Source organism: Poecilia mexicana, unplaced genomic scaffold (genome assembly GCF_051168715.1).
Source record: "Poecilia mexicana isolate PSO_F unplaced genomic scaffold, ASM5116871v1 scaffold_1, whole genome shotgun sequence".
Classification (NCBI taxonomy): Eukaryota; Metazoa; Chordata; class Actinopteri; order Cyprinodontiformes; family Poeciliidae; genus Poecilia; species Poecilia mexicana.
Genome location: NW_028263370.1, coordinates 19,821,777 through 19,925,971, shown reverse-complemented (window position 1 = coordinate 19,925,971; position 104,195 = coordinate 19,821,777). Strand labels below are relative to the sequence as shown.

At 37.2% G+C, this 104,195-nt stretch overlaps 1 protein-coding gene and 1 non-coding gene across 2 annotated transcripts; one reads left to right on the top strand and one right to left on the bottom strand.

Annotated features, from left to right (window-relative positions):
• The first annotated feature begins 8,671 nt into the window (after positions 1 to 8,671).
• vegfc (vascular endothelial growth factor c) lies at positions 8,672 to 60,930 on the top strand. Its single transcript, XM_088006122.1, has 7 exons — positions 8,672 to 9,107; positions 27,190 to 27,430; positions 30,411 to 30,601; positions 36,700 to 36,839; positions 53,796 to 53,932; positions 56,795 to 57,119; positions 60,325 to 60,930. The coding sequence occupies exons 1-7, from the start codon at positions 8,988 to 8,990 to the stop codon at positions 60,431 to 60,433; spliced, it is 1,263 nt and encodes a 420-aa protein (XP_087862248.1). The 5' UTR covers positions 8,672 to 8,987; the 3' UTR covers positions 60,434 to 60,930.
• Positions 60,931 to 62,899: 1,969 nt separating this feature from the next.
• Positions 62,900 to 62,972, bottom strand: trnai-uau (transfer RNA isoleucine (anticodon UAU)). Its single transcript has one exon. It is a non-coding gene; the product is annotated as a tRNA-Ile (tRNA).
• Positions 62,973 to 104,195: the final 41,223 nt, after the last annotated feature.

Below are 104,195 nucleotides of genomic sequence, written 5' to 3'. Positions count from 1 at the left end.
CTAAAACCGTTCTATTCTTTGTGTTTGAAATATTTACGTGTTTCTTTTGTGTGTGTGCCGATTCCTAAAACAAATGGTGGCGTTGTTGTCACTTGCTATGGCAACAGTTTACAAAAGTGTGTGTGGCAAAAGTGGTTTTGAGTTGTTCTTTAACGTTTTTTCTGTTACTTTTCCCTTTGCTGTGGCCCACATTAACTGAATCATACCTACATCTCCCGGTTTCATTTATTAAAGTTGTTACGTTCACTGATACACGTTGTTTGAGCCTTCACGGTGTCCGTAGTTGTCTAGATAGAAGCGCTGAACAAGCACGCGGCGGTTCGGAGCGGCGCAGGGGAACCGGATCTGATGGGGAAACCCGAATCGACGTAACAACGGAATTGTTCTACCTCTGGATGACATGTGAAAGAATCGGGTTATTTTGTCCTCTAGCGTTGTGCGCATGCGCGAAATTTCCAGACGTAAACACTAACGTCTGCAACGTTCAGTTTAAATCAGCCCTCAGTTTCACCTTAAAAACATCTCATCCATTTTCTGCCATGCAAGAACGCATTTCTGTGGATTTTTATGTACTTTAAAATCAGGAGGGACCATTTATAGCCTCAGGCTTGTCTCACACATACGAACTTATAAAAATGGCTTGATCCATAAAAACCACTGACATGCACAAAAACCACTTTAAAAAGAAAACAGGAAAATAGCTTTCCTTATTAGTAAAATAGAACCTGTGACTTGTGAGAAGGTCGTAGAAATGTTTCAGTATTAATGTTGATGAAAACTATTTTTTTTTTCCAGCTTCTGACTGTGAAAATACACCACTCATTACAACATCTCTCTTAGCCAAAGTGAAGCAATTATTTTCATATCAGTTCAAATTCCACAAGCGTCTGTGATTGCACGACAAAAAGGGCAGCATTCCAGTTGGTGCACAGAGGAATAATCACACACACACACTCAGAAGGAGAGAGAGATTAGCTGTCCGTGCACAGAACCTTGACCTGCCTGTTTCTGGGGGGTCTGAGCTATTACTGTTTAGATGTTCTGTGTGTTTGGGTGCATGGGTGCTCAATTAATTGCCTAACCAAGAGGTCATTGTTGAGCCACGGATTTGTTGTTTATGTAACTGGGATATGGAGAGATGCAGAGTGGAAGTAAAAACACAAACCGTATTTTTTTCTGTAATGGTGGAACACTGTGAAATAACAAGCCGTAAAATCTGCAAACTTATCCATGTAGCTCTCTACTTTCTAAAGCAATACAAAGAAAAAACTAATTAGAGAAAAACACTGTTTGAAATGCTGTGCTTAAAGTTAGCTTGACCTGAGACATCAAATAGCTATAAAAGTTGATAAGGAAGCTGTTTTCTTTTTAACATCACTTTTTACCCAATGAAAAACATATCGGCAGTTATAATAGCACGTTTAGGTGAATACAGAACTATCCAGCCCAAAATGGAAAACAAAGCATTAGACTGCAGTGCAAGTTCATCTAAATAAATGAATTTTAGTCTCACTATCACACTCAAAAATAATTATTTACCAGTCCAATAATGATTATATCTTAAGTCAAGTCAAAGTTTATTTATATCGCACTTTTACAACAAACTCAGTTGACCAAAGTGCTTCACGACAATCACATCATCACAGGGAATAATGAGACAAAATAAAATCTGGAAAAAATAATAAGACGATTTTAAAACTGGTAGAAAATACCAATACGTAATAATATGAATAAAAACACTTTCAGCAATTCTTCTCCCCAAAAAACTTGAATCAGTGAAGTGTTAATGCCCCCTCTGTTCAAATTGGAAGATTTGTCAAGATGAACATTTATTCAGCTCTGATGAAATAAATTAAGAATCCATTGAAACTGTAATTAAACTAATAAAACACCAAACCTTCTATTTATGCAACTAATATCTATTTACTTACTACCTAATTTAGCAGAAGACAAACGAAAAACAAACAAAGCTTTTTAGGCTAAGACGAGAAAGTTTGGAAGAAAACAGAAAATGAAGCCAAAGTTCATAACTAAGTTTTCTTTCATCAGTTTTTGCTACAATATAACAGGAATAAAAAGAGACCTCTGTGGTCTGAATCTGGACTATTGGCTCACTTAATAATCTGACTGGATTACTTTATGTGCTAAATCATAATCCTGTTTCTAAATTCAGTTTACAGCTCCGGCTGAAATATTCTTCAGACTGGAAGTTCATAAGGTGACTTTGAGCAAATTTCCAAGGCGAAACTGGAATCTTGAATAATAACGATAAAAGTTTTGGGAGAGGAATATCACAGTCGGTCAACCCATATTCTTCATAATCCACTAGAGAGTTAAAATCTTAACAGATTATCACTGCAGATGACAAACAGTTCAAAACATTCGACTGAATAAATATTCCACATTTCAGAGTTTAATCTTCACAGTTCCAACTAAACACAAATTCATTCAAACAAGAAACTTTGACAGGATTTCACACAAAATAAAACCTGGTGAGGTCATAAAAACATATTTTTTGAGAATCAAGGAAAGCATTGTTTTCCCGTGAAAATGTTGCATTTCAAAGAAGCAAGGAGAAAAACTGTTTTTCTAGGTGAAAGGTCAAACCTGATTCATTATGTGTATATCAATTCTCATCCCCTTCGATATATTTTATTTTGAAGGGGATGAGACTTTATTTAACCATACAACATGCAGTAAGATGCAACTATGGAAATGATTTATATCACGTGTCAAACACAAGGTCAGGGGGCCAAATCCGGCCCGCCATGGCTTCTTATGTGGCCCTCTAGACCAGGGGTGGTCAACTCCAGGCCTCGAGGGCTGGACTCCTGCAACTTTTAGACGTGTCTCTACTTCAACACACCTGAGCCAAATAATGAGGTCGTTAGCAGGACTCTGGAGAACCTGACTGCACTTAGGAGGTGATTTTAAGTGTGTTGGACCAGGGAGACATCGAAGACTTGCAGGACACCGGCCCTCGAGGACCAGGATCCCTGCTCTAACTCGAAAGAGACACATAAACAGAACCGTCAAGGCAACACCGTGCTTAAATATTATTTTATGAATCAAATCAAAGCAGTTTTTATCTTTTTTACTGCCAAATTACATCAATCAGTCCCTCCACTTTCCTGTGAATTATCATGGAAATCCATGCAAAATCAACAAATCCCTGCACTTTTGGTGCTAATGCAGAATTACGACTTTATTGCAGATTTCTGGCAAAAATGGTGTAAAATATTGTATCCAAGTGACATTTTACTCCCACTTGCAGGTGGATGTTTCTTCTACAAAACAGCCACCTCAGCCAGCATGATGACAAGTTATAATCCATAAAAACAAGTAATAAAAAGTCACATCTCCCATCATACATAAGTGAAAATATTTCTAAATTAGTACCACAAACACTTTGATTTTTATTACAAAATATACCAGAAACAATCACAAAATCCTGGAGGGACTGATTTTCAATATCATTTAATTTTAATAATTTATTTATATTTTAACAGCCTGTTCACAGGTTTTAGGTTTTAGATTCTGGCACAACTGTCTGTTTAACAACAGTCATGATCTTGATTTGGCCCAAAATGAAATTGAGTTTGACAATCCAGACTTACATGTTTTTAAAATCAGAAATTATGTTAAATTTTTCTAAACAAATGATCACCCTAATCATACATTACCACACCATAAGCAAAATATCTTTACCTAAACTTTTTTCTTTAGGTTCAGACAAAAACATAAATGAATTGAAAAATATAACAGTTTAATTTTCACATAAAATTCTATACATAATCATCTGTAGCTGTGCCAAATAACTTTGATGGCAGTACTGAAAACTAAATAAAACCCCCCAAAAAAATTTTTTCATGACTCTGCATGGTATATGAACGTTGATACTGTGTCTTTTTACAGACATAGTTTAAAAAAATGAAACCAAAGACATGACACAGATCCAAAGCTCCAAACAAGCAGCCATTATTCAGGTCATTGACCTGCTTCCTTTGACCCGGGCTAATTAATGTTGTCTAACTGTCAACCAGCTAACAAAAGGAGGCTTATCTCACCCATAACAGGCTTTCCTCATAATTAATTATTGCATGTGTGTGGGAATACAAACTGGAGATGTTGTTTTTAAATTAAATTTCACACCTAATTACCACTATCCAATTGTCACATGCAAAACATTTAAAAATGGCACTTTCAGTCGCTTTCCTTACCAAACTACTCCAGCTTTTAACTTAAATACGGTTTATTTGTAAGAACTACTACATATATCTGTTTTTTTTCATCATCATCATACCTTCGTTGAAAGTATTTAAGTGTATTTGACTGTAAAAAAAGCAGCATTCACAAATTATCTTGAAAATAAACAATAAAAATCAATCTACTTTTATAGTACCTGTTTAAAAAATAAGCGAACCCTCTAACAATTTTAAACGTTGCAATCATTAAACCTTCATATTCCTCTTCAGATGCAATCCCCACATTTCTTTTTAAAGAGGTTTTTTACTCAGTTGAACCATCAGCTCTTTATGTCAAGAATAACAGTTTTATCCCCGTGTGGTCCCACATATATTCAAGCTTTCAGCACTAAACCCACTGATTTAAAGAAAAAACAGCAAAAAACACCTCAACCTATGAGGGGCCGTTTAGGACAAAATTTACGTTTTGTCTCTCACACACTACCAGAAACTCTCGCACACTCCAAAAAAATAGCCACGCACACTAAAAAAATACTAAAATGTCACACACACACAAACGTTAACTTTCTCGCACACATACACTACTAACAGCTCGCACATTCACAAACGTTAACTGTCTCGCACACATACACTGCTACCAGCTCGCACACACACACACACACACACAGACGTTTATCTCTCACATACACAAGACTAAAGTTGAACACACACACACAGTACTAAGACTCGTTTTTTGAATGTGTGAGAGCGAGACTTTTTTTGAATGTGTGAGAGCGAAACTTTTTTTGAATGTGTGAGAGCGAAACTTTTTTTGAATGTGTGAGAGTTGTCACGGAAGAGGCGGGGCATAATTTTTGGATCAAACTGCGCATGCGTAGATCCTAAACCTTAAGTTTCGATTGTTGACTCACTGTATGTTCTATTACTTAGTATATTTGTGCTATATATATTTTAAATATATATAGAACGTTTAATTTTCTTGTAGATTAAATGTGCTATAGAAATAAATGAATTTGATTGATTGATTAAAAATAGCAAAATTGCTGTAGTACAATCTGTCCACTGGGTGCCAGCATTACAGGAATTATTAAGAGGTCTTGTGAGAAATTCTGTTCCCCCGTGAAAATCTGTTCCCCCTGTGACGGGAGCGCGCATTGCAGCCAGAGACGTGGATCCGGTGAATCTGACCATTTTCACGGCGCTTCTGATCGATTTCTCGGTAAAAACTACTCATATGATCATATCAATGTGTAACTTTCAGTTTAATCGGCAGCTATCAAAATAAAAATACATACATAAATAAACGAGGTCCGGTGTGGAGGTCTTTTTTCGCTGTTTTGTGTTATTTTGAAAGCGAAGAAAATCGATCTTTTTTCAGCTTTTGTCTCGTAAGCCTGACAAATAAAAGTCAGTCAACAAACACAGGTTCCCAACACATAGTGTGCATTTATAATTTTTCATTTCTGATGAAGGAGGAAGGAGATTAATATACCTGCAAGATCTTTTACTTTGTTTTCAAAATATTTGCACTATGTTTGACATTTGTCCTTAACATAGTTTAATATAAGGTAGCTATTGAAAGATAGTTTCAATATATTTATATATATTTAAAAACACAAATATACTAAGTAATACAACATACAGTGAGTCAAAAATGGAAAATTATAGTTTAGGATCTACGCATGCGCAGTTTGATCCAAAAATTATGCCCCGCCTCTTCCGTGACAACTCTCACACATTCAAAAAAAGTCTCGCTCTCACACATTCAAAAAACGAGTCTTAGTACTGTGTGTGTGTGTTCAACTTTAGTCTTGTGTATGTGAGAGATAAACGTCTGTGTGTGTGTGTGCGAGCTGTTAGTAGTGTATGTGTGCGAGAAAGTTAACGTTTGTGAATGTGCGAGCTGTTAGTAGTGTATGTGAGCGAGAAAGTTAACGTTTGTGAATGTGCGAGCTGTTAGTAGTGTATGTGAGCGAGACAGTTAACGTTTGTGAATGTGCGAGCTGTTAGTAGTGTATGTGAGCGAGACAGTTAACGTTTGTGAATGTGCGAGCTGTTAGTAGTGTATGTGAGCGAGAAAGTTAACGTTTGTGTGTATGTGCGCGAGCTGGTAGTGTATGTGAGCGAGCTGGTAGTGTATGTGAGCGAGCTGGTAGCAGTGTATGTGAGCGAGAAAGTTAACGTTTGTGTGTGCGTGGCTATTTTTTTGGAGTATGCGAGAGTTTTTGGTAGTGTGTGAGAGACAAAACGTAATTTTTTTGAGTGTGCGAGAGTTTCTGGTAGTGTGTGAGAGACAAAACGTAATTTTTTTGAGTGTGCGTGGCTACTTTTTTGGAGTATGCGAGAGTTTTTGGTAGTGTGTGAGAGACAAAACGTAATTTTTTTGAGTGTGCGAGGCTATTTTTTTGGAGTATGCGAGAGTTTTTGGTAGTGTGTGAGAGACAAAACGTAATTTTTTTGAGTGTGCGAGAGTTTTTGGTAGTGTGAGAGACAAAACGTAAATTTTGTCCTAAACGGCCCCTCATATCAACCTCCACAGTTTGTTTTAATTTCAGGACAATCCAAATTCTCATTCCATTCAAAAATATTGTCATAAATAGTTTTTATCCAAATAAATGCAAAACGTATACTTTTGATGCTTTCATCTTTGAGGAAAGTCGGGGCTTTTTCAGTATCAGAAGCTTTATGTGTTTATCTATAAGCAGTTTTCATGTGAATTTGACAACAGTTTCTTGTTGAAACTCCCAGTTTTGTTCATTGACTGACAATATTAGACACATTTAGATCTTTAGAATATTATCCATGTGGAGAGTTGAAAACCTCAGTCTTGAGGTTTGACCCAAGAGTCAACGCGATTGTTATACCTTGTCGATTGTTGAGGCAATTGCTCTAAATGGGACAACCTGATTAAATAAAGTTAAATAGATAAATTGTTCATTAATCTGTGTTTAATTGTTCCACGGTGGGAAAAGAATAGTTCAAATGATTTTAAAAAATCACATTTATTGCTTTTCAGACCAATTAGTGTATGTAGACATGATAATGTTTCCATTTAAGATAACATTAGTATTTTAGCTAACTTTAGCTTTTGAACAGGTGTTTTCATACAGAGTAGATTATGTTGTAGGTCAACATGCTAGCGATAGCCCTTATGCTAGGAATGAGGCTGTGGTCAGCATCGACACATCTGAGGACATAAAACGGCTATTAGTAACAGCTGTAAATGCAAGACGAATCTAATCATTGCAAAATTAAAAGAATTTAAACTTCTTGACAACAAAATCTCTGACAAGTTTGAGCTTGGAAGTTTTGCCTTCTGAATGGTTGTGTGAAGTCTGCTTTGATTTTAATGTGTGTGTGTGTGTGTGTGTGTGTGTGTGTGTATTTTGCAAATGTGAGCATTTGTTTATGTATGTTGTAGTCCTGTGGAATGCTGGTCATGCTGAAGGACTTCATATCCCCTAATATGTCTGCAATGTGGCCCCTCACAACACATTATTCTTCAGTAACAAAGTCTGCTAGACTTGTAGATGGAGCATGACCCCCTACACAGAGGGAAGTTTCCATTTCTCCACTGCATGCATGCGTGTGTGTCAGTATTACATTTCTCCTCAAGGTCTGTACAGTAACTCTCTCACTTTGTAGCATGCTATGGGCAAATTTTCTTTAGCTGAACCTGCTTACATTCTGTTGTGGATTCACTTTATTTGTACTTTTACTCATTAGGAAGAGACATACACTGATTAAGTTTTCTGATTTGTGAAGATAAACTGCTTCTCTGTCCTCTAATCAACTACAGAAATTCTGATTTTAACAGAGCAAAGATCAAATATGTTCTGGAAAATATGTTTCTTGATACCAAACTAGTAATTTGCTGGGTTATTAAATAAATATATAGGCAGATTATTTCACTTACAGCACAGGAAAAACTATCTTGTTTAAGTGACATAATTTGCCAATTGAACAAGAAGTTTCTCATCAATATTAAGGAATTATTGACTTAAAACCAGTTCATGTATCTTACAGAAAAGTTTATTTTTCCTTATAAATTTAAATCTGGCTGATTTATTTTGTTACTTTAAGGAGTATATTTTACAACACTTTACTTTTTACTTTTACTTGAGTAATTTTATTAAATTTAGATTCAAAAATACTTTATTATTAATCCCAATGGGAAATTAAATGTTGTTGTAACTCATTAATTTAGATTCTTCAAAGAATTATTGAAGGTGATAATGATGGCTGTGCAGGGAGGATCTTCTGCAGCAGTATTATGAAGTATTATGAAGTATTATGAAGTATTTTTAGTCTTGAGTAAAATGTCTGTATTTTCTACCCACTGAATGGGTATTGTTGAAGTAGTGCTACTCTTACTTGAGTACTACTTTTGGTTACTCTGCCCACCGCTGAGCGAATCAAACCGAACATGTTGGGGAGTATTTTTTGTCCTCTTGCTGTTTAAGTAAGGGGGCCACTTTTGGGCTCTTATTTTGAAGGCACATGCGGTTGGTTTTTCTGCGATAAATTGACGGGACAGCCTCCGCTGACCCTGCGGATTTATCTGTTTCCATATGACCGGGCTTCCATCCACAGCGGGTCCCATACACATGCTGCCGGCCCTCCGCGGAGCAACAATTGGACCTTGACAGCGAGAGAAAGAGGAAAGAGAGGGAGCGGGGCCAAATGTGAGAGGCTGATCAGCCGCAGCGGCGCACATTCAGACTTAAAAATCTCCCTCTTCATGCGCCTTGGATCACAAACTTGCGCAGACGTCTTATAAACATGCACCTTTTGGGAATATCTCTGTTTCTGGCATATTTGCTCTACACTAACCTGGCGAGCGACTTCAGCCACAGAGACTATGATGATGAGTACGCGGAGCAGGAGCCGATGGACGAGCCGGTGAGTTTAGTTGGAGGAGAAACTTTGTTTGTCTGTGCGTGAAATGTGTAACGCAGTTGGCCCACTGTGGACCCCCACGCTCCATCATGTGCTCACTCATAATCCCAGAGTTTTTCTTTGTGGAGTCTCACTGTGGGAGAGCAGAAAGTGTTGGCAAGATTTCAGTTTGTGAATGCTGAACATTTCTTTTTTGTTTGAATAACAAAACATCTGTGCTTCTTGTCCTGATTCTCTTCTTTTATCACTCAAAACGGCCTGGTTTTTGTCTCAGATTTATTGAAAGATTTTTTTCAGCACTCAGCAGACCTTTTCAGGGAAACGAGGCAATAACTGGTTCAGTGGACTGGAAGTGATGCTGAGTGGGATTATGCCTCTACTGTCCAACTGAGAAAGCAGTAGAAGAAGAAACTGTGGCTCTTGGGTTTCTGCGTGTTTTGGAATTTCTCATCAGACACCAATGATTAAAATGACAATTATGATAATAATAATGATTAACTTTCATTTAATTGGATAAAAATCCTTGTTGAGAGCTGCAATCTGCACTGTGCACAAGTATCAAAATTTACATTTTCCAGTCAGAGAAATTGATTTTAGTTTCAAAATCATAAAAACAGGTTAAAAAGCATGCAACTATCAAAAGCAATGTTAATAAACAAACATAAATGTCATAGAAACAAAGATGCAGAAAATCTGTTAAATATGATTAGAAATTTAAATTTATTTAGATTTTCTGTTCATGAGTATAACAAAATCATACCTGCCTATCCTGGCAGGAGGTGACGTTTGTACCTGCACACCTCCAAGGTGTTGTTTCAAGCATCTAATATATTAAATATAAGCAAACAAGGATAAAATGTTCTTTTATCAATATGTATTTTGAAATTTCTCCACTTCCATGTTTGGGTGATAATGTCATGGGATGAAGCGCTACTTTGCTAGTCAAAGTTGACGTGTCAAAAATGTAGAAAGTTCACCTTTTTCATGGCTAGTGATTTAATTTTCTTAAAAGAAAAAGAAAACCTGACTCTGACTCTTTTTCTATGTCATTGATAGCAATTCTCTACATTTCAGAAGCTGTTGTGTTAAAAGGGCAGACAGCAAGTCTGTTAAGAAACTTTTTGTCAATATTCTTAGGAACACACATTCTCTGCCTTCTTTTTCTAACATATGTAGCAACAATAGATACCCTTTAAGTTAAAGTCCATGTTTTAATCTTGTTTTTAAAGCGGCTGCTTTAAAGGTCCGAGACAAGCAAAATAAAGTCAGGTTTACTTATACATGATGCAACTGAGATAATTCCAGCTTAAATAAATAATATAAAACCATATAATTTAGCTATATTGATGAATCAATCCTCTGTTAACTTAAATAAACTTTGACCATTTTTAGTTTCTTTACCAGTTTTTTTAACAACAGTTCATTTCAATTACAGTCAAATTCAGACTGATTATAACTAGAGCTGCACAACATATGGAATTGCAATCATCAGTTTAAATGTATGAACTATTGCAATTGTAAATCATAGCTTGGATGCATCTTTTGTTAGGCTATAACATTCCCAAAACCCTGGAATGTATTTGACCGGTTGGGTGGACTTTAAAGCCCAAAGAAAGTGGTGTGAATATCATGATGATGGAAAAGAAAGAGAAGAGTGTGGAAAATGTGGCTTAATTGCAGATGATGTCATCAGTTTCATGCTTTCCCTAATTTTACCCGCTTGAGTCTACTTAGGATGGATTTCAGTACCGCTCAATTTATTTTTAAAACCCGGATAGCCGCATAACTCTGGGAAGAAATAATATGCAGCCTGGTGCACAAGGTGGTGGTTACTTCAGGTGTCATCAGGTAATCTAAAACTCAGCACAGGAAGAACCGTTAGAAAAAAAACACAGAGATCAATAACTTTTTCACAGTAGACAAGCTGCTGGAAGAGCAAGGTTTGTTTTTTTATCTAAATGGAAACTTCAACCAGGAGAAATCTCATCACAATCAATTTTCCAATTGTAACAAAAGCCAGGACAGATAGTTTCTATTTTAAAAATTTGTTGTTTTGTTTATATTATGGCCTAAAACGCATGGAGGATGTAGCCGGTTGTATCCTTTAGGCACCACAAGGGGGAGCTGCAGTCCCCATCAGCTTCCACTATGTCTGCTGTAAAATCCCTTTACAAGGTCAAACAATGCAGTAAAAAGCAGCTAAAAGGGTCAGAAGATTTTTTTTGTTTACATTCAGAGACACATGTGAATTTCTTTTGGAGAAAAAACAGAGTTTTGCTTTGGTCTTTAAGCTGTCTTAAAGGGTTAGGGTTAGATAAGCTGCACGTCTTGGATAATTTGTGTTTTTCTTATCACAGCCCTTCTGATCCGTTCAGTCTGTTCTGGTTCATCTGAAGTCTTGTAAGTGAGTTTCAACCAGATATTTTCACAAGTCAGTTTTTCCAAATCCAACTTGGGTCTCCAGTCATTAGAAATAAACATATCAATAAACACTCGTTGAATCCACAGCATCTAGGTCAGGTCTTTTCCTGCATTCCAAACCTGTACTACTTGTCCTTTGGCCTAATATTAAAAAAATGCTTCTTTTTTCTTTGTAACAAGTTTATTGTCCAGTTCTTCATTATATGTGGCACTAAATATTGCTTCAAGTTCTTATGTTTGATTTTGTGGTATAAATTACAACACACTGAATGAGACAAAGCTTACAAAGTAATTCAAAGTTCTTCCAAATTCTGAATGAAAAGAACAGGAAGTGCTTTTATTTTTTAAATGTTCAGATGGAAGTGTCCATGCAATGTTGCAGCTCGCTCAGAAGTTGGTTACATTTATTTTTGTTTCTGAAACCATCCAAAGTTGGTTAATAAAGCGTTCAGTAGGAGAGCAATCTGAATGACGCTACAACTAATATGGACAGATTATGAGCCACAGACATCCCATAATAATCCACCCATAAGGTCATTCTTTCATTGTAAAACATGTGCAGCAGCTGGAGCTTCCTTTCACTCTGCATGCAAATAAATGACTCAAGTCCTAGACCAAGAGTCCAAGTCAAGTCTCGAGTCTAAGTTGAGTTTGAAATTGTTTATTTTTGTGACTTAAAAGCAACTTAAGTACGAGTCTTAAAGTTATGTTTTCATCTGGTAGTCTGGTAGACTTGGTTTGATTGGGACCAAAATGGGACCAAAATCGCAACATTTGTTCCATTTTTACCTGTTGCGGTTCACTTTCAAACTAAACCTTTTGTTAAATCTGTTCCTCCCCTGGCCTGTGGTGGCGCTGCACCAACAACTACTGAAGGAAACTACATGAAAATATCTGAAGAAGATAACTTCCTTCTTCGACAAAAATGGAGTTGGGTCAAATCTTAGAGGTTGTGGAATTTCTCTTTTGACTTTGTCAAGACAACCAGGAGCTGTTTCTCTCGCTAGCACTCGACTTGCCTGTTTGTTTTGGTTGTATTTACCCAGAATGCCCTGCGCTGTCATCCGCGGTCTCCAGTCTGCTTGGCATTCACATATGCATTCAAACCCCATCACAGTTCACTTCAGCTGAACCGAGACCGAGGTTTGTAAGGGGACCAGAGTTCCCATTTTTTTGGTCCGCATCAGAGTTTGATTCACATCTCCTCGAGTGAACCGGGCTTTCTACAAAGTGGACTTGGATTAAAGCGGACCAAACACGTCTGGTGTGAATGCTCCCTCTGAGTTCAACCACTCAAACAAAAGGTTTAACTTTATGCTGAAAAAAAGACACAGATTAAAGTGAATTAATTTAAACTTTGCATGATGGAGGAAAGGACAAAGCTCAATTGAGGAGGGAACATCCTGGGATGTGTGTGTGTGTGTGTGGGTGGGCTGGTGGTGGTGCAGGATTAGGAGGGGCTCTTTTCAAATTAGTCAGTGAAAAGAGCCAACAGAGACAGGTGTCACACGGGTCAAGTGGATGTGTGTGTGGGGTGTGAATGTGTGAGTCAGAGCAAGCCAAAAGGAGAAGATGAGTGTTTCTATTTGATCACAGTAGAGTCCTAATTGGGATGATGAGTTTCTTTCCTGCCTTTAAAGTTCTCCTTACTGAGGAATTTCACCGGATCATCCCTAATGTCAGAAGGAAAACTCATGTAAGCAGCTGCCAGGTGGTGTGTGTGTGTGTGTGTGTGTGTTACGGCTGGTACTTCATGTAACAGGATGAACGTAATGTTCTTCTATGTCCGTCTCAGATCCAGTAAGTTGACTTCACAACTCAGGTTCACTATTTATGCTAACAAAAGAGGAAATAAAGTTGATAAAATACAATAAATAACCGTAAGCAAACTACAGAGCAGCAGCTCCAAATGAGCAGTTAGCAGCAGCAGTTAACGGTTGTGAAATGAAACAGCTAAAATATACAGCATTAACAATGATAACAGTTAAAAACATATATGAAATGTGGCTAAATTACTGTATATGGTTAAATTTGTCTAAAACATATAATACTTGTAAAGAAAACACCAACAGTAGTTAGACGGCAATAGAAAAAGGGGGAGGAGCTGTCAGTTACTGGTTGCTATGGTAACCACCAACTGTCAAGAGCAGCCTCAGTAAATGTCTGGAGAAACAACTTCTTGACCGAACAAAATAAATTAAAAGAATAAATAGGTAAATTTTGACAAACTTCACATCTATAATACTGTTAAAATAAACCCTGTTAGATATGTATTTAGACCAAAAAATAAAAAAAAAAACAGCGCTAGATGCTGCGATACATAACGTAAAGCAGAGCAGCTAATTCAGAATATTTTTCAGAAAACATGCAAATGGCTCCAGTATGGTTTGTAGTAACTTCACGTTGATGCCTTTCCTCTAATCTCTACTAAGGGGTTAAATCTGCTGTCCTACTGTTTTCAGTCTTACCTTGTCTGCTTGCATTTTGAGAACATTTAACATGAATCTGAACTTGAGGAAATGAGGAACATTCCCTCAAAGCATTGACCTCATGTTGCCTAGCAAATGCTTAGAAACTTGCTCTGATTTTTTTTAAGTTAGGCGCTGTAAAGTCATTATTGGTTATACAGCAGCTGCCTAATGTTTAGCATCAAACTGAACATTTTTATTTTTGCTACACTCCCCTATTAAATGAAAGAAATACTGAGTTTAACCCACAATAGAATATGAATTGACAGTGTTGGCTGTATTTTTGTTGCATATTGAGGTTGTGAGGTAGTTTGTAGGTTTTCAATGTTATTATTGAAATTAAAATGTTATTATTTCTGTTAACAGACAGCTATTCAATGTTTGGTCTGGACTGAGCAAGTAAACTTTGAGAATTTATAATAAATCAGTTGTTCTATGCAAAACCTTTTCACTCAGAAACTTCAACTGATCAATTTCTGGAAGATGCAGATGTACATTTAAGTCTGACTATTATTTTCGATGAATCGTTCAGAATGCTTTCTGCTTATTTCTGACTTTATTTTTGGGAGAATGTCTTAACAAATGTGATTTAGCTGCCAACCTTTAAAGATCGGATTTGGCCTCAGATTTGCCTCTTGTGCAAATGTTGTGACTTTGCCAAATATTTTAGCGCTGTTCTTATCTCTCCACTTTGAACTACTGTATTTTTCAGCTTTTGGTACTGCTTTTCTCTGACCAATTACCTCTTTCTGCCTCAGATATTGGCTTTGAAAAATCAGTTATACACTATTAAGACTTACTGTGAAAGGTGATAGCTACAAATAATTTCAAATATTATGCAGTTCACTTCCTCACTTTGGCATATTTATCAGAACACTTTATCAGAACACTTTATCTTTGGTATTTGCTGATGTGTTGCACATTTCAAGATTTTAGTTGCCAGAAAGGCAGGAAATTATCCCATAATGTCAAACACAGTCTATTTTTATGCTATTACTTAAATCTGTGCTTTTCTTGTCAAATGGAGTAATCTGTGGAATTTCAAAGCTGCAACAAGAAGGTGGAGCTTGTAGACTTACATAAGTGCTTTTCAAGTCAATTTCCTGTTGAGCATTTTAGAAAATAAAACATGCTGACTTCTGAGAGTGGCGGTTCTGTTTGTTGGTTAACTTTTTCTTTGACCTCTGTACCTTTAAAGAGATAACCCTGTTAACTTTAATGTGCTTGTTAGAATATTTTAAATCCGGTTATAATTTACCCCAATGACAGTTTGATCCATCATTGGAGTATACCAGGGGAGATACACAAAGCTATTTGTGGATGCAAAATGTTTGCAATTCTGAATTTAATCATTCTAATAAATCTACAATAGTCTGTTTGATTAACTCAGAATAAAGAGCACCAGTCGTGTTAATGGCGGCTACCCAGGTTTAAATGATCCATTTAATGATGCATTTAACATAAATTTTCCTACATTCATGTATATATGGAAATTGCTTTTGCACATATTTCTTTCTTTCTTTTTTTATTATTCCTTTAGCTGAGCAATAAATCAATAATAATATACACCACGATAGACATATGATCAATATCAACAGAAAATATGTCTGATTGAATTTTCTCACTCTTTGGTTACCTAGCAACAACTCACTCATTCTTGGTTACCTGGTAACAACGTGTTGAGTAACTTGTGCAGCAGCAGTTTCAGGTTTCACCACAGTGCCTTGTAACTGTTTAAAAATAAATAAACAATGACGTGGAATGAAGGAAGAAAATTAGCACAAATACTTCAGAGGAAACTGGATAAAATGGGACCATTACCAATTTGGCAGTAGTTCAGATATTTAAAACGAAAAAATATGCTGTGTTGTTTTTATATAGCTTATGTGTCTAATGTAGAAAGTCAATATGTTGCCAATTTTATATTCATGAATGAAAAACAGAAAAATACAACCCCCTCCATGTGGATATGGTGTGAATCACTGATTTTTGACAAAGGGTGGTTTGATTCAGTGCTTCTGTGTGTATCTGTTGCCATCTGCTTTGTGAATTCAGAGCAGAAACACAGCAAAACAAGAAACTGGACTGCTTCATGAATTTAAACTCAGATTTTGCTAGAATCTTGTGATTGTTCTAGTTCCTTTTTATTAGATCAGTCTTGTTTCTGTTTTACTTTAGTTCAGTCCTTCCTAGTGATGCTAGTTAATTATGTTTCTTAGGTCTAGTTAGTCTTTAGTGTTACATTTATTTGTCAAACCGTTTTTGTGCAAACTTCAAATGCTTCTCTTCTTCAGCATATCTAAATCAAGTAATTTGGTCATTAACAGGACTCTGTAGAAAAGATGACATGTTGGGCCAGTGACTGTTTGTACACTCACTATGAGCTGGTCCTGTAAACCCTGACAGACTTTAAGACCAAGGTGCTGCTGTACTCAGCATCACACTAACTCCATGTTGTTGTTTTTTCTTTTTCTTCTAATATCCAAAATGCTTCCAGACCTCAACCATTTGATCATATTTTCTTTCCAGATTTACAGCCAAGAGTGCAGGAATATGCTCCGGAGTCCATTGCACCTTCTTTTATACAGACAGTGCTGCTTTTGACTCATTTCTATAGTCTACTTTTCCTTTCATACATATATTAGGAAGTATTTCATGGATTCAAGAATCTGTGTCTTCACACGTCTAAAAAATCTTTAAAAAATAGCTTAGATGTAGCATCTGGTGCCATTTCTCACTGTTTCTTTAAGCTCCAAGGTGATTAAGCAAACAGAACCCCAACAACCTGAAAGAGTTGAGTTTGTGGTTCAGATAAGAAGCAGAATCAACAGGCGATCTCATTTTTGGTGCAATTGAAAAACAATCTTCTGACAGGATGAGGGGTTTGTTCCAGGCTTTCTCCTGCCTCTTGTCAGACATTGAAGTTGCTCTATTTATGATTGCTATGGATACAAAAGCATAAAACAGTTTAAACATAGTGCCGCTCATTATTCTTGCCTTTTTTCTGGTGTCCTCATAATTTATTTAGTTTCTTTGATAATTAAAGCCTGCCTGTTGTAGTTCATAATTCCCTTTTCTGATGTATATCAGAAAAGGGAATTATGCTGTGGGACAAAAACCTGTCATCTCCACTTAGAGTCATTTTTATTTATGAAAATCAATTCTATTGATCTCCCTTCACATCTGTCTGGGGTTTTATTGTTACACTTCAAGTGAAAAGCTTCAAAGCAGAGCATGCAATTGTGACAAAACAGTATAAACTAGTTTTGTAAGTTACATTTTTGGAGTTACCAGCAGCAGCAATATTTTAAAATGGACATGAAGAATCTTAACCTGAAAAATGTTTGGGAACCAGTTCAGCTGCTTTGGCATTGTAATTACGACCCAAAAGGAATCTGATATGGACGTCTGATATGACTCAGAATCAACTGAGCAGACTTCAAGTGAATATTTTGATTACAGAAACAAAACTCTTAAGATCAGTTAAGCATCAAATGCATCTATAGTCACTGCAAACTAATTACATTACAGGTAGCCTGGTAAAAACCAGCCCCTTGTTTTTCGCTTTGTATCGCTAAAATTTGGCCCTGATGTATGTAATGTGCCTGTTCGTGCTAGGAAGAAATTCACTTCCTCTTCCTTCGCTGCCATTGCTAAAACTACAGGCAGACTGGAGTTTTAAAACAACCCAGAAAATTATTGTCATCATTCACAACTTTTTCTGTTCACCGATTGGCCCGGTAGAAATTCTACTGGAGGAATCCAAGTGAATGGTATAAAGTTAACATTTCCTGAAAGGAGATGAGAATCAATCCAAACTGTGTAGGAAGGCGACATTACGCTTAATGTATATGTAATGAATATACATTTACCCATATAAAGCATAATGACTCCAACTTGTGGTAGATTGCATCAATCAACCACTGACTTTAGTCATGATGTCATTTTCTTCACCAGGTTCTATATAAAAGCTTCTGTGTAATATCTTGATTCTGTTTGCATTTCCCTCTTGGTCTCTGTCTTTTACTTATACCCTGGATTCTTTCCTCTGCATTTTGTAACTTTATTCCGTCTGTCTGCATCTGAAATCGGTTGGTGTAATCATTGTGAAATAATCCTGTTTGGAAAAAATGGCATCTGGAGGAAATATAGACTAAATAGCTAAAAACTAAAGCTCCAGTCCTCAGGAACTCATTCTGACCTCTCAGGATTACCGCAGACCTTTCTGACTTTTAATGCTCTTTGAACTCAAAGTATGCGAGAGCTCATTCATTCATGTTTTGACATGTGAAGGTTAACCAATGGTGCTGGACCCTCCAAAGACTGACCCGTAGACCTCACTGGGTTCTGGGCTCTGTGTGTCTGAATGGGAGGTGTGGAGAAGCTGTGAATGAGAGAAACTGGGAGAAAGCCAATCATTGTGCTCTCAGTGTGCATAGTGAAGTGAGATTTTCAAAGCTGAGAGGCTTAGATGCATTTTTCTTCTAAATACCTTCAGATTTTGCATATTTTATAGTGTTTGCATTAATTGGATTTATTTTTGCCATTTCAATTTGCGCAATTCCTTGGTCAATGGAAACACAGATAGTGTAAACTGTAGCTTCAAGGCTCCTGAATACTTCATCCAAAGTGCAAAAATTGGCTCCCAGTGATGCATAGACATGCGACAAAGATTGCATTATTTTGTTTGCAAAGAACCATTTGCCTATCGAACTTGACTCCAGACCCTGGTTGTGATATTTCACTAGAGCTGTGTGTTGTGTGACTGGTCAGCAGTTCGTTGCAGAAATATACTCAGATAGCAATGTTGATATTTTGCTTCAACTGGTCCGCTTCCACTGAGGGCCGGAAGATATGGCTGAAAAACGTATCACAATATAAGCATTTCAGTCAATATTGATAATTATTGCTTAGATGTTTTGCTTTAAATATCTGAAATCCTGCCAAACTGGTGGGGTGACTTTTCCTGTTTCATCCACAATTTTCACACCAAGCTTTTGTTTAATATTTTTACAGTTGTGAGGCATGGTGGGAAAACCTTAAACTGCTGCTGGGCAAGTTACCCTACAGGTTGTTGCTAGGTAACCAAAGAGTGAGTGAGTTGCTAGGTAACCAAGGAGTGAGCAGTCAGTTTATTCTATCTACCTAGCTTAGCTCATCTTGAGAGGTTGAGCAGCTGGAGTCTTTGCTAGGTGGTTCAGTGAATATTAAACACTCTATCGGATGTATAATCTATTGATATTGATCATGTGTTTATTGGGATATATATTGTTATTGATTCATTGTTCAGCCCTACTTCTACTGTCTGTTGTCACTGTCACTAAGGTTTGGTAAATAGCAACTCTAATAATAAGACTGTCAGATTGATAAAAATACCAATATTTCCATGATTTTCCATGTTGTGTGTTCAGATTTGATGTTCTGCATTCCTTAGTGGGGAGGAGCAAAATTGAAAAGTGGCATAGGTCGGTGAGACTTCTCAATCATCATGAAGAGGAGGAAGAGATGATTTAAAGAGGGACTGAGTGAGTTTTGAAAGAAAGCAGAATCGACATGAATTAAGAGCCATCAGAGTTAAGAAGAGCTCTGACAGTGTGGGAAAATGTTGGGGATTTAGAGTAGCAGAAGGAAATTGACCACCAGGGATCCTTTGTTGAAACCAGGGAACAAGGGCAGATGTGACGTAACACATCCTTCTCCTTAAACTTACACAACAGTTTCATTAAAGCCACTCATTAGGGGTTATTGCAGTTACAAAAAAGAGATCAGCTGTAAGACAAATATTGTGACATGCCAAAGAGATGGTGATGAAATGTCACAAAAAGCCAGAATCCAACCTCTGGGTTTGAATTCATGAAAATGTAACAAAAAAGATTTATCTCCTCTCTCCTTATTTGCATCAGTCTCATGGTCTGCCCTTGTAAGTCACAACTTGTTTACTACTGAGAGACGTTTAAACACCCCAGCCATGCTCATAAAGAAGTTATCCAGCAGCGACTGTAAAACAAATACATCCGTGATGGATTTTAAACTCTAACACTGACAGAGACGGAGAAAGAAAACACACCAAAGAGTTTGAGCCGGTTGTTTGGTGAAGAAAAATGCAGCGGTTAGCGACTTCACATGCAAATAACTGCACTCCTTTACCAGATTATTCACGCGAGAGTTTCCATATCTGTTAAATTTCAAGGAAAATAGGTGATTCTACATCCAAACTGTGCTATTGAAGTTTATCTTGTACAAGAGTACATATTTTATGTGTAAATATCTAATGTTGTTACAACCTAATACAACAGTTTTTAGCGACAGAAATCTCTCAACTGAAAGTGTGTTTTGCTTGAAAATGAAGTGCTTTTATCCAACCACAGTGTTTCTCCTGAGCCTCATTGAGATTTTCACCTCAACAACAACATATTTAGGTATTTATGCATAAGCATCCCTTAACCACAGCAACAGATCGATCAATTTGAGTGAGTGAATTCTCATTGGACTCATTAAAACCAATTTTAAAAATATATACAAATCAATATGAGATTAGCAACATATTTCCCTGTTAGGGGTGCAGACTGCTGTTAATTGCTTATTTCTCTGTCCTAATGCCTGTTTAATATCCCCTAAATGCATTAAGTCTGAAACATTGTTTGTTTTATAGACTAAAAACATGTTTTCACTGGAAAAACACCAATGGTAAGACACATTTTTAACTGTTTGTTGAAGGGATTTGTTATCTTCCTGATACTTTGGTGTGGAGTGCCATGACATGTCGTTAAAACAAATTTTGCTGGACGATAAATTGTGATAAATGATAATGTTGTTTTGACACCATTTTTAAGTCGTATAACAACAATGGCATAATAATACAAATTCGCCGGCTCAAACATCGATAAGCTTAAATTTTGTAAAGAACACTTGGCACTGGAATTGGGAGATTTTAAAATATTCAAAATAAAAACCAAACACAACCGAAAATATAAATAAAATGGATTGTGAAGTCTCTAAAAAAACAAAACAAAAACAACAACAACAAAAAAACAAATTTAAACTAAAATTTTGGAATTAATGAGAATATATTAATGGTTTCATAAGGTTTTGCTAAACAATACCATTCATGCAGCATTTACAGTTGGGCTTTGGTTTATCTGTTGCCCTGAAATAACTTTGGAGTTTGTTTAATTTGTTTCTCCAGTTTATGCAGTCACGTTTCTGAATCGAGTTCAGTTAAAGACAGATGATCTGGTGCAGAAAACATTCTTTTTCAAAGCTGCCTTATGTTGTTGATCAGTTTGTGTTACTCAGAACAATTTGATTTTCGACTTGAAACGCATGATCACGTTTCAACTATGCAAATGGCTTGCGATGTGTTTTTTCTTTAAAAATATGACAACAAAAGGATGTTTTCTTTTTTTTCTATCTTTGTGTTAAATGCAATAGTTCAACCAACTATAATCTATCTAATGTAAAGCTATCCATTACATTGGATAATTTAAATGGATAATATAATATAATATAATATAGGAAAGACAGTTAAGCATGAACATAGTTTGCGGTCATTTCAACAAAACCAATAAAGTTATATAATTACAGTATATATAATATTATGTAATCTATATTACATAACTTTATTAGCTTATTATAAAAAAGTTATTAAATATATTTTGTATTATATAATAATACATATTATATTAACATAATCTGTTATTATGTGACTATTAGCTTATTGTAATAACATTATGTCCAATACTAATATTTATTTTATATTATAATACAGTATAGTTATAATATAATAGTATTATAAAATAATTATGCTATTTTTTTCATCGAATGTAATAGTATATTATAGAATAATCTAATTATATTATATTATATTATATTATATTGTATTAAATTGTATTATATAAGTTAATTAGTTTGGCTGAAATGCCAGTAACCACATCATCTGAGGTTCAAACTATGTTCATTTTTAACTGTCTCATATTACATTATATTGTATTAAATTATATTGTATAAGTTAATTAGTTTGGCTAAGATGCTAGTAACCACATCATCTGAGGTTCAAACTATGTTCATTTTTAACTTCTTTTCTATATTATATTATATTATATTATATTATATTATATTATATTATTATATTATATTATATTATATTATATTTCTTTATTAGCTGGGCTGAAATGCCAGTAACCACATCATCTGAGGTACAAACTATGTTCGTGTTCAAACTGTCTTATAAAATAGCTGTCAGCTGTGAGCAGCACATAAAACATTTTTTATATAGTGGCTTAAGAAGCGTATTTCTTTGATGTTCTTTGTGTTTGCGTATCTGACAGGGCTTTTCCACATCGGCTGCGTGTCTGAGTGTTTTACCATCTGTTCTTTAGGGTTCAGCTCCCCATCAGTGTTTTGTTGGCTCTGCCTCGTTTTTGGAAAATCCAGCTACTTGGCTGTTTGTGTTAGCTGTCAATCCTGTAGAGAAGGAGCCTGCTGGGTGATTTCTTTTTTCATTTAATTTTTGTGTGTGTACAGAGTTATGTTCCCGTGATCCATAAACACCTTCAGGATTTGTGACACCACTTCAGAAGGCTTTCTATAAACAAATGATGAAACGTTCAGGCGTTTCAGAAAAACATTTGACTTTTGTCTGCATCAGTTTGACCTTGCGCCTCATATTTCTCTGTACTTTCAGTAAAAAATGTCAATGTAATGTAATCAGATACAACAAACAGAAGATATGATTTAAAACCTCCCTCCTTACCTTTGAAATTGTATCTTTACTCTTTTCCCAGACAATTAGACCCTGAACTTTTTAGCAGATATAAGACAATGATTTCTATGCTTCAGCTTTGTTTTTAGGATTTAAAAAGTTTATCTAATAACATCTTTCATATTGGATGTTCTAGAAAAAGCTATTGTTTCAGCAGCAGCTCAATCTCAGATTTCTTCTGTCTTGCCTTTTCTGTCAAACTGGCATATTTCGGATTGTCAATTGAACTTATAAATGCAGTTTTTCTTTTTTTTTTTTCTGCTATTTGCATATTTCCCCCTTTTGCTTGTGTAACAACCTCAGAAAATCTGCTTTTATTTTTTATTATAATGTTTGAAATTCACCAAATCCTGATTAACACTGAAGAATCCTAATTTTTGTCATATTTTAAGTTTTCTATAATGTATTTTGTTAAACACTAATACTTGTACTGTCACTTTAAGAGCACTGACGTCTGTTATGACGTCAGTAATGCACCACTCTCGTCGGCGCTAGGCTGCCTACGAAGAGGTATGAAGTTTTTGTTGCTCTCGGTTATGCGCACATTTTATGAAATACATAACGTAACTGTAAATACAAACTATAAAACAATAGCTCCCAATGAGCAGTTAGCAGGAGTTAACATTTGTAAAATTAAACATAGCTAAAATGGACAACATTAAAACATAGCAAAACATAGCAAAATTATTCATGAAACGCTGTATATTATTCAGTGTGTCTAAAACATATGTTAAAACATAATACTTGTAAAGAAAACACAGAGCTGATTCTAATGCGCACCACAGTTAAAGACAGCAACGGAAAAAGGAGGAGGAGCTGTAAGTTACTGGTTGCTATGGTAACCACCAACCGTCAAGAACAGCAGAACAGAACAATAACTGGAGAAACTTGTTGACAAAGCAAAATACATTCAAAGAACAAATATTTTTTTTATTTATAATATTGTTAAAATACGTAGGTACGTATGTATGTACGTATGTATGTATAGGTAGCTGTGTTTTTATTATTTACATCTGGCTTAGGAACTATTTGTGATTCAGAAGGGAAATGGGTAATGGTAAGATTATTCATGTAATGAACTACAGAATGGAAAAGGTGTATGATTAAATAAATTAACCTTCTTCATACTCCTTTTCAGAGTCGTAGTAGCCAAACAAGTGGTGTATTGCATATGAGTAAGTATGAGTAAACATGAGTAAGTATGTTTGGTAATATGGTAGTACACTTAGAAAATATGCAGTTCTACTTTTTCTCTTGGTAACATTCAATTCAAATTCTTTTCACCCTTAGTGAGCAGATTAAAATAGGAAAACTTAATAAAATAAGTTAAAAACACTCATAGATTTATTTATTTTAGCAACAATCAAAATGCGCTTCATCTTGTTTAGCTATCTTAGCGGTTCCTTTATTTCAAAACTATTTTAAAACCCTTAGCTCTATAAAAATCTAGGAAACGGGGAAAGATGAATGTAGTGAGTGCTGTGACATAATGCAATTGAGTCTCTGCTGCCTGTTGGCGTTTCAGGGCAGGAAGCAGAATCTGTCAGGTGACAGTCTCATTTAAAGGCTCTCAATTGTTTGGTTCACAAATCCAGAGAGACGGCTTTTTCCCATGCTGAAGGACAGTCGGTGTGTGTGTGTAAATATGTGGAGACTCGTAAATAAACACATTCTTCCAAAAGGAAACATTACAAGTGGGAAATTGAGTGTTTGCTTGAGTGTCTGTTTGAAACGCCTTTAATACAAAGGCATGTGTGTATGCTTGTGTTTGATATGGCCTTGGTTGCAGCAAAAGTATTGTTTCTGTTTGTGTGAATGTTAAATTGATCATTATCATTAATAGTACAATAGCATACGAGTAACTGCAATAAAAGTCAGGAAATGAGATAACAGTCACGCAGACTAGTCATGAATTTGTTAAACTGCAGCTGCCTGAAGTTCTGCTTTGATTCCTGACTAAACCTATTAATTAGAAATAAATCAAGAGTTTTTAATGTAACATCATGTCCGACTGGCAGCAGAATCACCAGAGAAAGATCCTTCATTGCAAGCACTGAGAAAAAAACAACAACAATGGGTTCTCTCTCAGTTTTTGATGGACATTATTATAGTTTTCATTATATTTTAATTGCTAAGGCCTGTAATAAAGCTTAAGGTTTGTTTTAGGCCTATTCACTGTCTCTGTAAGGTGTTTAAAGTGTTAAACATAAACATGGAAAAATAGCTAAAACTTTATTAGAGCAAAAATAATGTGACTGCACAAAGAAATACCAAGAAATACCTCCATTTTTCATTTTGTTGCCACATTATGCAGTTATAGGTTTGACTTATAGGTTTGACTAATACTTAAACATTTTCATAATGACTAACTCATGGCATAAAGAGGTTTTGATTATTTTATATATAAAATAAATGTTTTAATTCGACATAATCTACCTAAAATGCAATAACATAGCAGTTCTTTTAGTGAATTCTTGATCATCTGCAGCTAAAAAAATACTTCTTATGTCAATATGTTAAAATCATCTCTTTCTACTTGACTTAACATCAATACAGTATAGAGCTGATCTGGTGACTATTTTTTAGATTAACTGATTAATAATTGTATAGCAAAAGGCTTAACAAGACATTTTTGTACAGTTTTTCATGCAACATATTTACAAAGGTCTACTTTTATCTTAAATGGAAAATATGTATTTTTTGTACCATTTTGGTTTAATTACTGCTCTGACTGTTGTTCTTTCAGTAAATTTCCATTTCTGAGTCTGTATGCTCCATTTAACAATTAATCAATTACTAAATTAGTTGACGATTATTTTAATAGTCGATTAATCACAATTAATCATCAGCACAGATTAATCGTTTCAGCCCTAATTACATTAATCAAACAGTTGTTTGTTTGTCGCACCACCTGGCATGTCGTAGCATTTCAGGCAGACCATATGGAGAAGCTAGTCACATGTGGAGATGATGTGCTAGTTTTGTGACTGATTTTATTAAATCAAGACTGCATCTGGCTTCACCAGAGACCCCCCACAGGATGGCCATGTGTTCAACCCAGAGGGAGGTCGCAGTGAAGCAGAAAAGTAGCAGTCTCCAAGCTGAAGACGCATAGAGATGTGCTGCACCGAACCCAGCTACCTACCCCACAGGAGGGGCCATTACTCCAGAACTTACAGTTTTGTGGCATTACTTTTCTTAGGGAAGATGGGATTGGTGCCAACTGGTGCTGCTCCATTAAAATTCAACACATGTCCTGATGTAAAGACATTAAAGAACAGGTTACAACCAAAGACTCTGCTGTCTATCAGTGCAGAAAGTGTTATAAAAACACTTGTAGGGATGTGAAGCTCCAGTGAATCACAATGAGAGCCATCCTTCACGAATGGAGAAAACCTGGAACAGTGGTTTTCCTTCCAAAATAACTCCAAGTGCACATAGGTGACTTATCCCAGAGAACACACAAGAACCCAGAACAACTTCTAATGTACTACAAGACCCATTTGTATCAGGTAATGACATAAATAATGTTCATGATTTTCATGATTCAGCAACAAGAAAGAAACTTGGAAAAAATAGCATCAATGAGAGAGTTTCAAGTCTAGAACAACTGCTGAATTAAAAGCTGTTCATCCAACATTTACCAAAATAAACATCTGGATTATCTCTACAATTGAAGACTTTTGCAGAAATATTCTGTGGACTGATGTGTAAACATTTTTGAAGCCCTGGGTCCTGTTACATCTGTGATAAAACTAAGCTAATATAAAAAAAAAACAACATTATACTGACAGTAAAACATATTTGACAATTCTGTCTGACACTTAGCACCTGATTGAACCATTAATTAAGTTTCCTATCTGAGAATATCTGGCCACCAGCTTGCAAAATGAAGTTTGAGGGCCAACTCCACCTTTGAATGCCCCCCAAAAAACTGAATAAAAGTTTTGGAGCAGCGTAGTCAAAGTTTAACCTTAATTCTGACAGAAATGCTGTGGCTTGATCTGAAACCGTTTATGCGTCATGAAATCAAAACAATTCTCAAAGAAGGGTAACAATAATTTGTTTATACATCTTTAGCACATTTAGCCGCTTTGATTGACAGCGCTAAGCCCCGCCTTCTGGCTCTGATTGGTTGTTTTTGGTTGTTAGTGGTGCATTTCTCAGGCGGATATAATAACTTTAGGACGAGGTGCAAGACATTGATTTTCACAGATTATCTGTCTGAACAAACTGTCACAACATGCTGACAGTTTTAACAAATACGTAAAAAAAAAACGTTCAGCGTTCAGGGTATAGATAATTTTTCACAGAGCCACTACAATCTGTGACTTTGTAAAACTGTTCACAGATTTGTCAGAAGTAATCATCGGAGCCATGTATATTTTGACGTTGGAGTCCCTCTCTGAGTGAAGGTGTTTCTTGTTAATTACAGGACACATTACCGAAGCCGGACATGGAGCAGAAGCTGCGTTCAGCCTCCAGTGTAGATGAACTGATGAGTCTGATCTATCCTTCATATTGGGCTGCTCTGAAGTGCAGATCCAAACTTTCTGCCGCTGCATCCTCAGCTTCCAAATTCACTCAGCGGCCACAGACTCACCGGCTGCGGCCCCTTTCTGAAGCCCAGGAGCCAACATATGCTGCTGCCTACCTCAACTTGGATGTCCTTAAAAGTAAGTGTCTTCTTGTTTCCCCTTTTACACCTACATGCAAAAAAAGCCTTTTTTCCAACAGGAGTTTTACATAATGAGGATTTCTGTCACGCACAGTGCTATGTTGTTTTTAAGAACATTTGCTATCGGACTAAAGTTTCCCATCTGGGAACAATGCCTGTAAGTAGATATTTGCCATTGGCTGGTGGTCAGCTGTAGGTGTTTATATGGAGCGTCTCAGATTTGTTTCAGATGTTTACTTTTAAACAGTCCATTTTATCAAGCAACTTTTTCTTGACAATTTGACTTAGAAATAACAGAAACAGAAGAAAATTAGACTTGGGAAAGAGTACACGCTACCTTCCTTAGAAACTGCCTCTAAATTTGCCCTTTTTCAGAGAATATAATATGAAAATGGCTCTGTTTCTCATGACTAATCTTTGGATGAAGCCATTAAATATTATACTATTATGTTTGCTCCTTTTAAATCATGGTGAAAATCAGAAACCACTCAAATGCACATCATCAAAAGTTTACATAAGCTGGAAGTTTAGGCCTGATGACAAAAAAACAAGCATGCAAAATGTTCCTAAAGGTAACTTTGAGCTGTTTGCTGAAATTAGTGTGTGTGTGTTTAAAATGTCAGGGAGTGTCTGGCTCCTGTGTGTTTCACCCAGTCATCCTGTGATTTTTGACCTTGCTGGGTTTAAAATCACAGGAAAAGCGTAATCATTTTCAAAGGATTTCTGGGAGAAGGTGGCGAGCTTTATAAACAGGACTGTACAATGGCTAACTGTGTTTAAATCCTCATTAGGAAGTGTAAAATGATTGAACCAAGCAACAAATGTCTGGAAAATTGTTCAGCATACAAAGGAAAACCTACAAATGGCTTCAGCCAACATACTGGTAGTGGAACTGTTTCGACATGCAGAATAAAGAAAAAATGTGCTGCATGGTCGAGTAGCCATACGAAAGTCATTACTTGGCCCAAAGAGCCAAAAAACCCTGAAACAAAGTTAACTTTATGGCCACGACTATCAACGCTACGTTACACCAGGAGTGTTCTTGTGAGCTACAAAGAAGCAAGGCATTTGGTTAAAACTGATGGGAAGATTTATCCAGAAGGTTATGAGAAAATACTCATCAGCTCAGAAGTAGCTCAGAAGTCCTGCATGTGGCTCTGATCCAAAACGAAAGTCGACCTGTCATAGATTATAGAAAAGAAAAAAAGAAAACTAAAGTTACTGAATGGGGGGGCCGTGTTGATCATTTAGCCACTTTGGAGAGATCTCAAACATGCAATTCATCCAGGAAATCCCAAGACTTTACAGGAACTGGAGACTTTTGGCCAGAAAGAATTGGCAGCTTTATGGGTTGAAAATAACATTTCTCACCCACAACTACCACAAAAGACTTGAAGCTGTCAGTGGTCTGTTGGGTCAGTAGTTTCTATTGTCATTATGATTTAAAAAGTGCAAAAATTGTTTCATAATAAATGGATTCAGCCAAAAACTAACAATGAGTTACCAAAATGGTTTTCTGTTGTTTATATTCTCAGAAAAATGGCACAAACACTACAATTCTGTTAGAGTATTTAAACTCATAAGCACAGAAAACAAATTGTTAATTGTTATGCAAGCATTATCTTTAGTTATATATTTTCTAAAAAACCCATCCATGTGTAAATAACGTGTTTAAGAGTCTCTCAGCTTGTCTTTTAGTTTAAACTTGAAATGATCAGATTAGAACCAGGAGTTGCACATTTAAATGGATCTGCGTGACTGCTTTCAGAACCAGGGCTGCAATTATATCAGAACATAAGTAATTACAACAGCATTCCTAAAATTTCAGATCATAATTATGAATCTGATAGATTACTATTTATCAACATTTTGATGATTCTTTTCCATTATTTCCATGACACAATGGAACAATAATTTGTATTACTGTACAGACACACAGTGTGTGTCTGTACAAGGAGTTTTAAGGGGACCTATTATGCAAAATTAGCATTTTGCACAATTTTGTACTTCAATTCAGGTCTCTGCTGCTTCTAAAAGCACCCAGCCATTTTTTGGCAATAAGTTAATGTCTTTTTTGGTATCTGGAAAATGAGCCGTTTCAAAAACTTTCCGATTGTTAAGTCACAATTGATGGGCACGGGGCTGTTACCTAGCAACCCAAGTGTATCTCCAGCATGTTTGGTCAGCTGGTTATACCACTGTACAATGGCTGCTGGAAAAGTGTTCTGTTGTTGACTTACCATCCTGAAACAACTTACTGTATTCCTGTTGGTTGTGCAGGAGACTTTACTTCTGCTTTTCTAAGATGTATGGTTATATAATTGCGAGTCTGTTTGCAGCCATTTTCACATGCGAGTGTAAATGTTGAGTTGAGGGGCCTGGCCAGCAGCAGCTTATTTGAATTTAAAGTGACAAGACACCCTAAGGCAGAACAACAAAACTGGGCAGACTAAAATCTTAAAATAATTTTGTGCAAACAATGTAATGAACATGTTTTGTAAAGCCCATAGATCTATCCTAACCTGTTCAAGGAAGCATAATATACTGCTCAAAAAAATAAAGGGAACATTTCACTTAAAATTTATGTGTGGCTCCAAATCCAGGCCTCCATTGGTTAATAAATTTGATTTCCATTGATGATTTTTGTGTGATTTTGTTGTCAGCACATTCAACTGTGTACAGAACAAAGTATTCAATGAGAATATTTCATTCATTCAGATCTAAGATGTGTTATTTGAGTGTTCCCTTTATTTTTTTGAGCAGTGTAGTATCCCAGCCTCTAAAACATACATAATGTTGAGCATTAAGGGCAATATTAACAATTTGTCTGTGACATTTTAAATGTAATATCTTACCAAGCGTGCATCCAAGTCTTTGTTATACTGAACACATGACGATTGGGATCAATACTTTGTGCAGCAAAAAAAATAAAAGATAAGAAAAGAAATGTTGCAAACAGTTGACTTTTTTGTGTGCAGGTATAGAGTCGGAGTGGAGGAAAACTCAATGCATGCCCAGAGAAGTGTGTGTTGATGTGGGCAGGGAGTTCGGGGCTCCCACCAACGTCTTCTATAAGCCACCGTGTGTGTCTGTATATAGGTGTGGAGGATGCTGCCCCTCCGAGGACAAACAATGCAGAAATATCTCCACCGGTTACCTCAGCAAAACTGTAAGTTAACAACATTCTTCCCTTTTCCCTATAAAACATGAATAACATTTAATCAGTTAACGTGAACACCAGTCAAACTGAAAGAAGGGGTTTACGACGTGTTCTACTTTTCACCGTTGACAGGTTTGCTATTGTCCTGTTACCATGACAAAGCTTTTCAGCATCTTGCAAGCTAAGCTAAGCTAGCTTATGAAATATTTATTTTATAATAACTCAAAATTACTCACTTTAAAACATTAGACACTCACTAATAGAACAGTTTACTGTCCTCACTGAAGGTTTAGAGCACAGCAGAACGCCATAGATATAGTGCATGTTATTGTTTACAACTGGAAATTTTGTGCGTGCCATCTGTAGCCGTGCTGCCGTGGTGAAACATTTTAGTTGACAAAATGAAAGCTGGAGACATAGGTATTATTAATTTAGTCTGGTATGCCACACAGAGGCTCAATTTCAAGACCCTAAATTAAAAAGTCAAATTTCTTTTGAGTCATATTTGATAGACAAAGCATTTTATAACAAGTGAAGGTAACATAGTTGATTGTGCTATAAAATAGCACTATATGCCTGGAAAACACATGTTACTGCCCAGTTTCCCATCATGCTCCACCTCCTTGTGTTCTTACTTCTGTGTGTAAACATCTCACCTCTCAGCACTGACAGCGCTGCCTTAAGATGAGGTAAATCCTCTCAGCTGGATTGTTCATTTCCACATAGATGCTGATAATGAAGGGACCCTAGTGGTGCGTAATGGCTTATTGTTTTAGCTCAGCTGTGCTAGTCATTTCCTAAGTGGTAATTGAATGAACTGGCGGTAGCAGTTTAAGCGAATGGCTCCTTTGTTATATGAACTGTTAGAGCAGATTCAATCAGCAGAGGAAGTTGAAATAGCCAGAGTAGTTTAAGAATGTCGCTATCTCTTAATTTAATCGTCTGTGTTTTGCTCGTACTTCACCAGAGCCAGCCCAAGGCATAAGCAAACTAATTCGCTGCTTTAACCATCAGGGATTTCCCATGAACGCTCAAATTAGAGTTTGAATTACCTTTTAAAAATTAGCATTACCATTACCATATTATAAAATATGGTAAAATTCTGGCAACCACAGCTGCCGGTATTTTACCTTTTCTTTTTTTTTTTTACAGTCCAGATTACACCAACTCTGGATCGAAACAGTTACTGGGAGTGATGGTGTTAATAGGAAATTCTACTTAAGGTCCCAATTCCACCTTGATCCGGCCCGTTTCTTCTCTATGCACTATGCTCAACAGAGTAATATGATGCATTTCTTCATTTATTAGAGACTTTTATGTTTAATCACAGTCATTTGTGTCAAATTCGATAAGGATAATAAACTACTAGGAGGATAAAAGCGCCATATTTTGCACACATACTGACAGACTCTCTCTTTTACATCTTTAGAAAAAATAGGATGAAATGACAAAATATGTTCTGTAAGGTTTACCTGCAAACTTCTGGTTTCATTCCCAGTCTATAGTTTGTCCATTTCAGCTGTTATTGATGGCGAACTTAATGTGTGGTTCGTTTCTGCAGATGCTTTTTATCATGTTGAAAGTCGAATTCCATCTGGTTGGAATGTCTTGAATAAGCGGCTCTTTCTTTTGTCATGTTGAATTTGCTATTGTCTGAGTCCGGCAGTACGTGCCGGACTGTGTGTAAAGTTGTCATCGACTTTTTTGCACTTCACAGAGACGCTGTCAAACGTGCCATTATGCAAAGATGCTGAACCCTGAACACTGTGTGCAACGCAGGGGACAAAACACAGTGATCAGATTTCCTGCAGCATGTTTGAAAGTGTGCAGATTTTCTTTTCATTGCTGTGCAGCAACACACACAAATGTTCTGCCCAGGTTCTATAGTTTGTTTTAATTCATGGCTCCATATGTCCTTCTGTGGACTTTTACAGTTTTATACATGTGCACCATTTTGTTGTACTTGTTCATAATTTCAAATAAAAATGAGTATATCCTGATTCTGGTGATGTTACACACCACCAGGGTTAGGTGGTAACTAGCTACTCAATTACATTTACTTGAGTAATATTTTTGAAAGAAATTACTTCTAGAAGTATTTTTTCTTACGTTATACTTTTTACTTTACTTGTGTAATTTTATTCTGAAGGATTTTTACTTTTACTTGTGTAACATTTCAGGATTTTCTACCCACTGAATGAAAAACAAACATGTTTTCACCAAAAATTCATCAGACACACACATCTACAGTTTTTGTTAAAGTTTCATAAATTTTATATTTTCTTTTACCTAATTGTTACTTTTTTGTTACTTATATGAATCATTGCCTTTTTCATCTTTAAAAGACTTCATTTTATATTTTGGTCAACCTGATTACATAATTTTTAGATAATAAATGATAATTTGATCAGTTACTATACTTACATTTTTACTGTTACTTGAGTAATTTCTTGGACGGCTACTTTTTAGTTTTATTAGTGCTACTTCAACATTTTGCCCCCCTATGCACACATTATTTTGACAGGATGCACAATATAAAGTTATTCATGTTTAGAATAATATTCCAGTTGTTCAAATGAAGATCTCAAGGTTTTTTTTTTTTTGAGAAACAGCCACCTTTCCGTTAAGTTGCAAGGAAAAAAGTCCAAGGCCGAAACTGAGCAGCTTTCCTTCTGGCAGCAGATACAAGGCTGCGAGTGCAGAGCCACAATCTTTGAGGTTTCACAAGACATTCCTCCTCTCTTGTACTTTCCAAACTGTTTTTTTTGGCATGGGGCTCAGACAAGTCGCTAAAGTTTGGATACTTATATGAGCGATGTCGTACTTCATCCAAATCACACGTGACTAGATAGAGTTCAGCTGAATCCTAATGAGTTTTTTAATGTGACTTTAAAATAATTGGCCTTAAAATGTACATATGGCAAGGTGAAGGGTGAAATAACAGTTTCTGCTAAGAGCATTCTGTGGTTAGTTTCGTCACAATGAAATACTCAGTTGGATGATTGCTTTGGCGTTGGCTTGAAGCAGCTGGCTGAATTTGAAAGAACTTAGAAAGCAATAGAATTATACAAACTGTAATTTCCAGTTTGACTGTAAGTATCTTTAACCGTTTTTGCGTCTCCTGTGGCTCTGTGCAAAAAGGTTTTCGCTTAACATCTGTTCAGCTGTTTTTTGTTTTTTTTTAATGGGTAATTTCATCTCCTGGACTTTCATGTCATATCCGAAGTGTTCTGGTTTTGTCGTTGTTGGTCATGTTGCCTTCAAAGGCCTAAACGCCTCGTCTGTTGCTTTTAAATATTGTTCTACAGGAAAATGTTAAGGTCTTGAATAATACAGTAGTAATTTATCTACATGCTCTGTATAATGTAATGCACAATTCTATATTCAATAGACCAGAGGTGACCAAAGTGCGGACCGTGGGACATTTGCAACCCTCGGAGTAATTTTGTGCGGCCCCTGGAAGCAGTACAGGAAATGTTTAAATGAAGTTGATGCAGACGGAGACATTTTGTTTCTTTTGTATGAGATTTTCAACTACAAATTTTATATCTTAAATAAAACAATTTTAGGTTTTTATTTTACTAGCCATGTTTTTTTGTTGTTTATTTGCTTTCATTTCAGCGTCATAGTAAATAGGGCCACAAATCTCCAGCAACTTTTTGCTCAAAAACAGACTTAATCACACCCAATAATCAAAATTGACAAAATCCAGTTATGGGTTTTCAAAGGCGGTTCTTATTTTTGTTGCTAGGAATAAACTAATTATGATATATTTACCAAAAGGTTATCTTGTCACGTCTGAAGAAGACACTGAGAGCATCTTTCTCCTTCATGAAATGTAAATAAAAATGGAGTGGCATCAGACTCTGGAGGTTGTAGGATTTCTCTTATGTCTTTGGCAGAAGACCAGAAGGAATTACTCCTGGAAGCACTAGATTCACTTGTTTGTTTTGGGTGTTTTTACCCATAATGCCCTGCACTGTCGTCCACTTCCTACTTTTGTTCTCCGGTTCACTTTCGTCCATATTTGCACTAAAACCTCAACAGAGTTCACATCAGCCGAACCGAGACGTGGGTTTTTAGGCAGACCAGAATTAGTTTTTTTTTTTTTTTAATCCACATCAGAGTTTGATTGTGCATTCACACCTCCCCAAATGAACTGGACTTTCTCGACAAATGAACTAAACGAAGTTGTTTTATCTGATTACTTGGTAAGATTTTGCGTTTTTGCAGTAAAAACGACATTTACATGGCTACAGATGACATTATACATGTTATAAGTTAAATTAAATGTATTTTATTTAACTTATAACAATGAAATAACAGAGAGGAACTGTCTGCACCAGCAGAACTTGTTGAAACATGGACTCAGAAATCTGCTGAAGTTTTCTGATGACTGGGCTCAGTGGGAACGTTGAGAGCTGAATAACTCCAGAGCCGTGTCTCTCCAAAGATCGTGTAAAGAAAATTGTTTAGCTGTGTGGAGCTCAGTAAAACGTCCCACCCAGCAGCACACAATGCCACAATCAAAGGAAGTTCACAAGAGATTTGGAAGAATATGATGTATATGTGGTAACGTCAAAAGTTTGGACACGCCTTCCCAAAGCGCTTTTTTCTTCATTCTGGAAATAGTAAAAACATCAAAACTATGAAGTAATGCATCAATGTGTGAGATGAAAACACGGTTAATTTCTCAAAGTAATCATTGTTTGCAATTCTCTACTTGAAGGAGTTTCCCACATTTATTGAATGGTTTGTCAATCAGAGTCAGCTGTTACATAAAACACAAAAGCTTTCACAGGTTTGTTAGTTTTGGCAAATTTACTTTACTTTTCTGCTCTTTTTTTACCAGAAAAATTTGACTAAATTCTGATTCTTTTTGATAAGCTGTTCATATGTCATTTAAAATCTTTCAGTTGAAAACTCTCCAGATTAAATAATATGATCTCACATCTACATTTTTAGTGTAATTTATTGACTAGTTTTATGTTTAACTTCTTGTTTATCAGTGTGTGGGGAAGATTTATGTGATGGATTAAATTATGAGTTTTAAAAAAGTAAAAATATGAACCAGTTTAGGAGCTTATTGGGAAATATGTTGTATAGTATGGGTATTTCAAAGACCAAAAATGCTGTTGATAATATTAAAAAGCCATAAATAATTGTACTTTTAAGGATGAGAATGAGAGATGTAAACGTCATTCAATGTGGGAATAATTTAAGATCTTGAATCTTCTACTTGCTCGTTTTCAAACAAATAATGTAAAATTGCAGGTCAATGGACATGATAAATGATAACAAAAAACTGGCTAAATTGAGTTTTAAGGCTGAGGCCGCTGTTTAGTACAAGTAAAAAAGGTTTTGACAGTTTTTGAGAAAAATCTGCCATAAGTTTCCAATTATTAGAACAAAAATGTGGGGATTTGTTGATTTTGTGTGAATTTCCACTATAATTCTCAAGAAACTGGAGGGACTGATTGATGTAATTTGGCAGTAAGCAGATAAAAACTGCATTGATTTGATTGTTAACAAAATATTTATTTAGTGTTTAGAATCTAGAGGGCCACATAAAGCTATGACAGGCCGGATTTGGCCCACTGGCCTTGAGTTTGACACACGTGATATAAATATATAGTGATGACAGCCACTAAAGGTCTTACAGAGTTCACATAGAAAGTTGAGTGGAAGGAAAATGTGTTCTAGGAAGTGATGCAACAAAACAACTGCACTTTTATTGTGGAGTTTCTCTTTGGAGTTGCACCACATTTCAGACACTAACTGGGAACATATTTTACACACTTTATATTTATCCAACTTTCTGAAGGAGTTTTAATTTCTTCTGCATCTGACTGACAGCTAAAACTATGTTTGCTATGTCTGTTAGTCTTTCTTGACTGCAGACTCATTTGCACAATTTGGCTGTTGCATGTGTTTGTTTCAGATTTCCATATTATACACTTAATATTTGTATCTTATGTAAAACATTTTTTATGCCTAATGTGTTAAATGTAAGAAATTAAATGAGTTTCTTGCTGTATTTCACAGTGTTTGTGGTGTTTTTTTGATGTTTTTCTTGTTCTTCCTCTCATTTGTTGCTCTCTCTGCAGCTCTTCGAGATCACAGTGCCTCTCACCCAGGGCACCAAGCCTGTAACCATCAGCGTGGCCAACCACACCCAGTGCAGCTGTCTATCCAAACTGGACATTTACAGACAAGTTCACAGCATCATCAGGCGCGCCCTGCCAGAGTAAGAACATTTTCACTGTGGCAAACACTCAGACCGTCATTATGAATGAATAACCTGGAAAACCCAAGCAGAAGCACTTCCATCAGTAATATAAGTTGCAACACATGCGAACCACGTAACAGAAATCATCCAAGTGACAGAAACTCTTTTGTCTCAAAGCACAATAGACGGTCTGATATTGATTGGCTGAAAAAAAAAGGATTTGAAGTGGCCTAGTTAAAGCCCAGATTTAAATTTGATTGGTTTGGCTTTTCCAGGGTGCACAGTGGTGCAGTTGGTAGAGCTGCTGCCTTGCAGCAAGAAGGTTCTGGGTTCGATCCCTGGCCTGGGTCTTTCTGCATGGACTTTGCATGTTCTCCCTGTGCATGCGTAGGTTTTCTCTGGGTTCTCCGGTTTCCTCCCACAGACCAAAAACATGACTGTCAGGTTAATTGGGCTGTCTAAATTGTCCCTAGGTGTGTGTGTGGATGGTTGTGTGTCTCTGTGCTGCCCTGCGGCAGACTGGCGACCTGTTCGCCTCTCGCCCTGAACGTTAGCTGGAGATCGGCACTAGCAACCCTCTTGACCCCCCTAAGGGACAAGGGTGTAAGAAAATGGATGGATGGCACCTAGTAGCCCGCTCTTTCCCACCGCTACAGTGTGTGCTAACCAACTAGCATCATGGCCTGTTGACTACTTCCTCTAGCCGCTGCTGGCTCCAAAACACAACAAAACTTGTATAATATCTTTTAACACATTACATTTCCTTAAACAATCCTCGAACAGTACCAAATAATAAAAGTACTTAGTTAAAATAAACTTTAGGATTATTCTCACCTCAAGTAAATGAGCACACGGCAGTGCAACAGGCAGCTCAGAGTCCCAATACACCACCTACCGGTGAAACACCGTTACTGCACCCATCGTGTTTAACCCCTGTTAACAAATAAATTATATTCTTATCATAACCCCATAAACATTTAAAGAAATGCATGCTCTTTTTTCTCTTTTGTGGGCACACACCAGTGGGCATCACAAGACTGATAGACCGGCCCACCAGGTCGTGTTGTGGTTCTATTGACACTTTGCTGTATGCCTATTAGGAGATGGAACCCAAATAACAAATAAAAATGGGTAGGGCGGTAAAGTGGAGGGTCCAATCGTTCCCTAACCCCTCCTGTTAAGCTGCGCAAATCACTGCCAGTTCAGACTTGTGGGAATAATGCATTTAGTGCACACAGATTAATTTTTTTTTCATAGCGCATGCTCACTGCATGCTATTTTTACACTTAGCAACAGTTGCCATGCTTTTAACAATGATGTCATCAGCATGACTTCAAATGATGTCTGTGTCATGAGGCCCTTCTGAGGATGACTTTATGATGTCATAGAGACCATGACATAACCAACTGATCAGTTAATTCTCTGATCAGTTCCCACAAATCAGCCAACACAAAATTAATTTGGACGTTTTAGCTCAGCGTAATAAAGATGACTGACGAAAATCCACAGAGGGAAATGGATGTGAGGCCTAAGGTTTCTTTTTGGACAAAAGTCAAAAAGACATTGTCCAACAAAGTCCATCCTGGTCAAAGAAGCCCAGATTATAAAAAGAGAAAGTTTCTCAGCGAACTTCTGTGGGAAGTAATTGAGAAGGCTGCAGATGAACCAACTCTGCATCTTGTCCGAAACACATTTGAGGAACAACACAGCAAAATTTTGATTTTGCTATTGAGAAAAACTGGAGAAATAAATGTGGACGTACTCTCTGAGGTGTCAGAAGAGCTCGCTGAAAGGATTTTCCAAAGTGTTGCGAGAGATGCATTCCACTTTGCCAGTGGACTGCATTTAATCGCACTGCTGGATTATCCAGAAGGACACGAAGTCATCGTGGAGAAATTCAAAAAGCACCTGGAGAATCCTGTTCGTCCAAAGAAGATGTTAACGTCCACAAAAAGAAAGATCCGAAAGACGTTTTTTCCTACTGAGGACTTGTACGCAGATGAAAACTGCCTGAGTGAAGATTATACTCAGGCAACCATGGACCCTGAACAATTTTTGAGGGACGCAAACAGGATGGGCTTCAGGCGAGGAACAGAAGACGAAAGGAGAGTTATGGTGCAAAAGATCCTATGGAGATTGATTTACAAGTCCAGTAATAGATCTAGCTATGGGGCTTACAAACAGAAGGACACTGAACCGGTCCAAAGAAAGCTTGCTCCAGAACTCTGGAAAGAAGTCAAAGATATCGATTTTGTGTTTTTTGAGAAAATGGAAAGAAAAGTCTGCAGAGATATCTTACAACTTCTCTGTGGCAATGAAGATGTGGTTCGAGAACTGCTCTTCAAAATGATCAAAAGCGACAACCCAATAGTAATTTACAAGGTTGTAGAGTGCTTCAGAAGAACCCTGGCACGACCGCGGAAAATCAATCTCCGAGACACCTATCTTCAGAAGGCATGGGGGCTCATCAAAAAGGTTGCGTGTGGTGGAGACGATTCTGACGAAGAAGAGAGGCAACAACCCGCCAAGAGTGAACCAAACGTTGAGTTTAGTCCATGCTTAGCTGGGCCTGTAAATTTGGTCAATCCAGAGATCTGTACTGACTCGGAGGAGTCAGGACCGGTCTCCGATTCAGGACACACCTCGGAGACAGGACCTGCCTCCGAGTCAAGACCTGTCTCGGAGACAGGACCTGCCTCCGAGTCAGGACCTGCCTCCGAGTCAGGACCTGCCTCCGAGTCAGGACCTGCCTCAGAGTCAGGACCTGCCTCAGAGTCAGGACAGACCTCTGAGACACGACCCGCCTCAGAGTCAGGACCCGCCTCAGAGTCAGGACCCGCCTCAGAGTCAGGACCCATCTCAGAGTCAGGACCCCTCTCAGAGTCAGGACCCCTCTCAGAGTCAGGACCCCTCTTAGAGTCAGGACCCATCTCAGAGTCAGGACCCGTCTCAGAGTCAGGTCCCATCTCAGAGATGGGACCCGTCTCAGAGTCAGGACCTGCTTCAGAGTTAAGGCAGACCTCTGAGACAGGACCAGTGTCCGAGTCAGGACCAGTGTCCGAGTCAGGACCAGTGTCCGAGTCAGGACCCGCCTCCGAGTCAGGACCCCTCTCAGAGTCAGGACCCCTCTCAGAGTCAGGACCCCTCTTAGAGTCAGGACCCGTCTCAGAGTCAGGTCCCATCTCAGAGATGGGACCCGTCTCAGAGTCAGGACCTGCTTCAGAGTTAAGGCAGACCTCTGAGACAGGACCAGTGTCCGAGTCAGGACCAGTGTCCGAGTCAGGACCAGTGTCCGAGTCAGGACCCGCCTCCGAGTCAGGACCCGTCTCAGAGTCAGGACCAGTCTCCGAGTCAGGACCCGCCTCCGAGTCAGGACCAGTCTCCGAGTCAGGACCCGCCTCCGAGTCAGGACCAGTCTCCGAGTCAGGACCAGTCTCCGAGTCAGGACCAGTCTCCGAGTCAGGACCCGCCTCTGAGTCAGGACCAGTCTCCGAGTCAGGACCCGTCTCAGAGTCAGGACCCGTCTCAGAGTCAGGACCCGTCTCCGAGTCAGGACCCGCCTCCGAGTCAGGACCCGCCTCCGAGTCAGGACCCGCCTCCGAGTCAGGACCCGCCTCCGAGTCAGGACCAGTCTCCGAGTCAGGACCAGTCTCCGAGTCAGGACCAGTCTCCGAGTCAGGACCAGTCTCCGAGTCAGGACCCGTCTCCGAGTCAGGACCAGTCTCCGAGTCAGGACCAGTCTCCGAGTCAGGACCAGTCTCCGAGTCAGGACCCGCCTCCGAGTCAGGACCCGTCTCAGAGTCAGGACCCGTCTGAGAGTCAGGACCTGCCTCGAGTCTGGACAGATGTCTGAGTCAGGACCTGTCTCAGAGTCAGGACAGGTCTCTGAGTCAGGACCTGTCTCAGAGTCAGGACCTGCCTCGAGTCTGGACAGATGTCTGAGCAGGACCTGTCTCCGACTCACGACAGACCTCTGAGTCCTCATGCCTAATGGTGTTTTCAGGATTTTTTCTCACCAACAGAGTGACACCGTGTCAGAAGTGTCAAAACTGGATGCGTTTCCTCAGCAGAATTTCGGAACCTACCAGAGCGGATGATTATGGCCTTAAGAGTGCGTACAAGTTTTCAATCTGAGAATACCGGAAACCTTTAGTCATCCATTGTTACAGTCAGAGCTAGGTACACTAGCCCCCCCTCAATGTAGAGGTAGATGTGAGGGGTCGAAGATGTTGGGGGCGATCTAGCGTACAGTTGAGTGCTGGGGGGCGGACAGACGGCGTATTGCAAAAATGGGGAGGAGGTCTGGCTGTAGAAGGAGGGGGGCGAAGGAGAGACATTGAGGGGGGGCTAGTGTACCTCCCATGGTACACTAGCCCCCCCTCAATGTAGAGATAGATGTGAGGGGTCGAAGAGGGTGGGGGCGATCCCGATCCCCCTATAAATGCTATTTTATTTATATATTTAGGGCTATTGTAAACAAATATTTTAGTAATAGCATAATCTATCGATTATTCTTACGATTAATCGAGTAATCATATAAAAAAAATTGACAAAATAAAGTACTGGTAAATCTGGCATAACAGCAGTGTTACTATCGGATATCAATATCAGTCCAATTTTTCATTTTTGAGCATCCCTAACAGTTACTTCTTTGTAGTTTAGAAAACTAACCTGTAATAATAACAACTCGCTTTCTAAGTTAACCTGAAAAAAGTTATACAACAATCTAAAATTAATTTCAATTTAATAAAAAGAGGCAGGCTCACAAATATGCTTATTAAAAATGTCTAAGATCCAGCTTTTAGTTTATGTAGTCAGTCAGATGAACTGTCACATTGACCCATACATATCAAGCTTTGAGTTTGAGAATATGGGAAATGTCGCCTGAAGTGGTGGTGGTGGTGGTGGGCCATAATTTAACAGTTTGTATATTTTAAGTTAAGGGGAAGAAAACTGTTAAATTATGGAATAATTCTGCTGAAATTCTGTAAAAAATGAGAAAATGTATTGGCAGAAAATTACCAGGACATTTCCCTGTTTTTTAATGGAAAAAATTTAAATAAAATACTGTTAAATTACGGGAAACTTCTGACGGAAATTCTGTAAAAAACACTGAAAATATCCTGGCAGAGAATTACCAGGACATTTACTGTATTTTTATATATATATATTTTTTCAGAATTTCCATCAAAATATTTTCCATAATTTAACAGTTTTTATGTCAAATTTACCAATATTTTGTTAACCCAAAACTGAAATTCTCTCTCTTTTTACTCTGTCTTTTGTGATTTATTCACAAACTTTTTTTAAAAACCTTGGACTTTTCCAAATACTTTTGTCCTCCAAACCATTGAAGTCTGTATTCTATAACATATGTTAATTATAGTGTAAAATATATTAAAGTGGTAACACTTTATTTGAAGGGGGGTGAATAAGACTGACATAACACCTGTCATGAACATGAATAAGCCTTCATGAATATTTATGACTGTTGTCATAAAGCGTCATTTGGTAAATTATGACACTTTTAATACAAAGTTGACATTATTCAAAATATCTTTATGACAACTTGACATTAACCAAGAAATCATTACTGTTATAAATTTGTTATAAAAGTATTACTGATTGCACTTTAAAAAATAGGTAACTTTATGTTATTAAAGGTAAAGTTTAAACAGTGATGATTTCCTGGTTAATGTCAAGTTGTCATAACAAAGACATTTTGAATAATGTCAACTTTGTATTAAAAGTGTCATAATTTACCGAATGACACTTTATGACAACAGTCATAAATATTCATGAAGACTTATTCATGTTCATGACAGGTGTTATGTCATGTTTATGAAAGTGTCATGACAGTCTTATTCACCCCACTTCAAATAAAGTGTTACCATTAAAGGTAATGTATTTAATATATTCTTAACATATTTTTTCAACAAAATTTAATTCTACGTCCACAGGAAATGTAGTTGTAGAACAAAAAACACTTAGTTTGAAAGTAGCTCATGCAAAGTGATGTAAAAATGAAACCATTCTACAATCAATTTGCAGACTTTATTTTGCAATTTAAGACCATAAATTGACATGTCATCTAGTTTTTATAACTAACCTTTACTATTATATATTAAGAACTCAACATATTCTTGAGTTTGCTAATGTTTATCTTCTGTACATCACAACTAATTTATTGCATTTTACTATACAAATTTTCAACATATAAATTAAATGTAAAGCAGTCTTTGAAGTCAAATAAACAATTTTGTTCAGTTATTGTACTATAAGATGGAACATAAAAAAATGCTTTTGAACATGAAAATCATAGTTGTAAACAGGACCAACATAATTCAAAATAAATGCCGAAAGTCAACGATTATTTTTATGAAATACAGGTATAAATATTTTGTTAAAAATCAAATGCTACATAAACCCAGCCGATAACACTTTATTTGAAGGCGGGTGAATAAGACTGACATGACACCGTCATAAACACCTGTCATGAACATGAATAAGTCTTCATGAATATTTATGAATGTTGTCATAAAGCATCATTCGGTAAATCATGACACTTTTAATACAAAGTTGACATTATTGAAAATGTCTTTGTTTTGACAACTTGACATTAATCTAGACAAAAATGATTAATGATTGATTAACAGTAGGTTGTTTTCTTGTCAGCACAAAGATGGTACTGTTATCTTTCATGATAGTATTATAAAAATAAAACTGTGGTCAATAAATCCCCACATATAATTTATTTACAATATGTAAATAAGTTACCAGTTCAGACACTACTAGGATCCTTTTATTGCAATAGAGCTTTGGAGCTGACGTCACAGCGTATGACGTTTACGTCGCTCGCTGAAGTTGGTTTCCATTTCTAGCTTCCAATAGCTAAAGGGCGATTCCACTTAATTTTTCACTACCTTCCGCATCATTAATCGACTGTAGTTTAAAATCTACTATACCTAGACACTTCAAACCTGGACTAGATTATTCTGCTCTAATAGCAGAATATTTATAACCGTGTTTGGGATTTATGAAACCTTTATCTGATTTGTGAATACTCAATAAAGTTAGATTTTCACCATTTTTTGGCATCTCTTTCATACTAGAACTGCTCTAATTTAAAAAATAAAACTCCTAGACACTTCAAACCTGTACCAGATTATTCTGCTCTAATAGCAGAATATTTATAACCATGTTTGGGATTTGTGAAACCTTTTTCTGATTTTTGAAAACTCAATAAAGTTCGATTTTCACAATTTTTTGGCATCTGGATCACACTGCTCTATTTCCAAAACTACGACACCTAGACTCTCCAAACCTTGACTGGATTATTCTCAACTAAGAGCAGAATATTTAGAACCATGTTTGGGATTTGTGAAACCTTTTTCTGATTTGTGAAAACTCAATGAAGTTCAATTTTCACCATTTTTTTTTCTCCATTGAGAACTTCAATAAAGGTAGATTTTCACCATTTTTTGCATCTGGATCACACTAGAACTGCTCCAGTTCCTAAAATACAACTCATAGACTCTTAAAACTTGGACTAGATTATTGTGGTCTAACAGCAGAATATTTAGAACCATGTTTGGGATTTGTGAAGCTCTTTTCTGATTTGTGAAACTTCACTTCACTTAATAGACCCCTGCAAAGGTTCTTTCCTTCCAACAGCCAGCATGATCGACAATAACTCGTTGAAGAATTAATGAGTTACAACAACATTTAATTTCCCATTGGTTAAAGTGGTTAATTAAAGTGGTTTTGAATTATAATTGAATTAGAAAAAAAACCGCATGGATCATGCATGAATAGTAATCTGATCTTTAGTGAAGTTTCACAAATCACAAAGGTTTCACAAATCCCAAACCTGGATTAAAATATTATACTATTGGAGCAGAATAATATAGTCCATGTTTGAAGACTCTAGGTGTTGTAGTTTTAGAGCTGGAGTAGCTCTCTTGTGACCAAGATCCAGAAAATGTCTGAAATCAACATTTATTGAAGTTTCACAAATCAGAAAAAGGTTTCACGAATCCCAAACATGGTTTTAAATATTCTGCTGTTAGAGCAGAATAATTTAGTCCAGGTTTGAAGTGTCTAGGAGTTGTAGTTTTTTAGTTAGAGCAGATCTAAGGTGATCCAGATGCCAAAAAATTGTGAAAATCAACTTTTATTGAAGTTTCACAAATCAGAAAAAGGTTTCACAAATCACAATCAGTGTTGTAAATATTCTGCTGTTAGAGCAGAATAATCTAGTACAAATGTCAAGTGTCTAGGTGTTGTTTTTTAATTAGAGCAGTTCTAGTATGAAAGAGATGCAAAAAATGGTGATAATCTAACTTTATTGAAGTTTCACAAATCAGAAAAGGGTTTCACAAATCCCAAACATGGTTTTATTCATTCAGCTTGAAGCAGAGAATAATCCAGTCCAAGTTTCAAGTCTCTAGGTGTAGTCGTTTTTAAACTAGAGTTGATTAAAGATATGGAAGGTAGTGAAAAATTAAGTGGAATCGCCCTTTAGCTATTGGAAGCTAGAAATTGAAACCAACTTCAGCTTCGTGGAAAACAGCAGATCCTCACACCCTCAGCATAAATATACTGTGGACAAGATCACTGATGCCTATTGTTCTTGCAAGGCTGGGTAAGTCGGGCATTCATGGTTTTGAGGGTTACTTTTGGAATCAGTGATTTCTGTTGTTGGCAAATGTTTGAGTGTGCCTAGGCCTGATACTCGGTGCTTGTTGCTAGCGTGGCTAACACGATTACAGTTTAGTAAAAAGCCTTTTCAGGTAAAATAAAATCTTTAATGTTTGTCAGCTACGGTACACACTGTGGTAAGGTCCATGAATGTGCAGTTCTGTTATTATTATTACATGGAATGACATCTGTGTGAAGTATGGGGGGAGAATAAACCTATAAACGTGATACATTTCAGGTAACGGTTCAAAATGGTGCCAAAATGACTAATTTGAGTTAAGTTCACCTTGTCTTTGAACAACTAATACCTCCACTAATACCGAAATGTCTGTGCTGAATGTTTGCTACATGTTTTGGATTGTAACTGCATTCTTTCCGCTGTGTGCAGTTTTTATTTTTCAATTTATGCCGTATTCTTTGGGATCTTTTATCTTAATACCAGATCAATCCAAATAAACCTTGTAGTAAAAATAAAAAAAAGAGGCCAAGGTTTCATCTTTTGGTGAAACTTATTTTCCTGGAAGTTTTAGTAACGCTGGTGAAAAGTGTGAAACTCTTCCTATTGCAGCATGTTTCATTCAACAGCTGAGAGTGGGAACAACACTCCCATGGGAGATTTAAAAGTCATGACCTTTAGCAATAAAAATCTAATTGATTATTATTGTCACAGAAGCTATACTTTACAGCTTTTACAAAGTCACTAAAAAGTTCATGGAAAGGTGAAACTGTAGCAAACTTTAATGGGGTTTCAGCTGAGAGAAGACAGCTGTGGTCAGGATTAAAACCTCTGCTTCTGGCCATTAACTTGTGATCCTTTCACAGTGTTTATACTGTGAAACTGAATTATAATTACTTCTTAGCAAGGGGAATTTCTTTTAAGATTTTGTGGTGCTTGCTGTCTTTACTTGACACGAAGAAGTGGAGAGATTCACAAAAAATGAGCTGTGGTTAGCCTCCAAACGTGGCTCCACCACATTTATTTATTCACACAAATTCATTAAAAAATGCTGAGAGCTGAATCCTAAAGCAGCATAAACCACAAACACAACATCCAATGTTTCTTACAAATCGGTTCATTATCCTAATGAATTGTAGCTAATTGTTCCTTAGCATATTATACATCAAATTGAGGACATCATTTCTTTTTCTCCAGACTGATGTAAATCATTTAAACTCTACCACAATGAAAGTTAACAAGATATGAACTTCATACTGTTATAAACTAATTAGGCCTAAAAGTAAATCAGTAGCAATATATTTTCCGATAAAACCCTGATCAATGTCAATAGATAATACATCTGATGAAATTTTCAATCCTTTCACTGAACTCAGATCAGAACCGCACAGCATTCTGGGAGATGAAGGCAGAGCAATGTTAGTGGTATTAACCAACTCACTCACTCTTTGGTTACCTAGCAACAACCTCTTAAGTAACATATACAGCATCAGTTTTATGTCCTAAACCTACTGACTTATATTGTTGAAAACTTCAACCAATTCCGAATGCTTAGCATTTCCCTATTTTCCCTCCATATCAGGGTCTGACTTTTTAAACTATTAGAAAAAGTCGAAACACAGGGGGTTTTATGGTTCCCAGAATATTGTCCTGGTTACTGGAAAAAGTTCATGTGGGGAAAAAGCACCTTAATCCAGTCTAAAGATTATTTTCCTTTCCTTTGTGTTTCCCTCTGTTCCAGCTGTAAGTGGCTGTTTAAAATAAGTCTTTGACTCAGTTTTGATCCTTTGCGTTTGAGTGCCTCTCTGCCGTTTGAGGATACCGGAGGTGTTCCTAAAAACGCTGAGTGGTTAAGGCTATTGTTACTTTGATAGCTTCCTGTTAACTCTGCACACACTGAGGGTGTTACTTAAGGAAACACGTTTCGTATTATCTCTAGATTGACTTCACAGGTCCATGAAATGTGTATGTTCCTGTGTGCATGCTGTGATTAATGACCAGCTAACAGTCAGGATCCCATCAGGGATCGGCTCCTAATGTATTTTTTGGCTCGTGTCCTCTGAAAACAGAACAATAGCTAAGTTTAATTGACTGGATTAAAACAGATCAGCGCTGCAGGAATGTGTAGATGTTTTTATATGAAACCTCACAGCTCAATGATCCTTTTGGTTCAGTAAAAAAAACATTTAGGTGGTTGCAATACCTTGTAGCAGAGCTATTACCAGATGAATTTATAAGCACCCATTGAGGTAATAAATCAGTCACTGACACTAAAACACCTTCTTCTTCTGGAGAAGTCTCCCCCATGTAATAGAAGAAGAATACCCCAACGTTTTCGTTTGCATCATCTGTGCTTGAAGCATTCATCTATATCAGTGGTTGAACTGACAGCTAAAATGTCCAAATTAAAAGTATTCAGGGCCTAAGTTTTTAATTTCTTCCAAAATTAAAAATGCAAAAATATTATTGTCAATTCTTTCTCTTTTACCTGCACAACAATTAATAAAACGTGATATTTTACATTTGTTATTTAACAGTTATTTAACTTTTTGGACTTATTATTTTCCATTTTTTAAGTCTATAAAATGTTTTTCATAAGAATTTTCTTTTACAAACTTTACTGTATTTAGCCAAATGTAATGGGTGTGCAAAAATGTGTTTTTTGAGTAAAGCCATTTCAGATGTTTATGGCACGAATAATAACGTAATAATAATAAAATAATAGTAATAATAATAATAAAAAGGATAACTCAAGACAAATAATTTGTGTTGTATTTAATATTTTCCATTTAAAATGTATAGACTGAAAAAAATATAATAAAAAAATGGATGTCCATATTTATGCCACTCTTGAATTATATTCAGAGGCCACACACATTTAATCCACAGGCCACAAATGGCCCATCGGCCACACTTTGGACACCCCTGATCTATATTATGTGATGTTGTGTTTGCTGTATGCTCAGGTACATTAAATGAGACTAAACTTTTCCAATTGTAGTTCAGCTAAGATTACTAAAAATATCTATTTCTTTCCATAATCTTATTATGTTCTTCAGATTTCAATGTTGCCATACAGTACAATTGCAGTCCTTCGATACATTAATTCACAACATTTGAGTTAAATTACCTCTGAATGTATTTTATAGCAAAACCTCAACACTTCCATCTTGGGTGACATCATAGAAAAATCTAAATAAATCAAATGAGATTTGGACCATCCAGATGCCTTAAAGTTATCTTAAATGACTCTTCAAACAATTATGTTCAAACAATTATATATATATATATATATATATATATATATATATATATATATATATATATATATATATATATATATATATATATATTTATTTATTTATTTTTTTTTTTTTTCATGTTAAATGGAAAATGTTAATATTTTTGGCTCTGAGCGTGTTGTTCTTTCAGCAGTTTGCCTTTTTTGAGTCTGTAGACGAAAAATGTTTTAAAAAATCTTCCTGTTAAGAACTCTTTTTGTATACAAATCTGTTTTGAATCCCAATTTACCTTAAAAGGAGGTGTTTAGTCTGATTTAATGGAAAAAATGTTGCGCATTTTTATACCATATATATAAATTTCTGTTTTTTGTTGTGTTTTCATGAATTTGTCTGATATTGTGTAAAGATTGTGTACAAAAAGTATACCTGCAAATCATGTAGTACATATTTATTTATGCTATGTAGACTATAAATAAATGTAACATAAAAAAAAGAAAAAAAGGATTTCTTTGTCCATGGAAGAAAACAGCAATATTTACAGTAGAAATGTGTTAAAGACATAATTTATTATTTAATATTGAAGGGATTATATTTCCATTTTTGTCATTTCGGTTTGCAGTGCACAGTAAATAACCGATTTGGTTCAGAAAGTAGGCGAGCTGCAATAATAAAAATATTGTTTCAAGCAAAATCACAAATGCATTCAAGTAAAGGCATCGAGGAACAGGATTAAAGAATATAACAAAAATCTCTAATCTAACCAGTCTCAGAGCAAAGCAAACCTTCTGTTAAAATTCTAACAAATTTTGTGTTGCAAAATAACTTTAGACATAAACACACATGTACACACCCAGAGCAGGGGATAGTTGGTCCAACTGTGGCTGCAGGAAAACATATTGTAGACATTTTCACACCTACAAATCAGTCAGCATGTAAGGATGGACACTTAAGCAGCCGTATGTTTTACATTAGGTGAAGTGAAAAACCTCCCCCACCAGCCAGCGTTTAACTTTCCCTTTTCTCCTTTTCTTTTTCCCTCCCCGTGTATGTCTGAAGCTCTGCAGCTCTAATTGAAACCACCTTCTGTTTCTTTTTATCGCCAGACCCTTTCAAAAGTTTAAACTGTTTGTCTGTCTGCAAACACGCTGCATGCTGTCTCTGTGGCCAAGTCAACAGTCCCTACATGCTGCTTTCCAGACAGACTATTTTCACTTTGTGGTGGTTCTTATAATTGGCCGTGTGTGTGTGTGCATGTGTGTGTGTGTGTGTGTGCGTGTGCGTGCATGTGTGTGTGTTGGTGTTTTCAGGAGAAGTATTTTTCTTGGCAGCTGGTTTAAGTCCAAACAAGCTATCTGATTTCTGGACAAATTCAGCATTGGGTTTGCGTTTATTTTTGGTCCATTGTGTTTTATATATTTCTGATGCTTATATTCACAATCCATTGTAGGTTATGAGATAATAGATAATAATAAAGCAATTCAGGTGGCATGCAGGAAGAGCAACCTTTCACCTTGTGATCCAGTCTCTAGAAACTTGGAAACCTGGGGTAAGCAGGACATCGTTTCCCCAAGTACCTAAAGAAAGTCAGAACAGACTTCATTGTAGTTTAACTGAATACGTTTTAGGTTATGTGGAGTAGTTATTGGTAGCTAATACCTTACTTGCAGGGGACAGAAGGTCTATCAATGGGAATTTGAAAGCAGGAACTGAATATTTTACATCTTTGATCATCTGCTTCAGATCATCATGGCAGTTGATCTGAAGGCCAGCTGCCATTTTGACAGATTACAATTAACACACATGGCCACTTGGTGCAGAGATTTTCAACTTTAGGCACAGAATGCATCTCAAATATGTCTAAATCAATCAAATCATCTCCTGGACTCAATGCATCTCCCATCCGGAGTTACAGACAAGAGTCTTTGTAGTGCGTCTGTGATGACTACAGATCACACACCGGTATAGCTGAACTACTTGAGCAGAAATCTTCCCTGATTTCAAAACTTCGACCAAAGTGACCCTTCTAATTCCAGTCTCTAGTGTGGCAACAGAGCACAGATCCAGAAAAACTTAAAAAACGTCCAAAACCTCAGGACGACACAATACGCACAAGTGGGGATGCAGTTCAGGTCCATGCAGAACAGGAGGAAGTTGTGAGAATGTGTGTTTAGGTCACAGCATGTGAATCGTGCGGACACCCCTGCTCTACGCTTTTGCATAAAACCGTTTAGGTTAATGTGATTTATTCAACCAAGCATAGTTAACTTTGTTACTTTGCAACATTGCATGGTTGTGTCACTCTGCCTGAACAGCTGAGAGTTGCATTCTTAGAGTATTATTAGAAAATGATCTGTGAGGCCGTAAGATTGAGCTATTATGGCACAACAGATGAGTTGCTATTTTTCTGGGGTAAAAGCACGGTGAACCAAAGCATACAGAACAACAGTTGCGTGCAGACGTGATGATGACAGATGTGATCACTGCCATCATGTCACAGACACGACTTCATTTTCTGTTCATTAGTATTATCTGCATGTCGCAACCTTTAAGAATACCTCAGCATGAAGATCATTCCTTAATTTTTGTGCTAATTTGGTTTAATTAGTTTACAAAGACAAATTAGGGGGAAAAAATCCCATCTGAAACTCATTAGCCGTTTCTGAAAGTTTGCTTGAGTCTTGGCAGACGTTGAGTTACACTGTCAGAAATAAGCCATGGTGGAATGATGCAACAAAAGCCTTAGCATGAATTATTTTATGCTGTGTTGGAGATATTATTTGATGAAAAAATTTGTCAACATCATAAAACAAAAATGTAGAAGTTAACTAATTAATAATACATTAATTTTGGTGAGAAGAATATCAAGTTATCTTTTAATTATTGATAAAAATGTGATGTTTTTAATTTCAGTTACGACTAGCAAGATATTCATTTAGACTTGAAACAACATAAAGAAAGGAGAGAAGTTTGACTTTGTTAAACTCCCTGTTGTGTCCATGTACAAGAAGTTGTATGTATGACTAAATTAAGTGAAACTCAAACATGGCAAGGTTGCAGATTAACTTTGTCTGTAAAGTAGGACTCGTCTGCAGAGGGTTATCTAGCACACCAAAGGGCGTTACACGGGCTTGTACTGCGGTCAATGATGCAAAGTCACAAACACGAGTGAAAAGAGGAACGACGAGCGTCAGATTTTGTTTTAAAAATCTCATTGATGGATGTTTGGATAAAACCAATGTAGTACGTAGCCTACTTATTACAATGGTGAATTATTCTTCCACTGAAGCGCAACCATAATTACCATTTCTAAATTATGTTTGAAACAAAATGACTTCTTTTAACTGTTCTGAATATGAAAACTTGGAAAACTGTGCTGTTTAGTTTGAGACTTTTTTTTTGAAAACGTGCATTTTTACATTTCAAGCTTACAAAGCTGAACATAGTGTTTGTGTTTAATTGCAGCCGAAGAGTGTGATTAATCAGATTATTTTTCTTAATTGAGTAACAGCACTACTGTAAACATTTAATTTTTTTGACATATTACGTATGAGATTTTATGGCACAGTAGCAATTAGCACTACTAATGTCACACCATCTGCTCTGCACCATCAACACGAAATATGTGAATTTCCATCCCTGTTTTAATTTAATGATTTTAATTCAAAGTTTTGTCTTACTGTTTTGTTCATTAGTTGCATAAATTCTTCAAAGAGGAAAATCATTGCAACCTTCGTTGCATTCCAAAGCTGAATAACAGTCTTGTCAGCTGTCAGACAGGAATTACTTGCTAGAGACATTTTGAGGCTCATGTGTCGTTTTGGCAGATGCGGTAAAGGTAAACCAGACATGATGTAAACAAGACATTAGGGAAAAGGGCTGATTAGGAAGCAATAAGCAAGAAGAAACTGGGGGATTTTTACTCTGAAGGTCATGTGGTCGTAACAAAGCAAACAGCAGTTCTTTCTCCATATTAATTTGCTTGCATCATTTGTTGATTTGATCAGTCAAACCATCTGTTTTATGTCTGTCCATTTAAAGTTTCCAAGCTGAAGACAAAGATTATTTACACAACTGCATTATTATTGGAATAAAAACAAAGTTAAGACTTTCAATCTAACTGGGATAACCCTGAATGTGTATTTTTAAACAAAACAGAATAAAACAGTTTCTTAATGGAAGAAACGGCTAACTGTGGTAGTTTCTTAAAGCTAAAACCATTAAACTAGATATCTTTATGCTGTCAGAAAACAACAGTTTCTGCAATGCTCTTAAATCTTGGAAATGATAAAGATTCAAACACATCATGAGGAAATAAAATTCTGTTGTTTTCTTTTATTGTGCAACTTGGAGACATATCACCCAAGATCGTCCACTAAAGCCTCCCTCTTCCTAATAAAATGCCAACTCGGAAATTTTTCCCCTGACTAAGATATTTATGTGCAATTCTGCAGATTATTGTCTTACACTAAGCAACTCTTCTCTCAATATTCTGTCACATAAACACAAGTAATATTTATCAAACTAAAGCTCTTCATGTTTTTCCTTGTCAATATCTGCTGATCAAATGTTAAAACTAAGATTTTTTAAAGATTACATGAAAACTGGTTTTACACAAGGTTGGAAAGTTTTTTAAGCTCTAAAAAGGGATTTTAATTTGACTACTAGTCAGAGTAACTATTGTATTAGCAGCCGTCTGAAACTTCGAATTAAATTAAAGGAAAAGTACTTTCTTAATAGCTACTCATATTCACGGTTGATGGAATTAGCAGTGAAATCGGGTGAAAAAGCGAGTTGAGACAGGACATTGCCATGTCAATTTAAGCTTTTAAACAAGGTTTGAGACCAAAGAAGCCAACCAACAAAGAAAAAATGATCATTTTTACAGATGCTAAATGTTTAACTTTATCACGAGGTTATAGACCTGATTGTCACTGTTGCCTTAAAGAACTCTGTTGGTAAATACAAGAGCTTTACGTCTTTTATTTCCAGTAATCTACACACGGAAAAACATGTAAATGGCTGGTAACTGTAATTTTGCTATAAGATTTCTGTTTGGTTTTTTTTCCCCCTCTAAAGGTGTGCATTAGCCAACAGGACGTGTCCACCTGGCCAGGTGTGGAACACCAAGCAGTGTCAGTGTATCAGCATGGCTTCGGTTGTTAAGCCCCCTCCTCCACCACTGCTTCATCTACGATCACCTCAGCAGCACCATGGTATGTGTATGACACCGTTTCACAAAGAAAAGTTCATCTGGCACTGCTTGGGCTTTTTTTCTGCACAACAGACAAATCTAAATCATATCTAGGCGGCAATATGACCTAAAAACTGTATGTTGATGTATCTCACCTTTATCTTCATAGATGATACAGTGCCTACAAAAAGTACTCACCCCCTTGGATCTTTCAGTGTTGCAGTTTGACTGCCACTCAGCAGAGGGCACTGCTGGTCATCCTTAAGTGAAACCAGTTGATACAGAAATAAAGATGGTGGGACCATACCAGAATGGGAAAAGTAACAGTCGAAACAAAGACCAGTGTGCGATGCAAAAAGCGCTTTATGCGGTTCCGTTTTGAAATATAAACACTCGACAAATTCCTTAAGTTCCACTTTAATAGCGCTCAATCAGCATCAACTTCTGATTTAAAAATTGCTGATGTGGTATGAAGTTGAACATATGAGTTTTTAAGAAAATGGCTCCTTATCAATTAATATTTATTTATTTGAAAGGTTGAATCACCTTGAGATTAACTTATTAATCAATTACTTGCATTCCTACAATTTATCTTTACTAAATTAAATTACTGTGCAGTATGTACAGTTGACTGTGTACTATGTAGCATGTGTAGCATGTTTGCTACACATGCTTTACAGCATATGTAGCACTTACTCATACGGCTTTTACTAACAAACAATACTGTATGAAGCTGTGTTTGAGCTGATGCTGAACACTTGCTGGATTAAAGAGACGTTTTAACACTGATATACGATCAGACAAACAGTTGCAGCTGTGGTTAAGTATCAAGGCTAAACAAGCCGTATAGTTCAGACAGAGCTCTTATTGATTTAATGTGATCTGCAGATGTTTTGCACACTCAGAAAATGTGTGAAATGTTAAATAAATATTTAGATGATTTGACTTTATATTCAAAATCAACAAGCATTTTAAGTGGTCTGCTGATTTTTCCCTTGCTAAATGTGACCCTGCTGTGGATCACCAACGACTATCTATCCATTTGCTACACCTGTTTATGTTTTGTTGGGATGTGTGGGTGCTGGTACCATTCGCCAGTGGTCAACAGACAAAAGATCCAGTACACCAAAGACATGTTGCCAGTGCTTACAATACAATACATCAGTACAACATAGTTTAAATAAGAAGTTGAAAATAAATGTGTTGTCAGTGTGAGCTGGGTGCTGCATGTTAGCATGTGTGCTATAAATTGCACAACACACAAAACAGTGATACCCAGTTACAGCAGGTCAAGTTCCTCTGTCCTTAGCTGCAGGGGAAAGTTCCTGTGTTCACTGAGGAGGATTTATGGCTGCAGAGTGTTTGCTGAATGTGTGTTTGTAGAATCCTTACTTTGTGTTTGGCTCTGATAACACTCTTTGTGGATCTCGTGTCAACAAATAAAAACAGAGGAATGCAGAGACCTCAGTGCACCAGATTCCACAAATAGCTGTCATGTACAAATACAAGCTAACAGTGTTTGGAATTGAACATATGGGTTTTGTTTCCTCAAGTTTTGAAGCAGATTCTGATTGACTGGAAAAAGGCTGATTGTCAGACTGATTGGACAGATTAGAAGTTTGTGAGAATCAGAACTGGAGCTGCTGTCCCTTTGTTTTTGATTTTGCCAAGTATTTTAAATGGTCTTACATTTACGTAAACATTAAGCACATTTTGTGGACTATTAAGTTTAGTCATAAAAGGGCAATGTGTGTATTGTTTATGATACAAACAGTTTCCGTCCCTCTAGATCAGAGTTTCTGAAACTTTTTCAGGCTGAGGACCATTTACCCCATATAACAAACACTCATAGACCACCTAACTTTAAATTGCCTCCACAATAACACATCTTAGTATATACAACCTGATATGAAAATATTAAGTCTCTTGTGACTGGCCACGATAAAGCCATGAACACGCATCTTGAGTTGTTTTCATATTCTGAAAGTGTGTATTCTAAAAAAAGTTCTCTACATGTGTGCTAATAATATTTTAGGGCTATTTGTAATTTAGAAACATAATAAAAGAAAAATAGACTTGAGTTGCTTTAGCAAAAAGAAACATTTCCTTTCAGCCAGTAGACAACCCAATATAAATAATTTTATTTCAGGTCTTAAGATGCAGTTAGTCAGTGTGCTCGCTGCCTCGTCTCCAGCATTGCATTCAGCACAGCCGCAGACCTAGATCTGCATGCCTGCAGCATGCTGTGTATCATAATGGTGTTCAAAAACAAAAGTTAAGAACTTTGTTCTCAGCCTGAGCGCAGACTTTTCTGTGGGAAAATAAGAACGCCACTTAGAAGTCAGAGCGATGATTTAGATTGTTAGAGTCAGTGAGAGCACAAAGAGAGTGGGAGCATCTTGCGCTTTGTCAGCAGAAAGTGTTTTTCTGTTTTATCTGTTCGTTTCATCCTTGGACACACAACTATGCACACACATAATGATTCTGTCTGGAACAGACTGAAGATCTGTTTGCTGTTTTTTCTGAAACGTCTTGCTTTTCTCCATGTTTTTTTTCTTTTTTTGAAAGATAATCTGCTGTTCGTGAAATAGTCATTTGTGTTCTCCCAGAGGAAACGGATGATCCAAGTAGAGTGCAGGAATTTCATAGTGTGTTGATGTGTTATGCTCTGTTGTGGTTGCAGTTTTTACATGAAGCTGTAAAAATTTAAAACACCATCATTCATAGTGTTTTATTAACATTTTGTTTACCTTTGTATAAAATCAATCAGGAAAAATTGAAGTCATGTTTTTGCTTTAGCCTTTATTCACAGTAATCAGAGCTGATTGTTTTGCATATATCAGTAAAACTGCTCTTGTTTTCATTTCTCCTTTCATTCCTGCAGACGTACTCTCATCAGATTTGTGTGGCCCAGATAAAGAGCTAGATGTGGAAAGCTGCCAGTGTGTGTGCCGTCTTGAAAATCCAACTCGTGACTGTGGGCCTAAGCGACACTTGGACCGAAACACTTGCCAGTGCGTCTGCGACATGCTGCCTGCTCCTTCCTGCCCCCAGAACCACATCTTCAACAAAGAGACCTGTCAGTGCACGTGTAATAAGACCTGTCCGAGGCACCAGCCCCTAAACAAGACGAAATGCTCCTGTGAATGTAACGAATCACCAAATAAGTGTTTTCTGAGAGGAAGAAGGTTTCACCAAGCAACATGCAGGTGAGGAGGAAAGTAAAGGCATTGCATGAATTTATCCAGATATTAACACCTGACCCCAACCTTCGTCAAATTAAATACAATTGGTGTGAAACATTTGTGCTCGTTTGTGCCGCTATAATTTTAAAGGCCATCAAAGGTCAACCAGCACCCGAACATTTACAAAAACAAATACAATATGGTGCCAATCAACTGTGCTATGTTTCTGTCCCAAATGTTTTTGTGTTGTAAGATAATATAATATTTTATTGATCCCCGAAGGTCGGAAAATATTGTTTGTAAAATGTAATAAATGGCTTATATTCATACATTGAATATATTTATAGACTTGTTATATTTATATAATTTTATTATACATTTATACTTATATATGCCACATGCTTAATGTAAATGTATGTTTTAATATAGGCGTACATGTAAAATAATAAAAAATTACATTACCAAAATCAAGCAAAATTGATATAAATTAATTTTTCTATATTTGTGTAGCTAAGATTTCTGTAGTTGACAGTAAATTTACTTGATTTTCTTTAAATGTGGGGATTGGAAAGGTGGTTGAAACATTTATTAATATCTTTTAAAATGATAACGCCATAAACGAAAATATTTGCTGCACAAACATTTGACACCAGTTTTGTTTAATTTGAGGGAGAAGGAGGACGTGAAACCTCACTCAGGTCCCAATGTTCACATGAAAGCTAATTTTAATTAGTACATGTGTGTACATGAACAGAGCATGTACATATAGCCACAGGAAATCACTGTTCTGGCTGCACAAAGCGCTCAGAGCATCGAGCTCTGTGTGAAATATAAGATCCCAGTGCGCTAATGACTTCCCATAGCTGTCACTTAGCAATTTCCCTTCCACAGAAAGGAGGAAGTACGCACACATATACACACATCCATCCATCCTGTCCAGTTCTGACCCTTCGTGACCTTGTTTGGGAGTGATTTATGAACACAGCAAAGTTTGGGACCTGGCACAAAAAACATTGCTTATTTATTTGGACTCCTTTTCATCACTAGCTTAATGTTTTCTTTGAGTAACCATAACCAAATAGTTTTTTTATTAGATATTTACACATTCATGCATTAGAAATATGTTTTCCCAACTGTCTCAGTAGTGTTGTCTTCTGCCAACGTATTGAAATACGTAACTTGGCTGCAGCAACAAGATGAAGTGTGGGGATCTTCTTTTCGCATCTTGACTTACTTTAAGTTGGCTTGACAGGCCAGATTTCATACTTATATTCTGACATCACTGAGTGACAACATATTTTTCACATCATCAAACAAACTGACTTAGAAGCTAACAGAGGACTCCTTTTGTTTTTTCTCTCTGCTGCAGTTTGTTTATATAGCTCCAATTCACAACAAATGTCATCTCAAGGCACTTCACGAAAAAAAATATTTCAGTTCAATCATACATACATTCAAACTGATCCTAGTTATGAAACAGTACAGTAAGCTCAATAAATTATAACATAAGGATTTTTTTGGGAATACTGGCCTTCATTTGACAGTATCTTGACAGGACAGTGCAAAGGATGGGATTGGAACTGGGGATGGCCGCGCCGCGTCCAGGTCTGCGCCATGCAAAGCCCAATTAAATTGAATTGAACTGAATTACATATGGTTTTCTGTTCTTTGGAGATTTTTACCTGTTTTAGATTCTTTTACATCAGTTTTAGCATCCCTACTTCTGCTGCATTACAGTCAACAGAAGCAGAGATGCTTTCTTTATGGGTCAAAGCTGCTTTTTGCTTCAGGATTAATTCCCATTACTGTAAACTAGTCAAGGAAACACATGTATCAGCTCTAGCTTAAAGAGTCACAGCATTTGCTTATGCAACTTAAATCAGGTTTTACTTTTCTTCAGTCTCGTTAGTGCCGCTCTGCTTCCACCTGCACACACAGCAGACTCGCACTCTCCGGTTTGCTCTGACACATGCGCGCCGTCTCGGCTGCTCTTGAAGGAACCGCACCACCTGCTGTGTTCGGCTGTTAGAGCACTCAGCATAATACTTTGGTAACGACCCTCGCTCTGCGCTCCTGCAGGATGAAGCGGCTGCCAGGCTGCCCTGCTGGTAGTTGTTGTTTTTTCCTATATGACGTCTACATTCCATCTGTAACATTTAACCTCATGAAATAAGTAAGTTGGTAGTTACTGTCGCTATCAGAGAGCACTGCTTGATGGCATTGGTGCAGATGATTATGTCTCTGATTACATCAGTCCATTTTACGTTTCCATCTAGCCTTGTTTAGAGTCACAGAAGTCTGCTAATTAGAGTTATAGTAACAATTAACAAACATGGTGAAACTGTGCGATCTGTTTTGTTGTTGGTTAAAAAGATTTTTGTCTTTGGCAAAATACTTTTAACCATTTCTCCCACTCACATGTTTATTTTGGTTGTATTTACCCAGAATGCCCTGCTCTCTAGTCCGTTTTCTGCTTTTTGAGTGCTCTCCAGTTCATTTGTGGTTCACACATGCAGTAAAACCACATCAGAGTTCACTTCAATCGAACCAAGACCTAGATTTTTAGGTAGATCAGAGATTGTTCTTTTGGTCCACATCAGAGTTTGATTGCACATTCACACCTCCCCAAATGAACTGGACTTTCTAGACTACAGTTCAATTAAAGTGGACTAAACAGAACTGGTGTGAAAACAACCTGATTTATCACTTTGAGGTATACTGCCTCGTCTCTTCAATGGATTTTTCTAAATAAACTCTATTCAGTGTCTAAATAAATAGACATTGAAGAAGAAAAACAAACCAGCAGAAACCACTGCACCACCATGACTGATAAGACTGCAATAATTATAATTTGTAACGATTCCTAAACAAGACAATTTCATTATGGCATCATTAATGTTCATCTGCAACCCCGAAATGGAGATACATCCAGCCTTTGTAACCATATCTCAGATTACTGAACGTAAAGATCTGGAACAGGGAAGATTTTACTATGTTATAATTTAAGTTTCTGTTTTCGTATATTCTGAAAACTGAGGACAAGTAAGAAAACATTTTTAAGGCCAACACAAGAACATTTGATCATTTCTCTCCATTAAAGCCACTTTTCACAACAGACGCATAAAACGCTAGTGGACAAAGACCTCAAAACACCACACCTGTTTTCCTCATCTTTATTCTCTGACTAATTGTTGTTACATTTGTTTGTTTTCTTCTTTTTTAATTGCAGTTGTCTTAGGCCTCCATGTGAGGTGAGGAGACGGAAGTGTGAAGCAGGTTTCTTCTTCAGTGAGGAGGTGTGTCGCTGTGTCCCCTCGCATTGGAGGCGCTTGGACTAATATCTGGCTCATAACTCGCCATCAAGATGCAAACTTTAAACAGTTCAATACATCACCTATCACTTGTAGACCTGCTGGTCAACAGGATTCTTATCAGCCATGGTGGCAGCTAAGTGAGTGGATCCTGATGGACTTGGGGAAACCGTTGGGATTGGAATGCAAATTATTGGAAATTGAACATAGAAAGGTGAAAAATGCACTGATTTTCTTTTGAGGACATTTAAATGGAGAATGAATGACAAGACGGGAGGAAGAACTGCAGGATTAAAAGAGTCAACACTCGAACTTGGTTAAATAATGCGTTTTAAAATATTTGGAAATTCTGTCTCAGTATTCTGATGTGAAAAATTGATTATATTATTTATTAAATGCTATTTTCATCCTTCGTTTATTGCAATTTCTGTATTTTTTATAAAAATACACTGTGATCAATATTTTTGTATCATGTATGTTAAGTATATGTGTGTAAAATAAAGTATCCTGGATGTTGTAATAAATCTTGTCTTGGATGCAGCAGTTGATTGGCAGGGAGGATGAGGTCCAGCTAACAGGACAGCTGAAGGGCGTGTCTTCTTACAGGTGTCTGTTCTCCTTTTCAGAGTCTCTCTAGGACAGGGGTGTCAAACTCAATTTCACTGAGGGCCACTTCAGCATATTGGCCCCCTCAACGGGCCACATTGACGGTACAAATCAGGAGTGCATCCCTGCTAAAACACACCCCAGACAAAAGGTTGACTTCCCTCATTCAGTTCTGTAGAGGCTTATAATGAGTCAATGGTCCAGGTGTGTTAGAGAAGGAATCTAAAGCTGCAGATGGTAGCTCTGGAAAACTAGACTTGGGCAGCCCTAGCATAAATGTATGAAAATACAATGTTAAAAATGAATTAAACACCTCATATTGTTAAATAACTGATTTTATGTATTGAAGTTTTAAATATTACATTTGAGTTTCCATGGATATAAAATTACTGCTCAGTTTAAAAATTACAATATTTAAATGAGTGTTTAAAGGTAAGCAAACAAATAATAAAAACAAGTCACATGGGCAGACATTATAGACTTTACGCAAAGATTTAGTCTCAGAGGCAACTGAAATCAATTAATTTAAAAATCCTTTCTGAATATCATCTCATGGTCTCTGAACTAAATGCGTCTTTCTGACCGGGAGCTGACAGCGAGTTGAAGAGTTATGGACCGGACGCTTTGGAGCGTCTGGTTAGGAAGCGCATTACAAACCTTTGGTTGAAATGGCGCATTAAATTCAAGTCTCCATTACAGACCAGAGAAAACTAAAGAGAATGCAACACTGTGTTAACCCATTTGAGAAGCCGGTAGTTTATCTTGAGGAAATAAATGACGATCCAAAAGTTAATTAGACTGTAACATGCGCAGTCAGCTGCTCAACAACTGCGGACGCGGCTCCGCCGCTGCGAAGAATTAGAAACCGCTGGAAGTAACTCATCCAGCGGATTTAACAAATGGAGCCGTGGTGCATGTTACCCAGGAGAGCGGCACTCTGGAGGAGCTGCAGACGTAACATCTGTCCGTTTCGGAGAAGCGAAACCACGAAAATAAATAAATAAATAAATATCCTGGTAAAAGCGCACACCGGACCGCACAGGGTAAAATACTCAGAGTTCAGTTGATCTGTTTGGATCAGACCGATCCAACTGACTGATGAATTAGCGCAGATTTTTCTGCAGATGGGAACCAGGAGGAAGTGCGTTCAGACCCCAGCGGGTGAAGTGATGCTAATTTAAGTGAAGTCGCTTAATTTAATTTATTAAAAGTTATTGGGGTGGTTTTTGTCACTACGAGAAAATGTAGATACATTTATCTGCTTAATCTGTGATGGGCTCTGGATTCACGGTGAATATTAACTAAACTGCATAAAATGCGACTAATCGACTAATTAGCCGATGTTAATATGATTGTAATTTCACGGATAAAAATAGTACATGACCGATTTTTTTTATGTTGTCGGTCAAGATAACATCTAGCGCGACCTGCCGCCCTGACACCAACTCACACACATCTTCATTCACAGTCTTACTTGTAAATCAATTTATCTTTTCTTGGACTTTTTGATGTTAGCTTGTCGATGTCTCAGTTTTATTCGCTGGGAAAATCAATAAGCAGCTTGAGGTGACTCTGCTGCTCTCTAGTGGCAAGAAGCCGTAATGTTGGCTGGTAACAATCGGAATGCATTGTGGGAGATGTAGTTTGTAGTCAATTCGTGCTCAAAACCTATTTTAAGTCAATCATCGGCCAACAAAATGCTGGGGGGCCACATGTGGCCCACGGGCCTTGAGCATTACGCCATAGAACTGCCAATTGGTAATTGAAGTAAAATAGCTTCGATTTCAAAGAAGCCTACATTGAAGTCGATTGGTAAATGAACCGTCACGAAAGAGGAAGGCTCTTATTGTCTCACTGCACCCCAATAGATGCATAACCTACAAAAACTGTTTCTGTCTGGTTTTGAACCAGAGACCTATTGCATATAAAGCAAACGTGATAACCACTACACTACAGGAACTGAACTTCTCTGATTTGTTTCAGTTTGAGGTTCCAAAGTTGATGATGTGAGATGCAACGCATGCAATTTTCAACTGAGGCTTGCACTCAGATGCCTGGATTCTGAGTACAGACCATGGCACCACAGATCCCTTGTTGACCTTTAGTAAACACCTGTTATCAATATAACATGCAAAATCTGTTTCTGTCTGGTTTCGAACCAGAGACCTTTTGCATGTAAAGCAAACGTGATAACCACTACGCTACAGGAACTGAACTTCTCTGCTTTGTTTCAGTTTGAGGTTCCAAAGTTGATGATGTGAGATGCAACGCATGAAAATGTCAACTGAGGTTTGCACTCAGATGCCTGGATTCAGAGTACAGACCATGACACCACAGAACCCTTGTTGACCTTTAGTAAACACCTGTTATCAATATAACATGCAAAATCTGTTTCTGTCTGGTTTCGAACCAAAGACCTCTTGCGTGTGAAGCAAACCTGATAACCACTACACTACAGAAACTCATGCTCTCTGTAGTGTTCCTGGTAGATGATCCAAATTTTGTTAGAGACTAACGTCAATGATTGGCATGGAACAATGTCAAATACTTAAACCACAGATCCTCTCAGAGAGCACAGTAACTTGGTGAACAAACTGTCAGACTTATACTTGTGCCCAATTTCACATTACAGTCCATAAACTAAGTCTGGGATCAAAAAGTTGTATTGAAGATGTCATTAGCAGACAAAATGGTTCTACAGAGACTTGGCTAAATGGCTATAAAATAAAATCAATACTTATTTTAATTAATTTTAATATTTTAATTCTCTGGGAATTAAAATATTATGTATGTTGTTTGGAAAAACATTAGAATATAAGCACTTTTATAAAATCTTCATTGTGGTAAGATCATGTAAGTTCTTCTTAAATCCATGGAAACCCAACAGTTTGTAAGGTAGGTGAGTTAGCTCAGCAGGTTAGAGCACAGTGCTGGTAATGCTGAGGTCGTTGGTTCAAACCCCATATGGGGCAATTCATGTCTAAGGTCTTTCAGACAATCAACACTTCAAACTAAATAAGGGTTCAAAAATAAAATCAACACTTTACAATAAAAAAAGGTTCAAAAATAAAATCAACACTTTAAAATGAAAAATGGTTCAAAAATAAAATCAACACTTCAAAATAAAGGGTTCAAAAATAAAATCAACACTTCAAAATAAAGGGTTCAAAAATAAAATCAACACTTCAAAATAAAGGGTTCAAAAATAAAATCAACACTTTACAATCAAAAAAGTGTAAAATTGTGAACCATTTTTAATGGTTCAAAAATAAAATCAACATCTCAAAATTAAAAATGGTTCAAAAATAAAATCAATACTTGAAAATAAAAAATGGTTAGGAAGCGCATTAGAGACCTTTAGTTGAAATGGAGCGTTAAATTCAAGTCTCCATTACAGACCAGAGAAAACTAAAGAGAATGCAACGTTGTGTTAACCCATTTGAGGAGCTGTAGTTTATCTTGAGGAAATAAATGACAATGCAAAAGTTAATTAGACTGTAACATGCGCAGTGCGCTGCTCAACCACTGCGGAACGCGAAGAATTAGAAACCGCTGGAAGTAACTCATCCAGCGGATTTAACAAATGAAACCTTCTTGGTTCACGTTACCCAGGAGAGCGGCGCTCTGGAGGAGCTGCAGATGACACATGTGCTCTAGGACATCTGTGATGTTATCGTAACAGATCTTTGCAGTATTTGTTAAACAGGCAGCATTATGTATATTCCAGCCACATAGTATCATTTTACAGAACAATCAAGTAATTTTTACTTTCAGTTAAAAAAAATGTATAAACTATGACTTAAAAGAAACTTGACTTTGTAATTTAATGGCTTTAAAGTGGGCTTCCATCTCTTTGAAAAAAAAGCCTTCAGTGTTGGAAAGCACTCTGCCTTCAGGAAGTCATCACACATTGTTCCTCTATTAACTATTTAACAAAGTGTTTACCAGCGTTGCATTGTGCCCGAATGGTTGCCACAGGAGATTAAAGGATTTCTCAAATATGCATGAAAGAATCAAAGCAAAACTCTAGTATGTTTCAATGAGGGAATAACAGGTCAAAAAAGTTGATTTTACATCATTCTGCCCCTTTAAGTGAATGGGATGTATTTGGTAAATAGGGTTTATTCTGCAGGACTAGAACATTCTCCTATGTCAGTCAGTTGAGGACCAGATTGTTAGCACCTCATATGAAAATTTAATTTTAAAAGTATTTAACTTTGACACTGCTTTTTTAGGTTTTAGATGCAAACACAGTGATTACAAAACCATCAAAAAACTACCAGTGTAAAAATTATAAGCACCTCTGATGCTGTTTATCCTTTGTGCATCGTACCGCCTGTACTAATTTAGTTTTCAAAAAGACTCATGGAATCAATCACATTCTTCTACATCAAATCTTAAGATCCTACTTCTGGATGTTCATCTTCAGTCCGCCTCACAGATCAGGGCTTCGTGCATGTCAGTCAGTAACATGTTTGGCTTTAAGGCATTTCTTCACCAGCAGCAACATATGTTCATGAGTGGTCATAATTCTTTCTACCTTGACAAGATTACAAGTTCCAGATGCACTGAAGCCACCACCGTGTTTTATTGTGGAAATGTTCTGTAGGTTATCCTCTACCCTTTTTTCCAATATTTCCCAAGCAATACCACTATGGCCAAAGAGCTCAAGTTTCAGCTAATCTGGCCAAAGACCATTTTAGCAGCTTATAAAACTACGTTTTAAAAGTTCTCTGTAAAGGTTGCTGGATTTTGGCTCCCTCCTCTATAAAACATTGACTTTGTTCATTGAGGTTTGTACGCACATCATTTCCGTCAGACTGAGGTTTGGACTTTGATTTCTCATAGTTTCACTTTGTGCACATGTGACTGTGGCTCAGTAGATTGGGTAGTCAGCTTGTAAGCGATCCTTCAACTTAATTACTCAGCAACATTGTTCAGCAACATTATTGTAAGAAGACACATCTTCCTTCTGGGTCCCAAAGTCAACATACCTACTGAAAACCACAGGAGGAATGGCCAGAACCAGAACTTAAATCAGACAATTCAATTGATTTAAAATTAACAGAAAATCTTTTATTACTATTTCTTTTAATTTACCAAAGTGTTGCTTTATATAAAGTACATATCTCTAATAGTTTCTTGCATTAAAAATAGTATAACTGCTGGAATTTTTGGGGGGCTAACGAACATCTGAAGCCTTGAAAAAAGTAGACCCAGTGACGTCTATCAGGACAGATGAGACCAAAGTAGAGATGTCTGGTTTCATGCTTAAAGAAAATTAGACAACAGATAATGAGATTTTCTGCCTAATTTGAGCTTCTTTCAGAATGAGCTGTTTTATCGCTGGGGTTGCTAGGTAACAGGCTGGGCTTTCACTGGGGTTGCTAGGTAATGGGCTGGGTTTTAGCTGGGGTTGCTAGGTAACGGGCTGGGTTTTTGCTGGGGTTGCTAGGTAACAGGCGGGGCTTCCACTACCGTTGCTAGGTAAGAGCTTGGCTTTGCTGGGGCAGTTCCTGCTGATTTGAAGTTTTTGGAAAAGCTCATTTTCCAGACACCAAGAAAACAACAACAACAAAAAAACGGCTTTATGTTTTTTTTTTTAATCTCTTAGGTTGTTTTTAGAAGGAATGCAGACCCAAGTAGAAGTACAACAGCACACAAAATGTGAAGTTTGAGTAATACGTCTCCTTTGAGCTATTGCTGCCAACTTTGGCTCAATAAAGTATAAAATCATTGTTTGTACATAGGCTTCCCCATAACTTTACCTAAGAAAAATGTAAACTTCAAATGTTGATATATATTAAAATGTTTAAGTTTCACAGTTGCATAAGGGGATAAAAGAACCTAAACATAATTTTACAAATGACCCGAGATTAACTTTATTATCTGACTAAAATAGGATAACTGTAAGAAAGTTGAAGAAAAAAGAGCCTAACAAATTAGGTCATTCTTGAATTTGTAGGGATGTTAACAGAGTAATAGCATATTTGCTTTTTCTCTCATTAGTATCAAGAAAGCTTATTTGCCATTTTCTTGATTGTTAAAATAGTTCTCTCACATGAAAAAGAGTTCCTTGTTTATTTATATCTATGCTTTGGTTTTAGTCTCCAGGAAGTTTAGGTGGGACATTGTAGCACCTCCAGCCTCCACCCTCAACACTTTCACTAACACGTCGGAGTAAACACACCTCAGATCCCAGCGAAATAGGGAAGGAAGTTAGTGGAGCTTACCCAGGTCTGCTGATGAGAAGATAAGATGTTGGCACAGAAGGTCTGTGTCTATGTGTGCTTTTGCTTGTAAAATCAGTAATTATGTGTCTGCATATGATATAGAGAGAAGTGTTTCATAGTTATTAACTTTTGTCTTAATTTTTGTAAGTTTTTATTCACGATTTATTGAATTTCTACTGAAGCTTTAGCAATACTAGATATGTGTATATGAAAATAAATAGACTGTGGAATCTTTGGGCTGAGAATTAAAAAGAAAAGGGTGAAAATAAAGTTTGGTGCTACAGAAACCAATTCACACAGTACATTACAACAAAGTTCTCTATTAGCAATCCAACTCCCTTCCTGCCATTCAAACCCTTTTGACTTATGACCTCTGTGTGTGTGTGTGTGTGGGGTGTGTGTGTGTGTGTGTGTGTGTGTGTGTGTGTGTGTGTGTGTGTGTGTGTGTGTGTGTGTGCGTATGTGGGAGGGAAGTGGGGGGTACTGGCTGAACCAGTTGCTTAGATAACAGCACAATGAAACACAGCGAGTGTGTGCATTTAGACAGGAAATGGGCTTTTAACAATTTCCATTTAGAATAAATCAGACTCCAAGGGTGTCTATAGACAGCCTTCTTTATTCTTCTCTATTTGGATAAGAAGGAAATGTATTTAGTGACATCACTTGTGCATTCTTGTTGATCTTTGCACTTTGAACATTGGAAAAAGCTGTTCACTGAACAGTTAACTCCTACCTTCACAATGCATCCCGATTTTCATGTCTTTCCGTTGTTTTGCTGGAATGTTGAGAGTTTTTGATTTTTATGAGGCCGGCATTTATTCCTAAGATATTAAAGTTTTAGCAAACAGAAGGAATGGTTTAATAATGAGACTATTGTACTGTAGCATATTGAAATATTACTTTTTTTATTAATAAGGTCAAACTGTTTGTCCAGTACCATGGACAGCAGCACCAGAGGTTAGATTTAATTTAGACTGTAGGGCTGCTGATGTTCACTGGGAACAGCAAGACTCTAAACTGAGGTATTTTTAATCTGACACTTTCAACAAAATTTGAAACCCTATTTGCAAAATAAATATATTGTGTCTAACATGAGAAGGAAATAAGCTTGTCCTTTTAGTGTTTTTCAATCACTCTTAATTTCCTCGGTCTGGCCAGAGACAATTCAGAGGAGAGAAACTAAAGAGTTTGAGGAGGAATACCACTTGAGAAGCAAAGTAAAAAAAAAAAAAGTATATTAATGAGAGTAATATTTGTGTGTACTGCACAAACAGTCATTCCTGGTAGCATATTTTCTTCTACAGAGATTTAAATTCAAAATATGTTGACATTTTCTGGAAACAATTTGAATCAAAAATAAAACAAAATAGATATCCGCCAAAGGTTGTGGCTTTGCCCTCAAACATTACAGGTTACAATTTAATGACATGAAGAAAGGTTTAAGATGCTGGCTGGTCTAGTATGACTGTGGTGTGTAAACATAAGACAAAAATGACCCGTAATTTTGATTTTGGGAGTAAGTTGTCTGGCAGGGCCACAACAGACTAGTAGATGGGTTTGAAAATGATACTACAGATTGGACCAACCAGATATAGTAACTGGAAAAAAAGTGTGATAAAAAAATTACTGATGAAAATATTAATCGGCTTGCATCGATCCACAGACATGTGTGATACAAGCCTTATCGATTGATAAGGCAGCTTTAAATTTCAGCAATTTATAAGGAACATTCTAATTATACCGGATTTTATCAGTTAAATTCATAAATATTAATGTATTCATGCAAAAAAAATAAAATAAATAATTTATTGATCAAACAGCGCTTACTGTAGACCAGCACTATAACAGCTAAGCTAAGAAAATTAGAAGCAGAGTTGTTCAGGTGAATTTGGGTACATAGGAAATAAGTTAGTTTCCACCGCAAAGTCAATAAATTCTCCTCGTAATATTACGTTATTACTTTCTTTCATTCTTTCCTGTGAAAGGTAATACAAATGGATCCAGATTACTGTAAAACCATTGAAACAAGGCCATACAGCATATGATTTACGGACCTCCAATCATTCTACTGCCACATTCAATATGGCGGCGACGCAACGTCGGACTCAGCGTTCAATGAGGCCTCCACTTATTCTTTTTCACGCCTATGGGCGCGGGTACGTGACCGCACAACTGGCAAACATGGCAGAGCAAGTGGAACAGATACATTCACTGACTCACTGTAAATCTACGGTTTGGCAACACTATGGATTTTACATGAGAAACGAACAGCTTGAAGAACCAAAAGCGATTTGCAAAATGTGCCACGCTGCTGTCAAATACACTGGAAGCATGACTAACCTTATAATACTTGAAACAACATGGAATCCAGCGTGGAGACGCCTATCAGTTCACCGTCTTCAGAGGCAGATTCACGTCGTTCTTCTTCCTTCAGATCCACTCATGGTGAGGCTCGTATTTCATCTTTTTTCAGTGGACAACTAGCTTTTAACTCCACTCCTGCACAAGCTATAGCAGATGCTATGGACTCCTTGTATGTTATTGTTTACATCCAGAGTCTTCGCGCATGCGCACAATGCTGGATGGCCAAAAGACTAGCCTTTTACATGGCATCCATAGCCACGCCGCCGCGGTAGAACAATTCCGTGAACTAAATGACACCTGGAGATGTATGATTCATTCAGTGCAGAGCGCCACAGCAAAGGGGGAAATACCGCAGAAGAACCGTCGAAGAAACAACTCAAAACCGCTAGTATTCGGGGGGTTTTTTTATATTTTTTTTATCGCTCTGTGTCGGCTACACTACGCGCAGACTCGTTGCCATAGCAACTGACAACAACGTCAGGATTCAACACTGAAAGACGCTCAATTTCCCTCACAAAGATTATTTTACATATTTTTGTAAAGAACCATTCTTTAGCAAATTATTGAAATTTGAATTGCTTAATTCATTTTTATTAATGAAAAAATATACAAACAATATATTTGTCTGCTAAGTTCATTTAAATCGAGATGCATCATGATGAGGACGTAAATCTTTCTTAATTGAATCGCTGGTTGATGGATGAGGAGGAATCTTAAACTGAGCTGAGTATCGGATCTTAGCTTGTTAATCCAGCTGTGTATCCTATCAGGTAGAGATCAGAGATTCTCCATCCCTGCAAAATAGGTTTTAAAATAGGTGGGGGAAAAATTGGGGGTATTCTAAAACCATGTTTTGATAATTCACAAACATGGTTTGTGAATATTGTGCTTTTTTAATGTGTAAAAAGCACATTAAAATTATTTAAATGATATGTTTAATTTTTTTGCAGACTATTGCTTACAGATTGGATTTAGTTCAGCTTAAATCTGAAACGCAGCTACCTGCAGCTAAATCCCCAAACCTACAGGATCAAAAGTTTGATTAAAAATCTCTGTGGAGGCATTTTAATATGGCAGCTGCACCAACATGTTACAGTGAATGGGAGTGTGTTGGGCTATGGGTGTAACTGGTATTTAACGCTGTTTCAGTGTAACCATGGACCTATAGCTTCCACTAACGGCTGTCACAGGAGATTTCTTTCAGCCAAATTGTTTTTTTCTTCTTTCTTCCTTTTCACGTAACATCAATGAAGCACCAAGTTTGTGTGTCTGCGTATGTGTGCAAGAAAGAGACAGTACCGAGAGGCAGACTTACAGCTCCCCTCCTCTGGTTAAGAAAACATGGCAGCTGCCAGCCCTGGCAGACACTTGGTCTAGCTAATATTAAGTTCTTGAAAAACACACATTATTCTATATAAGGTTCTTATTTCTGACTTCTAAACATGGAAATGAAGAAGTCAATCACATGGGACATAAACTGCTTTATGAACATGAAACTTTATTTATAGCAGTTCAGCTCTCACACCATTGGAAGAATGTTTTCAGAGAGGTCTGCTGGAGTTCACGGGATGTCCAGACCCAGGGAGGTTGTCGTATCACATGTTTGACATCTTGATTCACTTTCATTGCTGTGGGGTTAGTGGAGCATTATAGCGTCCAGTAAAGCTCTGTCTTGAAGTTAAAAACAAACACACATGCAGAACAACAACGTAAAGATAGCATTTACCCAAAAACAAAGGGAACAAACTCAAGCAAATAATGTAGACATGAGATAAAAAAAATATCTAAAACTACATGCATAAAAGTGCAAACACTGGACTTGTTTTGCTTTCAATTATCTGAAAACTTCAGCAGTTGTCAGCCATGCATGCACAAATGGAAAGTTAATGATAGCATACAGCCACCATCACCCTAATTTGCATCTTTTTGGACTACTAATTGATCTATTGTACCTGGAGAAAGGCACTTGCAGAGATCTGAACTTATCTCTGTACAGACAGGCTGCATGCCATGTTGTTGCTAAATATTATTTACATGCGTTTGAAACAAGATGGACGTACACCTGGACGTTCACAACAGTTTATTTTGTTTTGAAGTAATAAAAATATTCATTCAACAACTAATGAACAACCGATGAAAGAAAAACGATGAACGCCGAGTCAAGTTTGATTTTGTGGTCAACATGGAGAAACACTGAGTGGATCCGCGAGATGGAAAGAAAATCTAAAAACTGGAGGAATGTCTCGATGTTAGCACTTGTGGACTTGGAGTTATTTGTAATCAATATAAAAGAGGACAGAATGTACAAAAAGGATCTTGGCAGGTGTGAATAAAATCACAAGTGAAGTGAGGATCAGAGAATCCAAGACTTTTTATGATGAACTCCACTCTGCAGACAAACATGTCAGTGTTGGAGAAATTGAACCATCTTAATTTGGCTAACCTCTTGGATTAGACACACTATTAATCCTGACTTAAACAAAGGCTAAGTGACAAAAAGCATCACAGCTCCTGTTATTCTTTATAAAATGTTATCTCGTTGATAAAAAATACATTTTCCCATGTTATAAGTGAAATAATCTACTTTTTCATCACCACTAAGGAATTATTGACTTAATGCAAGCTCCTTTAGCTTAATGAAAAGTTCGCCTTAGATATTTGCACGAGAAACTAAACCAAAAATACTTGGTAAGATTTTGTGTGTTTGCATTGTGTGAAGTTTTAAACTGTTTAAAGTTTTAAACTGATACATTTAAAGTCAGACCAATTTACAGCAAACACAATACATAAACACAAATATATTCATAATTCTACATGATAATGCTACAATTTCGGGTTAGACTGATGTGCTTTCATCCGCCAGTGGTGTAACGGTGACATATGTGTTGTTTGTGTGTCTTATGCTTGTACAGTAAAATAAAACTTTCTCCATAACGAACAAAAGTTTATATTGAACAAGCAAAATACCAGCTTATTAAAATCACAAAATAAGCCTCACACTTTCTGCACAACATTTCACATGTGGCTTTCTTTATCAGACTACATACAATGTTTGATTCGAGCTTCAAAGCATTTACCCCAAACTGCCTACCAATCTGTGTGTGGATGTGTTTGCGATGTGAGAGCAGACGGGTGACTGGGACTCATACTGACTGTTCTGAGGGGTCGCCATGAAGTTCACTACATTTGCACATTTACAAAAGGTCTCATCTCAACATTGCTTTCAATGTGATGTTTTGGGAAAACAGCAAAGTTACCAAAACCTTTACAACCCTGCGGATGGCATCATCGGGGATCACTGAGAGGTCAGCAGGTTAATCTTTGGAGGTCCACAACATTTCCTGAGAAACGCTCGATCATGCAGCGGAGCCAGATTACTGTAGAACCATCAGGAAAGTTTGCAAAAGGTTTCAATCTCTGCTCAAGGACAGCAGCTTTGTAAAACAAATGATGAACAAACGATGAGCTTAACTGTTTCCAGACCGTCTAAAGTCAAATATGTTGCTTCTTTACCTCTGGGATTAGCTTGACATGTTTTGTCAATATATTAATGGACTATTTATGATTGGAATTATACAAAGATAAACCACAACATTCTTCTAAGAGTCATTTAAGAATTGCACACTTTAAAAAGGTGAAACATTTGCGCAATGTGTACCTTTAATGTTGCATTGCTGTAACATCCCTTGTATTTGCCACAACTAAATGCTTCCATCTTGTGGTCAAAATCAAAAGCTACAACACAATTCTCCTGTAATTGGACCAACTATTTTGTGCATTTTTAATCCTGTTATTTTCCTACAAAGTAATTTAACTCGTATTCCATTAGCTAATTGATACAAACACAGATTTTCAAAAGATCTCCTGAACATCTCACTTTTCCATAAGCAATGAAGCTGCTTTTATTCTTAAAGAAAAAAAAATCATAAGGGTTGGACACATTCTCCTAAAATTTAGAAGGTCAATTGGATCTTAAATATTACACACATCAACATAAATCTGTCTGCAAATTTCTGACTTACAATATTAGCCGTACTCAACCTCACTTCTGATTAAAATGCAGGTGATCTGTTATTCATAGATATGAACATTTGAAATACAATCGTGGCCAAAACCTTTGTATCTGAGATTGTTTTTTTTCTCCTTTTTTTATTATCATAGTATTCAGAAAAAAAACAGTTAATATTTATTGGTTTTGCTGTTATCAGCAAACGCATCGAGTTTACCCATAGAGTCAATGTGCAGAGTGCTGACCCTTCTTTGCCAAAAATTCAGTAATTTTCTTCTACCTCTTTGGTACCAATATCTAGTCCAAACCCAAATTATAGAGACCCATTGTTGCCTTAGTGCTTCAGAAGTAACAACAGATTATTTTGTGGCTTAAAGGTTTTTACAACCTTCTTTTTCACTGCAACACCAATAAAAAATAAATTGTACCAAAAGAAAAACAATAAACATTTCTAAAATTTCAATGAATTTGCACAAAAATATGCATGCCACAAATACATTTTTTAATGATTTTTGAGTTTAATTGTGAAAATGCTCTGTACTTCTAATTATGGAGAATTGCATTGCAAAATGCTAAAACCTTTCTTTGCTAGCACAGTGCTAAATGTGAGTTTTTTTCATTAGCATCCACCAAATGAGGATGTTTTGTTTGTTTGTTTGCTTGCTTATGTGGAAAAATGACAAAATGATATGCTGCCAAGTTTTGGGAGAACAATAAAGGGCTGGGTGAGTTCACACAAACCAAGCGTTTTCACATCTGATGCCAGAGCAGCACCACTCTGCTTCCTGGGCGGATTCTGGGAACAGTTCAGAGATGGTCCACAAATCCATTTTACATGCATAAACGTGCAAGCGTAGCTTTACTGTCAACAATCTGTCCTGTTATCCTCAGATAAAGGTGAACATGAACAGGAAAAATACAGTGGTAACGTTGTTCTGTGCATTTAGCTGACCCGGCTAATGGCTATGCTAGCTAGCTAGTGATTAGAGTTGGTTATATTTGGTCTAATTGCAGCAAATAACAGAAGACAGCAATCGTTCTTAGTCCACTCCTTTTAAATATGAAGTGATGATGGACAGCGTTTAAAATAGTGCTTTATATCAGTAAGCCTTCATAAAGTTACGATAATTTGGTTAGAATGAAGTTCCAAAACAGTCAACACAGAGAATTGCTGAAACCGTATCTCACATAGAAACCAAAATCACAACACAACATAACAGCGTGAGTCACCCAGACAGCTCATTTTTCCCATTGTTGTGGTTCACAGATGTGCCGCTGCTCACCCTCAAATGTCCTAAGAATAAATTATTTGGCTGCTGCTTTTACGATGCTAAAAATACACAAAACTTTGAGAAGAGGTGTTTGTGGTGTGATATGGCCTTTAAGATCCAGAAGATTTCCTGGTTGGAGAAGCAAATGTTTAGTATTATGATAAAAGAACCACATTGTATCATTTTTGTTTTGTGACTCTGTCCTCCAGCAAGCTGCAAAATTGCGTCTGAACTGAAGTTATCTGGACGATGTTGATGTTGGATATTTGATTTCACTCTTTATTCCAAGAATAATTGTGAAATAAGCTACACAGGCTACTCAGAGCTTTTACCAGATGTCCCACACAATCAGAAAAAACAAACATTTAAGAGAATAATTCCCCACCAGTTTTCCGACTTCCATTATTGCAGCTGTGGCTTCAGACTGTCACTCTTTATTTTTTCTCCCCAGACACAGGTGTGTGTGTGTTTTTTTTTTTTTTTTTTTTTTTTGCTGCCTCTGTTGCCAAAGGCCGCTGTCCTCGGTCTCTGCGTACAGACGCAGTCCTTCCAACCTGTCGATTATGTTGAACAAGCTGGAGCTGTGACAACAGGGTTTTGCTCAGGAGGAGACACCAGTAAGACTTCATGCAGCAGAAACGTCCGCTTTGAAGTCCACAGATATCTAGAAATCTGCTCTTTCAGCTGAAATAAATGTTGCTTTTGTTGGTGAGGCCATTTGGCAGCAGAGCAGCTGTGGCTGCTCGCTGTTTTTGGAGGAGATCATAACTAGGAAAATAAGACTGTGATTTATTTATATAGCAAATAATCTGCTGAATATGTTACTTAGCAGATTAATTATAGGGATTTCAAATGCGTTATTATCAATTATTCAACTATCCTTAACTAAAACTAAAATAATATTTGCCTGGGAAAACAGCTAAAAATGGGATTGTGTAAAAGTAAACTTTTAAACTTTATGATGAAAGTTTGATGAAATGATTTAGGCTTTCCTAAAAATAATCTAAGTATAAGAAAAAAAACTTTCGCAAACTAAACAAAATCTGTTAAAATGTTCACTATTCTGGTGTTCAGCAAGCAGGAAAAAAATCATAATTGACAGAAAGTCAAAGGTTAGTGATAACAAAATGATCTATTTATTTCTCATTTTATGTAAATAATTTGGGTGAATAGTACTTTTACAACCATGTAACCACAGTTTGTGCTCTATATAAAGCTACATAAAGCATGTATTTTTACTATAAAAGGGAAAAAGGGACAATTTGCTCCAGCTGTGCTGTACGTGTGAGCTAATACAAACACTGAGTGGGGCATCTAACCCTTATCATTAACCTCCTAAATGTCAGACCGATGAAAGTTAATACAGTGTGGGAGTGTTTGCTGTTAAGCAGCAGGTGGTATCACAACATTTATTTACGTGCTAACATGTTTTTCTCTTGACCTGCCAGGGTAATTAGCAGCTGTAAATTTGTTGGCGCTAGCTGTTAGCTGCGGGGCGTAAGTGCCACAAGAAGGGTTTAGTGAAGCAGCTAAATAGGCAGAATGCAGCCAGTGTTGGCCACACAGGAGCTCTGAAGTAGCTCCTGAATACTTTGCTGTTAGCAGCATCTGATCCACGCAGCGTCCAGCAGAGAGCCTGGTGACCTGAGAACAGGGTCACCTCAAATGCTTCACTCCTGAGGAGGCAATTGAGTGCTTTGAAGAGAAATGACTCCCAATAATGGTGAGCATTACTGAAATGGATGGTCAGGTCAGAGTACATGTTGATACCAGCTGTCCAAACTGAAAACATGAAATTCTAGTGGCTCGAACTCCTGCTACACTTTTATTGAATGTATTTCTGATGAGCTCTCCTGAAAGGTTTCTCTTGACCTTGTTTTCACCACAAAACAAATGTAAACGAACCGGAGCAATAAATATGAACGGGTATTGAAATATTTAGATGAGCATGTGAAAAATGAATTTTACAGCCACACATTTTTAGCAGCATTTGGAGTCTTTCTTACCATCATGTGGACTTTGCACATTATGGACCCAGGAAGAGAGAATGTGATTTCTTTTCATGTTTTTGTTTGCTTGCTTGTTTCCTTTTGTTAAGAATATGCCAAAAGGATTTTCTGCAGAGCTTTGAGTGAACATCAAAGGATGGTATAAATGTACATAAACCAATCACAATTAGTTTACATGCATTTACACTATTCTTTGATGTTACTGATACTTCAGTATTAATCACATCTTCTGATGCTTAAGGAGCAAACATCCACTTCCTCTGCAGTTTTAATGGTGCCGTGTGCAACTTATGCAACAAATATGTTTTTTATTTGTTAAAAACTCAATATGCTGTGACAGCTTAAAATGAGACAGATAATCAGTAAAGACATCCATCTCCTCTGCCTGATTTGGGCATGCTCCAACTGCCATCTGCAGATATACACTGCTCAGTCAGAAACAACCAATTAGAACTGGGAGGAGGGTCTTAGTACTGCCAATCATGCTAGTGTATGCACTGCTCATGCCCTCCCTCTTCGCTGCAGCTAGTTCCCTACAACAGAGCCTACCAAGAATGTTCAGACTAATTAGCATGGTCACCGAACTGTAAGTTGATTCTCCATCATGCACATTGAGTAGCACATACATGAGAGTGATTGCCGGTGATAAGACTTTCCTCCTGGCTCCGATTGGTTGTTTTTGATTGGAAGTGGTTAATTTCTGCACACTGCAACAGGAGCACTGGGAGGAGATTGATGTTTTTACTGATTATCCGTCTCTAATTGTCAGTTTGAACAAATATGTAAAAAAACAAACATTTTTTTGAAAAAGTCTGCAGCTTTGAGGATTGGCGATTACTGGCAGTAAGTCTTTTACATTGCTGCAGAGGAATGTGGTGCCTTCCCCTGTGCAGAATTGTTTCGATTGAGCTACACTGGAGCACAAGGGGCCTGTTTACGGTCATGGCACAGCATCCAAATGAGGTTCAAGTCAGCAGCAGACTGTGTTGGGTTATTGTCATTCTGCATAACTCGAGCTGTTTGAACTTAAGGTCACAAACTGATGGCTCGCACTTTCCCTTCGGATCGTCTGTGAGGCGCATAAGTGTTGATTCTATCTATTGCTGAAAGTCGTCCATGTCCTCAAGCCAATAAGCAATCCCATAAAGATGTTTTTGGAAATGTGAGATTGTGGGTTTTTTCTGACTGACCAGCAGGAGTTTTGGCCTTTGAACTATCCTAAAGATGTCATAAACAAAAAAGCCTTAACTTAGGCATCTGATGTGCAGAGCGTTCAATGTTCTTTTGCAAACTCCTTCTTCAGTTGTCAAAACGCTCTTCGATCCCATCTGCTACCACTGTTGCATGTTTTCTCTGTTTGTAGTTCGTGACTCACTGTGGTTTGCTGGAATCCCAACGTCCAAGGAATGGCTTGGCAGACTTGGTCTTTCGTTTGTATTTTCTGTTGTCCACCATTTTGAGAAACCTGCTCTTAAACAAATACTGCTCTGTAAAAGCGTATATTAAATAAATCAGAGTATAAAGTACCAAAATTAGGTAAATTAGCATAGAATGACTGATTTTTGTATTTGCACCAGAAAGAACAATAGTAAAACAATTATTCCTAGTCAGATTCTGTTACTAATGCACTAAGCTATAGCTTCTGCAAAAAGATTGAGAGAGAGTTTGAGATTCAGCTGGGGAGACTTGTTTGATTGTCATTTTTTAAGCTGTGAAGATGAGGCCATGGATCGATCTAACCGTCTGTCTAGGTTTGTGTAAAACCAGGAAAGCAAGTCGTGTTTTCTTGCTCCTTCAACGTTACCATCCCGGATGATTTTGATTGATCTGGAGGGCTGTCGGATTGGAGGCTCAGTGTGCAGATGTGAATGAGAAGCACCTCGTCATGGCCCGTCAATCACGACCACCGCGCTCGCACAGACACACTCACTGAGCACCTTACACACTTCATAGACTTAACTTTTCCCTACGGGAGAATAACCGCCAGAATATTTAGTTCCCCCACATTACCAGCCACCCACAGATGCACTTCTGTGCACAGACAAACACACAGAGAGGAGTTCAGTCGTCTTGCCTCTTTTTCCCCCAAACCTTCTCTGTCTCTCTCTTTCATTTAGTAAATCTTTGAGGTTCTTGACAGGAGCACACGTCGTTTTCTTACCTCCTTTTTCTGGTTTCATCACCATCCCTCTGATCGGCCTTTGAAAAACATGACGGCACACTGATGTAAGATGTCTTCCAGTTCACAAAATATCCTTGGAAAGGCAACAATCACGTTTGAAATGAAATTAAACCCCCCAAAAAAGGAAGAGGTCTGACAAGCCTGAGCAGAGGACTGAGCACCAACATTTTAAAATTAATGGTATTCTAAAATACCCACTCTAAGGAGTAAAGTCACAACGGTTTCTATTTTACTGGGCAGATTGAAATGCACTTTAAACTTTTCAAGTCTTCAGAATATAAAAACCAGGTGGAACCTTTTGAGACCAGCATTATTTAAAGGCCCAAATATAAAGCAGAGAAAAACAAGTTCAAAGTCTCGTATGGAAAAGTGTTTTGGAGAAAAACAATGCTGCACACAAAATTCACATAAGCTTATTTCCTGCTGCCTTTATTACTAACCAACAAACTTGTACTGGTTTCAAGACATTAACAAATATCTTTTTTTTTTTACAAAACCAAATTAATTGGGTTTAAAGTGACAAGAGGAATGCAGCAGGAAGCTCATTCTGAAAGAACTGACCTGACTGAAATCTTATTGTCTAAGAATGATTTCGTGCATATAATGTAATGAACATGTTTTGTACAGCTATCGTCTTCAAGGAGGCATAATAAGAGTCCTTTAAGGGATTCAGAGGATGACCTGAAGAAATTAACTCTGAATGCATATTCCTGCATATGGAAATCTGCTTCCTTCATCAGGTTTGTGAGTGTGATTCTGAAACTGGAGAAAATCCAGCACCTCTCTAATAGTTCACTTCCATAGCTCAGGCTGTGCGTGGGGGCGAGCCCGACTATATTTAGCAATTATTGTTTAACCTCACACATCAGCTTCCACTCCTTACCTGCCAGTGAGGTGACAATCTATGTCTCCAAAGGCAAAGACTATTCTGGTGCAAATTAGCACATCCAGACCGCCGTCCTTGCTTACCGCCCAGCTTATTCCAGATCACCCTTTCATCCCGTGATCCACACGTTTATTACGCCTCGCAATTAAGCGAAAGGTCTCTACACAAAATAGGGGTTGAAATTGACCAGGGAATATTAAACCCTTGATGTGTTTTGGGCGGTCGTAATAAACCTCTGCAGTAATACAGGATTTCATGATGTGTGGTAAAATAATAAGTGAAGGCAGCAGCAGTGGCTGGTCAGTCCACAGAGTCACCATACGAGCCTGATCTGAGAAACACGGTGAGTCTGAAGAGGACAAACTGAAGTTAAATTGAATTTGGATCGAACTGGATTCTGTTTAGTCAGATAATTAGACCTGCTTTGTTTTATTAAAGGTGTCATTTCTTTATTTGATGTTAATTTAAACAGATTAGATTAAACTGCATAACAGAAAAAAGGTAGAAAACAGCAACAAAGTAGTAATTAGAGGAATCATGTCGGTACCAAGTAGAAACTGGGGTGCAGCTTGTTGTCCGTAGCACATAAAAATACAGCAGAACTTTATTAAACTGAGTTTTCAAAAAGAAGACAAAGCCACACTCAATACTGTCTGTTTTTATTTAATTTAATTCCCCTTTAGGATCAATAAAGTATTTTTGAATCTTGATTGAATTTTCACAGGTTGATTAATTTGTATTTTCTGCTTGAAAAAGGCAAAAAGTTGATTTATTTGTTTTGACGCCAGCATGAACTGGGGAACTACATTAATAATTTTATTTACAAGTTTCTGGTGTTTGCACAGCAATTATAGGTTTGCCAAACTTTAATTGCAAACACCACCACCATTAAGGTTTTATATGAAAAAAAAATCAAGATCACCATTTATCTTGATGTAAATAAATAATTGACCATTTCTGCAAAACCAAGCTGCAGATTTGACAATGACATTTCTTGTGACATGTCACAAAACAAACCAAAAAAATCCATAGCTACGCCTCAGAAGATCCTAAAAGTCCTCAGCTTATCCTCTGTGCTGCAGACAGCAGTGGTGTTATGTTTTGAAATGTTGTCATCAGCTCCCCAGATAACAGACCAAAGTTATTCATTTAGTCCCAGGCTGTGGAGTTACAAAGTGTGATTGATTGTCTGTCACTGTGGAAAACTTAAAGCAAAGCTTCAAATGTCTTGCAGTTAAATGGCCTTCTGGTTCAAGTGCACTTCTTTTTTCCCCCCACCACTTTAAAATCTGATTAGACATCACATCAGAGACTCCAGACTTATTCAGCTGTGTCACTCCTGCTAGGATAGCCACTTATCCTGTCAACCACCCCCACCCACCGGACATGGCAGGACCCTTATTAACAGGCAAAGCTCCAGTGGGTCGTACCAAAACCCCCATGGGGGGGTGGTAGTCATCAACACCGTGCCGCTGCACTGCTGAGTGACAGCTAAACGGCTTAAAATGTCACTTTGAATAAGAAGCAGGCCACACACAGGGCTCCAGCATCGCACTTACAGTGATTCACATACGGATTCATAGACTCAAACACTCCAACCTGCTGAGATTTGGGGTCTTTTCTTGTTGCACATCTTTTCCTGTGGATGAGGATTATCTGTAGAGATTGGATTTTTTTATTGGTCAAACGTTATTTAGCCCATTCATTCATGTGTAGAAGAATATGGTACAGAATTCAAAACTTTAACAGGAAACATAAAGATTTTCCAGGTGACATATATAAGCTGTTTAATTTCCCTTTGGGATAAATAAAGTATTTTTGAATTTGAATTTGAAGGTTAAAATGCAACTCGCAGTAGTGATGCAGCAAAACAGAAAAGCAACAACATGTGCAGCAGTGTAGTCTTGTTTAATATGTGCAGCGTTCGAAAATAAATATCACAAATAAAAATAATCATAATAAACATAAATAAACACTTTAAAACTTTAGCCTGTGTTTAAACGATCAATAATGAATTAAGTTACTAAAACAAATTAACTTTTCAATAATATTCTAATTGAATGTGACTATTTGATCCTGCCTTCATAATTTTAACCTTTAACTATAGAAAATGCACAATAGTATCAAACCTCTGCATATTAAAATGAATGATGGAAAATATCCAGCAAACATAACAAATGTACTTGAAGCTCTGCTGTTCTCTCAACCAAGTGCATTTACTCACTTAATTCATTTTAGCTCGTTTTAAAATAGGTTCACCTAAATTTAACTTAAACATGCTTCTAAATAAAATCAACTTCTTCTTCTTCTTCTCCTGCTTTCTATTCTCAGTGAAAACAATCACATTTACATTTATTCTGTCCTCACTTGCTCCATTACTGAGCCACAAACACAAATGACATTGCTAAATTTCATGCACACACCCGTGTTGCTGATGAATGCTCAGAGGCAACAGGAAGCCAGATGTTAAAACAATAGGCTGCGCCCCTTTAAATAAGGACATACATAAGCTGCAGCCTTGCTGAGCAACAAGCTTCTTGTGGCACAAATTTATACTCTGCAATTAGGCTGACAATGCTGTTCACACACAGAGAGATCTGCATCACGTCACCTTTGAGAGCCGTCACACAGTGCAAGTAGGAAGTTGTAGTTGCAAAATGTGAATCAATTAAAACCCAGATGCCTTAACAACGTGAGAGAAAGCTAAATAAGGTTTTACATGATTACAGATGGCGTTTACACAATGTAATTCAGGGCAATGCAGCGTAAATGCTGCCATAATAAATGACTAGAGAGGCTGACTCATTCAAAGGGGGAACGTACAGCTGTGCGCAGACTGACATGGATATTTAACTCCAAATAATTCGAAACTTTAGGAAGCTGAAGTTCTCATCTTCAGCAAAAAATACTTGGGTTAGGGTTAGTTTTTAGGAAGACTTGCTGCTGCATTCCTAAATATTAATTGGATTTATGGTTTCCCAAAAGGCTTTCTGCACAACATGGCCGCTGGAGTTTGGCAAAAACCTGCGACTTTCTGCATCATTTATTCCAAACAAATGAAATCAAAAGATGTAATTTATCTTTTGCTGGTTTCATATATTTTTCTAACCTCCAACATTACAGCAGATAAAACATTTTTCAGACTAAAAAGAAAGTAAAAGGCATCACATTAGCAAAATATTTGCACAGCATAAACAAGGACTGTCAAAATGCACTAAGTGGGTGATAACGATCTAAGTCCACTTTTTTTTTTTTGCCAATTTGTGACATATATCCGACTTTTTCACGTCAGTCTGTATTGTGTATGTAAACAGTGCAATTCCAATCTTTTCACCCGTTCAATGTTAAACTCATAGTTTAATTACGCAAGTCACACATTGCTGCAGATTAACTGCCTTTGTCCTCAGCTTGAACGCTTGTTACAGTTCAAAATCCATATATATTTATTTTTCCCATATTTAATTGTTTTTTCTTGTTTTTAGAAAGTGTCAAAACATGACATAGGCAGTCATGCTATATGTGGAACTAGATCAGATTCATTTCTGATTGTTTTCAAAGCCTCTCCAGTCTGAACGGTTATGTGGTATTTTATCCGGCTTTTACTTTATTACTGCACCAGAAGAAGTCAGACGTAAACCTGTAAATATAATTAATTTTTAATAAGAGCTTGTGAAAGAAGTCTCTGTCACTGCAGCTCATCACATTCCCACCGCTCCAGGTATGGCCACACATTCAAAGAGACCAACGTTGCAGCTGATGCTCATCAAAACGTCATTTCTGTTAGTTTTGCTGTTTTCAGTAGCTCCTTATGTCTTGTTATCATTTTGTGACAATGCTGTCAGCTTGCATTGCTGAAAGCGTTGTTATGACAACAATGTACGTCTTCTGCACATGCGGGTCGCTTTGGGGTCATAAATTATCAGAAATCTGATTACAGGCACATTTAAATAGTATTATGATCAACCATGCATATAAACAAACAATTGTGTTTCAGTAAAAAATCTGATTTAATATTAAAGATCTGCTGTGTAGCCTTATGGGGTCAAACTTGGGATTTCAGTTCATTAACATCATTTTCAGCCATCTTTGCTCTACAGACTCTAGTAGATAAAACTGTGAGTTTGTCCAGCAGGAGCTGCTGAAGCGACTCAGTTCCACGTTTCATGGAGAAAGCTCTCGGGACTTTGACTCTCCTGAGCAGCAAGAGCCAGCAAAGGTCTGGAGTTTGGTTTCATAGAAGTGCTTTGATAAACACTCCAACCATTATGTGTTGAACGCCAGCTCCTTAAATCTCCCAGGTGTTGATGAGGAGATCTCAGGCAGGTGTGGATGCTGCAGAGCTCATCAATCATGCCCACTCATTGGAAACCTGCAGCTCCAGAGGAAGAGGCACGGGAAACCCAACACACTCACAACGCAGCCATGACAGCTGCAGACACATTCTAACACAGCTGATGTGAGATCAGGATCTACCAGCAGGACATTTTTATTTACAGATTATTAAGTCAATCAAAATACCAAACAAAATAAAAAGGTTGTGGGACTTGAACTAAACTTTTATTTGCTTGTTCCAAGACTTGGTTAGGATGGAAAACGATTAACAAATTGTTGCACACACATATTTGTCTTGAAGCAAAAACAATCAAGAAAGGTGAACATGCAATGAAAAATGTCCTATGTGTTTTTATTAAGGTGCAGAGCAAATATCTACACAGTTTATAAAGTGTAACAAAGTCATAAATCGATCTGATCAGGAGGGAAAATTAATTGGAACAGAAAAGCAACTCCTGGTTCTCCACAAGTAAACTTCTGATCAATGTGCTATAAAAAAATCTATAAAAATTAATAGAGTCTTTCCAGATTCACTTCGGTATACAGATGAATCTGCAAGGTGCTCAGGTCATGTGATTATCAATTCAATTTGACAGAATATAAATAAATAGATACATAAATAACAAGCATGCACATGCAAATATGTTAATCTATAAATAATCTATAAATTGGAGAGAGTGTTGGGCTTTGTAAAGTCTGATAGATACAGGCAGAAATGATTTCCTGTGCCGCTCTGTGTTGCACATTTAGCAAGTAGAAATAATTTTGGTAATTTTAACAAAATTAAAATAATAAAAGTTTGCTCTGATTTAGTTTCAGTCAATGAGAAAAAAATGGGTTTGTGTCTTTTTACTCAGTGTTTGTCTTACAATTCTAAGTTTTATACTTTTGGTTTGCACCTCTCTTGACGTAAATAATTCTTAAAATTATTGAAATAAAACAAATTAAAGGTAATGAAAAAAGTGTCTATCACTTCTGAGTAAAGTGAGGTATTTTATTTTACCAGCCTAATCCTCTGAAACCATCCTCAGTGCGATCATGGAGCATGTGGGTGAATCAACATCGGCTCCCTGTGAGATTCCTCGTCCTGAACAACTCAGCCATTGAGGAGATGCATTTTTCTGTGAGTATTTAAAAAGTCTGCATGTAGTGAAGTCGACTGTGAATGTGTCTGTGCTTGTGCGTCTGTGCATGTGAACGTGTGTGTGTCTACATGACGGGGTGCGTGTGTGTGTGTGTGTGTGTGTGTGTGTGTGTGTGTGTGTGTTTGTGTGAGAGAGAGAGAGACAGACAGGTGAATGTGTGTGAATAACAACAACTCCCCAGGGGCTCCACCAAGCCTGTGGAAATAAAATATTAATGATCAATCACTTCTTTGGGACCATAGAAACACTGACACACATTTTCTCTTACACACACACTCACACACACGCACGCACGCACGCACGCACGCACGCACGCACGCACACACACTCAGAGAGGGACCTCACAAATATGTTATGCTGAATTTGTGGGAAAGCGGATGTAAATATCCCATCTTTAACCAACCATAAGCAGTTGCTGCTGGACATTATTGCAGAACGGATAGAGGAAGGTTTCAGCAAAACATAAACACTTTATTTAAAAAATATAGTTTTAAATAATTTTATTCCAGGAAAATATTTCCTGGAATAAAATTGTTTGATTTTGCAATTTGACACCTTGAAATTGATGCCTGTCTCTTTAAGAAGCTCCTGCTCTTTCCAACACTCCGCCTTCAGTGCAACAACGCGTCTCATTATTCCATTTACAACAATTGAACTGAGATATAATCCACACAGTAAGCTCATCAGACATGCAGTTCCTGCAGGTGTTTGCTAATTGCTGCCGCTAGTCTAGAGGAGATGAGAGGGGCTCAGCTGGAGACAAAAACACAAAATCTTACGAAGCAATTTTGGTCTAGTTTCTAGCATAAATAAGACAAAACTAACTTAAAATGAACTTTTCAGCAAGAATTAGGAGCTCGTGATGTTTTAATGTTGATGAAAAAGTATTTGTTCCATAGGGAGATTATTTACAAAAAAGTTTGAAAAGTTACCTGTATATTAGTTTTGTCTTATTTCAAGTTCACTAAGATATTTGCACTAGAAACTTGACAAAGTCTTTGTGTTTCTGCAGCAGGAGGAGCTTTGTGCAAATAGGCGATTTGTGAGAGTGAACGTTTAGGCACCCCAGAATAGTTGCCATGGGAGATTCAAAGATTTCTCAAACATGCATAAAAGAATCAAAGCAGCACATCGGGTATTTTTCTGATGAGGGAAAAACATCGTAACATAACACAAAGCTCATTTTGCATAAATCCCCATTTTAACTGACTTGGCTGTAGAGTGAAGCAGAGTCAGCTGCCGATGCTCAGGTGTAGTGCAGAGATTTGTTAGTCCTGAGACAAAAGGAGCCGAGACAGAGAAGCAGGAGACGGACACTGGCAGCCAGCCACAGTCCCCTGAAGAGCACTGAGTCCACTGGGACCCACATGTCCCTGGAGCGCGGTCTCTGGCGATGGACAGACAACGCAGCGCAGATGAGGAGGCCAGAGGGGGGCCTCTGTGTCTCAGGCCGAGCAAGGCGTGGGCTGAGACTCAAGTGGAGAGTCAGGGGAGGACCATCTGCGTCCCAGCCAGCGAACGATTTGAGAAGCGCTTCGTGGACAAAGCAGTGCTTCCTGGGGCGGAACTGGCAGCGTGGATCAAGAGGTGGCTCCTGGTGCCAAATTCAGCCAACTCTCTGGTGACTGTTGAGGACGATTCTGAAACTGAGTTTTGTTAGCTTCTAAGATTAAAATAATTTATTTGAACTCAGGTTTCTGAGATGTTTGCCCCTCATATTAAGAGAACATTGGACCTAAAATGAGAGTTAGGGTGTCACCTTAAACATGACCTGTTGTACTTTCTTAAACAGGTTAAATCTATAGCCTAGACAAAAGACAAAAATGTTCTTTTCATTTTTTGCACAAAATAATTTTTAGATAATGACATTTTAGTCTGGTCAGTTCTGCCTATTTTGAGCTGTTTTTGTCATTTTATATCCAAATAAGCTGCTTCTAGCCACTCATCCCAAGGTCACAAGTGAACATGTCTACAAACAGATGTGCAGCTATGCAACCATACATCTTTGAAAAGCAGAAGTGCAGCCTTGTGCACAACCAACAAGAATGCAGCAAGTAGTTTCTGGATAGTAAGTCAACAACAAAACACTTGTCTTTTCCAGCAGCCATTGTACAGCGCATACAGCGGGAAAACCAGCTGACCAAATGTGCTGGAGCTTCACTTGGGTTGCTAGGTGACGGGAGGTTTTTGAAACACCAAAAAATATTAACTTATTGCCAAAAAACAGTGGGGTGATTTTTTTTAAAGAGTTTGAACTGTTTCTGGAAGCAGTTGAGACCCAACCTGAGTTATAAAAATGTGAAAAATGTGAATTTTGCATAATAAATCCCCTTTAAAGAAAAAAGGTGGAGGTGCCACATCCACCAGAGGTGTTGGTCCTCTGTGTTTTCCGAAGTCCTCAGTCAACTCAGCCAACAACTACCAGAAATATTAACAGCATCTCATGATTTATTGAGGGGAGGTTTACACCTCAACAATGCCACATTAATGCGATATTTAATAAAAAAAATAATCCTAATCAAGAAAAGAGAGTAGAAACAAACACTTTTACAAAGCATTAAATTTCAGATTAAAATATTCTTTTTAAAATTGATTTTAATTTTTGGTCTTATTTACCTCATCAAAATGACAAGAAATGTTTATTATATTTCCTTTTTTATGTAATTAACCGATGTAAAATATGAGTTTCACCCCCTGAAAGAGGTGAGGAAAATATTGAACTTTTTCCTCAACATTCAGATTTTTTGAGATGTACTTGCATGATCTCTCAGAAATTAATGTCTCATTATGAGAAGTCGTCTCTGCTGCCATGCATGTGACAGCTGGAGCCCATCGCTGTTACTCAGAGCCACTCCACACAGACAGAGAGCTGCTCACTCTTCAACCATTCTGCGTCGACTAAATCACTTCCTGCAGAAGGCCGTTGCTGCTGTGCTGCACATGGATGGAAAATCCTTCCATCCAAACGCCTGGGTATCATAAATGTACAAAATAACACAGTAGGAAGGGTTTTAATCACCAGAAATACCTCGTTAAGATCTGATTTCCTCTTAAAGCCACAGCATCCTAATTACTTCTTGGTTTTAATCGGTTTAGGTTTTGGACACGCCTTTTTATCCTTTTATATCCACATCGTCAGAACCATTGACAACATAATTAGTATCACCAACATCATTATCGCCACAGTTATCTGTTTTCAATACCCACAGATGGGTGGGCCAGGGCCCCAAGGAGGACACACACACACACACACACACACACACACACACACACCCCCCCACACACACACACACACACACACACACACACACACACACTAAGTGAAAAGAGTGGAACTTACCTATCACCACCATTATTACCCCTTCGATGCTGTCCCCTCTGGGGAACAGACCAGTGTCTCGTCACGGACTGACATCTCTCCCATGGGTCCCTAATGGTCCACACAGACAGAAAGACATACACACACACACACCCACACGCACACACGCACACACACACACACACGCATACACACACACCCCCACACACACACACACACACACACACGGACACACGCACTCCCCGAAGTCAATTCATGTGGAGCTGTCAAGAAATCTTGAGCCAAGAAAACTGTTTCTGAGTGAGTGTTAACATTTGTGCGTGTGTGTCTAAATGTTGTCTCGCAGTGAGACAGGGCCAGTTTTGACATTACTTCATCCCTCAGATAATTGTTAGGACTATAAGATGTCTTTTTCTGTAAGGAAGAAGAAAATAAATCAAAATAAAGCAACAGATTCTCCGTGTTGTTTTGACTTGCTGGTGGAGGGACTGGCAGAAAGTCTCTGGGGGAGAAAAGAAAACGTTCTTCTGGTTTGTTGTGAATATATGTTGTGATGGACACACAGGACTGCAAGGCATTATTGGCTGTAAGAGTACAATACCTATAAAAACACACTGCTAAAAGTAAAGCCAAGCCAAGTTAGTGAAGTTGGCAATAATAAATACTTTTTTTACTCTTTAAAATTTAGTTTAGCTATTTTTTTTTAAATTTAGAGTCAAAAATCAACAGCAATAATTTGGGTTATTAAGAAAAACAGAGTTAATTTTGTGATTCATACTTCAACCGTATTATTCATTTATAAATCTCATTGTTCCAATCTCAATGAGGAAGCAAAAATATTTAGATCTGAATTAAATATTTAGCTGCAAACTAAATATTTGGTTTATAATAAGAGATTAGCTGCAGAGAAGCAGAAGTGGAAAATCTGGGTGTCTGTAAGTAAACTCCTGCTGGTGAGATTGAATCACTTGAATTGTTAATATTTTAGCCTAAAACATAAGATGACTAATTCAGTCTCACCAGCAGGAATTTATATAGAAATATGCAAAACCAACATTTACTTTAATAATCTACTTTCCTGCGTGGACTAATTAATTTACATATTTCCAAATATTTAGCTTGATGCTAAACTAAATATTTTCCTTGCTAATTAAGTATTTAGCTTGGTTAGGATTGTGACATTTAGAAATGTATGAATCAAATGTGATTCTAAAAATGAACCTCCATGTTTTTCTGCTGTTACAGGCTAAATAACTCAAATTATTGCTGTTATTTATTTTTTTATTTTGTATCTTTAAAAACAACAGTCCATCGTTTCTCTTTCAGGTTGTTTTGACTCTCCTCACTAACTTTTTGTTTCACTGAGATCCAAGTTTTCTGACAGTAACTGCAAAACGTTGAGCTGCTTTTCTTGAGCCTCTTCAGATATAAAAATATTTTATTAATCCCACAGGGAAATTAAACGTTATCGTATCTCATTAATTCAGATTCTTCAAATACTTATTGAGTTATTTTAACCAGATTGGTCATTGTCCATTTGAAAGAGCCAAGCGTTTGCAGGTTTTACTTTCCTGGCTCTTGCCTGCGACGTTCCTTCAATATTTCCACACAATATTCTTTATTTATGATTTTATCTACTTTGTGAGCTGCATCCTATACTGATATTTCAGATTTGGGGTGGGATGTGATAAGCTTCTCTCTTTTTCCTTCAAATGTAATGATGGTCATTATGGCTAAACACATTAAGTGTAAGTTCACTGGAGCGAAAGACACGTCTCCAAAAATTATGGTTTTAATCTCTGAGAGGAAACTGTAATCTGACTCTTTATGTAGCTTCTGAAGTAATGACACTTTCCTCACTGATTGGCTTTTCACTCTTGGATTTTATTTAATCCCATAATAAAATGTGTGTATTAAAGGTGGGTATATCTTTATGAATAAAAACACTGGTGACTCATCTAAACTTGCCCACATTTCATATTTCAAACAGCTTGTCAGAATTTTCTTCAGTAACACTTTTCAGGAAGACTGAATTTCATCCTCACCTTTCTACTTTATCTTTCCAACGTTGCAATTTTCCTAAAGATTTCCGACGGAAAATAAACGGCTGTTGGTCCTCCTTTTGTCTCGGTTGTGTTCCTGAGTGCTATATTCAGCGCTGGGACAGTCAGAACTTTGATTGTGTCAGTGTGTTTTTGCCTTCAGCTACCTGGTATTTTGGTCTCCTTTTTCTGTCAAAAATTGACAGGTGCTTCAAGCTAAGCTCAACAATGTACTGTGTTCAGTGACAGCTCTCTGCAGAGCCATATTCATTCATGCAGAGATGGAACAGCGGTGAAAGTTACATTTGTGGGCCGTAAAGACATGAAATGCAGAACCTCAAGGAAACATTGATGCCTGTTTAACGGGTTGATGTAATGAGAGTTTCATCCTCACTTTCAATAATGATTTATTTAGCAATTTTAAACATTTAGAAAATCTGCTAAAATGTTCTTTGCAGCTATTGCTACTATTCCAATACATAGACAATTTCTGATAGTATTTCTCAGCCCTTTGAGAAAGTTTTACATTTGGAAATATAAATAATGCAGAAAAATGACATAAATCCCAGCAATAGTTAAGAATAAATAGGTCATTTATGAAGGTTGAAACAGATTTTAAAGACATTGCTAATAGCTGAAAACTGAACAATTATAATGGAAATTTAGAAGAGTTTGCTAATAGGACTGACAGGCAAAAACTTTTTTGATACAATATCTCAGCAGTGACAGTGAAGCCACAAGATATTTTAATTGACAATAAGCCAAAGGAGAGGAGAGAGTGAGAGGAACAGAAAGGCAGAATAAGACTGCTCCTTCTCCAGGGCTAACATAACTGCTGAAGTTAGAAAAAATTGACATTAAGTTCATGATATGTTTGTGGAATATTCACAGAATTATAGGTTTATTTTTACTTATTATTAAATGTTGCACAGCACCTTGTAAAATGAGAAAATATTTTGTTTATTGTTGCATATATCTGTGAAAACTTAAAATGTTCTGGAGATAATTAGAAATGCACAGAAATTTTCTTTATTCAGTTAAACAACTATAACATTACTTTAGTTGATAACTTTTCTTATGATTAAATAGAAATTAATCACTGGGCTTAACATATTTTGTATAAATAAATAAAGTTAATATGCAAAGATAAAGATGTTTTACATACATAGAGAATCCTAAAGTTGAAAGTAATGAGGGCTCATCCGGTTTCCAACTTAAAACACAAAATATTGTGATTTAGTTTCATTTGCTCAACAATAAATTTAATACATTTTTTAAACAAATTTAAATTTTACAAACTTTTTTGTTTTTTCTTTTTATTTGATCTACAAAATCTTTTATTTTTTTCTCAACAACAAAATGAGAACTTCTTTCAAAAAATCCTTCTTCCACAAACCCAGTTTAAAGAATGGATGTGCTCTGGTCTTATTTCTAAATAAAAGCTTCTGGATATTTATATATCTGCTTACGATTACATTTTGTTATTTACACTTTGTGTAAAGAAATTAAATTGATCATTGAAATTCTTATGCTAATAAAATAACAAAAGTGATTTGTGATATTCTTGAACTGCTGCCAAGGGCCACAAAACATTGTTTCTCTTTTTCCCCATTTAGAGAAAGACGGACTGTGGGAGGAAACCTTGTTGTTCTCTTTACTTCTTGCTGCTCATGATGGCGACTCAATCAACCAAAGTCGCTTCACATCGAGTAACTGCACAGTTTTACCTTTCCCTTTTTGACTCTTTTCAGATAATCCTGCCAAAAATATGCAACCAAAAACATTTAATTATGGATCAATTTGTCTTTTTGCATCCTGTGTTTTCACAGCAGGATGTGATATTCAGAACTCAATTGGTATGGCTTTCTCTAAAAAAAAAAAAAAAAAACTAGATTTTTTTTCTTTTTAAAGTACATTTTCCCCTGCCAATGAAAAAATTCATTTTTTTATTAATATTCATTAATTATTGGCTTAAAACAAGATGAAATGTTACTTATACATTCATTTTGTCTTATTTCAGGAACAAATTGTGCCCAATTTAAAAGGCTGCTTTGTTATTCAATAAAATGTTTCCAAAGATGAGAATAATAATAATTAATAATCTAAAATGCTTAAATGCCAGATGGCAGCAGAGACCCAGGATGAAGTTTCCCACTTGTGATGTCATCAGCAGGAGTCTATTAGACATTATTTAAAACTTAAAGACTTGGTAAACACTACTGGTCTATGCAGACTGACAAAGTTGAGTTGCAATATTTTTGTGTCATATCTTGTTACGATTCAGTTTGGATTTTGGATGTAAACTGATCATATCTAACCAATCAAAATATGCCGAATGCTGAGAACGCACAGAAAAGCTGTTATTGATAGTTTCAGATGTTGCTGTCACAAACAATCTGAAAAAACAATTAGAAGGAACAGGAATCAGATTTTAGGGAAGCAAAACATCAGAGGTGTTTGTTCAGAATAGCACAATGTGTTTGACCTGAACCTTCACATGGAAGAGGACGTATCTGTTAATGTGAATTAGACAAATACAATAAACCAGGGGTAGTTTCATAATACTTCATAAATGTATGAAGTCTGTTGCCACAAATGTTGAATTTATATAGTTTAGATGTAAAGGGGAGGCATCATAGAGCAATTTTATAGCACAATCAACTAACTATGTTACCTTCAGTTGTTAGAAAAGTGCTGCATATGTCAAACATAACTTGAAAGAAATTTGACTTGGCAAATTTGACACCTTGAAATTGGGCCTCTGTCTCTTTAAGAAACCCCAATTCTTTCCAAACCTACTCCTTCAGCACATCATCACGACAATGCTTCTCATTATGCCGTTTACAACAGTTCTACAAATGAAACAGTTCATTTAATGAGCTCTCAGACGCGCAGTTCCAACAAGTGTTTGCTAATTGCTGCTGCTAGTCTGAAGGAGTCGGGGAGCGGTGACCTAAGAGGTGGTTCAGTCTCCAAGGTGGAGCTTTGAGAGAGCATCCCCGAATGGTCGCCACAGGGTGATGAAGAAATAATATTACAACATGATATAAAGCTCAAAAAGTACCTTTTGCATGAAACCTCTGTTCTAAAGAAAAGGAGGAAAGAAAATCTATAAAATTATTAATTGCAAATGGAGGAACATTTACAGGAAGTGCATAAAAGAATAAAAGTTGTTCAGGAACAGATGGACCTGTCTTCAACTATCTAGCTAATCCCCTAATCCATCTTCCTCTTCCCCTTCCAAGTATCATGTGTCTGTTAGACCCACTGTCCATCTGTCCATCACTTATTTGATCTTTATGTCTCGCCATCCATCTGTCTTTTATATCATTCATCTACTGCACCTAATGTCAGTCCTTCTCCTCTCTCTGTATCCAGCTGTCAATCCCTCTGTTATCTATCTGTCTCTTCTTTCTTGAGGCTTTTTAGTCTTTTTCCTGCTCTCAGAAATCATGCCACAATCCCTGTGGGGAAATTTGTCCTGATAAAATGTCACTCACATGCACTCACAGCCAAACACACTCATAAACAGTACAGTAGACACACGTACATTTATCCACACAAGTGCACACATGCACGTATCCAAAAAGCTTGTATTTGTCCTAATAAAACGTCAAGCCGGCAGCAAAATGAACTGTAATGACTTTCAGGCTGTACTAATGGCCAATAAATCCTGGATTAGGAAGCTCACACACACTCCCTCTTTTTCTCACACATGCACACACACATACAAACACACCCACACAGGGTCATGTTTCATGGCGTGCTGCGCCGGGTTCATTCAGGAGTCAGATGGGTAAAGTTTTAAGCTGTTTTCTGCTGTTAATGACTGTTGTGCTGACTTTTATAATAACAGCATGGAAAGGAATCAGCAGGAATTAGCATGCTAGGATCATTTAAACCAATGATTCATGATGACTGGGGCTAGAAGCCATTCACACTCGTGTGCACACACACACACTCACAGAGAGAGTGAGAGAGCGAGAGGGAGGAAAGAAGAGTAATATATAGTGATACACACACACAAGTGCTTCCATCGGAGAATTTCACTTTATGACAGTTGAGAGTCATTTTCCGGCTAAATGTACAAACTAAAGTCCCGGAAGCAGTGTCTCTGTCGTCTTTCATTATCAGCTCAATGATGGATTCAGTTCATCGCTTTATTTTAGACAGAATCAGCAGGATAGAGTGCAAATGAGAGAGAAAATTGTGTATGAGGGACTTTTTAGGAGCATTTCTGCCATATGAGAAACCGTGTTGAGGGAAGACATCTGTGATATTTCAAAGAGAGGAATTATGGGGGAGCAAGACGCATCATTCAGGAGACATTTTAACGAAACACAAACTCAGCTTTTTCAGATTAGTCCTTTAACATCTTTATCAATGGTTACTGAGACTGCAGGAATGGAAAGCTGTGAGCTACACACAGTAGATAAGATAATGTTTCTGTTTTAGTAAATACTGTAAATGTTACAGCAAGCCATTCAGAAAGATAGAGCACTAATAAAATCAAAACATGGCTAAAGTCTTTTCATATTAATTTCATCAAATTTATTCAAATGTTTGGTACAGATAAACAATAAACTTTGCTCTTTTTCACCAATTTAGCAGCAGAAAATATTTTCTTTTGTAAACTTTTCTAGTCTCTATGGAAACTGTGAGATTTAATTGGTTTGGTTTGTCTGACTTTAAACTCCTCTGAGGAATCACCCTTTGAGCAAACTTTAGCAGCCATGTATTTCTGCTTTTTTTACCTTGGAAATGATGAACATGGCTGATCACAATTGGCCTTAAAGTGTTTCTAGCCCCCAAAGCAACTTTTCCTTTTTTGCTGATAACCCATCAAAGTAGTTTATTTAGGGTTCAATCTTTATGTTTCTTTCCAAATTTGGACATTTTTGTGCAAATTTGTTTTGTTGTAAATTATTTTGTCCTGTTTCACTTGAGCATGTTTCACAGAGCGTGTTCTTTATGGGCTCTTTATGCCAAATATCTTCCATCTACAACAACAAGTCATGTGATTTTTTTTTTGGTCTGCTGGATTTATTGCTGCCCAGATTGTTGTATCTTCACCCAGGAATGCTTTAAAAACATCAGTGGATCAGTGGAGCAGAAAGAAAAAGAAGAATTGCACCTTTAAAATGGCTCTGAAGGGCAACACACATCAGTGGTGTAATCAGAAAATATGCCTGTATTATTTTCTATTAGCAGCACACACTGGTGGTGTCTGATCGTCTTCTCACCTGTTTTCTGGAGATAAAGCTTCGGATCAAACTATCCGAGGCGTAATCAAATAATCGGCCAAGGAAGGACACATGCTAATGAAAAAGATCAATATTTGTAAAGAAACAAGTTGATGAAGCTCAGAAGTAATCAATGTTTAAAAAAGGTTTTGATATTGTGTTGAATTTTGAAAATGTACTTTTTTGTTTTTGAGAGTAACACAGTCTGAGCAGCTTTGATCAAATTTAACAAATTGAGCCAATAAGCTGAACCTGGATGTGTTTTAGGAGTTAAAACAGTAAAATGAGAAAACCATAGTTTGTACAGATCGATAATTAAATATTGCCAGGTTCTCAGTGTTATTTCAGCTTTATATTTCCTAGGGTGCATGACAGAAAATAATTGAGAACCATAGTTTAAACACAAGGTAATGTAACACAACATTTTCTCAAATTGTTAATGTTTGTACTACAATTTAATTTCTTACTCATGTGAACTATTGTGTAACAGAAAGTTAGAAAACTGTCTAAAGTTTTTCTGTTGGCTGTCAAGTTTACAAGGCATTTATTTTTTCCAATATTTGGGTCCCACCTTGGACTGAGCTCACACCAGCAGCTGGCCAGCAGCTCTCACGTTTCTTCATTCTGTCTCAGAAAAATGTTACCAACTCTCATCTGCTTGTGTTGCCATGGTTACTGTTTCCAACCCGGATTTGCGTTTCCAGAAAATTATTATTTTTTTAATTTCATGAAGTGTTACATTCTTGCAAGCCGACTGAACATTTTTTAGATGTTTTATTTACATATTTTTAATTACCTGGGTTTTTTTTGTTTTTTCTACAGAAGCCTAAAAATCTTAGAATTTGTAAATCAATTGTTGTAATTTTCCTACAAAACAACTAGAAAGTTGCTGTTTGTGATAACTCATAATTACTTCAAAAATGTATCTCTTGTTATATTTTCCACTCATGCACACATTTGTGCCCTCAACATTTCTCTCCGTAAGACTTTGAGTCATTTGTACCAGCAGAACTGACAAACGCTCTAACGAGTGACGTTACCTTAACAACCTAAAACTAAACGCAGTGCAGCTGTGCTGAGAAAGGCAGAGCTGGAAGCTATTTGAAATGCTGCTCTGGTACTGAATATGAAACCGCCGATCCGACTGTACCAAGGCCACCGTAAACAGCTGTTACCACAACATCGGACCCTAAGCAGGGCGGCACTAATGGAGATTTTTCTACTGGAAATGCTAACGGAGCTATTTATCATTCATTGTTTAATTTTTCCTAAACCAACTCTGTCTTCTTCCTCCTCATCTTCGTCACCTCTTGTGATTTCTGTGTTTGCATCGTTTTCAACGCTGCGGTTCAAATTAAAAAGCCTTAATGTCGATACTCATGGCTGTTTTGGCTGGAGCAAGTTAGCGCAGTTGGAGTTTTAGACGTCATTTACCCAGAATACATTGCAGCGTGAGCAACATGGCAACTTTAATAAATATTTTATTAATATTTATAAAAAGTAAATACGCTACATTATTATTACTGTATTTGTTTTACACCTAAAGTAAATATTTATCAAATAAAGTCGATAGTTACAGCTAATCATGGATCCCTTTAAGTCTCTGTTGTTGTTTACTCTCCAGAACACTTTGTTTCCTCTGCCATGTTCAGATCATCAGTTTAAAACACTGTGGTTGAAGTTCACAAAGCAGATTACTGCCATTCATGAACTTGGGCTTGTGCACAGCAGCTCACCACCAATGGATGCCCTTTCCAATGACTCTTGGATATTGCACACCTGCAATATCCAAGAGTCAACAACAAACATCCTGCGTGTGTAATAGAGGGGAATTATCCTGTTATTGGCGTGCTCACATACACCAGGACTCACATTTCTGTTATTTCCATGATCACTGAACCTTGGCTGACAAGCTGTCAGCCGAACAGCAGAAAAAAGAAATCTTACAATTCATCAATGTTTGGCTGAACAAAGACAAGAATCCTTCCAAAATCTCAGCCTCAGCTTTGTTGCAGGGTTGGTGCTTGTTTTTGTATTTATTATCTGCTAGAGCACACAGCAATGGTCTAGGAGGAAAAGGGTCAAACTTTCTCTGTTTCATCAAAACCTGTGGGAATCTTTATTTTGCATTTTTCTCTGGTTTCTGTTCAAAGGTTATCACCATTTTAGGATTTTTTTAGGGGGTATTTCTTTTGAGCCTCCCTGCCTCTCATCTCCTGTCAGCTTCATATTCAAATGGCCTGAGTTGACTTAAAAAATAGATCAGCAAAAAGCATTTGCCAGATTGTCAGCAATACAACAATATTCCAGATAAATGGTCCTTACACTGTAGCAAATATAGGGCCAAAAGAAAACTTAAACTAATTACGAAACAGTGAAAGTAAATCTTCTGAATCCTTCTCTGGACAACCGTTATGTTTTCTTGTGATATGAGTGATTGTTTCAAATGCTACAAACAGTTTTCACAGAAACACATCAAACCAACTACCAGTGATTTATCCTTTTGTGACGGATCGATTCTATTGGCTGTTCTTCAGGTGATAAAAGGCCGACTTTGTGACTGTCTTTATGTGGCTCTGAAGGTTCAGGTCAGAATCCATCACTACGCCCAGATTTCGGGCCTGACAGCCGGGTTTTAGTTCTAATAACTGAAGCCGTTTACTCTCGATCTTTCCTCTTTAGGTCCAAATAGCTTCAGTTTTGTTACAGTTGTGTGTTTGCATATGACTTCATCTATACACGTTAGTTGCTACATCTGCTGCTCTGCTCCATGTGAGTTTCTTCTGTCTTTCATTATTTTAGAAGTTGTGCTACACAGAAGAAAAAAAAGACGACTTCAGGGTTTGTGGAGTCCTGTCTCTCATGTTTTGCCTGCATATTTGAACTTTCTCCCCCCTCAGTCATTCTCTATTTTTTGGTGCGCACCTGTTTCTGCTCTCGGCTGACTCTTTTCTGTTTTTGTTTGGTCCCGGTTCTCTGCCCCTGCATTTTGCAAAACGGCACAGGTCAGGGTCAGTTTGTGATGTGGAGTTTTTGTCCTCCTCTCTCTTCCACCTGCTCTCCTGGATCAAATAAGAACCAGCCCATAAAGTCTGGCAACACAGATGAGTACCTGAGAAACAGCTGTGTCATCTGCAGCAAAGAATGAAGAAGCCACTGATGTACAATCACTTCAACATTTCAGTTCATACTGTGCAGCTGATCTGCACTCATTTGATTTATTGAGTCCATCAAGGACATTTACTTTCACAATTGTTTTTAAAAATGTCTGACCTCTTTTGTTTAATGTAAATCTCATCCTAGCAACTCATAAAATAATAAAGCACCTTAATGAAGCATTTCTTAAGTCAGAAAGGAAAAAGAAAAGTCAATACAAATCTCCCATAGACACTTGTTTGAATGTAAATTGCATCTATTTTACGCTCAACCACATTTCCATTCTGGTTTTAAGACAGATATCGGTTTAAAGGCTGATCCATAATGTGAGTTTTTCCTCTGTGCCTTCCAGAGTTTCTGTCACAGCAGGCAGTTTCCATATTGCACATTGTCATCTGACATCACTTCCCTAATCTAATGGGACCCCGGCATATTTATGTCCCAGAGTTTATCTTATAGAATGACATCAGGTGTTAATTAAACACACTCCAGCTGAATTCCTCCATGACCAATTTAATCCACTTTGTCTATAAGGAAGGTTGGGATTCTTTGTCAGATGGGAACCGTCTTTTTGAAGGCACCAGGTCCAGGGGGACCGTGGTGGCAGACGGACCAACTAAGAATAGCAGAGTTAGGCTGACAGGACGGGTTGACTAGGATTCAATTGACACCTGCGTTGTTGAGAACACAAACCATATGAAAGTATGTAGCCATGACTCTTTACTGTGTGCCTTGAAAACTCTGCAGGAATAAACTCAGAAAAAAAGAACTACTTGTATATATTCTGTACTTTGTACATTAATAATCATAACAATTCTCTATGGGAAAAGACAGATTGGCAAAACGATTTGGGTTAATTCACTAATGTTTTCCCGTTTCTTACCTAAACATTTCCATTTGATTATTTTCTTCTATCTAGTCCTGTGACTGTAAGCAAACTATTATCTATCCATTTACTATTTTTTGTGTCCATATTCTAAATGTTGGTGTCACAAAAGTGTGTTAAGCCCTGAAGCAATCAAATAGTCTTTATTCTGCACTGTAAAAAAATACCTGCAGCTGTGGTTGCCAGAATTATGAATGATGGAATTAATTAAATTAATTTCATTATTAATGTAAAATAGCATGTATGCTAATTTACCCCATAAATATGATAGAATTGTGGCAACCACAGCTGCCGATATTTTACTGTAAATTAGAGACTTTTTTTAAAAAGGAAATCAACTTATAATCAGCTTGTGAAACACATCAAATTTTTAGCGTCTGTGTACAGAAATACATGGAAAATTTATGTAGCACGTATTTATGCAACATTGACTTTATTTGGTGGAAAGAAGGAGCATAAATGTGCTTCGGTTTTGTCTGTGTGTTTATGTGCACACCTGTGAGTGTCTGCATGCAGGTGCATGTGTGTGTGTGTGTGTGTGTGTGTGTGTGTGTGTGTGTGGGGGTGGGTGTGTGTGCGTGTGTGCGTGTGTGTGTGTGTGTGTGTGTGTGTGCATAGTGGCATAGTATAAATCACATCACACAGCAAATGTAAATGTGAAATTGAATCGGCTGCTGCATCATTTGTCTGGTGGATCATTCCTGGTAATATTTCTGTCATATTAGCAAAGCATTTTTCATCTGGACTGTAAGAATTTCTTCCCTGTACTCACTGGAACGACTTCGCTTAAGTGACTGCATTTCTTCATTTGTATTTGCCATTTGTGCAATACCACAACAAGACAAATGTCACACTAACAATCTGTATTCTGACTCCTGATAGATCAGAGATTCGGCTTCGCACTGCCAAGGGAAGAACGCAGCTAAGTGAAAAGAATATATTACAAATATACTAGTAAATATTAGTGGCTGAAAGATGTATGTTTATCTTTTACTTAGTTTATCACATTCACATAAATCAACTTTATCATTAGTTTTCAAAAACGCAGTGATATTTGCTGCTTGCACTACATAAGGACCTTTCAAATAAACAAAGAAGAAGCATAAGGTGGACTGAATCCTAAACCAGAACCTGCACAGCACATTAAACGTTTTCTCACCAGAGCTTTTCTCTCCCAGATGATCACTACAGTGAGCCGTATCATAGATTAACGTATCAGCTGTGACGAGGTGTGAGGTAATAGCTCCTAAACACCAATGTGTGTAAAACAGTGATGGATGCACTGGAGCTGCTGGAAGATGTTATTAATGGGAGAATCAGGAGGCAACGCATTTCCAGAGACCACCATGATGATGACTGGCTTATGAGCCGATTTGGACTCCCTGGAGCTTTGCTCTTGGATCTGTGTGCAGAACTGGGTCAAGGATTGGAGAGACAGATCCGCTGGAACTTCGCCATCCCTTTCAATTACAGGTGTTAAGCACCCTGGGGTGCCTGGCAGCGTGAATTAGCACTATGTGTTTGAATTAATCAACAATTAATTAACTCTCTGCCTGATGCCACTTTAAGGAACAACATAATTCTGTGAAGATTCTCTTAGATCCGCCTGCCGGATGGTATTTATATCATAACCAGTCAATACATCAGATTTTCACTGTGGAAGAACAGGCCAACATTAAACAGCAGTTTGCAACAATGTCCAGTTTTCCTGCACAATTTATTGCATCCATGTGTAAGTAAATAGAAAGCATGTGCATTGTGTTACATATGATTTCAACATGCAACTCATGGTCAAATTTAACTCAACTACAAGTAAAAGCTGCTAGATCAAAAGTTTACACAAGTTAAAGCAGTTAAATACGTACTTTTGGAAATACTCAAGTATTCAAAAGTACAAATTAGATTTTCTAACATCAGTACATTGCTGGAATGTTTCTTTTGGAGAACACTGTAACTTGCTGAAACTACCTGATGATGTAAAAACAGCTATTTTCATTTTAATATTGTTATTTTTATTGTTTCACGTCACTGCGGCTAACACAATAAAATGTTTTCCACATTACACCTCACTCACGTCGCTCCCTGCCTCAGTGAAATTTAGTTTTTTCCACCCTTTCCTCTGGTTTGCCATTGTTAATCATAAAATAACACGATCAGCTGACTCATTTTAGTAAACACTGACTTTTCAAAGATACTTTTATTGACAATTTAAGGCTGATGCAGAGGAGCAAACTCTGAGGTACAGTTATGATTTTTAAAGGAAAACTGATTACTGGTGTGAGTATGCATTGGTTTTATGAATCTTTATTTTTTGTTATATGTATGTTCACTTTTAGAATGAATCATACACAGCCTTTTATAAATGAGATTCCCGTTATGTAAAAGTTCCTTTTACTACAAGTAAAAGTTGCTAACAAATGCACCATTTTATTTTATTATATTTCATTATAAACAGGTTTTTTAATAAGCCTACATGTGAGCAGCGCATACGCCAAATCTAATATAAACTATACTAACCTGCTTACATTGTGTATTTATTTATCTTAAAATTTATTTTTTATAGAAGTGGTTTTATGTGTGAATGTAAAGTCATGGCCAGAGTTTCGGATTATGGTTATACAGCAACAGCCAGAGTTTATACCTGAGACAAATTTCCTTTGGGACAATAAAGTTCATCTTATCTATAAACATGTACAGCCCAGGTTGCATTTTGAATAAATAGGTGCTTTGACTCGGATAAAGCAGTTATTAGTTGCATGTTTATATAATTTTTGAGCAATTCCGTCTGTGCAGAGAAAAAAGTGATGAGAGGTCTGGGAAGAAAAGTTTCTTTTTCCCCAGTCCAGCTCAGCTTCCTGCTTCGAGTGCGGCTGTGAGGTCATCGATTGATCGATTGCTGCTGAAAAACCGAGAGCCAAAGGCTGCAAGAATGAAGGCAATGGAAATGCAGCTCAGACTTCTTTGTATTCTGTCTGATTCTGATGTGGAAAGAGATGATCCGACTCAAAAGCAGAAACACGGAGAAGCCAGGTGAATGCCCTGGGCGTCTACGATTTCACGCAGAGAGAGAGAGAGAGAGGGAGAAAGAGAGAGAGAGACAGAGAGAGAGAGAGAGAGGGAGAAAGAGAGAGAGAGACAGAGAGAGAGAGAGAGAGGGAGAGAGAGAGAGAGACAGAGAGAGAGAGAGAGAGAGAGAGAGAGAGAGAGAGAGAGAGAGAGGGAGAAAGAGAGAGAGAGACAGAGAGAGAGAGAGAGAGACAGAAAGAGAGAGAGGGAGAGAGAGAGAGAGCAAGAGGCAGGGAGAGAGAGAGAGAGAGGGAGAGAGACAGAGAGACAGGGAGGGAGAGAGAGAGAGAGAGAGGGAGAGAGAGAGAGAGAGAGAGCAAGAGGCAGGGAGAGAGAGAGAGAGAGAGAGCAAGAGACAGAGAGACAGAGAGAGACAGAGAGAGAGAGAGAGAGAGAGATAGAGAGAGAGAGACAGATAGAGAGAGACAGAGAGAGACAGAGAGAGAGAGAGAGAGAGAGAGAGAGAGAGAGACAGAGAGAGACAGAGAGAGACAGAGAGAGAGACAGAGAGAGAGAGAGAGAGAGAGAGAGAGAGAGAGAGAGAGAGAGAGCTCACACATTACAGCCGGTCAAATGGCATAATTACAGAGAGTTGGTTTGAATTTCTGTTGTTTCTGAAGGATGAAAATGATTCTTTGCATTTTGTTTTAGGTTTGATTTAGTTTTTTATTAATCTGATCTGTGAAAGATTGAAAAATTTGTTAACATAAAAAAAAGCCAAAGCAAATGTCTTTGTTATTTCTATCTTTTTATTAATAACTATTGAATAAATTTGGCCTTTGACCTGTACCATATTTTCAGCTTTACTCAAAAATGATCCCTTCAGCCATTGAAGTAGATCATGTCTAGATTTTATTTAGATATGCTGAAGGACAAATCAACCACATTTCATACTTTCTTCTTCTACTACTCTCCACTTGGCGATTCTAAAGTTGCAGTTTAAAATGATTTCCTTTTAAAATCTTTTATTTATATATTTTTTACTATGATTATGCAGATGAGAGTTGGTGCAAATACATCTGTCTGAAAATCTCTGAATA

Coding starts and splice junctions, on each gene's coding strand:
- vegfc (XM_088006122.1), top strand. CDS start 8,988: ATGCACCTTTTGGGAATATCTCTGTTTCTGGCATATTTGCTCTACACT. Junction 9,108..27,189: donor AGGAGCCGATGGACGAGCCG/GTGAGTTTAGTT, acceptor TGTTAATTACAG/GACACATTACCGAAGCCGGA. Junction 36,840..53,795: donor ATCAGGCGCGCCCTGCCAGA/GTAAGAACATTT, acceptor CCCCCTCTAAAG/GTGTGCATTAGCCAACAGGA.